The sequence below is a fragment of the Ranitomeya imitator genome, chromosome 4, assembly GCF_032444005.1.
Source record: "Ranitomeya imitator isolate aRanImi1 chromosome 4, aRanImi1.pri, whole genome shotgun sequence".
NCBI classification, from domain to species: Eukaryota; Metazoa; Chordata; class Amphibia; order Anura; family Dendrobatidae; genus Ranitomeya; species Ranitomeya imitator.
In genome coordinates this window covers 206,816,070-206,959,701 of record NC_091285.1, presented here as the reverse complement: position 1 = coordinate 206,959,701, position 143,632 = coordinate 206,816,070, and the positions used below count along the sequence as shown (strand labels likewise).

At 44.7% G+C, this 143,632-nt stretch overlaps 1 protein-coding gene across 1 annotated transcript; it reads left to right on the top strand.

The window, feature by feature from the left end:
- Nucleotides 1-25,724: 25,724 nt before the first annotated feature.
- On the top strand, nt 25,725-127,320 carry KDM3B (lysine demethylase 3B). Its single transcript, XM_069764317.1, has 24 exons — nt 25,725-26,116; nt 39,488-39,655; nt 40,276-40,389; nt 40,486-40,594; nt 58,551-58,675; nt 63,307-63,381; nt 76,980-77,543; nt 85,223-86,375; nt 95,044-95,245; nt 96,175-96,389; nt 96,593-96,745; nt 98,121-98,234; nt 101,111-101,238; nt 102,090-102,372; nt 105,471-105,718; nt 105,828-106,091; nt 106,188-106,359; nt 107,970-108,060; nt 109,287-109,417; nt 113,551-113,670; nt 115,473-115,612; nt 115,695-115,871; nt 122,261-122,395; nt 126,066-127,320. Exons 1-24 carry the CDS (start codon nt 25,952-25,954, stop codon nt 126,144-126,146), a joined length of 5,127 nt encoding a protein of 1,708 aa, XP_069620418.1. The 5' UTR covers nt 25,725-25,951; the 3' UTR covers nt 126,147-127,320.
- Nucleotides 127,321-143,632: the final 16,312 nt, after the last annotated feature.

Genomic DNA, 143,632 nt, shown 5'->3' with positions numbered 1-143,632 from the left:
TATTATACTCACCCAGGGGCGGTCCCGCTGCTGGTCAGGTCGGATGGGCGTCTCCGGTCCGCTGCGGCGCCTCCCATCTTCTTTCCATGACGTCCTCTTCTGATGTTCAGCCACGGCTCCGGCGCAGGCGTAATTTGCTCTGCCCTGTTGAGGGCAGACAAAGTACTGCAGTGCGCAGGCGCCGGGCCTCTGACCTTTCCGGTGCCTGCGCACTGCAGTACTATCCTCTGCCCTCAAGAGGGCAGAGCAAAGTACGCCTGCGCCGGAGCCGTGGCTGAAGATCAGAAGAGGACGTCATGGAAAGAAGATGGGAGGCGCCGCAGCGGACCGGAGACGCCCATCCGACCTGACCAGCAGCGGGACCGCCCCTGGGTGAGTATAATATAACGTCTTTTTCAGGTTACATCGGGGGCTTATCTACAGCATTACAGAATGCTGTAGATAAGCCCCTGATGCCGGTGGGCTTACCTCTCCAGCGATTTTCGGGGTGACAGGTTCCCTTTAAAGTTTTTTTCCTATCTTCAGGTATTGTTTTATAATGCTTGTAAATACAAGCAACTTACTGCTTATTCCAATTTCCAGAAACTCATGAGTAACATGTTTTTGTTTACAGCTCGTTGCCTTGGAGACTGACCACCACTGCTTGACTGCAGAAAATACATATGGCGTTCAAGCTCTTTTCTATTGCTATTGTAAGCACTGTCCTGATGCTGGTCAGGGTAATGGAGCGTGCTATTACCTCCACTGCTTACAAGCTCAATGGCAGTAGTGGTTGCTCTCTTGGGCAACAAGCTATAAAGGAGAAAATAGTTATCTCTAGAATGGCTAAAAATGTTTTAGCCAAGCAGTAAATTGCAAAAATGCTTGTTTTTACAAGAATTATCCAGCAATAGCAATCTATGGAAAATGGGAATAACCCTATGAGTAATTATATTAGCAATTACAATGATTTTACATAATTAGTAAATTGTCTATATAAATACATTAGACAAGATGGTCCATACATAAACCATTTATCACATTGGAATGACTTTTTGGACAATTTCTATATTTTTGATATAAGTATATATATAACATATGTACACACACTCTCACACAGTCATGGTTTGGTTCGCGTAGCAACACTTTTGCTATAAGTGAGGTAGGGAGCTGTGACTAACGCTTGCTGGAATAACCAATGCCCACTGGACCGTGAGAGGCTGTTGACACCGTATCCATATGGTTGTGCCCATACGAGGTATTTTTGAGGGCTGCAACATTTGAGCTCACTAATGAATGACTACAGGGGCGTGTTGTAAGTAGCGAGCGTCTGACGTTCTTTCTCAGCGAAGACTATGGTAGTTGGCCAATATCCATGGAGGAAGAGGAGCGTTACTAATGGGTTATGGTTTCCCAGAATGAGTGGATAAGCTGGTAGTTTAACATTGGTAATTGTGTTGATGTTACAGTACAATATCAGTTAGGCGCAGTTTGGTAGTGCGGACACTTTTGACTGGGATGTCTAGGAAGCAACTCACCAAAGTCTTAAGAGTTTTTCCTTTTTTTTTTTTGTGCATTTTATGTTGAACAGCAACCCAGCACACAGAAAATAATCGCATCCTATGAATCAACATATTTTATCCGCTCTCCTTTAAAAGGAGCCTTTTTTTATACTGTTTAAAAAGAAAAAAAAAAACAGCTTCATAAATCAGCTCAATGCAAGCCGTTTCTGCGCCTCAGTAGGACATGCACATAGCAGGTTTCTTTATTCCCATGAACCATTTTGTGGACATTCAGGTTGCTACAGTGGAGTGTAGATAAGTGGAGGGCCCTTGGGGTAATCTGTAAAAACAAAAAATCAAAACAGGCCATGCATCCAATATCGGCTAGTAGCTTTAATTAGATGATTTTGTTCCCTGGTCACGTGGGATTTCGTTCTTTGCATTATTTCCCTGTACGTCCCGTAACACACGGGTTATTTAGACAATTCCCTCTATTAATCCTCAGAATGGACTGCCAATGATTGGGGTCCTTTCTCATTTATTTTCCTGTACTGGTGATGTCCCGATCTGCATGGAGAAGATATTAGAGCGTTTCTTTCCCTGTACAGTGGCCCCACATCTGCAATGGGTGATCTTGTATTAACCCTGCATGGACTGAGCTGAGATGTGACCCTGTGTCCTAAAGGTGCAGTGTTGTGTGGTCAATCTTGTGTTGGTTTGTTACAGGTTATGCACAGCTGACCAGCTTTTTATAAATTACTGAGTGTCAGAAATATATTTTTGTAGACAATGAACAATATGCCTTTTTTCAGCTGGATAGCTAAAACTGTGAAACATTGAGAAGCTGTCTGTAAACAAGTGTTCTATATTTCCATTGTTTTGGTTTTTTTTTTCCTTTCATTTTTTTTTTAATTTGACTGCAAATACTTTAATTTTTCACTTGTAGTACTTAGAAACCGATTTGTTAGGATAGTTTTCTGTCTCCTAATCATTTCTCTATAATATTTTAATAAAGTCCTACAACCAATGTTATAACTCGTCTGTGCTTTATAAAATACCCAAAGCCAAATTTTTGGTCTTGACCTGGTGTGAAAATACAAGTGGATCTGATAAAGGGGAATCAGAAATTCCTACAATATATTAAGGTGTATGTAAAGTCAGCAAAACTTTGGAGGAGGGATGAAATGAGGATCACTCCCCTCATGAATACTGCAAACCTAAAACTATAGGTCCGAACCCTCTAATTGGTCATTCACTAATGAAGTAGCGACCCTAAACTCACATGTCCAGTAATCATCCCATAGAACGGTCCAGTAGCAATACATTGGCAAAAAAAATGTGCAGACACAGCTCTTTATTTTTTTTGTCCTTTTTTAAAAACTGATTTCAGCTGGATCTGTTTTTTTTTTTTTTTTAACATTAAAGTCTATGGAAAACTAATATGTTAATTAGCCATTTGTTCTCACATTTGAAACAAATCTTTTTTTTTTTTTTTGCTTATTGGATCATTTTCAATTAGATAACTTGAAAGTTCACATGTCCAGTAGTATATATGAAATATTTGTCCACCCCCAGAAAGCAAAAAACAGATCCGTTTCATATGGGAGAACAGATGGCGAACAGGTCCGTTTTCAAAAGACTTCAATAAAAAAAATAAACCTGATCTGGCTGAAATCAGTTTTTTAAATACAAAGTTGTCTGCACAATTTTTTTGCCAGTGGATTGCCGGATAATTACTGGACATGTGAACGTAGCCGTAGAGGAGTCTTCAGGACCTGCTGCTTTCGGCAGGAACTGCTGACCTTCTGATGGATACAAAAGACTACCCAATTCCCCCCAACAAGTTATGTCGGAGTAGAGAAGAATCTTTTCCAGCAGAAAATAATCCATGACACGGTCTCATTTGCTTTTATTCCATAATGTACAATAAAAAAATTATATTGTGGTAAAGTGTTAGCCAGAAATATTTATGTAAATTCTTTTATGCCCAAAAATGACAAAAGGGATACCCTTTATTGGCTAACCCAAAAAATATATTTGCAAGCTTTCAGAGCACAGGGGCTCCAAGGGTTGAAGTTTCCTAAAGATAAGCCAAGGAAATCAAATTAATGAAATTCAAGGGAAAAGAAAGCAGTCACTAGGGAGCAGAAGGTCCACCGCAGCTCCAGCCGTTAACCTTCTAGGAGGATACAAAATACAGTAAAGAATAGTAATAACGGTCCTAGGAGCGCTGGAAATGAGACCAAAACAAGGATTTTAATGTTGAACCACAACACGTTTCAACAGTTAAACCGTCTTCATCAGCGTCTGGTGATGTTCATGAGTTCAAGACTTCAGGCAGTCATTGCCAACAAAGGGTTTTCAACCAAGTACTAGAAATGAACATTTTATTTAAAATTATTGAATCTGTCCAATTACTTTTGGTCCCTTTAAAAACAGGGTGGCACATGTTAACCCCTTCATGACCCAGCCTATTTTGACCTTAAAGACCTTGCCGTTTTTTGCAATTCTGACCAGTGTCCCTTTATGAGGTAATAACTCAGGAACGCTTCAACGGATCCTAGCGGTTCTGAGATTGTTTTTTCGTGACATATTGGGCTTCATGTTAGTGGTAAATTTAGGTCAATAAATTATGCGTTTATTTGTGATAAAAACGGAAATTTGGCGAAAATTTTGAAAATTTCGCAATTTTCACATTTTGAATTGAGAGTTATGTGACACAAAATAGTTAATAAATAACATTTCCCACATGTTTACTTTACATCAGCACAATTTTTGAAACAAAATTTTTTTTTGCTAGGAAGTTATAAGGGTTAAAATTTGACCAGCGATTTCTCATTTTTACAACGAAATTTACAAATTTTTTAGGGACCACCTCACATTTGAAGTCAGTTTGAGGGGTCTATATGGCTGAAAATACCCAAAAGTGACACCATTCTAAAAACTGCACCCCTCAAGGTACTCAAAACCACATTCCAGAAGTTTATTAACCCTTCAGGTGCTTCACAGCAGCAGAAGCAACATGGAAGGAAAAAATGAACATTTAACTTTTTAGTCACAAAAATTATCTTTTAGCAACAATTTTTTTAATTTTCCAATGGTAAAAGGAGAAACTGAACCACGTAAGTAGTTGTCCAATTTGTCCTGAGTACGCTGATACCTCATATGTGGGGGTAAACCACTGTTTGGGCGCACGGCAGGGCTTGGAAGGGAAGGAGCGCCATTTGACTTTTTGAATCAAAAATTGGCTCCACTCTTTAGCGGACACCATGTCACGTTTGGAGAGCCCCTGTGTGCCTAAAAATTGGAGCTCCCCCACAAGTGACCCCATTTTGGAAACTAGACGCCCCAGGGAACTTATCTAGATGCATAGTGAGCACTTTGAACCCCCAGGTGCTTCACAAATTGATCCGTAAAAATGAAAAAGTACTTTTTTTTCACAAAAAAATTATTTTAGCCTCAATTTTTTCATTTTCACATGGGCAGCAGGATAAAATGGATCCTAAAATTTGTTGGGCAATTTCTCCTGAGTACACTGATACCTCATATGTGGGGGTAAACCACTGTTTGGGCACATGGTAAGGCTCGGAAGGGAAGGAGCGCCATTTGACTTTTTGAATGAAAAATTATCTCCATCGTTAGCGGACACCATGTCGCGTTTGGAGAGCCCCTGTGTGCCTAAACATTGGAGCTCCCCCACAAGTGACCCCATTTTGGAAACTAGACCCCCCCAAGGAACTTATCTAGATGCATATTGAGCACTTTAAACCCCCAGGTGCTTCACAGAAGTTTATAACGCAGAGCCATGAAAATAAAAAATAATTTTTCTTTCCTCAAAAATGATTTTTTAGCCTGGAATTTCCTATTTTGCCAAGGGTAATAGGAGAAATTGGACCCCAAATGTTGTTGTCCAGTTTGTCCTGAGTACGCTGATACCCCATATGTGGGGGTAAACCACTGTTTGGGCGCACGGCAGGGCTCGGAAGGGAAGGCACGCCATTTGGCTTTTTAAATGGAAAATTAGCTCCAATCATTAGCGGACACCATGTCACGTTTGGAGAGCCCCTGTGTGCCTAAACATTGGAGATCCCCCAGAAATGACCCCATTTTGGAAACTAGTCCACCAAAGGAACTAATCTAGATGTGTGGTGAGGACTTTGAACCCCCAAGTGCTTCACAGAAGTTTATAACGCAGAGCCATGAAAATAAAAATAAAAAATTATTTTCTCAAAAATGATCTTTTAGCCTGCAATTTTTTATTTTCCCAAGGGTATCAGGAGAAATTTGACCCCAAAAGTTGTTGTCCAGTTTCTCCTGAGTACGCTGATACCCCATATGTGGGGGTAAACCACTGTTTGGGCACATGTCGGGCCTCGGAAGTGAAGTAGTGACGTTTTGAAATGCAGACTTTGATGGAATGCTCTGTGGGCGTCACGTTGCGTTCGCAGAGCCCCTGATGTGGCTTAACAGTAGAAACCCGCCACAAGTGACCCCATTTTGGAAACTAGACACCGAAAGGAACTTATCTAGATGTGTGGTGAGCACTTTGAACCCCCAAGTGCTTCACAGAAGTTTATAATGCAGAGCTGTGAAAATAATAAATACGTTTTCTTTCCTCAAAAATAATTATTTAGCCCAGAATTTTTTAATTTTCCCAAGGGTAACAGGAGAAATTTGACCCCAATATTTGTTGTCCAGTTTCTCCTGAGTACGGTGATACCCCATATGTGGGGGTAAACTACTGTTTGGGCACATGCCGGGGCTCGGAATTGAAGTAGTGACGTTTTGAAATGCAGACTTTGATGGAATGCTCTGCGGGCGTCACGTTGCGTTTGCAGAGCCCCTGATGTGGCTTAACAGTAGAAACCCCCCACAAGTGACCCCATTTTGGAAACTAGACCCCGAAAGGAACTTATCTAGATGTGTGGTGAGCACTTTGAACCCCCAAGTGCTTCACAGAAGTTTATAATGCAGAGCCGTGAAAATAATAAATACGTTTTCTTTCCTCAAAAATAATTATTTAGCCCAGAATTTTTTATTTTCCCAAGGGTTACAGAAGAAATTGGACCCCAAAAGTTGTTGTTCAGTTTCTCCTGAGTACGGTGATACCCCATATGTGGGGGTAAACTACTGTTTGGGCACATGCCGGGGCTCGGAATTGAAGTAGTGACGTTTTGAAATGCAGACTTTGATGGAATGCTCTGTGGGCGTCACGTTGCGTTTGCAGAGCCCCTGATGTGGCTAAACAGTAGAAACCCCCCACAAGTGACCCCATTTTGGAAACTAGACCCCGAAAGGAACTTATCTAGATGTGTGGTGAGCACTTTGAACCCCCAAGTGCTTCATAGAAGTATATAATGCAGAGCTGTGAAAATAATAAATACGTTTTCTTTCCTCAAAAATAATTATTTAGCCCAGAATTTTTTATTTTCCCAAGGGTTACAGGAGAAATTGGACCCCAAAAGTTGTTGTTCAGTTTCTCCTGAGTACGGTGATACCCCATGTGTGGAGGTAATCCACTGTTTGGGCACACGTCGGGGCTCAGAAGGGAAGTAGTGACTTTTGAAATGCAGACTTTGATGGAATGGTCTGCGGGCGTCACGTTGCGTTTGCAGAGCCCCTGGTGTGCCTAAACAGTAGAAACCCCCCACAAGTGACCCCATTTTAGAAACTAGACCCCCCAAGGAACTTATCTAGATATGTGGTGAGCACTTTGAACCCCCAAGTGCTTCACAGACGTTTACAACGTAGAGCCGTGAAAATAATAAATCATTTTTCTTTCCTCAAAAATTATGTTTTAGCAAGCATTTTTTTATTTTCACAAGGGTAACAGGAGAAATTGGACCCAGTAATTGTTGCGCAGTTTGTCCTGAGTACACTGATACCCCATATGAGGGGGTAAACCACTGTTTGGGCGCACGTCGGGGCTCGGAAGTGAGGGAGCACCATTTGACTTTTTGAATACAAGATTGGCTGGAATCAATGGTGGCGCCATGTTGCGTTTGGAGACCCCTGATGTGCCTAAACAGTGGAAACCCCTCAATTCTACCTCCAACACTAACCCCAACACACCCCTAACCCTAATCCCAACTGTAGCCATAACCCTAATCACAACCCTAATTCCAACCCTAACCCTAAGGTTATGTGCCCACGTTGCGGATTCGTGTGAGATTTTTCAGCATCATTTTTGAAAAATCCACGGGTAAAAGGCACTGCGTTTTACCTGCAGATTTACCGCAGATTTCCAGTGTTTTTTGTGTGGATTTCACCTGTGGATTCCTATTGAGGAACAGGTGTAAAACGCTGCAGAATCCGCACAAAGAATTGACATGCTGCGAAAAATGCAACGTAGTGTTTCCGCGCGGTATTTTCCGCACCATGGGCACAGCGGATTTAGTTTTCCATAGGTTTACATGGTACTGTAAACCTGATGGAACACTGCTGCGAATCCGCAGCGGCCAATCCGCTGCGGATCCGCAGCCAAATCCGCACCGTGTGCACATAGCCTAATTCTAAAGGTATGTGCACACGCTGCGGAAAACGCTGCGGATCCGCAGCAGTTTCCCATGAGTTTACAGTTCAATGTAAACCTATGGGAAACAAAAATCGCTGTACACATGCTGCCGAAAAACTGCACGGAAACGCAGCGGTTTACATTCCGCAGCATGTCACTTCTTTGTGCGGATTCCGCAGCGGTTTTACAACTGCTCAAATAGAAAATCGCAGTTGTAAAACCGCAGTGAAATGCGCAGAAAAAACGCGGTAAATCCGCCATAAATCCGCAGCGGTTTAGCACTGCGGATTTATCAAATCCGCAGCGGAAAAATCCGCAGAGGACCAGAATACGTGTGCACATACCGAAACCCTAACCCTAGCCCTAACCCTACCCCTAACCCTACCCCTAGCCCTAACCCTACCCCTATTCTAACATTAGTGGAAAAAAAAATTCTTTATTTTTTTATTGTCCCTACCTATGGGGGTGACAAAGGGGGGGGGGGGTCATTTATCATTTTATTATTTTGATCACTGGGATAGATTATATCTCAGTGATCGAAATGCACTTTGGAACGAATCTGCCGGCCGGCAGATTCGGCGGGCGCACTGCGCATGCGCACGCCATTTTGGAAGATGGCGGCGCCCGGGGAGAAGACGGACGGACCCCGGCAGGATCGGTAAGTATGATGGGGTGGGGAGGGAGCACGGGGGGGGGGGGGGGATCGGAGCATGGGGTGAATCGGAGCGCGGGAGGGGTGGAATGGAGCACGGGGGGGGGGGTGGAATGGAGCACGGGGGGGTGGAACGGAGCACGGAGGGGGGTGGATCGGAGTGCAGGGGGGGTGATTGGAGCACGGGGGGAGCGGACAAGAGCACGGGGGGGAGCAGAGCACAGGACAGAGGGGAGCCGGAGCAGTGTACCGGACAGATCGGGGGGCTGGGGGGGCGATCGGTGGGGTGGGGGTTATAATAGGTGACATATAACAAATCGCTCTGATTGGCAGTTTCACTTTCAACAGCCAATCAGAGCGATCGTAGCCACGGGGGGGGGGGGGGTGAAGCCACCCCCCCTGGGCTAAACTACTACTCCCCCTGTCCCTGCAGATCGGGTGAAATGGGAGTTAACCCTTTCACCCGATCTGCAGGGACGCGATCTTTCCATGACGCCACATAGGCGTCATGGGTCGGATTGGCACCGACTTTCATGACGCCTACGTGGCGTCAAAGGTCGGGAAGGGGTTAAGGAGTCGAAACTCCTAAACTCTTCATCCAATTTTAATGTGGATACCCTCAAATGAAAGCTGAAAGTCTGAACTTCAACTGCATCTGAATTGTTTTGTTTAAAATTCATTGTGGTAATGTCTATAACCAAAATTAGAAAAAAGTTGTCTCTGTCCAAATATATATGGACCTAACTGTATATATGGAATATACACTACTGAATATCTAATTGCTACCATATTTTCATTCTATTTTTAAGTAATCCTGTAAAAGCTGCTAATTTCTGAAAGGATGTTTACACAACAATGAATTTCATGTCTGCAATAAAATATACCCCCAAACAATTATATTGCTTATATGCATGCCCATGTTCCTATGTTTTATGTACTAAAGGGGTGGTTCCGAATTAAATAAAGTCTATACTCACCATCTGTGCAGGCGTTTTCCCAACACTTGTGGAACCGCAGCTCTCATGCGGTTGTATGACACATGGTGCCCAGACCCCAATCATTGCTACAACCACACGAGAGCCCTGGGACCACAAGTGCCAATGGTGCCAGCATGGGAGGAGCATTTAGGTTTTTTATTTTATCAGGACCAAGCGTGGGGAATGAGACGGGGTTGCCCTAGGCCTCGTGCACACATTAAGTATTTGGTGACATTTTTTACCTCTGTATGTGTAAGCCAAAACCAGGAACAGAACAATCAGAGGAAAGGTATAATAGAAACATATGCACCACTTCTGTATTACCACCCACTCCTGGTTTTGGCTCACACATACTGAGGTAAAATGCTGACCAAATACTGAATGTGTAAACCCAAGGAAAAAGTATTACTGCACAAGAGCTGCACACCATCAAATAAATAAGTACCAAAAGATAAACATAGACTGATTTTATTCACGGATCAAAACATACAACATAGATAATAAAAACATAATAAAAACATGAAAACAACATCATGAACACACAGGAAATGCATGTGATAACTCAGTATAATAAGCTAACCCAACAAAGACCGTTGGCTCATGGGGTGTTGCGCAAAAATCTGTAATTCCAGAAGGACAGTGCAGGAATAAGCTCGTATGGCCGCGACCACAGACCAAAACGAGCAGAAAATAACAAATGCACAACAACGTCCAAGACAAAAGGCAGCAAATGGCCAAAAGGACATATACAAGGTAGCCTATACAAAATAGTACAACTGAGACACAGCGTATAAACAGGAGAAACCTCCCAAATATATACCACCTGGTGACGTGATGGGCATTTGTTATTTTCTGCTGGTTTTGGTCTGTGGTCGCGGCCATACGAGCTTATTCCTGCACTGTTTTTATTATGTTTTTATTATCTATGTTGTCTGTTTTGATCCGTGAATAAAATCAGTCTATGTTTATCTTTTGGTACTTATTTATTTGATGGTGTGCAGCTCTTGTGCAGTAATACTTTTTCCTTGGGTTTACTTGTTCAGTTTCTATTACTGTTGCTTTGCACCCTCAGTATATATATACTTTTTATTTTATTTAGCTGTGCGCCCTAAACTTGTTTGGATTCAAATACTGAATGTGTACACGTGGCCTAAAAGTAAGGAACACTAATACAGACTAAGGCCTTAGGCGCACATTGAGTATGTGCGTTTTTTCGATGAGTAATTGTAATTCAAAACCAGAAGAGGAACAATCAGAGGAAAAGACACGTCACCACTTCTGTATATGTCACCCACTCCTGGTTTTGGCTTACATATACTGAGGTAAAAACTCACCAAATACTCAACATGTTAACGAAGATGTCAGATTTGAAGGCGCAACATAAACCCTTACACATCTACTGGATTCCTGTCATTATTATCCCCTTAAGGAATGCTGATATGCCTTATAACGGCGGCAGGTAAGGGGCCTTATTCCTCAGCACCGCTTTTTAACGGCGCTGAGGAATAAGTATCCCAGAGTGGGAAAATCTGCGGGGTCTTGGCTACATGACGCGGGTCAGTTTTTACCATCCCCAGTCTCGTGATTGCCGTTATTCAATGAATAACGGCGATCACAAAAAAGTCTGATTTCCTATTTATTTCTCTCTCCTCTGATATGACCTAGCTTATAGTCCGGTTCACTATGTATTGATTTAGGCCTTCGCCGGATTTTTTTGGAGAGTCTGAAAACTATACATTTTTGGAAAGGTTATAGTATAAGCAATACGAAAAACAATGTTTCCATTTGCCCCGAGTCCCACGTGACCGCCATATTGGATTTGACAAAATGGCTGACGTAAAACCAATTTTCGTTAATATCTCAGCTTATAAATAACATAAAAATAAAATTTGACAGCTAAACATACATTTTAGGGCTAAGAAATGCAATATTACTAGTTGCAGATGTGTTTTAGATATTTACTACAGCAGTTTTTTATAATTAATTAGTATTGACATAATAATACATAATGACAGGAATCACATGTTTTTTTTTTCTTTTATTACAGGAGTTGAACATGACAGACAAACCACAAGCTACTGAAGTCACTTGTGAAGGTGAGGCACCTATCAACTGGAAGCTATGTATGCTCTGTCAGTCTTCCAATGGCAATGAGAAGTTGGTGCAAAATCCTCGGATACAGTCTTACCAGCGCGTTTTGGACATAGTAGCAGAGAGGGCAAGTTTACAAGATGGCAACTATGTTGATATCCATCGACGGATTAGCAACAGGAAAGACACAATCGCTACACATCAGGCAGTCTACCATCGAAGTTGTTACACAAATGCAATTAACAACGACCAAATACAACGAGCCCGGGACTGTTATGCACATGCATTAGCTACTGGTAGCCACATTACCAAGAAACGAGGATTAAAAAGAGGACGAAGTTGTCAAAGAATATACCAGACAGTTTGATTTAGAACGTGACAAAACCAGAGAGCATCACGATCTTGGGCCAAGTGCAGTCAAGAAGTGTCATCATGTTATTGACAAGATTAAGGAATCAATTTTGAAACATGGCAACCCATTTGCTGTTGTAGGTGACAAGTTGCACAATGTAATCACCCATGCCTACATCCCTGATGAGTATGTAAAAATGATCCTGAATGCAGATGAGACAGGTCAAAAGCTGTATGAAGACTATGTGTTGGCGCGAATCAATGGGGATGTTAGCCTATGGGCACCAGTAAAGAAGGAGAACAACAGGATGTTCATGTCGGCAAACAAGAAAACCACAGTAAAACTCCGAGACAAGACTGTTGATCTTAAGGAGACCAAGGACTTGTATGGAAGAATGATGGTTTTGGCAAGGTCCAACAGAGACATAAACCAGAAAGTGGCCATTGGGAACTACGAATTCACTCTGACCCCAAGAGCCTTTTTTGCTCCAGATGGTACAATGTTACCATGCCATGACAAATCGAAACTGATCAGTCTCCTTAACAAGTTGGTTATAGTAGAAACTCCACAGAAAGATCTGCAGCCAGAAGATAGGATGGACACAAGATCAGATGATCCAAGTCGCAAGATAGCCCTGGTAGATGGAATGGTTCTTCTGCAAAAGATGGCCAAGAAACCGGCAACACTAGTGACAGTCAAAGATCTCAGTTACTGCTTCAATGACAGGCTTATGTCTCTCACAGAAAATTACGATGAAATAATCCTTGTGTTTGATACGTATAGGGAAAATTCTCTCAAGGATGCTACCAGGGATAAAAGAAGAAAAGGAAAGGCACCAATTCAGTACCAGGTCAGAGATGAAACAAACATTAATCATATTCCAATGAACAGGTTCCTTTCACATGACAAGACAAAGGCTGACCTGACCAACTATCTTGCTGCAAAGACTCTAGAGTTCAACAGTTCATCACAAAAACTGGTCATCACTTGTTCTTCAGGGTGTACCAGGAGCAACAAAAACTTAGTTTTCGACGACAACAATCACGAAGAAGCAGACACACTGTTGATCTACCAAGCTGTCTTGGCAACACAACGAAACCCACCGGATGCAAGGATGGTTTTCTTCTCCCCTGATACCGATGTACTGGTGTTGGTCATAGCTAACTATGACCTCATGCTGAAGAATACATCGATTTCAATGGTCTCTGGGATGATCGAGATAGAGCCAATAAGGAGAGTCATAGGGGCAGACAGAGCAAAGGCTTTGACAGCCTTCCATGCATTCACTGGTGCTGACACAACTGGAAGGTTCTCTCGAATTGGCAAAGCAATCTGGCTGCAAGCTTACATGAACGCAACACCAGATGTAATCAGTTCTCTGCAGATGCTTTCGACTGAAAAAGAAGTGAGCAAAACTATGTTGTCAACTCTTGCTACCTTCGTATGTTTTGCTTACTCTCCAAAAGGCATTTTTATTAAGAATATTCCCGAACTGCGATGGCATCTATTTTGCAAGCATATGGCAGAAAGTGACAGGTTACCTCCTACACTCGGAGCTCTAAAACAACATGTCCTCAGAGTCCATATCCAAGCCAGAGTGTGGGGACAAGCTAACATTGCTTTGCAGGATTCTCAGCTGGATCCCAAGAAGAATGGCTATCACAAAGGGTTGGATGGACAGTTGAAACCAACCATGACAGATGTTCTTCCAGCTCCAAAAGCAATAATTGAGATGATTAGTTGTCAATGCAAACATGACTGTTCTTCTTCAAGGTGTTCGTGCCGAAAAAATAACTTATCCTGTACCGATCTTTGTCAGTGTGACAGCGAGTGTATGAATGACGAGGACACTCAGACCAAATATGAAACTGATGATGACAGTGATGGTGGCGATATGTAAAGACACTCTGGTTGTTCAAAAGTTAAAAACATTAACTCTCTGCTTTTCGAGTTCGAAAATTTGTTCAAATATAAACCGATACAATTTGTAGTCGTATATAGAGTATTTATTTGGATACCACTGCATTTCTTAGTACTCAAAATGTATGTTTAGCTGTCAAAATTTAAGTTTTACGTTACTTACAAGCTGAGATATTAACAAAAATCGATGTAAATCAGCCATTTTGTAAAATCCAAGATGGCGGCCACTTAGGACTCGGGGCAAATGGAAACATTGTTTTTCTTATTGCTTATACCATAGCCTTTCCAAAAATGTACATATTTGAAACTCTCCAGAAAATTCCGGCGAAATTACATAGTGAACCGGGCTATTACCAGAGGAGAAAGAAATGGGGTCCCCTGAGCCCCCCCCCCCCCCCCCGATACCTCCGCCATCCCCGGACCCTCCTTGTCTTCCGAGATCTGCCGGCCGGTACCTGGCAACAATAGGAGATTTTTCCTATTGGTTTATTTTGATCCCCTTTTTATCACCCCCTTAGTTAGTTAAAAATAAAATAAATGTATTTTTTTCTTCCATTCTTTGCAGTTAGGGTTGGTCTAGTGTTAGAGCTAGGGTTAGGGTTGAAGCTAGGGTTGTGTTGTGATTACAGTTGTGGTGTTGGGGTTAGGACTGTGTTAGGGTTGGAGTTAGAATTGGGGGTGTCCACTGTTTAGGTACATCAGGGGGTCTCCAAACGCGACATTGTGCCATTGATTCCAGACAATTTTGAGTTAAACAAGTCAAACAGTGCTCCCTCCCTTCTGAGCCCTGCCATGCGCCCAAACAATGGCTTTTCCCCACATATGGGGTATCGGCATACTCGGGAGAAATTGCACAACAAATTTTGCTGCCACGAGAGATGATGAGTTCTCCTTCCATGGAAGTTTTCAAATAGGCTGGACAGACATCTGTCTGGGATGATTTAATGAATCCTGCTTTGAGCAGGAAGGGGGTTTGACAAGATGACCCAGGAGGTCCCTTCCAACTCTATCATTCTATGATTCTCTTGTTACCCTTGTGAAAATAAAAAAGTTTGGATCTAAAGTAAATTTTTTGTGAAAAAAGTAAAATGTTCATTTTTTCCTTCCACATTTCTTTAGTTCTCATGAAGCACCTGAAGGGTTAATAAACTTCTTGAATGTGGTTTTGAGCACATTGAGAGGTGCAGTTTTTAGAATGGTGTCACTTTTGGGTATTTTCTGTCTTATTGACCCCCCAACTCACTTCAAATGTGAGGTGGTCCCTAAAAAAATAGTGTTGTAAATTTTGTTGGAAAAATGAGAAATCGCTGGTCAACTTTTAACCCCTATAACGTCCTAACAAAAAAAAATTATGTTTCTAAAATTGTGCTGATGTAAAGTTGACATGTGGGAAATATTATTTATTAACCTGGACCCGTGGAAGCGCATTCGCGCGAAACGGCCGTCGTCCGTTCCTTTCTTCCCGCACCCCTCACTTTTTCCTGCCGCCTCTCCATGGATGTCTAATGCTGCATAAAGCGAATTAAAGGACATTGATTTCAGCAATCTTGGGGTGAGTGCCACATCTTTCATATTCCTAAATATTAATGTCACTTTTCTGGTGGGGTGCCCATACTTATGCACCTATCAAATTTTGTGTGAATGCAGATTGCACATTTTCTGTTAGTACAATAAACCTAATTTCAAGGCAGAAACATTACTGTGTCCAACAGTTATTAGATATATGAAACTGAAATAGCTATTGCAAAAAAAAACAATTTTTTATAAAACATTAAGCTTAAGATTAATAGGGGTGCCCAAACCTTTTCATATAACTGTATACATTATACAAATATAAACACGTTTCATATGTAATCTGGTGGTACACATGACACTAGTATAAACCTTAATTAAGGCCATATTCGTGTGAGTTATTACCTAGCCATAAAATATATTGTTTTATTAACCCCCTTCAGGACATCAGCCGTACATGTGAGTGTATGTATGGAGTAGGTTCATGCAGCGAGCCTGCCTCATACCTGGCAGGAGATTTTTGGGCAGTACAGCCACGACTTGCCGATACGGTCAACCTCTAAATGCCACTGTCAATCTCTGATAGCGCCATTTAACAAGCGCCATCATGTATGACCCCATGATGTGATCGTGGGACTCTGGTGGGATGTCACCTGATGACCTCTGTGCCTGTCAATACAGAGCCATTGGACAGGCTTCAAAGGAGACCGTGATTTTTGATATATGCAGCGATGCTGGGGCATCGCTGTATATAACACAAGTAATCAGACGATCACGTTTTCAAGTCCAATAAGGATTAACAAAAACAGTAAAAAAAAAAAAAAAAAAAAAGTTTAAAAAAAAACCCTAATTCCCCCATTGAAAATAAAGATATTAAAAAAACACATGAGGTATTGCTGCATTCAGAAAAGTCTGATTTATCAAAATACAATTATCCCGATCAGTAAACACCATAAATGTAATTCCACAAAAAGTTGTAACAAGTGATCAAAAAGTCACATCTACCTTTAAAATGGTATTAATAGAAACGTCATCTCGCCCCGCAAAAAATAAGCCATCACACAGCTCCATCTGCAGAAAAATATGTTACGGGTCTCAGAAAATGGCCACACAACCCCCCCATTTTTTTTTTAAACTTGTTTTGTTTTTTTCACCACTATAATAATTTAAAAAAATGGTCGTTGGTATCGCTGTAATTGTATTGATGAGGAGAATCGCACTGCAATGTAATTTTTACCACACAATGTACACCGTATAACCATTCCCATAAAAAAATTGTCAATTGTTTTTTTTCTTCACAATTTCGCCACACTTGGCGTTTTTTAATCATTTTCCAGTACACGGTGGTAAAATGACTGGTGACATTCAAAAGTACAACTCGTCCCACAAAAAACAAGTCCTCATGCGGCCATATTGATAGAAAACAAAAGTTATGGCTCTGGGAAGAAGGGGAGCAAAATTGGAAACTAATAAACGAAAATGGGCTGTGGGAGAAAGGTCTAAGTTTGGGGTAGGAGAATCACAGAGGGTGCAGTGCGCATACTACCAAGGTATATGTGATTCTGGGCTCCATGGGCGGACACAACGCCGGTTCAGCCGATGCGGCAGCACTGGGGCCCGAAGGCTCTGGGGGGCCCTTGCAGGCAGGGTCGACGTTATGGCAGGCAGCTGCCTAGGGCCCCCGATCCCCAGGGGCCCTCAGCTAGCGGCACATCACGCAGCCGCTATGGGACCCCTGTGAGGCAGGGGGGCCCGCCTGCCACCAGCGTCGACTCCCCCGCCACATTGAACTATACCGGCATCTGCCGCTACAGTTCAAAGCAATGATGGAGGAGAGAGCGTCAGATGACACTCCCTCTCCCATCATTCCCCGCTCTGCCTCTGACACTGAGGGTGCGTGATGACATCATTGCGCACTCACTGTGTGCCAGGCAGTGCAGCGGCAGCCGCCGCCGAGACAGGAGCTGGGAGCAGCGCGGGCATGAGGAGAGGTGAGGAGTGTTTTTTTTTTATACTATAACAGTGAGTACTGGACTGTAGGGCCATTCTGGGGGGGAGAGATGCGGGCTGTGCTATATACTACATGGCTGTGCTATATGCTACGTGGGCTGTTATATACTACCTGGGCTGTGCTATATGCTTCGTGGGAAGTGCTGATACATGGCTGTTCTATATACTACCTGGGCTGTGCTATATGCTACGTGGGCTGTACTATATACTACATTGCTCTTCTATATACTACGTGGGCTGTGCTGTATACTACACAGCTGTTCTATATACTACGTGGGCTGTTCTATATACTACGTGGGCTGCGTTATATACTATGTGGGCTGTGGTATATACTACATGGCTGTTCTATATACTAAGTGTGCTATGCTGTATACTACATGGCTGATCTATATACTACATTGGCTGTTCTATATACTACGTAGGCTGTGTTATATACTAAGTGGGCTGTGCTATATACTACATGGCTGTTCTATATACTACTTGGGCTGTTCTGTATACTACATGGCTGTTCTATATATTATGTGGGCTGTGCTATATACTATGCGGGCTGTGTTATATACATGGCTGTTCTATATACTACGTGGGCTGTGCTGTATACTACATGGCTGTTCTATCTACTACGTGGGCTGTGCTGTATACTACATGGCTGGTCTATATACTATATGGCTGTGCTATATGCTGCGTGAGCTGTGTTATATACTACGTGGGCTGTGTTATATACTACATGGCTGTTCTATATACTACATGGCTGTTCTATATACTACGTGGGCTGTTCTGTATACTATGTGGGCTGTGCTGTATACTATGTGGGCTGTGTTATATACTACGTGGGCTGTGCTATATACTACATGGGCTGTGCTGTATACTACATGGCTGTTTTATATACTACATGGGCTGTTCTATACTACATGGCTGTTCTATATACTACGTGGGCTGTGCTGTATACTACATGGCTGTTCTATATACTACGTGGGCTGTGCTGTATACTACATGGCTGGTCTATATACTATATGGCTGTGCTATATGCTACGTGAGCTGTGTTATATACTACGTGGGCTGTGCTGTATACTACATGGCTGTTCTATATACTACATGGCTGTGCTATATGCTACATGGGCTATGTTACATACTACGTGGGCTGTGTTGTATACTACATGGCTATTCTATATACTACATGGCTGTGCTATATACTACATAGCTGTTGTATATACTTCAAGGGCTTTGCTATATACTACATGGGCTGTGTTATATACTACGTGGGCTGTGCTATATACTACATGGGCTGTGTTATATACTAGATGGCTGTTCTATACTACATGGCTGTTATATACTACATGGCTGTGCTATGTTATGTGGCTGTGCTGTATACTACATGGCTGTTCTATATACTACATGGCTGTGCTATATGCTACATGGGCTATGTTACATACTACGTGGGCTGTGTTGTATACTACATGGCTATTCTATATACTACATGGCTGTGCTATATACTACATAGCTGTTGTATATACTTCAAGGGCTTTGCTATATACTACATGGGCTGTGTTATATACTACGTGGGCTGTGCTATATACTACATGGGCTGTGTTATATACTAGATGGCTGTTCTATACTACATGGCTGTTATATACTACGTGGCTGTGCTATGTTATGTGGCTGTGCTGTATTCTACATGGGCTGTGCTATATGCTATGTGGGCTGTGCTATATACTACATGGGCTGTTATATACTACGTGGCTGTGCTATATACTTCATGGCTGTGCTAAGAACCATGTGGCTGTGCTATAGACTACGTGGCTGTTTATATACTGTGTGGGCTGTGCTATATACTATGCGGGCTGTGTTATATACTACGTGGCTGTACTATATACTACGTGGGCTGTGTTATATACTACGTGGCTGTGTTATATACTATGTGGGCTGTGCTATATACTATGTGGGCTGCGTTATATACTATGTAGCTGTTATACTATGTTGGCTGTGCTATATACTACGCGGGCTGTTAAATTCTACGTGGCTGTTATATACTATGTTGGCTGTGCTATATACTACGCGGGCAGTGTTATATACTACGTGGCTGTGCTATATACTACGTGGGCTGTGTTATATACTATGTTGGCTGTGCTATATACTACGTGGGCTGTTATATACTACGTGGCTGTTATATACTATGTTGGCAGTGTTATATACTACGTGGCTGTGCTATATACTACGTGTGCTGTGTTATATACTATGTTGGCTGTGCTATATACTATGGTGGTTATATTATATTCTATGTGGGAGGCTGTATTATATACTATGGGGGTACATTATATTATATGGGGGAGGCTGCTATATACTATGGGGGTGCATTATATTCTATGGGGGAGGCTATGTTATACTATTGGGGGTACATTATATTCTATGGGGGAGGCTGTTATGTACTATGGGGGCTGCATTATATTCTATGGGGGGCTACATTATATGCTATGGGGAGGTGGGCTGTTTTATATTCTATGGGGGGCTGTATTAGATTTTATGAGGGAGGATTGCATAATACTCTCTGATGGGGCTACATTATATTCTATGAGGGGCTGTAGCCCTTTCCACTTCCTACCGCCTTCAACTCAAAAATATTTCACGGATCCGTACATTCCTAAACCAAGAATCTGCAAAAACCCTAGTCCATGCCCCCCCGCCTCGACTACTCTAACCTCCTGCTCTGTGGCCTCCCCTCGAACACTCGCACCCCTCCAATCTATTCTAAACTCAGCTGCCCGACTAATCCACCTGTCCTCCTGCTATTCACCAGCCTCTCCCCTCTGTCAATCCCTTCACTGGCTCCCCATTACCCAGAGACTCCAGTACAAAAGCCTAACCATGACATACAAAGCCATCCACAACCTGTCTCCTCCATACATCTGGCCAGTTTATCTGTGTGTGTAGGTGGAGAGGTGTTGTGAATTCTGTGGCCAAGCTCCCTCCTGTGGTCGTGAGTGGTACTTCGGCTGGTTCTGTCTATGAGCTTCCTTTGGTGGATGAGAGTGGTACTGCGGCTTCTGAGTTTCCTTCCTCAGGTGATGAGGTTAAGTCGTTAGGTGCTGCTCTATTTAACTCCACCTAGTGCTTTGATCCTGGCCTCCAGTCAATGTTCTAGTATTGGTCTTGCTTCCTCCTGGATCGTTCCTGTGGCCTGTCTATCCTGCATAAGCTAAGTTTTGCTTGTGTCATTTTTGTTTGCTATTTTTTCTGTCCAGTTTGCTATATTGGTTTTTCTTGCTTGCTGGAAGCTCTGGGACGCAGAGGGAGCACCTCCGTACCGTTAGTCGGTGCGGAGGGTCTTTTTGCCCCCTCTGCGTGGTTGTTTGTAGGGTTTTGTGTTGACCGCAAAGCTATCTTTCCTATCTTCGGTCTGTTCAGTAAGTTGGGCCTCACTTTGCTAAATCTATTTCATCTCTGCGTTTGTATTTTCATCTCAACTCACAGTCATTATATGTGGGGGGCTGCCTTTTCCTTTGGGGTATTTCTCTGAGGCAAGGTAGGCTTATTTTTCTTTCTTAGGGCTAGCTAGTTTCTCAGGCTGTGCTCGAGGCGCATAGGACTGGTCAGGAGCGCTCCACGGCTACCTTTAGTGTGGTTGGATAGGATTAGGGATTGCGGTCAGCAGAGTTCCCACGTCTCAGAGCTCGTCCTATGTTTTTGGTAATTGTCAGGTCACTTTGTGTGGTCTGAACTTCAAGGTCCATTGTGGTTCTGAATTACCTGTTCATAACAGAGAGGGCAATGATGTGGGTGATGGGGCGGAAGGCATTGATTGGGTTGACGGAGAAGGCATTGATAGGGGTGGTGGGAGAGGAGGATATGGAGGTGGTGAATGGGCAATTATGGGGTGGTGGGGATAAAGCAATAATGGAGGTGGTGAAGGGGGCAAACATGGGGGTGGGGGAGAGGGCATAATGGTATGCGGGGGGAGGAGGGCAATGAGGGGTGTGGGGGATTGGGATGGGAGGAAAGGGAATTTATAATGGATTTAGGAGGTGGAGGAAGACGTTATTATCGACTATTATGTCTAACACAGTCCCATAGTATATAGTTTACTCACTTATGTATAGCACAGTACCTTAATATGTATGTGTGTGTGTGTGTATATATACAGTTAGGGCCAGAAATATTTGGACAGTGACACAAGTTTTGTTATTTTAGCTGTTTACAAAAACATGTTCAGAAATACAATTATATATATAATATGGGCTGAAAGTGCACACTCCCAGCTGCAATATGATAGTTTCCACATCCAAATCGGAGAAAGGGTTTAGGAATCATAGCTCTGTAATGCATAGCGTCCTCTTTTTCAAGGGACCAAAAGTAATTGGACAATGGACTCTAAGGGCTGCAATTAACTCTGAAGGCGTCTCCCTCGTTAACCTGTAATCAATGAAGTAGTTAAAAGGTCAGGGGTGGATTCCAGGTGTGTGGTTTTGCATTTGGAAGCTGTTGCTGTGAGCAGACAACATGCGGTCAAAGGAACTCTCAATTGAGGTGAAGCAGAACATCCTGAGGCTGAAAAAAAAGAAAAAATCTATCAGAGAGATAGCAGACATGCTTGGAGTAGCAAAATCAACAGTTGGGTACATTCTGAGAAAAAAGGAATTGACTGGTGAGCTTGGGAACTCAAAAAGGCCTGGGCGTCCACGGATGACAACAGTGGTGGATGATCGCCGCATACTTAATTTGGTGAAGAAGAACCCGTTCACAACATCAACTGAAGTCCAGAACACTCTCAGTGAAGTAGGTGTATCTGTCTCTAAGTCAACAGTAAAGAGAAGACTCCATGACAGTAAATACAAAGGGTTCACATCTAGATGCAAACCATTCATCAATTCCAAAAATAGACAGGCCAGAGTTAAATTTGCAGAAAAACACCTCAAGAAGCCAGCTCAGTTCTGGAAAAGTATTCTATGGACAGATGAGACAAAGATCAACCTGTACCAGAATGATGGGAAGAAAAAAGTTTGGAGAAGAAAGGGAACGGCACATGATCCAAGGCACACCACATCCTCTGTAAAACATGGTGGAGGTAACGTGATGGCATGGGCATGCATGGCTTTCAATGGCACTGGGTCACTTGTGTTTATTGATGACATAAGAGCAGACAAGAGTAGCCGGATGAATTCTGAAGTGTACCGGGATATACTTTCAGCCCAGATTCAGCCAAATGCTGCAAAGTTGATTGGACGGCGCTTCATAGTACAGATGGACAATGACCCCAAGCATACAGCCAAAGCTACCCAGGAGTTCATGAGTGCCAAAAAGTGGAACATTCTGCAATGGCCAAGTCAATCTCCAGATCTAAACCCAATTGAGCATGCATTTCACTTGCTGAAATCCAGACTTAAGACGGAAAGACCCACAAACAAGCAAGACCTGAAGGCTGCGGCTGTAAAGGCCTGGCAAAGCATTAAGAAGGAGGAAACCCAGCGTTTGGTGATGTCCATGGGTTCCAGACTTAAGGCAGTGATTGCCTCCAAAGGATTTGCAACAAAATATTGAAAATAAAAATATTTTGTTTGGGTTATGTTTATTTGACCAATTACTTTTGACCTCCTAAAATGTGGAGTGTTTGTAAAGAAATGTGTACAATTCCTACATTTTCTATCAGATATTTTTGTTCAACCCTTCAAATTAAACGTTACAATCTGCACTTGAATTCTGTTGTAGAGGTTTCATTTCAAATCCAATGTGGTGGCATGCAGAGCCCAACTCGCGAAAATTGTGTCACTGTCCAAATATTTCTGGCCCTAACTGTATATATATATATATATATATATATATATAGCTTTTTCGCCTTAAAAGGAGGGAGCCCAGACACATTTCCTGCACAGGGGCCCCAAGCTGTCTGTGTCCGCCCCTGCTGGGCTCATGTGTATGCATATAGCCAACCCTCGACCCAACTGCTATGTCCAGCTATCGCCCAATATCGCTGCTCCCATTAGTTTCCAAACTCCCGGAGCAGCACGTCCACGCTGACCTTTCCTCCCACCTCTCATCTAACTTGCTCTTTGACAATCTATAATCTGCTTTTCGCCCCCATCACTCAACTGAGACAGCCCTGACCAATATCACTAATGACCTACTTACAGCCAAAGCTAACGGACAACACTCTGTACTCCTCCTTCTAGACCTGTCCTCTGCTTTTGACACAGTTGACCACTGCCTCCTACTACAGATCCTCTCCTCCTTTGGCATCAAAGACCTCGCCCTATCCTGGATCTCCTCATACCGTGCCAACCGCACATTCAGCGTCTCCCACTCCCACACTACCTCCTCATCCCAGCCTCTCTCTGTTGGAGTCCCCCAAGGCTCTGTAGGACCCCTACTCATCTCAATCTATACACTTGGCTTGGGACAACTCAAAGTCCCATGGATTCCAGTACCACCTTTATGCTAATGACACTCCGATCTACCTTTCTGGCCCAGACATAACCTCTCTGCTCTCCAGAATCCCGGAGTGTCTATCAGCCATATCCTCCTTCTCCTCCTCTCGCTTTCTCAAACTCAATGTGAACAAATTTGAACTCATCAGCTTTCCTCCATCTCATAGATCTTCCATACCTGACATATCTATCGCAATTAACAACATCACGGTTCCCCCTGTACCAGAAGTCCGCTGCCTTGGAGTTTCCCTGGACTCTGCCCTGTGCTTCAAACCGCACATCCAAGCTCTTTCCACCTCCTGTTGTCTCCAGCTCAAAAATATCTCCAGAATCCGTCCTTTCCTCAATCGTCATTCTACTAAAATGCTTGTGCATGCCCTCATCATCTCCCGCCTTCACTACTGCAACACCCTCCTCTGTGGCCTCCCTGCTAACACCCTTGCATCTCTCCAGTCCATCCTTAACTCTGCTGCCCGACTAATCCATCTCTCTCCTCGCTACTCCTCTGCAAATCTCTTCACTGGCTCCCATTCCCTCAGCGTATCCAGTTCAAATGACTAATACTGACCTACAAAGCCATCCACAACCTGTCTCCTCCATATGTCTCTTAACTAATCTCCCGATATCTTCCCTCACGTGATCTCCGGTCCTCCCAAGACCTCCTTCTCTCCTCCACACTTATTCGCTCCTCATCCAACCGCCTCCAAGACTTCTCCCGAATATCCCCCATCCTCTGGAACTCTCTGCCCCAACACGTCCGACTATCAACCACAGTCGGATCCTTCAGACAAAACCTGAAAACTCATCTCTTCAGGAAAGCTTACAGCCTGCACTGACCCCACTGCCTCCTCATCACTATCGAAGCTACCGCCTCACCAACACCGGAGCTACCGCCTCACCAACACCGGAGCTACCGCCACACCAACACCGGAGCTACCGCCTCACCAACACCGGAGCTACCGCCTCACCAACACCGGAGCTACCGCCTCACCAACACCGGAGCTCCTGCAACCCTCAACCTACTGTCTCCTTCCCCATCATCCTGTAGAATGTAAGCCCGCAAGGGCAGGGTCCTCGCCCCTCTGTATCAGTCCTTCATTGTTAGTTTGTTTACTGTGATATCTGTAACATGTATGTAACCCCTTCTCATATAAAGCACCATGGAATCAATGGTGCTATAGAAATAAATAATAATATATATTTATAGGAGCCCAGCAGGGGTGGACCCAGAAAGCTTGGGGCCCCTGTGCAGGAAATGTGTCTGGGCCCCCCTCCTTTTAAGGCAACAGATATATATATATATATATACACACACACACATATGCAGCCCCTTTAAACTAGCAAGGGACAGGGCCGTGTCCTGTGGAGGAGGTCCAGCATCGTGTTGCTCGCACTGTATTGCGCATGTGTCCACTTAGCCCTTGCCATTCCCCGCATTGGTCGGGCCCACCCACTTCCAGGCGCCATCCTCCTCGGTGTACTCCCCTATTGCTCCTCTTATGATCCTACAGGCCACGCCCATTGGTCGCGAGCCGTGCACTGAGCCCATGCGCATTCCTTGACTGTGCTAACAGATCCCACCGTTCCAGTCACCGGTATCCACCTCCGCCTCTCTGTCGCTTATGAGCTTCTCTCCAACTGCGAATTGACCAATCGAATCATTACTTGTTTCCAGGATAAGCACGCACGGTGTACTCCGAACCACTAGGGGCGCTGTGCATGATAATCCTCACTTGCTAACCCAGTTGAAGGGGTGGGTTGCTCTGCATACTATTCCCTGTCAGCAGGGGGCGCTAGAGTATATGTTGTAGAGGCCGGACTACACACGACATAGGGCGGTTTGAGGCATTGTTTTGGTGGCCGTTTCCCTCCTCACCACACGGAGCGCTGTTGACTCCTCGCAATGCGCTCCCAGCCGCTCGGCGGCGTCGTTGTGTAACGCGTTGTGTCCGCGGGTGCTGCAGAGGCCTCGCTCACTCTTTCACGTCCGGTGATCGCGCTGTGGTCTCGGGTAACCAGCCGGAGAGACATGGCGGCTCCGGTGTCCCCGGTGGGGAAGCGGCTGAGGCTGCTGTTTGACGAGAGCTCTTCCGGACGGGAGGGAGCTCCGGATCCGTCTATCCCGTTGGGGAAGAGGGCCTGGGAGGGCGGAGCTGTGCGGGGGCTCAAAGGAGCGGCGCCCGAGGAGCTGGCGGTAAGTGGCCACTCCCGCCTCTACCTCGCGCTCTTCCGGACTTGGGACTCACTCGGGGCTCGGTGTGTAGTTTCGGCCTAGTCCGGCCCACTCCCGGTGCTACCGCTCCCGGCCCCGTGACTGCGGCCCCTCCCCCAGTGTAACTCTAGAGGAGTGCTTATCAATGAGTGACCCCCGGAGTGTGCGCGGTGCCCCTCACTTCAGTGCTCGTGCCACCAGTGCGCCCCCTATCGGCCGCACAAAGTTTCTCCTGCAAAACAAAACTCGCTCATGTCACATTGTAGTGATCCCATAGCACGTCACTGCGATCAGCCCGGGAACCTGCCTAACAACATAACACCACGTGACTGATCAGCCCGGGAACCTGCCTAATAACATAACACTACCTGACTGATCAGCCCGGGAACCTGCCTAATAACATAACACTACGTGACTGATCAGCCCGGGAACCTGCCTAATAACATAACACTACCTGACTGATCGGCCCGGGAACCTGCCTAATAACATAACACTACCTGACTGATCAGCCCGGGAACCTGCCTAATAACATAACACTACCTGACTGATCAGCCCGGGAACCTGCCTAATAACATAACACTACCTGACTGATCAGCCCGGGAACCTGCCTAATAACATAACACTACCTGACTGATCACTGTGATCAGCCCAGGAATCTGCCTAATAACATAACACCACGTGACTGATCAGCCCGGGAACCTGCCTAATAACATAGCACTACGTGACTGATCAACCCGGGAACCTGCCTAATAACATAACACTACCTGACTGATCACTGTGATCAGCCCAGGAATCTGCCTAATAACATAACACCACGTGACTGATCAGCCCGGGAACCTGCCTAATAACATAACACTACCTGACTGATCAGCCCGGGAACCTGCCTAATAACATAACACTACCTGACTGATCACTGCGATCAGCCCGGGAACCTGCCTAATAACATAGCACTACGTGACTGATCAGCCCGGGAACCTGCCTAATAACATAACACTACGTGACTGATCAGCCCGGGAACCTGCCTAATAACATAGCACTACGTGACTGATCAACCCGGGAACCTGCCTAATAACATAACACTACCTGACTGATCACTGCGATCAGCCCGGGAACCTGCCTAATAACATAGCACTACGTGACTGATCAGCCCGGGAACCTGCCTAATAACATAGCACTACGTGACTGATCAACCCGGGAACCTGCCTAATAACATAGCACTACGTGACTGATCAACCCGGGAACCTGCCTAATAACATAACACTACCTGACTGATCACTGTGATCAGCCCGGGAATCTGCCTGATAACATAACACTACCTGACTGATCAGCCCGGGAACCTGCCTTATAAAATAACACTACCTGACTGATCAGCCTGGGAACCTGCCTAATAACATAACACTACCTGACTGATTACTGCGATCAGCCCGGGAACCTGCCTAATAACATAACACTACCTGACTGATCACTGTGATCAGCCCGGGAATCTGCCTGATAACAACATAACACTACCTGACTGATCAGCCCGGGAACCTGCCTAATAATATACGTGACTGATCAACCCGGGAACCTGCCTAATAAAATAACACTACCTGACTGATCAGCCTGGGAATCTGCCTAATAACATAACACTACCTGACTGACCACTGTGATCAGCCCGGGAATCTGCCTAATAACATAACACTGCCTGACTGATCACTGTGATCAGCCCAGGAATCTGCCTAATAACATAACACTGCCTGACTGATTACTGCGATCAGCCCGGGAACCTGCCTAATAACATAACACTACCTGACTGATCACTGTGATCAGCCCGGGAATCTGCCTAATAACATAACACTGCCTGACTGATCACTGTGATCCGCCCGGGAATCTGCCTAATAACATAACACTGCCTGACTGATCACTGTGATCCGCCCGGGAATCTGCCTAATAACATAACACTGCCTGACTGATCACTGTGATCAGCCCAGGAATCTGCCTAATAACATAACACTGCCTGACTGATTACTGCGATCAGCCCGGGAACCTGCCTAATAACATAACACTGCCTGACTGATCACTGTGATCAGCCCGGGAATCTGCCTAATAACATAACACTGCCTGACTGATCACTGTGATCAGCCCGGGAATCTGCCTAATAACATAACACTGCCTGACTGATCACTGTGATCCGCCCGGGAATCTGCCTAATAACATAACACTGCCTGACTGATCACTGTGATCCGCCCGGGAATCTGCCTAATAACATAACACTGCCTGACTGATCACTGTGATCCGCCCGGGAATCTGCCTAATAACATAACACTGCCTGACTGATCACTGTGATCCGCCCGGGAATCTGCCTAATAACATAACACTGCCTGACTGATCACTGTGATCCGCCCGGGAATCTGCCTAATAACATAACACTGCCTGACTGATCACTGTGATCCGCCCGGGAATCTGCCTAATAACATAACACTGCCTGACTGATCACTGTGATCAGCCCGGGAATCTGCCTAATAACATAACACTGCCTGACTGATCACTGTGATCCGCCCGGGAATCTGCCTAATAACACACTGCCTGACTTATGGCACATTGTAGTGATCTGTGTGATCTCCATAGCACATCACTGTGGTCAGCCAGAAATCGTCCCTGTAGTATATCTAATTATGAGGCTGGGTTCACACAAACGTACCTATATGGGGTCCTGTTTTTTTTAATGAACCCAATAGCCTTGAATATTCGAGTCTCATCAGACAAATGAAAGATACCGTAATAGTGCGTGCTTCAATTTTATTTTTTTCTGTGACATAAACTCTTATGTGAACAGTCCAGTTGAGTAGTACTCGCCCCAGTGCTGTCCTTGTGACGTCCGTTTTCTCACAGACTGCGCTTGGACCACAACCTCAGTCATGAGTTCTTAGCCTTATGGTCATAATCAGATATGCACTTCATGCCCCCTACACGGGGACAATGTTCAGCCGTGTATGATCGATCTTGGTGCCTTTATCCCACTCCCTTAATTCTACTTTTCCCTTTTGCTTAGTAGTGGGATTAATTCTAGGTGCACAAATTCTTTAGCGCTTGTGTACATAGATCTCTATTGTAAATATAAAAACTTATTTCCAAAATGCTATGTATTCCCTTTTCCATACGATAGAGGATAACATACTGATCGCCGAGGGTTCAACTTGCTGGGACCTCCAGTGATTCCAAGAAGGAGGCTTTGGAATCTGAGTAGGTGCGCCACCTCCATTCAAGGCAAAGCTATGCGCAGCCTGGTTCCTGTGGGGTCCAAGTGGTTGGAACTCAGAAAGTTAACCCCTATCCTATTGGGAAGCTATAACCAGCAATTTAGGAATAACCATTTAAATAGGTTACCGATGCGAAATAAAAAATGCCTGCAAATGTTAAAAAAAATGTCAAAACCGTAGTTACTAAAGATGCGTGAACGTGCTCGAATAAGGTGTTACCCGAGCGTTCTTGGGTGCTGAGCTACTCGAAAAATATGTTTGAGTTCCCGTACCTGCATGTCTCACGGGTGTTCGACACCTGTTTGTTAGGCAATCCCTGCATGTGTTGCGGCTGTCAAACAGGCGGAGGGGTCTCCAACACATTTTTCGAGCACGTTTGCTCGCCACTAGTATTTACATCAGTGATCCATTACATCCATCCCTCCCTAGCGTTTGTTTACAAGTGGCCGATAAACCGTAGTGTGTGACTGCTGCGGTCACTAACAGGCTACCAGTAATCAAACACCAGGAGGACCAGTGGGGAAAAGTAGAGGCCGGTAGTATTTCCTTTTGTTCTTTTCAGAAGTTAGAAACTTTATTTAACGTGGTATTCTACTGTGCTATAGTTTAGGGGATAATTATTAGCTCATTGTTTGACCGTCATCAGAGCCATAGACAGTGAATGAAGAGGTAAGGCCTGTTTAATTTATCTTCAGGCCGCAGTGGCACCACCAGTGTCAAGTGGGTAGGTGGTAATCCTTCTACAGTGGAATATCCCTTTAAGCAGGACATAATGAAAAGCTTTTTAGCTATATAATGTACCTGTGGATTGGGAACAGGGCTAGAAGCTGAGCACTAGTACAGCCCTACTACTTTTCACAATTTGTTACAGTTGTCACCAGGAAAAGAAAGTTGCCTTCATAGTGACCTACCATTTTCCAAGGCCTATATGTCTCTGATTGCTAAAATGTTGCACATTGTTTGATAAATTTGATGCAATCTTAGGGTATATTTGGACGCACGAGCAAATCGGACTTTAATGCACAGACTATTCGCGAGGTCCAAGCCTTCCTAGATGTGGAGGTGCAGAGCTACGGATTGTTATGGTATGATTGACAATCAGCTGCTCTGCACGCGTGTCATTGCTGGCTATCACCACCAGCTCTGGTCTGTGACCGCTGCTCCTACTCTACTGCAGACAAGAGCTAGCAATAACACTGAGAGCGCATCATCAGGGTCCAGGCAGCGCTCGCATGAGCTCTGTCATCAGGGTATCTCATTGCTCTGCATGTGACGGTGCACTGAGCTCTCAGCCATGCCAAGGTGCATTACAGCCCCTTCATTTGCATATTAAATATATTGTCAAGGTGGCTCAGTGGTTAGCATTGTTGCTTTGCAGTTCTGGGGACCTGGTTCCAAATCCCACCAAGGACAACATCTGCAAGGAGTTTGTATGTTCTCCCTGTGTTTGTGTGGGGTTCCTCCAGGTTATTCAGGTTCCTCCCACATTCCAAAGACATACTGATAGGGAATGTAGATTGTGAGCTTCATCAGGGACAGCAATGATGTCAGTAAAGCGCTGCGGAATTAATTGCTCTATATAAATGAGTAAAATAAATACAATCTTCAGAGAATTAAATGGAAGCAACTAGGATTATTATTATTTATTTATATAGCACCATTGATTCCATGGTGCTGTACATGAGAAGGGGTTACATCAAAATACAAATATCACAGTAAACAAAACTAACAATGACAGACTGATACAGAGGGAAGAGGACCCTGCCCTTACATTCTACAGGATTACGGGGAAGGAGACAGTAGGTCGAGGGTTGCAGTAGCTCCGATGGTGTAGAGGTGGCCGTGTGGTCATTACAGACTGTTAGCTTCTTTGAAGAGATGGGTTTTCAGGTTTCTTTTGAAGGATCAAAATGTGGTGGATACCCGGACGTGTTGGGACACAGAATTCCAGAGGATGGGGGATATTCGGGAGAAGTCTTGGAGGTGGTTGGGTGAGGAGGAGAGTAGGAGGTCTTGGGAGGACTGGAGATTACGTGAGGGAAGATATTGAGAGATTAGTTTGGAAATATACGGAGGAGAAAGGTTATGGATGGCTTTGTAGGGCAGTGTTAGTAGTTTAAACTGTATACGCTGGGAAATTGGGAGCCAGTGAAGGGATTTGCAAAGAGGGGAAGAAGGAGTGTATCGAGGAGAGAGATTATTTAGTCAGGAAGCAGAGTTAAGGATGGACTGGAGGGGTGCGAGAGTGTTAGAAGGTTGGCCACAGAGGAGGATGTTGCAGTAGTCGAGGCGGGAGATGATTAGGGCATGCACAAGCATAGAGTGAGGGTTGACGAAAGGACGGATTCTGGAAATATTTTTGAGCTGGAGGCAACAGGAGGTGGCGAGAGCTTGGATGTGAGGTTTGAAGGACAGGGCAGAGTCCAGGGTTACTCCGAGGCAGCGGATTTTGGGGACAGGGGAAAGTGTGATTTCATTTATTTTGATAGATAGATCAGGTAGGGAAGATATGCGAGATGGAGGAAAGATAATGAGTTCAGATTTGTCCTCATTGAGCTTGAGGAAGCGAGAGGAGAAGGAGGAGGATATGGCTGATAGACACTCTGGAGAGCAGAGTGGTGACATCTGGGCCAGAGTCTTCAGCATATAGATGGTACTGGAAGCCATAGGACCTTATGCGTTGTCCCAGGCCGAGTGTATAGAGTGAGAAGAGTAAGGGTCCTAGGACAGAGCCTTGGGGGACTCCAACAGAGGGGGCGAGTCGAAGAGGTAGTATGGGAGTAGGAAACGCTAAATGTGCGGTTGGCACGGTATGAGGAGATCCAAGATAGGGCAAGATCTTTGACCCCAAAGGAAGAGAGGATCTGTAGTAGGAGGCAGTGGTCAACTGTATCGAAGGCAGAGGACAGGTCTAGGAGGAGGAGTATAGAGAATTGTCTGTTAGCTTTGGCTGTAAGTAAATCGTTAGTAATTTTGGTCAGGGCAGTCTCAGTGGAATGGTGGGGACAGAAGCCAGATTGTAGGTTGTCAAAGAGAGAGTTAGATGCAAAGTGAGAGGAAAGTTCAGCATGGACGTGCTGCTCAAGGAGTTTGGATGCAAATGGGAGCAAAGATATGGGGCGATAGCTGGACATAGCGCTTGGGTCAAGGGATGGCTTTTTAAGGATAGGTGCGATTGTGGCATGTTTGAAAGCAGTGGGGAAGGTACCAGAAGTTAGTGATAGGTTGAAGAGATGGGTTAGGGATGGGATTAGTGTGGTGGTGAGGCTGGGGAGGAGATGGGATGGGGTCAAGTGCACAGGAGGGGAGGTGTTATTTGGAGAGATGAGCAAGCTCCCCTTCAGTGATTTTGGAGAGGGAAGTTATGGGGTTTGGGCATTGGTCTGGTATACAAAGGGGTTGTGGTGGTTTGACGACAAAGATTTGCCTTGTTTGGTCTATCTTATTTTTGAAGTGCATGGCAAAGTCCTCGGCATCGATTAGGAAACTTGGAGGGGGCAGTGGCGGGCGGAGGAGGGAGTTAAAGGTGTTGAACAACTGTTTGGGGTTGTGGGATAAGGAAGATACGCGGGTTGTGAAGTTGGCCAGTTTAGCAGAGGTGAGAGCTGATTTGAATGCAAGTGTTGCTTGTTTGAGTGCAGTGAAATCATCTTACGAATGTGTTTTCTTCCAACGCCGTTCTGCAATTCTGGACACTTGCTGAAGCTTTTTAGTGATATTATTGTGCCAGGGTTGTCTACTGGTTCGTCGCACTCTGCTATGCATGACAGGGGCGACAGTGTCAATAGCTGATGTGAGAGTGGCATTGTAGAAAGCAGTGGCAGTGTCTGTGTCATGGAGTGAGGATATGGATGCCAGTGGTAGGATAGAGTCAGAGAACGTGTGGGTGTCTAGGTGTGCAAGGATGTCATCTGAAAAATGTGTGTGTTCCTAGCTTAGCCTTTAAAGGGAACGTGTCAATAGGATTTCGGTTCCCATTGTGTGGTCGGTATAAAGTAGGGGCAGAGACCTTGATTCTAGCATTGAAAAGCCTAGTGGGTGTCTTGCCATGGTTCTCGTAAAATCTTCTTTTTTTTTATGCTGCAGCTGTTCTGTGAGCGGCTGGATCTTTTTTCGCCGGTGTGTTGATTGACAGCTTTTTTTTCCTTGTACTCGGAGAAAATTGTAAATCAGTGTTTGTCAATCAGTGGCGAGGAAACCTGCGGCTCATGAACGTGGAGCTTCCACTGCGGCTAAGTAACCCGTTCCAAACCAAGCCATTGTCCGCCATTTGTGTCTGTGGTTTTAAGAGCTCTAACATTTTCCTCTCTTTATCTGACAATTGGACACCTGTTTCAGCAGCTGTCTGACTTTGTACATTTGGTTACTGTGCAGTGAGGTTTTAAAACTTCATTGCAGAGTATGCTGAAGTGCCCAGACGTTTAAAATCTATAGGCGGTCTGCACTAAGGGTGATTTTATGACGATTACTGCAAGAAATCAAGATCGTGACCCAGTATTGGAATGTGGGGTTTTTTTTTGCCACTATTTTATGGTGCTGTCAGTTCGTGCAACATAGAGAGATAAAAGGTCCGCACTCAGCGTTAGGAAGATTTCACCAAAGTGCTGGCTAGAAGAATATAGAGCGACAAGCCATATGTACGTTTTGACTTGTCCTGTGTCTTTTTTTCCAAACGTTGCTTTAATCACACCATCGCTGGAACGCAAGTTATACAGTACCCCATATCCTTGTGATTAAAGCGATGTTTGAGAAAGGCAGCCATTATGTACCAACACAGGTCAGAAAAAGAATGCACTTATAAGATGCAGCAGCCCCCCTTGATAAAGGCACTGGTAACACAGGTGCAAATACTGATGAAACAACCACTCAATTACTGTTCATGGAGGGGGGTGTTTGCCTTGTATTAGAATTGCACACGGATAATGCTTGTATAGGGCGCCAGTCACACTAATGTAGTGCACAGTGATAAGGCTTGTGTAGGGTGCCAGTCACAGACATCGTGCACAGTGTCTGACTTACAGCCTATGTGCTACTCCTATTCAATTTACTGTGGTGTTCTTTCTGACATGGATCTAATCACACATTGCACCTTAATGTGTCTAAAGTTTCTGCACTACCCCTCCCTTCTTAGACATTGATAGAGGAATATATGCACAGCAAGTCAAATTGTGGTAAGGGAGGAAAGCATCCAAGTCTTCTGAGAGGGCAGATCTGACAGGCAGCACTGTGTCAAAATTAACTGAGGGAAACGTTCACACCCAGTCTTTAAATGGGAATGGGGTCAATTACACAGGCTGTATAGAGAGAGGTAAGAGCCCACACATAGCGCAGTATACAGAGGGGCAAGAATCGCATCCACCCCGTACACGTTTATGATTAGCTCAGCCATGCATGCATGTATTCAATAGGGAAAAGGGAGTAAGCTGCTGCCAGTTACATCTGGTTGAAGCTTATCATCTAAGAACAAAAAGGTTTGGACATTCACCTTATCTCCCCTGACATTGCTGGGGGAGAAGAGTCCGGAGGCCCCTTGTGCTGCATTAGCTCATAGTGTTTTATGTATGGCCAGCTTTATTCTCTGTATTTACAGATCTGCTATACAGAAATGACATTTTAAAAATAAAATAACATTTTTGCAAAAGTACCAGAGATTGCAACTCTGTTTCTTATGATTTTTAAACCTGACCAAGGTTTACAGATAACGGTGACCCTAAACTAAACTCCCCAGAGAGTAGATTCTGCACATGAGGCCTGCCTGGCCTGGTTACACACAGATATTTTGTGACCATCACAGCACTAGTGCCAATATACATGCTACAATTAAGGCAGTCCTGGAATTATTTGCATACTTACTGGATCTTACCAGGAGGGTTCTCAGATCCGCAGAAAACCCCATTAACACAGAGTGGTAAAATCTGCACTAATTTGAGAGCATGCTGGTTCTTGTGTGGCTCTTTATTGTGGATTTCATGGGCTACAATGCTGCGTAATGGAGTAAGGCTAGTTTCACATTTGCATTAAAAAACGCAGCGTTTTTAACGCAAACGCATGTGGTGTAAAAAACGCATGTAAACGCGTTAAAACGCTGCGTTTTTTAGACGCATGCGTTTTTGCATGTGGTAAAAAAAAATGCGTTTTGACGCGTTTACATGCGTTTTTTTTTGTGTTTGCTTTTTTGAAACGCATGATGAGAAGTGTGTGACAGATGCCAATCATCAAAATCAACTTGAAAACCCACTATAAACAGAAATAGCTAGGGTTAGGGTTTGGATCCCTAGTAACCATAGGGATCCTAACCCTAGGGATCCTAACCCTAACCCTAGAGATCCTAACCCTTAGGGTTAGGATCCTAACCCTTAGGGTTAGGATCCCTAGGGTTAGGGTTAGGATCCCTAGGGTTACTAGGGATCCTAACCCTAGGGTTAGGGTTAGGATCCCTAGGGTTAGGGTTGGGGGGTGGCTTATCAGTGTGTATTCTTGTGTTTTTCTATTGAAACGCATGCAAACGCATGTGCTTAAAAACGCATGCGTTTACATAGACAGCAATGCGTTTTTTTGCCGCAAAAAAAGCATGCGTTTTTTTGCGGCAGAAAAACGCCGCTAGAAATTACTACAGGTTGCATTTCCGCAACAAAACGCAAGCATAGAAACGACGCATGCGTCGGCAAAATGCATGCAAAAAAAACCATGCGTTTTTAATGTTAAGTATAGAAAAAAAGCATGCGTTTTTTTGCGCTAAAATGCAGCGTCAAAAAACGCAAATGTGAAACCAGCCTTAGGTGATGTCTGTGACACTCTACAAGACACTGTGTTGTTGACTGGTGACCGCATATGCAACAAAGTGTTTCTTTTGTGAGACTATGGGCCAAGTGGCCATGCACACAGACTTATTATCTTGTGTTAGGCTATGTTCCCACAATGAGTTTTTGGTGAGTTTCGAATGTTGCAGCTTTTCTGCACTTATTAGGTAAAATAAGTTACCTGTGCTTTTTCGAGTGAGGTTTTTTTTTTTTTAAACGTGTTTTTATAATGTTTTTGATGCTGTGTTTTTTGTTTCAAATAAAGCTCCTTTTGGCTTTGACAACTTTTTATTGATACAGTCAATGGAAACGCACTAAAAAGTTCTATGCGTTGTTTACTTGCGGATTTAATGCAATTCTATGGAGAAAGATCCGCACACAACTCGGCATGCTCGCAAAAGAAATTGGCATGTTTCTGATTTCAAAAATTCACCGCAGGTCCATTTACATAGTGTGAAAAAAGCACAGGGGGCATGAGATTTTCATACATTTCATCCACTTTGCTGGACCTGTGAGATGCTGTGTTTTTTTTTAATTTGCATTGCAAAAATATGCAACATAAAAAACTCAACGTGGGGACTTCTATAGCAGTCAATGGGGCTATACAGCAATTATATTGTTACATTTAGGGCTCATACGTCCGATTTTTGCGCACAAGTGCTGTGCGTGGTTTTCATGGATACTACTCGTACCTGTGACAGTCTAAAAGGCCATTCAGTCAAGGAGACATATTCAATTTTGATCCAAGGTCTGATGAAAATCGCCAATGCAAGTCTATGGGTTCATGAAAAAGTCAGACCTGACTTGGATGACACCCGAGTGCGGTTCAGTTTCACCGACTGTGAGAAACTGAAAAGGGGGAGAAACGTTTTCTTTGTGTGAGAAAAACTGATGACACTAGGACCATACTTTGATAAAAGTCTGATAAGAATAATTAGGCTGTTTCTCTCAAACGTGGAAATATCGGACATGTGAATGATCCCTTACTCTAGTTCAATGCAGAAGGTTTAATGTCAGGTTCACTGAAGGACGTGACCGAAAAAGAAATGTTCCTTACTCCATCAGAAACCTCTGAGGAGATATTGCTTATAAGGGGAATATCTGGTTATGGAGGCACCATACAGAAACACAAGGGGTGCCTTTTAGTAGTGTAGAACTTGATTTAACAAATCTATATACAGTGGGGCAAAAAAGTATTTAGTCAGTCAGCAAAAGTGCAAGTTCCACCACTTAAAAAGATGAGAGGCGTCTGTAATTTACATCATAGGTAGACCTCAACTATGGGAGACAAACTGAGAAAAAAAAATCCAGAAAATCACATTGTCTGTTTTTTCATCATTTTATTTGCATATTATGGTGGAAAATAAGTATTTGGTCAGAAACAAACAATCAAGATTTCTGGCTCTCACAGACCTGTAACTTCTTCTTTAAGAGTCTCCTCTTTCCTCCACTCATTACCTGTAGTAATGGCACCTGTTTAAACTTGTTATCAGTATAAAAAGACACCTGTGCACACCCTCAAACAGTCTGACTTCAAACTCCACTATGGTGAAGACCAAAGAGCTGTCAAAGGACACCAGAAACAAAATTGTAGCCCTGCACCAGGCTGGGAAGACTGAATCTGCAATAGCCAACCAGCTTGGAGTGAAGAAATCAACAGTGGGAGCAATAATTCGAAAATGGAAGACATACAAGACCACTGATAATCTCCCTCGATCTGGGACTCCACGCAAAATCCCACCCCGTGGGGTCAGAATGATCACAAGAACGGTGAGCAAAATCCCAGAACCACGCGGGGGGACCTAGTGAATGAACTGCAGAGAGCTGGGACCAATGTAACAAGGCGTACCATAAGTAACACACTACGCCACCATGGACTCAGATCCTGAAGTGCCAGACGTGTCCCACTGCTTAAGCCAGTACATGTCCGGGCCCGTCTGAAGTTTGCTAGAGAGCATTTGGATGATCCAGAGGAGTTTTGGGAGAATGTCCTATGGTCTGATGAAACCAAACTGGAACTGTTTGGTAGAAACACAACTTGTCGTGTTTGGAGGAAAAAGAATACTGAGTTGCATCCATCAAACACCATACCTACTGTAAAGCATGGTGGTGGAAACATCATGCTTTGGGGCTGTTTCTCTGCAAAGGGGCCAGGACGACTGATCCGGGTACATGAAAGAATGAATGGGGCCATGTATCGTGAGATTTTGAGTGCAAACCTCCTTCCATCAGCAAGGGCATTGAAGATGAAACGTGGCTGGGTCTTTCAACATGACAATGATCCAAAGCACACCGCCAGGGCAACGAAGGAGTGGCTTCGTAAGAAGCATTTCAAGGTCCTGGAGTGGCCTAGCCAGTCTCCAGGTCTCAACCCTATAGAAAACCTTTGGAGGGAGTTGAAAGTCCGTGTTACCAAGCGAAAAGCCAAAAACATCACTGCTCTAGAGGAGATCTGCATGAGGAATGGGCCAACATACCAACAACAGTGTGTGGCAACCTTGTGAAGACTTACAGAAAACGTTTGACCTCTGTCATTGCCAACAAAGGATATATTACAAAGTATTGAGATGAAATTTTGTTTCTGACCAAATACTTATTTTCCACCATAATATGCAAATAAAATGATAAAAAAAACAGACAATGTGATTTTCTGGATTTTTTTTTTCTCAGTTTGTCTCCCATAGTTGAGGTCTACCTATGATGTAAATTACAGACGCCTCTCATCTTTTTAAGTGGTGGAACTTGCACTATTGCTGACTGACTAAATACTTTTTTGCCCCACTGTAGGTCAAGTAAATTCCCACTTAAATTATCATTTTTGAGGAGGACCATGACAGTGCCAAACCAATGTGTCTTTACCCTAGTGATGCAATGTTTTGGCTGTAAAAAGCATATCCAGGGCAGCACAGTGGCTCAGTGGTTAGCACTGCAGCCTTGCAGCTCTGGAGTCCTGGGTTCAATCCCCACCAAGGACACCATCTGCAAGGAGTTTGTATGTTCTCTCCGTGTTTGCGTGGGTTTCCTCCCAGTTCTCCGGTTTCCTCCCACATTCCAAAAACATACTGATAGGGATTGTAGATTGTGAGCCCCATTGGAGACAGTGATGTTGTCTGTAAAGCGCTATATATATATATATATAAAAAAAAAAAATTATCCTTAAAACATAGGCGAGCTGGGCCGCAAAAATTTGGAACACATCCTGACACCTTTTGGAGTATTGATTCCTGGGACGTAGCTCTTTTGTAGCAACCATATTGTCTATTGATTCCTTGTCTGCCCCATGAAAACCACATTTATTTTTCTTTCTCTATCAGGTGTATGTTGAATTTGATGAAAAAAGCTCCAGACCTCATTCATGGGTGCAAGTCCATGGAAAAGACATTTTGGTGATCTTGCTAGAAGGGCCACTGGTTTGGTCACCAAGAAAAGAACCTATTATTGTCCATGGGAGTCGTATTTGTCCCACGCATTGGCCAGCACTGGTGAGTCTCTTCCATGTTACATGTAAAGCCTAACTACACTTACGCTGACCTTTTGTCATGAGCATGCCATACTGGAGAGTGTAGGAAAACTTGGACATTTTTTTCCCTAATGTTATTCTAGTCAAAGAGTTGGGTATTATTTTTTGCCAATAAGTTTGGCCATTTTGATTGTGAAAATGATTTATAACAAATTTGCCTAAAAGATCATCTTGAGTCCCTGATATAATTCAGTCTGTAGCCCGTCCTTATCACGTGTCAGAACGAGCTGCTGGCTGAAGACATACAGCTCCCGAGACGAGACGTGTCTCTCAATTGACAAGCACTGTATCATATACACTCCATCAGCAGGGCTGCCATATCTGAAGAAATGTGTTTTAACCCATGTTGCGCTTGGCAAGATCTCAAACTTCATCCTTCTTCTCAGTCAGTCTGACAGTTTTATAACTGTTAATTCAATATGTCCATAATGAAATAAGACATCGGATTGCATATATCAAGGTATCATGCCAGGCAGCTTCCTATGACCTACATGCTTATATAGACTGCTACTGACAGTTTCCCTTTAAGACAATTCAGTTCTGAAATCTCTCTTCAGTGAGACTGATATGTTTTCTTTGCAGACATTCACAACCCTGGTGGATAAGTTGGGTCTGGGAGCCCTGGTTCCTATAGAGTTCCTGTTAGAAGAAATCTTGCATTTCCTCCCAGATGCAAGCACTCTCCGTCTCTATCAGGTAGAACCTGCGATTTGTTGTTAAAGAGAAGGTTTTTTTTTAATTTGCCTTTTAGTCTCAATGACAGCTAATGAGTATTCTTGTATTGTATTCCAGCAGATGGGAGTTGACAGCCACAAAATGGTTTTAAAAGAACAGCCGTTTTTGCGGGATGCAGTCACTGACATCATTAACTCAAGGAAAACCCAAGAAATTATTTTAAGAGGTATGTACTAATGAGGATATTTATGTAGCCAGGTCTGGATGAAATTCCATTGAAGCCTGAATAATAACCCGTGTGACCCTGCTTCTGATTGATACTACCATTGTACATTTCACACTAACCGGCTAGCCACAAGATACTATTTTATACATTGCATTGAGTAAAAATCCTGGGAAAAAAAAAACAAAAATGGCGTGAAAGATATTTTACAAAGCAGCTAGGACATATATTTTTGGGATTGTTTGTAAAAAAAAAAAAAAAAATATATGGAGGGGGAAACTTTCATTAGATTAATGCTGGCTAAGTCATGTTCACCATGAATCAGAGCCTGACTTGCAGCTCCCTGCCCTCTGTGTAATGTTGTGGGACTCCGCAGCCAGGACTCCTGGCTCACAGCACTGTGACACATCAAGCCGCTCTCCATATGTATAGGTGAGTCGCCCTACCCCTCTAGACCCCCACCCCAAAGAAGCTGACTCAAAATGTGCATCATGGTTTGTACCCCACCCTCCCAGGCTGCGCCATCTATTTTATATTTATTGGCATCTACTTCAATGCTCTTTATTTGGTATTTGCAGTTTATTTCTTTACTGCTTCATTGGGGGGGATACAGGTAACCATGGGTGTATGCTGCTGACACTAGGCAAAAACAAGTGTTAGCTCCTCTTCAGCAGTGTACACCCCACCGCCTGGCACAAAGTTCGTCAGTCAGTAGTAGGCAGACCTGGATTGGATTTCAGATCCATCTTTTCCTTTTCAGGTTACCCTGTTGTTTTATTAATCTTTTCCCCCTTTTCTTTTATTTTTTGTAATGTCTCACCTTGTTCTCCTGCACATGTGCGACCGAGAGAACAGTGTGGGGTCACCTACATCGTCCACTCTCGGATCAGCTTGGCAGGACCTTATCCTGTGTGGCCTTACTGTGTTTCAGGGCGATTCCAGGTGGTCGGTCCTAGCCAGCTCCCCGGTTTGCTCCCCGGAGCAGGAAGACAGTGGTCACTTACTAGTGGCCTTTCCCTTTTTAGGGTTCCACACCGGCTTCTGCACTGTTCAGGACCATGACGGTACGGGAAGGAGAATGCCCATTATATCCCATTGACCCCCTCCCCCCCCCCCCCCTTTCTCACTTGGGGGCTCCTGATGCCATCCACGTGTATGTGAAGAGGGAGTCGGGACTCACGTTTCAAAGTACTATCCCTCCAACTTGCCACAGTCCCTCTGCAAGGTGGCGTGGGTGCATCGGTGGAGCCCATGGCACTCCTGAGGTGTGCACACCCCTTTCCCTGGCACCTCAGTAATTCGTCCTAGTTTGCTTTTCTCTCCAATAAGAGAGTTTATTCCCCTGGTGGCTAGTACACGCCCCTTCCAGTGCATATCAGTGTATTAGCGAGCGACTGTCCTCGCGCTTGCAGGGCCTATCACTGGGCCTTTTTCTACTGGCCATTCCTCCGTGAGCCAACCTCGCATGTCTGCGTTTTTTGGCCTATAGGATCTCATTTCTGTGGGATCCCGCAGCACGTATTGCCTGGGACTGACCACTGCTTCTCCTGCACTCTGTCTCAGACGTGTCCACAGCTGCCGGGTGCAGCTCTGGGGAACACAGGAGCTCCAGCAGATTGGCAATGACAAGGCCTTCCTCTTCAGAACTGAGTATGCTCTGTCCAGGCTGAATCTTTTTTTCAGAAGCTTATCCCTCCGCAGCAGTACCCCTCAGGCCTTCACATATGCCCAGACATAGGGAACCTCACTCCCTTCCCTCCCCACTGTCATGCACTAAATACATAGTTAAATAGGTTGAAAAATTACCTAGGTCCTCCAAGTACAACCTTTCTCCACCAATTGTACATTTGTCACTAAATTAACTATAACCCACAATGTTATGTGTATTGAGGAAATCATCCAGCCCTTTCTTAAAAGCTGTTATAGTGTCTGCCATTACTACCTCTTGCAATAGGGCATTCCACAGCCTGACTGCTCTAACTGTAAAGAACCCTTTCCTAGCTTCCGTAAACGCCTTTCTTCCACCCATAAAGAGTGCCCCCTAGTCCTTAGTATGGTCTTTGGAAGGAATAAGTTATGTGCCAGTGAGGCGTCTTTTTTTCTAAGCTAAACAAGTCCAACTTTCCACCCTTTCATCATACGCCTGTGACCTCATCAAAAGAAATGACCCTCAGGCTAGTCCTGGGCCTTCTGCCAGACCTGCAGCCCTTCCACCATGCTAGCATCACAGGAGCCCCATGCCGCCCAGGATGAGAGCACACCCCCTCCCCCAGAGTGGGCTGTTGCTATTACTCTGTCGCCTCATTGGGGGACACAGGACCATGGGTGTTCACTAGGAGGCGACACTATGCATAATCTGAAAAAGATTAACCGTGGCTCCTCCTCTGCAGTATACACCCCTGGATGGCGTCAGCCTTCTCCAGTTTTTGCTTAGTGTCGCATAGGAGGCACACCTAAGATTTTTTACTTCGTTTTTTCCGACGGATTACAGATGAAGAAAAGTGGGTCTCCTGTGAGACTCCCAGCATGGCTCCTTCCTCGGCCCCCCTATTATGGGGTGCCCAGTTGAAGTCGAGATGGCTATTCCCCATGTCGCTCCTTCCCCAGTCCCTCGGGTGCTGGTTCGAAGTCGAGAACCCCCTCCTTCCCCAATTCCTTTTGGTTTCTGGGTTGAGGTCGAGGCGAGGATGAAGCCCCCTGAAGGTTATAGCAGCACCCTCCCTAATCCCCCTCTGGGGGCATTAGGTTGAGAGGCTTCAGGTAGAGCCTGTACAGGTAGCACTCTGCAGCTCCCAGAAATGGGCCAGCACACTGCGCCTGCATCCAGGGACCCCAGCCCAGCTGCGGGCTCCTGTCGGGGCCGGGAGGAGTGCAGGCAGGCATGGCACAATAGAGACACAGGGCTCCCTTCGCCCCTGTATCTGTGGCAGCACCAGCTCTATACTGCCTCAGGGAGACCCCTTACAGGGCCCTCCCTTCCGCTTATAGCCCCACCGCTATCCTGCCTTTAAATCCGGGGGGGGGGGGGGAGGTCAGTTCAGATCCGACCCACTCCTGGACTTCCGCGCCGGCCTGGAGCCTTTCTGGGCATCAAGAATCTAATTTAGGCCGCAGCTTCGGCCTAGCTGAAGCTGCCGCCTCCTCTCCGCCCCCCGGCCCGCCCCCCGGATGACAAATATGACACTCTACAGTGTCACAGAGGGGGCGGATCGAGACAGAGCATGTTTTTACACAGCTTTGCCGCCTTTTTCCTCAGCTTTCCGCCCCCTTAGTAACATAGTAACATAGTTAGTAAGGCCGAAAAAAGACATTTGTCCATCCAGTTCAGCCTATATTCCATCATAATAAATCCCCAGATCTACATCCTTCTACAGAACCTAATAATTGTATGATACAATATTGTTCTGCTCCAGGAAGACATCCAGGCCTCTCTTGAACCCCTCGACTGAGATTGCCATCACCACCTCCTCAGGCAAGCAATTCCAGATTCTCACTGCCCTAACTGTAAAGAATCCTTTTCTATGTTGGTGGAAAAACCTTCTCTCCTCCAGACACAAAGAATGCCCCCTTGTGCCCGTCACCTTCTTTGGTATAAACAGATCCTCAGCGAGATATTTGTATTGTCCCCTTATATACTTATACATGGTTATTAGATCGCCCCTCAGTCGTCTTTTTTCTAGACTAAATAATCCTAATTTCGCTAATCTATCTGGGTATTGTAGTTCTCCCATCCCCTTTATTATTTTTGTTGCCCTCCTTTGTACTCTCTCTAGTTCCATTATATCCTTCCTGAGCACCGGTGCCCCAAAACTGGACACAGTACTCCATGTGCGGTCGAACTAGGGATTTGTACAGAGGCAGTATAATGCACTCATCATGTGTATCCAGACCTCTTTTAATGCACCCCATGATCCTGTTTGCCTTGGCAGCTGCTGCCTGGCACTGGCTGCTCCAGGTAAGTTTATCATTAACTAGGATCCCCAAGTCCTTCTCCCTGTCAGATTTACCCAGTGGTTTCCCGTTCAGTGTGTAATGGTGATATTGATTCCTTCTTCCCATGTGTATAACCTTACATTTATCATTGTTAAACCTCATCTGCCACCTTTCAGCCCAAGTTTCCAACTTATCCAGATCCATCTGTAGCAGAACACTATCTTCTCTTGTATTAACTGCTTTACATAGTTTTGTATCATCTGCAAATATCGATATTTTACTGTGTAAACCTTCTACCAGATCATTAATGAATATGTTGAAGAGAACAGGTCCCAATACCGACCCCTGCGGTACCCCACTGGTCACAGCGACCCAGTTAGAGACTACACCATTTATAATCACCCTCTGCTTTCTATCACTAAGGCTTCTTTCACACTAGCGTCGGGCTCGGCCCGTCGCAGTGCGTCGGGCCGAGGTTACCGACGCTAGCGTTGCCTCCGCCGCACAACGGGTGCAGCGGATGCTGCTTTTCAGCGCATCCGCTGCACCATTGTGAGGTGGGGGAGGAGTTCCGGCCGCGCATGCGCGGTCGTAAAAGACGGTCCGTCGGCTGCAAAAAATGTTACATGGAACGTTTTTTGCGGCCGACGGTCGGCCGAAACACGGCGCAACCGTCGCGCGACGGTTGCGACGTGTGGCAATCCGTCGCAATGCGTCACGTAATGTTAGTCAATGGAGAAAAAAACGCATCCTGCAAACACTTTTGCAGGATGCGTTTTTTCTGCAAAACGACGCATTGTGACGGATTGCAGTTAACGCTAGTGTGAAAGTAGCCTAAGACCGTTACTAACCCATTTACACACATTTTCCCCCAGACCAAGCATTCTCATTTTGTGTACCAACCTCTTGTGCGGCACGGTATCAAACGCTTTGGAAAAATCGAGATATACCACGTCCAATGACTCACCGTGGTCCAGCCTATAGCTTACCTCTTCATAAAAACTGATTAGATTGGTTTGACAGGAGCGATTTCTCATAAACCCATGCTGATATGGAGTTAAACAGTTATTCTCATTGAGATAATCCAGAATAACATCCCTCAGAAACCCTTCAAATATTTTACCAACAATAGAGGTTAGACTTACTGGCCTATAATTTCCAGGTTCACTTTTAGAGCCCTTTTTGAATATTGGCACCACATTTGCTATGCGCCAATCCTGCGGAACAAATCCGCCAGTCCTTCTCCCCCTGCCTCTTCTCCTCGGCTGCCATTTCTACTGCAGCAAGGATTAACCTTGCATCTCCCGGTCAGCAGGACCAGGCCAGCCAGTCTCCGGGGGGCACAGGACTCTGGTTCTTCGGCGCTGGACCTAGGAGCAAACTGGTGGGGTAAGATCACAGCTGGGTTGTTTTACTCGGCTGTGAATCCATATTCCCTATAAGGCTCCCCTATAGGTTCCACTGCATAGCTACCCCTGTACGTTGCTCTGCATAGCCAGCCCTTTTGCACTCTATGCCGGGCTCAAGGTCTAAGAGAACCAGGCAGGACTGCTATTATGCATTCTGCACAGCTTGCGGGACCGCTCTCCCCACTGGCAGCACGTACTCGCACTGCCAGGACTGCACTCAGACTACTGTGTCAGAGACCCAAGAGGCCCCTGCCAATGCTCCAGTGTCTAATGCCACGCCGGAATGGGTCACTCAGATGTCGCAATCTATGATGGTCTATAGATAACCTAACCTCCACATTGCTTCAGGCTCTAGAGAGTCATGCCTCAGCTATGACCGCTACCCAGCAAAGGGAGAGCTTGACTCAGGGACAGGACGACCCTGGCACATTCACGTCTAGGTCAGGACGCAAGTGGACCCACAGGTCACGTTCATCTGCGTTATCCCATAGCACATGGTCATCCCCTTCTAGGGAGAGACACCGTAGTTCTAGGTCATCTAGACCGTCCCCTCCCAGGGGCAGACTGCAGATCTCCGCAATCCCCGACCAGAGAAGGCTTCCTCCCCAGCTCACCCAGCAGGGGACGCCTCAGTGATACACAGGATTCAGAAGGCATCTGTGACTCCGACAAGGAAACGGAGGGGTCCCTGATCCTAATCCCTCCTAGCAATACAGCGCTAGTTGAGGACATAATCTCTTCCATCCGTCGGGTGCTGGACATTTCGGGTCCGCCACGAGAGGCCCCAGAACACAAGATTTCCTTCGAAGGACCTCTGAAGCCGCCTAAGATTTTCTCTAACCACCCAGATCCTTAAAAAGCAGCCCTCACAGCCTGAGAAAAAATTCGCTAATCGCAAATATCTGGAGGCAAGGTACCCCTTCCCACAGAAGGATACCAAGGAATGGACAGACCCACCCGAAGTGGACCCCCCAGTTTCTAGACTAGCAGCACAGACCCTCCTTTCACTGCCAGATAGCTCAACCCTAAGGGATGCAACAGACCGGCAGGTAGAATGCATGGCTCGTTCAATTTTCGAGGCTGCAGTGGCATCCCTGGCTCCTGCGTTCGCTTCAGTTTGGGCTGTCAAGGCGATTCTGGCCTGGGCCAAAAATTTACAAGCTGGCCTCCAAGCATCCGCTCCTGAGCTGTCAGACCAAGCGGTTCAAATAGCAGTCGTAGCAGATTACATGCTTCATGCAGCTCTGGATTCAGCAAGGGGTGTAGCGGGGATAGCATCAAACGCCATCACAATTCGGCGTATCCTCTGGCTGCAGGAATGGAAAGCGGACACAGCCTCAAAGTCGTCCCTCATGCTCTTCCCCTACTTCAATGGGTGACTTTTTGGTGAACAGTTGGACACGATGATATCCAACGCCACCGAGGGTAAGAGTACCTCTCTTCCCCAACTGAAACCTAAACGCACTTACAAGAAGCGTAACTAAACTCGATTCCGATCCTTTCGGAATTCTTCGGGCTGGTCCGTCTCGCGTCCAGCACAAAATCGCAACCGTTCCCCACGCAGGGACAGCTCACGGTCGACGCAAAGGTCGGACAATACCTGGCAGTCAAAAGCAGCCCAGTCTAAGCCCAGAGGAGGAAAATCTCAGACTTTCTCCTCATCATGACTCACAGACTCCGGAAGACACCACACCCGTAGGCGGCCGACTTTTGCTCTTTCATCAATTCTGGCTGCCTATTACAGAAGACAGGTGGGTCAGGGAACTAGTGTCTTCCGGATACAAGATAGAGTTCACCTCCAACCCACCAGACCGATTCTTCCTTTTTCAAGCAGGAGTCATAGTACCGGTCCCCACGGCCGAGCACTTCCGAGGGTTCTACTCCAATCTCTTCGTAGTCCCCAAGAAAGGAGGCAGTGTGCGGCCCATATTGGACCTAAAACAACTCAACAAATATGTACGGGTCCGTCACTTCCGCATGGAGTCTCTTCGGTCCATCATTGCGTCCATGGAGAAGGGAGAATATCTCGCCTCCATAGACATACAAGACGCATACCTGCATATACCGATTTAACCTGCTCATCAGAGGTTTCTCAGGTTTGCAATCGACCAGGACCACTGTCAGTTCGTGGCTCTCCCGTTCGGACTCGCCACGGCTCCCAGAGTGTTTACCAAAGTCATGGCAGCCACCATGGACGTCCTGCACTCCAGAGGAATAGTAGTCGTTCCATACTTGGACGATCTACTCATCAAGGCTCCCACCTTCAAGGACTGCGAGCTCAGCGTCTCAATTACAATCGACACTCTGAGTCGCATGGACTGGTTAGTCAACTTACTAAAGTCATCACTAACCCAGAGTCAGTCTCTGACCTTCCTGGGAATGCTATTCAACACCTCCAGGGGTCTAGTGCTCCTTCCCAAGGACAAGGCACTGGCTCTCCGCCTAGGAGTTCGCACCCTCCTCCTCAAACCCCCTCGATCACCAGAACTCAGGGGCTCTCAATTTGACGGCGTGGCCCTTGAGACCTGGGTTCTAACCCAGGCAGGGCTCTCGCTGGACATCATTGGAACCATGATCAGGGCACGGAAGCCAGCCTCTGCCAAGATCTATTACCGTACCTGGAAAGCTTTCTTTACCTGGTGCGAATCTCGTGGCCAGACTCCACTCCCTTATTCCTTAACCAAAGTACTTGGTTTTCTCCAATCGGGTCTGGAGGCCAGGCTGTCCCTGGGCTCACTTAAGAGCCAGGTGTCAGCCCTCTCAGTGCTTTTTCAAAGGCGCATTGCTACCAAGCCGCAAGTAAGGACTTTTCTTCAGGGGGTTTCGCAATTGGTTCCCCCTTACAGACGACCGCTAGAAACGTGGGACCTCAACCTGGTCCTGACAGCATTGCAGGAACCACCCTTCGAACCCCTTAAGGAGGTCCCGCTCCGCCTTCTATCCCAGAAGGTGGTTTTCCTGGTGGCAATCACCTCGCTACGCAGGGTGTCTGAACTGACAGCACTCTCCTGCAGACGGCCTTTCCTGGTTTTTCACCAGGACAATGTAGTTCTCCGTTCGGTCCCATCCCTCCTTCCGAAGGTTGTGTCCCACTTCCACCTCAATGAGGAAATTTCACTGCCATCCTTTTGTCCGGTCCCGGTTCATAGAGTGGAGAAGGCTCTGCATACGCTTGACCTTTACAGGGCATTGCGTATATATGTGTCTAGGACTGCGTCCTTCCGGAGGTCTGATTCTCTCTTCCTTCTTCAGGAAGGCGGCCACAAGGGTCTGCCAGTTTCCAAAGCTACCCTTGCCAGGTGGATCAAATCCACCATACAAGACGCCTACCGCCTTAAGAATTCTCCTCTTCCAGCTGGTATTACGGCACACTCTACACGGGCGGTAGGGGCCTCCTGGGCCATTCGGCACCAGGCTTCGGCACAACAAGTGTGTAAGGCGGCCACTTGGACTAGCCTACACACGTTTACTAAACACTACAAGGTTCATACCCAGTCCTCAGCGGACGCGAGCCTGGGTAGATGTGTTCTGCAGGCGGCGGTGCCCCAAGTGTAGCGGCCCATCTGCACAATATTCGTCCATTGCTTCCCACCCAGGGACTGCTTTGGGACGTCCCATGGTCCTGTGTCCCCCAATGAGGCGACAGAGTGAAGGAGATTTTTGTGTACTCACCGTAAAATCTCTTTCTATAAGCCTCTTATTGCGGGACACAGCTCCCACCCTGTTGCCCTTCCGGGCCGTTGTTACTGTCGAGTTCTCATTGTTGCTTGAGCTCGTACATAGTTGCCTTCTTATAGGCATGGTTATGTTATTCATGTCACGTTCCTCCTACTGCTTTTGCACAAAACTGGAGAAGGCTGACTCCGTCCAGGGGTGTATACTGCAGAGGAGCCACAGTTAATCTTTTTCAGATTATGCATAGTGTCGCCTCCTAGTGGACAGCAGCATAACACCCATGGTCCGATGTCCTCCTATTAGAGGCTAAGAGAAAGAGATTTTACGGTGAGTACACAAAATCTCCTTTTCTCAATCAGTTTCTGACCTAACCAAGGTGTCTCTGTCCCTGCTGCAGATCATAGAACGCTTACCTCACTTGTCTGCCGCCACCAGTGCTCCGACCGTTTCTCAGGATGATTCACAGGCATCTCAACACCACTTACTACAACAGCATCTTCACTGTATGTGTGACTGCATTACCCCTGATGAACCCCCGCCATTCCCTATGGGGGGGAAACGCGTTGGGCATTGCTGGGGAAGTATCTGACAGACGCTGGTGATGTTCATCTACACATAATCGCCCTGTGTCATTTTGGCTACAGTCGGACCCACACCATGAGATTTCAGCAAATAGATGAGTATATTGGTTATAATATGGATCTGATTGTCTATTTGCATAAAAAGGACGATTGAGCCCTTTTACCCTCATTATAAGTACTCTGAGGAGTTCTCGCAATATTATTATCGAGTGGTGGTTGTGGTTCTGACTGTGTGCCTTTTAGAGGTATTTTCCTCTTTTTTTGTCTTTTGGTCCATTTTTTTGTCATTGTAATTGTACCATACTTTATGGACATGCACTACTGGTTACTTTACATCAAACATTTGCACCATTGAAGTGTAACAGAAAATGGACTTCATCTAAGTGCTGTGTATTATCTTGTTTGGACATATTATTGCATCCAGTATACCCGTATTTGGGTTAAGGTATCTTTATTATACAGCACCTGTGGTATATGTTTCTTCCATCATAGCATCTTTCTACACTAGTATTATAAGGTGCTAGTATATATATATATTTTTGTGATATACATTTATTCTTTGTTTTGAATATTTTTTCTATTTTTGTTTTTTCTCCATTACGGGTATCAGTGGTGTTTGTGGGACATATCTTTTTGTCTATCCCGAACCTTAGGGACTGTTAGGGACCCTAGGGCTAGCCGTCGTTGAGTGGGGGCGCCTACCGCAGTAAATTAGGGTGCCAACCTCCACTGTTAGGTAGGGTATTAGTATAGATTTCAGTAGGGCTAATTAGTCTTTCTCTAACTATAGGTCCTTATAGGGCTTGTAAGGGCTAGCCGCCGAGGAGTGGGGGCGCCTACCGCGGTAAAGTAGGGTGCCAACCTCTACTGTTAGGCAGGGTGCATTGTAGCTCGGTCTAGGGTCCACTAGGTACATTTAATACTTTTTTATTGATTGTGGATAAATATAGTCTTTTTAATTATATTAATAAAGGTTATTTTTTAGGGATCTCTGTTTTTTCTAAGTTGGTGTATATGTTTTTCTGGGATTCCGCATTATTGTGATTTGGTTTTTTAGGTTGTGTTTTGTGATGGCCAGCTTTCTCTCAACACCACTCTCAGAAGGGCATACCAAGGATTCAAGAAGCGGACTCACTCTTGATCCTCATCCAGCTCCCCCATCCCTGTTTAGTTCAACCAGGATGTCTTCAGTATCCCACGCCTCCTCCCCTGAGGTGGCCCTGGGGTCCAAACCAGAGTCCTGCTCAGACTCTGAGCCCGACACGAACCAGACCTCCAAGCTTCAGGATATGGTCAACAACCTCATATCAGTCATTAGCCAGACCCTTAATATTAAGGAGGATGAGGTCCCCCCAGGATCACCGTCTCATTCAAAAGGGTAAAACCTCCTTCTCGGACGTTTTCCAATCACAAGGAGTTTGAGGGAATATTTATGAAACATTGGGAACATCTGGACAAGCGGTTTCCTTGTAGAAAGCAATTGGATATCCTATATCCCTTTAGTCCGAACCTCATTAACAAATGGACAGAGTCGCCGGTCTCCTGTCTCTCCGCCAAAACGGTTCTGTTTCTGCCCAACGGTTTTTCTCTGAAGGATACCACCGACAGATCGAATCACTAGCCAAATCAGAATTTGAGGCTGGGGGCTCTTTCCACTGTCCCGCCTTCGCTTCCACCTGGGTAGCCAAGTCCATTCCGCTTGGGCAAAACTCCTCCAACATTTTATCGTCCGCCTCTCCAGACGAGCTGGCTGACCTTGTGGTTCAGATCGCCCATGCAGGAAAGTATTTACATACCACGTCCCTGGACGTTGCCAATTGTTCAGCCGGTGTCACCAGCAATATCGTTGCCATACAAAGAATCCTCTAGCTTAAGGCCTGGAATGCGGATTCAGCGCATAACCTGCCTATTCCAGGGTTCAAGACTTATTTTTGAACCTACCGGCGGTAAGAGCACTTCCCTTCCTCAGCCTAAGCCTAAATGTTCCTTCATCAGAAACCTTCTCTTCAGTTTCGTCCCTTCTCCTCCCCTGGGATCTCCTCCCAACAGGATCATTCTCCCGCTCAGCGGTAGAGGGGGAAGCCGTCGTTCAAGCCAGTCCCTTACTGGCACACAAGGAGTCACTCTTCAAAACCCTCAGGTTCCCGATCCAATAGATTCTTTTATGTATGACTGGTCAGTCCCACCTGGGAATCCTCCCAGGGGTGGGTGGCCGTCGTCTTCTCTTCTCTGGGTCAGAGATATCTTGACCTCAGGCTACAAGATTGAATCCTCCCCAACCTCCAGGAAGATGTTTTTTCAAGTCCCACCCCCAAGGCTCCCATCTTAGGTCCCAGGTTTCTTTCAAGCCATCTCCTCTCTTCTTTGGACACATGTCATCATACTCGTTCCTTCTCAGGAAGACTTTTTAGGTTTTATTCCAACCTGTTTGTGGTTTGAAAGAGGGACAGTTCTCTCTGTCCGATTCTGGGCCTCAAATGGCTAAACTGTCGAGTCCACCTCTACATCATTTCAGGATGGAATCTTTTGGCTCGGAAATCATCTCTATGGAACCCGAGGAGTTCCTCTGCTCGGTGGACATTCAGTATTATTATTATTTTTTATTATTTTATCGCCAATTATTCCATGGCGCTTTACATGTGAGGAGGGGAATACATAATAAAAACAAGTACAGTAATCTTAAACAATACAAGTCACGAATGGTACAGGAGGAGAGAGGACCCTGCCCGCGAGTGCTCACAATCTACAACGGATGCGTGAGGAATACAGTAGGCGAGGTTAAAGCTGGTCGTGCAGTGGTTTGGTCGATCGGTGGTTACTGCAGGTTGTATGATTGTCGGAAGAGGAAGAGTATGCCTACTTTTATATTCCAATTTGTGTCCCACACCAGAGATGTCTCCGATTCGAGATTCAGGAGGAAAACTACCAATCCACTTCTCTCTCCTTCGACCTAGCTTCTGCCCCATGGTGTTAACTAATATGATGGCAACCGTCATGGTCATTCTTCGATCCAAGGGGATAGTAATTATCCCGTCTGGGCGATCTCTTGATCAAGGGTTTGTCCTTCCGAGACTGTCGCCAGAGATCACCTTGGACACTCTTGACCGTCTTGGCTGTATAGTCAACAGGGAAAAGTCTTTCCTCATTCCAACTCAACGCCTAGTATTCTTGGGCAAGCTGTTCAGTACCGCTGCCCAGATCCTCCTTCCAGAGGAAAAGATCTCATCTCTCAGTCTAGGGATTCGTTCCATGAGGCATCCACCTCCGCATCCACTTTTGCTCTGCATGCGTCTAGTGGGGAAGATGATGGAAGCTGTGCCCTTTGCGCAGTTCCATACCCTGTCGGCTTGGGACAAAAGGATCTCTTCCCTGAACCTTCCCATTCTACTGCCCCTCCAATTGAGGCAGTCTCTGACATAGTGGATCCTCTCTCCTTCTGTTCTGCTCGGAAGATCATTTCTTCCTCTCCACTGGCATGTTGTCACCACCACCGTCAGTCTCCCCGAATGGTGAGGGGTCTTCCTTCATCACACACTCCAGGGTCGCTGGAATTCTCGGGAGGCCTCCCTTCCCATCAGTCTACTGGAAATCAGAGCAGTCTACTTCTCCTTTCTCCACTGGCAGGATCTTCTAGCAGGACATCCAGTTCATGTTCAATCAGACAACGCCATGGCCGAGGAATTCATAAATCTCCATGGCAGAATTAGCAGCAAGTCCATTATGACGGAGATATCAAGAATTCTGATTTAAACAGAGCGCCGTGTGCCAGCAATATCGGCAGTGCACAATTCAGGGGTGGACAATTGGGCCGCCGACTTCCTAAGTTGTCAGAGTTTCTGCTCGGGCGAGTGTTCCTTCAATCCCGTCATCTCCGATCAGAGATGGGGCACCCCTGATGTCGACCTAATGGCGTCTCGGATGAATGACAAGGTGCCTTTCTTCGTAGCCAGGTCTCGTGACCCCCTGGGGATCGATTACAGTGCCGTGGTCATTCCATGGTCTCAATTTCAGCTTCCTTGCCTCTTTCCTCCTCTCCCACTGATCCTGAGCGTCATCAAGAAAATCAAGCCGGAGGAAATTTTAGTAATCCTGGTGGCTACAGACTGGCCCAGAAGGGCCTGGTACGCAGAGTTAGTTCCCTGGAAACTTCCAGACCTACTCACAAGATTCCCTCTTCCATCAGAGTACTCGGTCTCTGAATATTAGTAGCATGGCCATTGAGGCCGCCATTCTGAGAGAAGCAGGTTTTTCATGCCAGGTCGTACAGACAATGATAAGCGCAAGCAAGCCCTCATCCTCACGCATTTATCATCAGTATCGGAAGGCCTTTTTTTGTTGGTGTGAAGACAACCACTCTGCTCCTATGTCTTTTTCCTTTCCATCTATCCTGGGTTTTCTCCAGTCAGCCCTCAACTCTGGGCTTTCTCTTGGTACCCTTATGGTCAGGTCTCCATGCTTTCAATTTTTTTTTCAATGAAATTTGGCTTCTGTTTCCCAGGTCAAGACCTTCCTCCAGGGAGTTAATCGCCAGGCACCTCCGAATCGTCCTCCAGTAGGCCCGTGGGATCTTAATCTAGTCCTATGTGTTCTTCAGCAACCTCCATTTGAACCCATTCAGGACATTTCGTCTTTCCTGTAAGGTTGCCTTTTTGTTATATCGATCAGAGCTACATATAAACTTATGCAGAACAACTCCCAATAGTATATATATAATCAGACAATTGGAGTCAAAAGAACTGTTTGTAAATAAAAGGGTATAATGTTTATTAAATACACATCTTATAACAATACCACAATCTGAGTTTATCATTACAAAAATTACATGTAGTTACAAAAAGGGTCACTCTCTATGCGCAAAGGATCCAGGTAAAGTATCCCAGCATCCACACTAATGTAATGTGTCCGACCAGAGGTTCAAGTTCACAAAGCCGTATATAATGATATACAAGGTAGCCACTATTAGTTCAGCTAACATTATAAAGCATAAAGATATTTGAAAGATTGAACCTCACCCATAATGATCGTAGTGTGGATGTGGAAACGCCAGCCCCTTTTTGGTAGCTATCCTATTCATCACAATAGTCTCTTGAGTGGTAGCTCTCTCACTGCTCTCCATTCTTCATACTCCATCAGGACAAGGTGGTTCTCAGACCTGTCCCTTCATGGCAAAGGTGGTCTCCTCCCACATTAATGAGGACTTCATTCTGCTTTATTTCTGTCCATATCCAGTTCATCCTCTTGAAAAGTGTCTTCATAAGTTGGATCTGGTCAGAGCTCTTCGTTTCTACCTCTCAAGAGCCGCTTCTTTCAGATGCTCTTGACACCTTGTTTTCATCCCTGAAGGTCGCCATATGGGTCTTCCTGCTTCCAAATCTACTATCGCCCGCAGGATTAGCTCAGCTAAACTGGAGGCATATCATGTTAAAGACAGATAACCCCCTCCGGGGTAAGGGCTCACGCCACCCGGGCGGTGGGGGCCTCCTTTGCCGTTGTCACCAGGCCTCTGCATCTTAGATTTGGAAGGCTCAACACTTTCGCAAGGTTCTACAGAATTCATACCCATGCTTTGGCTGATGCAGGCTCGGGAAGAAAGGTCCCGCAGGTGGCAGTCACCTGCCATCTGACCTGATTTGTCCAAGTTGTTCTGTTCCATTCCTCGGGGCCGCTTTAGGACATCCCATGGTTTCCTGTGTCCCCTAATGAAGCAATAAAGAAAACGGGATTTTTGGTACTCACTGAAAAAATTTCTTTCTTGGAGCCTTCATTGGTGGACACAGCACCCTCCCTGGTTTGGGCCTATGTGCCTTCTGTTGGGCATGTACATAGCTGTGTTATTGTTGTTTCTCCTACTGCTTTTTCACTGATTGACATACTTTGTGCCAGTTAATGGGGTGTACACTGCTGAGGAGTAGCCATTTCCTTCTTTGCTTAGTGTCAGCCTCCTAGCGACAGCCGTATACACTCATGATTACCTGTGTCCCCCAATGAAGGCTGCAAGACTGAGATTTTACGTTGAGTACCAAAAAATCCTTTTCCTTACCATTGCTGCCGCTATTTTGGCCTTAATATATACAGCCAATTCATGTGCATTTTGTATATTTCACCTTAGTGCATCTGATTTTTGGAGTTTTAAGTCTAAATATTTCTCAATGTTTAGTTGGTCGCTGGGTCAGTTGTTTTTGTTTTTTTTTTGTTTTTTTTTTTAATCCAAAGCTTACTTTTTATCTGATTTTTATCTTCCTGTTCTTGACTTGCTTTAATAAAGATTGATATGGTTTTTTGACTCACTTTGTATTTGTTCACAATTGCAGCCAGATATAGTCATCGTTTAAGAGTAAACATATTTGAGCGTGTCTTGTCATTGTTTGGTAGCAAGTATTTAGTGACAGGTTCCTTTTAATCATAGGTTGAAAATCATTATCATATATTAAAATCCTAATGTTATTGGTTTTTCTTTAGCCAGTTCAAGACCGGGGCGTGTTTTTTGGCATCAAACAGTGTGTTGCCTGGGGTGCGCAGCGTTCTAGACACTTTTCACCCTTCCCTTTCCTCCGTTGCATTGATGGGTTGCTGTGACTGGCATTCATAATAGCCTGCCATGTTTTACTGTATGCTGCATTGCAATATATAGGACAACGATCTGATGACTGTAGGTTCAAGTCCCCTAAAAGGACTAAAAAAATTGAAAACAATATTTCAGAAAAAAATTGGAATTGCCCCTCATTTTATTCACATATTGGGCATCTCCATGACTATAAAAAGCCGTTCTATCAGTATTTTATAAAATTAACCAAATCAGTAAAAAAGGTGTAGCAAGAAAGAAAATTGAAACTCCACAATTGTTTATTTTGGTCATCACAACAGCACAAAAATGAAATTAAAAGCCATCAAAATGTCATATCTTAGACTTCCCCAAAATGAAAAGGGTTACATTTTTTTTTAACTTACCGTATATACTCGAAGTATAAGCCGAGATTTTCAGCCTATTTTTGGGGGCTGAAAGTGCCCCTCTCGGCTTATACTCTAGTCATGGTCAGTGGGGGGGTCGGCGGGTGAGGGGGAGCGACGACTGTCACATACTCACCTGCTCCTGGCGCTCCTGACGCGGTCCCTGCATGTACCATGGTCTCTGGCACCTGCAGCTCCTCCTGCGTTCAGCGGTCACATGGTACCGCTCATTAAAGTAATGAATATGGACTCCACTCCCATAGGGGTGGGGCCGCATATTCATTACTGTAATGAGCGGTACCAGTGACCGCTGAACAGAGGAAGAAGCTGCGGGCACCGGAGACCATCTGTCCGGGCGAAGCTGCCAGGGACCGTGCCGGGAGCAGGTGAGTATTTCATATTCACCTTTCCTCGTTCCACCGTCACTCCGTCTTCCGCGTCCTCTGCAGTGACTGTTCAGGTCAGAGGATGCGATGACGTATTGGTGTGCGCGCCGCCTTCTGCCTGAACAGTCAGTGCGGAGAGACGGGACGCTGAGGAGTAGCGGGCAGCGACGAGAGGTGAGTATGTCTTTTTTTTTTTTTTTTTTTTTTTTTTTTTTTTTATTGCAGCAGCACTACATGTGGCACATTTTTATATGGAGAATCTTATGGGGCCATAATAAACTGTATGGAGCATTACATGTAGCACATTGTTATATGGAGCATCTTACGGGGCCATAATGAACTTGAATGCAGCATTACATGTGGCATATTTTTATATGGAGCATCTTATGGGGCTATAATAAACTGTATGGAGCACTACATGTGGCACATTTTTCTATGGAACATCATATGGGGCCATAATCAAATTTATGGAGCATTATATGGGCCAATCATGAACTTTATGGAGCATTATATGGGCCCATCATTCAAAAACACTTAACCTACTGATGTCTCAATCAATTTTACTTTTATTGGTATCTATTTTTATTTTTGAAATTTACCAGTAGCTGCTGCATTTTCCACTCTAGGCTTATACTCGAGTCAATAAGTTTTCCCAGTTTTTTTTTGTGGCAAAATTAGCGGGTCGGTTTATATACGGGTTGGCTTATACTCGAGTATATACAGTATTTAATACAAACATAAGCCCCACATAAGGTCTTCAAGAGGAGACTTGAAGTTACATGTTCACTGGGACGGGAGGAGGAAGAATGTCCTAAACTCTATACACAGTGCTTGTTCAGGGAGCAGATGGTAACAAACCATTTCTGAAAGCCGGCTCCTGCATCTGCACGATCTTTCTTTACTTTACAATGACATAAAAGGTCATTGCTGAGTCAAATGAAGACTGCCCCAAAGTTTGGAGTCATTAGGTGACCTGCAAGCAGTTAATTTATTGGCTTATTATAATTTTTGTTCATTTTTTTTCTAGGTATTTGCAGTATTCAAGGTCAAGAGGTCAAGGTATTTAGACCAGATGAGAATGAAAAATGGATGTGTGGAATTGTAACTCATCAAGACCCCATTACTCGTATAATAAATGTAACAATAAATGAGGTAGGTATGAGTTGTTTTAATGTACTACTGAATGATGTGAATTTGCTTTTCTCTTTTGTGCGTATTGCCTTATTTAGGTATATTACATGTGGAGGAAGGACAGTTTACAGTTAGAGTAGTCAGACTGTGGAATACTCTAACCCAAGAGGTCATAAAGGCAAATACACTGTCAGAACTTAATCTGCAGGTTAATAGCGTTTTAAATCTGTGCGGCCGATGCACTGAAAGCCCAGCTTCCAGGAGGAAATGAACTTTATTCTTGTAAGCTTTCAGAAATAGAGGTGTGGCCTGCACAGCTTCAGTCACCACTGTGTATAGTGATTGGTGGCTGTAACCACACCCTTGCACTGACTGATAGCCAACTATGCGGTGTTGTGGGTGTGGTTACATCCGCCTCTTGCTTTATACTGTGTAGTGGCTGAAGCTGTGCCAACCGCGCCTCTATGACAGAAAACAGGAGGCTGCCTGGAGAGCCGGGGTAAGTCTGTACATTGCGGTCTGACATAGGACCGATTTGCACAGATGTCCGAATGAGCCCCTATACTGGTATGTGTGCAGGATTTTTTAATTTCACTTGAATATACTATTGCAGTACAGTTGATTTGGTAATATTAATATATTATTATATACTGGATCTATTCCCCCTCCAACCTCCAGCTGGCTGCCATCTACCGCCCTCCAGAACTAGCCATCTCTACCTTTCTTGACCACTACACCACCTGGCTACTTCATTTCCTCTCTGCTGACATCCCCACTATCATCATGGGTAACTTCAAAATACCCATTGACACTTCCACCTCAGCTGCCTCTAAACTTTTATCACTGACTGCCTGAATTTGGCTTCACTCAAAGGTCCTCTAAGGCCACTCACAAAGATGGTCAAGCGCTGGACCTCATCTTCACCCGCTTCTGCTCCCTTACTAATCTCACTAACTCACCCCTCCCCCTGTCTGACCACAACCTACTGACAATCTCTTCCCTCTCCTAGTGTGCAACCCCCTCTCCACAAACTCACTCACCCTCGCAGAAATCTCAAACACCTCAATTTACAATCACTCTCTGAGTCCCTTCTCTCTCTTACAGACATAGCCTCCCTTCATGACACAGATGCTGCTGCCACTTTTTATAACAGCACAATAACAGCTACACTTGATTTGGCCGCCCCGCTAATGTATAGCAAAACTCGTACACTCAACAGGCAGCCCTGGATGACCAGCCTGACCAAAGAACTGAGACGGGCTTCCAGGGTCGCTGAGCGGAGATGGAAGCGATCCCGCTCTGCCGACCACTTCACTGCATACAAGCAGTCCCTCGCCAGCTTCAAGTCCACGCTCACTGCCGCAAAACAAACTTCTCATCTCTCATATCCTCCCTGTCTCACAACCCTAAACAGCTTCAACACTTTCAATTCTCTACTCCGTCCCCCCGCACCCCCTCCCTCCCCTCTCATTTCTGCTGAAGACTTTGCCTCTTTCTTTAAACAGAAGAATGATACGATCAGAGAAAGCTTTGGTCCACAGCACCCATTGTCCCTCTTAGCTGCTCAACCCTGTTCCTCCAAAACCAGCTTCTCCACCATGGCAGAAGATCAGCTCTCCACCCTCCTGTCAAGATCACACCTCACCACTTGCACGCTTGACTCGCTCCCGTCCCACCTCATCCCAACCCTTGCCGCGGTCTTCATCCCAACCCTAACACACCTCTTCAACCTCTCACTCACAACAGGTGTCTTCCCCTCATTCTTCAAACATGCCAAGATCACACCCATCCTCAAAAAGCCCTCCCTCGACCCATCCTCTGTGTCTAGCTGTCGCCCGATATCTCTTCTCCCTTATGTCTCAAAACTACTGGAGCAACACGTCCATCTTGAACTGTTCCCACCTCTCCTCCTGTTCCATTTTTGACCAGTTACAATCTGACTTCCGACCCCATCACTCAACCGAAACAGCCCTAACTAAAGTCACCAATGACCTACTAACCGCCAAGAGCAAGCGACACTACTCTGGCCTCCTTCTCCTGGACCTGTCTTCTGCCTTTGACACTGTGGACCACTCCCTTCTGCTGCAGATCCTCTCATCTCTTGGCATCAAAGACTTGGCCCTATCCTGGATATTGTCATATCTGACAGACTGAACATACAGTGTCTCCCTCCCCCACACCACCTCCTCACTCCGCCCCTTGTCCGTCTGTGTTCCTCAAGGCTCTGTTCTAGGACCCCTAATCTTCTCCATCTACACCTTCGGCCTAGGGCAGCTCATCTACCTATCTGGACCTGACCTCACCTCCTTACTTACCAAAATCCCACACTGTCTATCTGCTATCTCGGCCTTCTTTTCTGCTCGCTTTCTAAAACTGAATATGGACAAAACTGAATTCATCATCTTTCTTCCATCTCATTCTACCCCTCCACCAGACCTATCTATCAGTGTCAATGGCTGCTCACTTTCCCCAGTCCCATACACCCTTTGCCTTGGGGTGATCCTCGACTCTGCCCTCTCTTTCAAGCCACATATCCAAGCCCTTGCCTTCTCCTGCCATCTCAAACTCAAAAATATCTCCCAGATCCGCGCATTCCTTGACCACAAAAACACTAGTGCATGCCCTTATCATCTCCCGCCTTGACTACTGCAACCTCCTACTCTCTGGCCTCCCCTCTGGCACCACTCCAATCAATCCTACACTCTTCTGCCCGACTAATCTACCTGTCTCCCCGCTATTCCCCAGCCTCTCCCCTATGCCAAGCCCTTCACTGGCTTCCTATTGCCCAGAGACTCCAGTTCAAACCCTTACAGTGACATACAAAACCATCCACAACCTGTCTCATCCATACATCTGTGATATGGTCTTCCGGTACTTGCCTACATGCAACCTCCGATCCTCTCAAGACCTCCTTCTCTACTCCCCTCTCATCTCTTCTTCATACAACCGCATCCAAGACTTCTCCCGTGCTTCCCCCATACTCTGGAACTCTCTACCCCAACACATCAGACTCTCGCCTTCCATAGAAACCTTCAAAAAGAACCTGAAGACTCATCTCTTCCGACAAGCCTACAGCCTGCAGTGATCCTCAAAATCCTGAACCACCGCACAACAAGCTCTACCCTCTCCTAGTGTATCCTCACCCATCCCCTGCAGACTGTGAGCCCTCGCGGGCTTGGTCCTCCCTCCTTATGTACCGGTGTGCCTTGTTTTTTGCTCATGTTTAATTGTATTTGTCTATATTTGCCCCTTTTTTCACATGTAAAGCGCCATGGAATAAATGGCGCTATAAAAATGTACAATAATAATACAGTGAAATTATGCAGATTGTAGTCTAACCTGTATCATGATAGATGATACTACTAGGCTACACTCAATAGTTTTGATAAATAATGATGAGGCACATCTTTTATGCAATCATATCCTCTGTCTGTTTTTATTTAGATATATGGAAAAACATACTCTTTAGATGACCTGTCATTTGGTAAAAAAACAGAGTTACAACAAATTGTAAAAATTCCTCTAATTCTGACACTTTAATCTGTTTTGTGCTGCGTCGGCCCATTCCAGAGATATTCACATTTGTTTTTTTCTGGAGCGCTGTATGTGAAATCTCTGCTTACAGTCAAACTGTTCGTTTCTTCAGAGTCTTTTCTAAGAGGCATACGCTTTCACCCTTCCCTCCCATATGCAGCTGGTCTAGTAGTTTCAGACACTGGTGAGCTGCGATTGCCAGTATCTGGGATGTGACGGCGCACACTCACAGAGAAGACTGAAGAAATGCACAGTAAAGGTACCTTCACACTGAGCAACTTTACAGCGAGAACGACAACGATCCGTGACGTTGCAGCGTCCTGGATAGCGATCTCGTTGTGTTTGACACGCAGCAGCGATCAGGATCCTGCTGTGACATCGCTGGTCGTAGCTAGAAGGCCAGAACTTTATTTGGCCATCAGGTTGGCGTGATTCGTTATGTTTGACAGCAAAAGCAACGATGCCTGCAATGTTTTTACATGGAGCTAACAACTAGCGAGAACGATAAGTACGTCACTGGATCGCTCCTGCATTGTCCCTCTGTTGCCGTGTTTGACGTCTCTATATAGCGACCTAAACAGCGACGCTGCAGCGATCGGCTCGTTGTCTATATCGCTGCAGCGTCGCTTAATGTGACGGTACCTTTAGGCTGCAAAGCCGAGATTTCACATGCTGCACTCCAAAAGAAACAAATTGGATTATCTTTGCGTTGGAGTGATGCTGCGCAAAATGGAAACGAGCAGTAGAATCAGTGAAGCTCAGGTTAAGTTGAACTAAATATGCTCTCACTTTTCAGTTCCTGTGTCATTGAAGTATTTCTTTTAAAAGACTTGTTAAATAGTAGACTGTCAAAATGTAATTTTTTTTTGACAACAGTCTTTGCTGTAAGTTTTGTCCACTTTGCACACAGACAGCAGTCTTGTTGTAGTTTTCAAAGCCACTTGGGTGACAGTAGCTATAAGGCCCTTATACTGTATAAGCTGATTCTTTCAATACTCAAGAAGTCTGTACTTTACGCTTTTGCTAGAAATGTGTTTTGTTTTTTTTGTTTTTAATTTTGATTCACAATTTCCCCAAATTCTTACTGTGACTTTAAACTTTTTTTTCACCATTTACAGGCAGGTGAAACTGAAACAGTTGATCCTAAATTGGTACACGTGGTGCTAGTCGATAACTCTGTTTTAGAGCCTGAGGTAATATATTTTATTTGTAATTGAAGGAAAAAAAATGTGACCGATTATTGCAGCGTATGGTAGAAACAACATATGGTGAAATGTTATATTGTTCTTCCTACATTACAAAATATTGGTATCCAGTCTGAAAATGAAAATGGTGGCGAGGTTTAGCAAGGTTTGATCGGCATCCTGTGTCAGTCTCTACTCCTGTGAAGAGATGTCAATAAAGCCTATATGGTAGGGGTTTCCACCACGATCGCATGACACTTGCCTGCTGAAGAAACTGCCTGCGGATACCTGGATAGCATTTTGCATATGGTTTAGGATTTGTTTACCCATAGAATGTTAGAGTTGGAAGGGACCTCCAGAGTAATAATGTCCTACCCCCTGCTCAATGCAGGATTCACTAAACCATCTCAGACCAATGTCTGTCCAGCCTCTGAAGACTTCCATTGAAGGAGAACTCGCCACCTCTCATGGGAGCCTGTTCCAATCATTGATCACCCTCAGTGTCAAAAAGTTTTTTTTTAAATATCTAATCTGTATCTTCTCCCTTTTAGTTTCATTCCATTGCTTCTCGTGTTTCCATGTACAAATGAGAATAAGGATGATCCCTCGACACTGACATCCCTTCAGATATTTGTAGAAAGCTACTAAGTCTCCTCTTAGTCTTCTTTTTTGCAATCTAAACATTCACAGGCCCAAATAATGACCAAGCGCCTTAAATTTACTGTTCTACGTTCTGAGCTTTAACCCTGCACCATAGCAAATGTATGGCACGGGGGTTAAAGCTCATACCATCTAGCATAAATAGATTGGTCCCTGGTTGTTGGACACATCCAGGGATCCTGAAGAGAAAACTGTAGTGGTTTATTGCTTCTTCTGTCTTCTCTTTCACCAGGGACATAACACTCAATGCTATACAACAAAAAGAAGCATCATCATCGCTGATGCTTCTGGAGGACCTGGCAATCTCATGACTGCATAGCAGAATTACTAGTTCAAGTTCTCTGGAGAAATGTTATTAACTCTTTAAAGAGACAAATTACTTTATGTAAAATATATATAAAACACATGAAAAAATAGTATCCACAAAAAAACAAAATTTCTGTATATCAAATTTATTTTTTACATAAAAATTAATGATGAGCGAGCGTGCTCGGGATAAGGTGTTGTACTAATCACTAGTGATGGGCGAGTACTAAAATGCTCGGGTGCTTGTTGCTCGGGTCAAGCAAATTGGAATACTCGGGTGCTCGACCAGAGCAACAAGCTCAATGTAAGTCTATGGGAAACTCGAGCTTTTTTCAGGTGGCTTCCCCCCGGCGGTCTGCAGAGGGACTAGAAATTGCGAAAATCAATGGGAACAGTGCTCAAATGACATGGGAACAGCATGGGGAAGACCCCTGGAAGCATTTCTAACTCCCAGGTCACTGCTGTGAACAATGTTGAGTCGTACGCCATTTTTACAGACTCGCATAAAACATACAAAAACGAAACCAAAATGGATTTTCCTGGGAAATATGTTAAGGAACATCCTTTCTAGGGTAATGACTTGTATATAAGGCAAAATAAATAGCCAAAAACAAAATTGCTCCTCCACACCTTGGGCCAAAACACGTAGCGTTTTTGATGCGTTTTTCAACTTTAGCATTTCTTTCAACCAAGACAAATGCATTCACTGGGAAATGTCATTTTAACATTTTACAACCTTATCTGGCCATCTGTGTGACAAATCATCAGAGGCATCCTGTTTCATTTATGAAGGAGGGACTCTGAAAGTCACAAAGCCTATTTTTATAGGGCCAGCTGTCGGCCCTCACTATTCTTGTAGAGCCATAAGCGGCTATGCTTTGTTGTTCCCATTATTAAACGATGGGTCTCCTATACTGTTATTGCATATGCAGTGAGTGGCAGGGCTGCCCAAAATTTGGACGCACCCCAATACCTCTTTGAAGAGACGTACAGTAGGACCTCCTGAAAACAATGTTCAAATTATTAAGAAGTGGGTCTCCCATAGTGTTTGCCTATGCATTGAATGCAAAGGCTGCCAAAAATTTGGAGGCACTCCAATGCCCCTTGGAAGAGACGTGGAGGAGGGCCTCATAAAAAATGTTCCCATTAGAAAGGAGCTGGCCTCCTATACTTGTAATGCCCATGCACGAAGTGTATGGGCTGACAAACATTTACCCCTGGGGTATACATGAACATACTTTGTAACAATTTTTTTTTTTAACGGGCATCATAAACACCCTTTAAAAAAGTGTGGGTGTTGCATCACAGACCACGGTCACCCTGGTGATATGATGGATGAGGATGAGGAAAGGAGGACAACAGGAAATAGCCAAAATCAGGAAGCATATACCCATGTGTGGGTGTGAAGAGGTACATGGGAATAGACCTCCCACAAAAAATACATTGGATTGGAGTTTATGGACCAATCCAGCCCTTGTTTATTTTTATAAGAGTCAGCCTGTCAGCATTTTCAGTTCACAGGCGGATGCGCCTGTGGATGCGTCAGTTATAATTACACCAGCGTCCCGAAAAGTCCTTTGACAGCTCTTTGGTCTTCACCATAGTGGAGTTTGGAGTGTGACTGTTTGAGGTTGTGGACAGGTGTCTTTTATAGCTGCACGTATAAAAGACACCTGTCCACAACCTCAAACAGTCACACTCCAAACTCCAATATGGTGAAGACCAAAGAGCTGTCGAAGGACACAGAAACAAAATTGTAGCCCTGCACCAGGCTGGGAAGACTGAATCTGCAATAGACAAGCAGCTTGGTGTGATGAAATCAACTGTGGGAGCAATAATAAGAAAATGGAAGACATACAAGACCACTAATAATCTTCCTCGATCTGGGGCTCCACGCAAGATCTCACCCCGTGGGGTCAAAATGATCACAAGAATGGTGAGCAAAAATCCCAGAACCACACGGGGAGACCTAGTGAATGACCTGCGTAGAGCTGGGACCATCGTAACAAAGGCTTCCATCAGTAACACACTACGCTGCCAGGGACACAGATCCTGCAGTGCCAGACGTGTCCCCCTGCTTAGGCCAGTACATGTCCGGGCCCGTCTGAAGTGTGCTAGAGAACATACATATAATATATATATATACAGTCATGGCCAAAAGTATTGACACCCCTGCAATTCTGTCAGATAATACTCATTTTCTTCCTGAAAATGATTGCAAATCCAAATTATTTGGTATTATCTTCATTTAATTTGTCTTAAATGAAAACACACAAAAAGAATTGTCCTAAAGTCAAATTGGATATAATTCCACACCAAACATAAAAAAGGGGGTGGACAAAAGTATTGGCACTGTTCGAAAAATCATGTGATGCTTCTCTAATTTGTGTAATTAACAGCACCTGTAACTTACCTGTGGCACCTAACAGGTGTTGGCAATAACTAAATCACACTTGCAGCCAGTTGACATGGATTAAAGTTGACTCAACCTGTGTCATTGTGTGTACCACATTGAGCATGGAGAAAAGAAAGAAGACCAAAGAACTGCCTGAGGACTTGAGAAACCAAATTGTGAGGAAGCATGAGCAATCTCAAGGCTACAAGTCCATCTCCAAAGACCTGAATGTTCCTGTGTCTACCGTGCGTAGTGTCATCAAGAAGTTTAAAGCTCATGGCACTGTGGCTAACATCCCTAGATGTGGACGGAAAATAAAAATTCACAAGAGATTTCAACGCAAGATTGTGCGGATGTTGGATAAAGAACCTCGACTAACATGCAAACAAGTTCAAGCTGCCCTGCAGTCCGAGGGTACAACAGTGTCAACGCGTACTATCCGTCGGCGTCTGAATGAAAAGGGACTGTATGGTAGGAGACCCAGGAAGACCCCACTTCTTACCCCGAGACATAAAAAAGCCAGGCTGGAGTTTGCCAAAAGTTACCTGAAAAAGCCTAAACCATTTTGGAAGAATGTTCTCTGGTCAGATGAGACAAAAGTAGAGCTTTTTGGGCAAAGGCATCAACATAGGGTTTACAGGAGAAAAAAAGAGGCATTCAAAGAAAAGAACACGGTCCCTACAGTCAAACATGGAGGAGGTTCCCTGAAGTTTTGGGGTTGCTTTGCTGCCTCTGGCACTGGACTGCTTGACAGTGTGCATGGCATTATGAAGTCTGAAGACTACCAACAAATTTTGCAGCATAATGTAGGGCCCAGTGTGAGAAAGCTGGGTCTCCCTCAGAGTTCATGGGTCTTCCAGCAGGACAATGACCCAAAACACACTTCAAAAAGCACTAGAAAATGGTTTGAGAGAAAGCACTGGAGACTTCTAAGGTGGCCAGCAATGAGTCCAGACCTGAATCCCATAGAACACCTGTGGAGAAATCTAAAAATGGCAGTTTGGAGAAGGCATCCATCAAATATCAGGGACCTGGAGCAGTTTGCCAAAGAAGAATGGTCTAAAATTCCAGCAGAGCATTGTAAGAAACTCATTGATGGTTACCGGAAGCGGTTGGTCGCAGTTATTTTGGCTAAGGCTGTGTTCACACGTTGCGTTTTTTTCCGCGTTTTTCCCGATTAAAACGCTATAAAACCGCAAAAAAACCACATATAATAAGCATCCCATCATTTAGAATGAATTCCGCATGTTTTGTGCACATGATGCATTTTTTTCCGCGAAAAAAACGCATCGCGGTAAAAACCACAGCATGTTCATTAATTTTGCGGGTTTTTTTGCGGATTTCCCACTACAAAATGCATTGGGAAATGTCTGTAAAAACTGCGGCAAAACCGCATGCAAATTTCTTGCGAATTTCTTGCAGAAAATGTCCGGTTTTTCTCAGGAATTTTCTGCGAGAAATCCTGAACGTGTGCACATAACCTAAAGGTTGTGCAACCAAGTATTAGGCTGAGGGTGCCAATACTTTTGTCTGGCCCATTTTTGGAGTTTTGTGTGCAATGATCAATGTTTTGCTTTTTGCTTCATTCTCTTTTGTGTTTTTTCATTTAAGACAAATGAAGATAATAATACCAAAGAATTTGTGATTGCAATCATTTTCAGGAAGAAAATGAGTATTATCTGACAGAATTGCAGGGGTGTCAATACTTTTGGCCATGACTGTGTGTGTGTGTATATATATATATAGCCTTGAAAGGCTTGAAAATTAGTCTTTTTCCCCGTTAAAAGTAGAGATAACAAAAAGAAATATGGTATGGCTAAGTCCAGAAAAGTTTGATCTATCAAAATTAAATTATTAAACCTTTTTTCTCCTTCGCCTCATTGGGGGACACAGACCGTGGGTGTATGCTGCTGCCACCAGGAGGCTGACACTAAGTAATACAAAGAAAGTGATCTCCTCCCCTGCAGTATACACCCTCCTGCTGGATCCCAGCTAACCAGTTCTTGCTTAGTGTCCGTAGGAGGCACACGGACAGGTCTGCTATTCAGACCCAAAGAACTCTTTTTACTTTAACCTTATACAACGGACGAAGGGGGCGACGGATTCTTTCATGTTCCGATCTCCCCCGAACCAACAACAGGCGAGCACGGGAGTTTCACCTCTCCGTATCCTCTCCTGCGACGTGGGAAGCCACTGCCTGAGCTGATTTTAGGGGCGACGGGCCCCTTCTAGGGCACCGATCTCCCCCCTCCCTTATCAGACGAGCACTGGAGTGTCACCTCCAGTATCCTCTTCTGCAGCCAGGCCTATTGCCGGACATTCAGCCCTGTCCACCAGGTCTTACCCTCGGCTGTACAGAGGCACCTTTCAGCGTGGCGTCCGTGCAGCCCCCACTGCACCACCACTATTAAGAGCGGATGGTACACGGAGGCGGACGGTTCCTCTCCACCTCCCTGCTATAGGAACGATGGATTGAGGACTTTTCTTATCCCTGCACCGTCCAAACAGCAGCAACAGCACAGGATCTTTTCTCAACCTCTGACCTGCTGAACAATGCTGCATACTGGGGTAAGTGCTGGGACTCGAGCGGTTGGAGGGCTCTTCGCATCTGGCGTTTTTTTTCCCTCGTTCGGCGCCGGCTGGCTTCAAAAATTTAGCCCCCGGCTTCGGGTTTGTGTAGGCCGCAACCCGGTACTCTTCAGGCTCCGCCCCCCTATTCAGGCGCCTCTCATTCAGGACGAGAGCTCTATTCTCGGCGGCCATCTTCATCCTCCTGCCATCTCCGGACACGAGCTCATCCGGAAGTGGCCACTGCATCGCACCGGCGGTACTCAGCGCTGAACACAACGCTATTCCAGACGGGGGGCTCAGAATCTCGGTAAGGAGAATCCTCCCCTCCCCCGCACGCAGCGTTCCCTCTTTTTTAATACTTAACACCTGCAATCTCTGGTTGTCCATGCAGCCTCTGGTCTTAAAGGCACAGGTCTTAAGGGTACATGACCGCATTCCCTGGCCTTAAAGACACATGCCCCTTATAGGTACATTACCAGCATTCTCTGCTCTTTAAGTCAGGACCAGCCAGGAGCCGGTCACCTTCCACAGAGTACTTAGTTCAAATGAGCTCAGGAGCCCTCCGCCGCCGCCGATCCTGGCTCCGGCTCTTCCCAGAGTACCTGGTTCCCCTCAAGGGGCTTCACCTCTGGCATAATCTTTGAAAAATGCCCCGGTCTTAAAGGCACATGACCAGTATTCCTGGTCTTAAAGGCACGTGACCAGTATTCCTGGTCTTAAAGGCACGTGACCAGTATTCCCTGGTCTTAAAGGCGCATGACCAGTATTCCTTGGTCTTAAGGGCACATGTCCAGTATTACCTGGTCTTAAAGGCACATGACCAGTATGTCCTGGTCTTAAAGGCACGTGACCAGTAGGCCCTGGTCTTAAAGGCACGTGACCAGTAGGCCCTGGTTTTAAGGGCACATGACCAGTATGCCCTGGTCTTAAAGGCACATGACCAGTATGCCCTGGTCTTAAGGGCACATGACCAGTATATCCTGGTCTTAAAGGCACGTGACCAATATCCCCTGGTCTTAAGGGCACATGACCAGTATGCCCTGGTCGTAAAAGCACATGACCAGTATGCCCTGGTCTTAAAGGCACATGACCAGTATGCCCTGGTCTTAAAGGCACGTGACCAGTATGCCCTGGTTTTAAAGGCACTTGACCAGTATGCCCTGGTTTTAAAGGCACATGACCAGTATGTCCTCGATTTAAAGGTGCATGTCAAGTATGGCCTGGTTCTTAAAGGCACATGACCAGTAGGCCCTGGTTCTTAAAGGCACATGACCAGTATTCCCTGGTCTTAAAGGCACACGACCAGTATTCCCTAGTCTTAAAGGCGCACGACCAGTATTTACTGGTCTCAAGAGCACATCATCAATCCGAGGCTGGTCACCCTAACTGAGCTCTGGAGCCTTCCGCCGCTCATCCCCTAACCACAACCCATGGTTTCTCTGACAAGAGATGGAATCCCTCTGAACCCTCTGTGGCTCGGAGTGCTCGCAGGACCGATATACATGGTCCCTCTCCTACATGGGAGCCGTCGGCTAGCAGGGGCCGCAAGTGTTCTAGGAAATCGTACAGGCGTCTAGAAAACGGAAGTTTTCACTTCCTGATTTCTCCCCTATGATTTGTTGAGAACAACGCTGAATATGGATCGCATATTGCCTTGGATTGCCAGAGCTTCAGCAAAAGAGGGACTCTCCTATTTATACCATCAACAAATTGACGAGTGATTCACTGGACAGAAGCCTCTAAGTAGGTTGCCATACCTGGTCTGTTTTTTTTATGGGCGACGGGTCCTTTAAAAGGCACCGATTCCCCCCCCACATCTTCAACACACAAACACATGCAGTGTATGTATCCTCTTCTGCATCCAGGCCTAACGCCAGACAACCTGCCCTGTCCACCCGGGGACCTCATCTCTGGGGAGGTACAGAGGCACATATTTTTGGCGTCCGAGCACCCCCCTTTGTATCACCACTATTTAGCGGATGATGCAAGAAAGCGGACGATCCCTCTCCACGTCCCTGTTAAGAGGATGATGGATCGAGGGTTCCTAATTTTCTACTCTGCACGACGATGGCAAGAGACCTGCTGGTTGCAGCCCCGCATTTTGCCACTTGGCACACTAACCGGGTAGAATTTCTTGTGGTATACCTACCAGTATCTCCGCCCGATGTATCATCAATTAAAATACCACAGACTGTCGGATAGCAAATCTGGTGCGTTCCGTCTTGTGGTTTTGGGTTCAGCGCTCTCCACCACATGGGTTGCTTAACCAATAGTCTCCTGGTCAGAGACCTTAACTACTTCGATTCAAATCAAATCTTCTGAGCGGGAGACTAACAAGGGATCGTGTCTTTTCTACAGACCCATCCAGCAGTGGAAGCGTTGTCCAGGACAGTCTAGATCTAAGAAATCTTGGTTTCAAAAAGGAGGCAATGATAAGTAAAATCATTCCTGGACCTCAAACTTCTAACAACCTTTCACAGGGTCCTCCTTTTTTCAGATGGAGTTCCTCCGCTCAGCCATCGACATTCGGGATTCTTACCCTCACATGCCTATTTTTTCCCCTCTACAATAATCTCTTCGCCTTTCCATTCGCGAACAGCATTTTCAAGTCACGATTTTGCCCTTCGGCCTGGCTACCGCTCCAGAGTGGTCGCAAGGGTCATAGAGGTGGTCATGTGCTTCTTTCATCCTAGAAGCATGGTCGTCCTGCCCTACTTGGTCGACTTTCTAGCCGCTCTTCAAGGACTACGCTGAGTCGTCTATATCACTTGCAATACCCTCTCACTTGGGCTAGCAGCTAAACTCAGACAAGTTTTTTCCTCATTCCCCAGCCCAGCAGATCCTCTTTGAGGATGATCCTGCACAAGAAGGATGTTAATTCTCTCTCGAGTCAAGGTCGTGGCCCTTCAACAGGGAGCTTGTGCACTTGATCACTCATTCCCTCGGTTCATTCAATTCGCTAGGAGGGTCCTGAGGAAAAAGTCGACAATGGAAGAGGTATCTTTCGCTCCTCTCGTTTTCAGCAAGTGAATCAGGCTTTCAAAGTTAGTCTCTAAGCTCCATCCTCATCCAGAGCCTTCTCCTGGTCCAATGGTTATTAGGGAATACCGATGCCAGTCTTCTTCTCCCGATCATTTCTCTGGACATCCGAACGGTACGGCTAATCCTACAGCAGGTCCACTGCCTTTAGATGGGTCAACCATCCGTCTTCAATTGGATAATGCCACGGCTGTACCATACGTCAATCATCTAGCAGGTACCCACAGTCAAGCGCCATGACCGAGGTACCTCGCACTCTCTGATGGGCCGAGATCTATCATTCGGTGATCTCAACAGTACATATCCCTGGAGTAGAACACTGGGCGGCTGACATTTTCAGCCGTCGGTTTCTCCTCAAGTGAGTGGGAACTTCACTCGGAAGTCTTCCTTCAGATCTGCCTTCACTGGAGTACTCCAGTTGTAGGTCGGATGGCGCCCAAGCTGAACGCCAATGTACTCCAGTTCATGGGTTGGCCTCGAGATCAGAGACCATCGCAGTGCGTGCTCGGTTCTTCCATGGTACCAATTTCCATAACCCCTCTTCCACTACGTCTGAGGTCCTTTTGGAAGCAGAAAGGGCCCCAGTGATCCCGGGAGACCCGCACTGACCATGTCAGGTTTTCTCTCTTGCGGTGCTAGTATTTTTCCGTCTTAGTTCGACAAAACTGGAAATATGGTCTTTCTCGCAGGGAGCCTTCACCTGTAGTTCTTCCCTACCGCGTACCGTTAGATCCGTGGGACCTTAATGGTCCTGGGGATCTTACGGTAGACTCCTTTTTCGATCCAGAAAGACTTTACTATCAGGGAAGGTCACTCCCCCCTTTTTTTTTTCTCTGCGTTCTTGTCATCCGGATGAGTCTTCAGAGCTCGCCGCTCTGTTTTCTTTCAGTCTTTTTCTTATTACCATCATAGCAAGGTTGTCCTCAAGCCATCCCCTTCCCTCGTTGCCAAGGTGGTTTTCTATTCCCACTGTTGCAGGGGCATCGTCCTCTCATCTCCTTCGGCTTCAGTCCACAAAACGGAAGGGGTTCTCCATAATCTGGAAGAAGTAAGTGCTCCGAGCGGGTACGTATCGAGGACGGCGTCCTTCCGAAGGTTGGACACTTTACTTAGGCTTCTCGATGGTAAGTAGGCTTCCTGACGGTCACAGGAAGTGTTTAACCGTTTCATCAGCCATGTTAGCCTGGTGGATTCTTTTCACCATCCAGGAGTCCTTCCGTGCTAGATGTCAGCCTATCTCCCTGTCTGAGGGCCCTAGGCTCCAGACGTCGGAAGCACGACCGTAAGCTTACGAATTCCTCCAGTCCGCAGGCATTCTTGCAGCACTATAATTCACACACTTCCACAGATGTGAGTCTGGGCAGGTGGACTTTGCAAGCCGCGGTGGCGCACTTGTCAGTAGCGGTTGCGCGGCCTGATCTGATGTTGTCCCCACCCAGGGACTGCTTTGGAACGTCCCATGGTCTGTGTCCCCCAATGAGGCGAAGGAGAAATAGGGATTTTTGTGTACTCACCGTAAAATCCTTTTCTCCGAGCCATTCGTTGGGGGACACAGCTCCCTCCCTATTATTAGTTTGTACTTGTTTTTATCATTTGATATGTTATACTCTCCTATATATTGTGACATGCTATACGCTTATATGTTCTAATTGATCTCCTACTGCTTTTGCACCGAACTGGTTAGCTGGGGGCCAGCAGGAGGGTGTATACTGCAGGGGAGGAGCTAACTTTCTTTGTATTACTTAGTGTCAGCCTCCTGGTGGCAGCAGCATACACCCTATGGTCTGTGTCCCCCAATGAATGGCTCGGAGAAAAGGATTTTACGGTGAGTACACAAAAATCCCTATTTTTTTTGTATTTATAACTTTTTAGTGTATTTATTAGTTTTCTTAAGAGACTTGAACCTTTGATTGTCTGATCGCTTGTAATTTATACAGCAATAACACATTTTGCTGCCTATAGTAAATATCACAGTCTCCTTTTAAGCCCAGCCACAGGCTATATGAAGGGAGCTTATATGATGACATGCACAGAGGTCTTTATTATACCTCCGGCTGTCCTAAAAACTCATTGGCACCTTGAAGTCGCGTCATGGGAACGTCGATGGGTGCATTTGATGCCACTACCCATGCCAGTTTAATGTTAACAGGATAAATAAGTTGTCCACTACTTGAACAATTCCTTGTCATACCCCAAGCTTGGCCCTGATAAAATAAAAAAGCTCACACCCTCTTCCTGTGCCAGTGCCATTCCCACTGTGTCGGCACTCGCTCTCCCCGGGGTTCCTGTGCATTTGTGGCGCTGGTGTTACTGTCACTGCCTTCTGTTGAATTGAGCATGAAGAAAACAGCGATCAGCTGCAGCCTGGACTTCCTTTTCATGTTCACTTTGTCCAGATGCAGAGACAGTGACTCCAGTGCTGATTGGGCTCTGGGGATCACATGTCACAACAACTGCACAAGAGCGAATGCCGACACTGCCAGAACAGCACCGGAACAGGAAGTGAGTATAGGTTTTTTTTATTTTATCGGGGCCAAGCGTGGGGTATGAGGAGGGGTTGTCCTATTAGTGTACAACTCCTATAACGGTCATGGGCTTAGTTCTACTCCACCCATGACTGTTAGAGGCAGGTCCTAGCTGTAACACACATCCACTACCCGCTGATGAAACCCACTACCAACTTGCGATGTACATGTACAGTGGTTATTGGTAAGGATTTAATAGGAACTGTTGGGTCTCTGGGGGTTGGTCTAGGGATGGGGTTAGTGCTCGGGTTGGGGCTAGGGTTATATTGGGGTTATGGTTGGGGTTAGGGCGGAGGTTAGGGTTAGGATTATAGTTAGAGTTGGGGTTAGGTTTGAGGCTAGAGCTATGTATTGGGGGATTTCCACTGTTTAGGTACATCAGGGGGTCTGTTATGATTAGGCAACTCAGTACCACAGTGAACATAGAGGTCAGAGCACATACAGTGATCTGACAATAATCCAAAAACATAGAACGAGCTCTGAGACGTGGGAACTCTGTTGACCGCAATCCCTAATCCTATCCAACAACACTAGAGGCAGCCGTGGATTGCGCCTAACGCTACCTATGCAACTCGGCACAGCCTGAGAAACTAGCTAGCCTGAAGATAGAAAATAAGCCTACCTTGCCTCAGAGAAATACCCCAAAGGAAAAGGCAGCCCCCCACATATAATGACTGTGAGTAAGATGAAAAGACAAACGTAGAGATGAAATAGATTTAGCAAAGTGAGGCCCGACTTTCTGAACAGAGCGAGGATAGGAAAGGTAACTTTGCGGTCAACACAAAACCCTAAAAACCACGCAAAGGGGGCAAAAAGACCCTCCGTACCGAACTAACGGCACGGAGGTACACCCTCTGCGTCCCAGAGCTTCCAGCAAACAAATAGATAAGCTGGACAGAAGAAAAGCAAACAAAATAGCAAAGGAAAACTTAGCTATGCAGAGCAGCAGGCCACAGGAACGATCCAGGAGGAAAACAAGTCCAATACTGGAACATTGACAGGAAGCCAGGATCAAAGCACTAGGTGGAGTTAAGTAGAGCAGCACCTAACGACCTCACCACATCACCTGAGGGAGGAAACTCCGAAGCCGCAGTACCACTTCCCTCCACCAACGGAAGCTTACAGAGAGAATCAGCCGAAGTACCACTTGTGACCACAGGAGGGAGCTCTGCCACAGAATTCACAACAGGGGTCTCCAAGCATGACATTACGTCCGCCCTGCCATGCACCCAAACAGTGGCTTTCCCGCACATACGGGGTATCGACGTACTCAGGAGAAATTGCACAACAAATTTTGTGGTCCATTTTCTACTGATACCCTTGTGAAAATAAAAAAAATTGGGTCTAAAGTACATTTTTTGTGACATATTGACCCCCCAAACTCCCTTCAAATGTTATGTTCTCCCTTAAAAAATGGTTTGTCAATTTTGCTCGAAAAATGAGAAATCGTTGGTCACATTTAACCCTTATAATACCCTAACAAAAAAAAAATGTTTCCAAAATTGTGCTGATGTAAAGTTGACATGTGGGAAATGTTATTTAACTATTTTGTGTGACACAACTCTCGGATTTATGGGCACACAAATTACAAGTTTGAAAATTGCTAAATTTCTGCCAAATTTCAGTTTTTTTCATAAATAAACGCAAGTCATATCGAAGAAATTTTGCCACTAACATGAAGTACAATATGTCACGAAAAATCATTGTCAGAATCTTTGGGATATGTTGAAGTGTTCCAGAGCTATAACCTCATAAAGTGACAGTGATCAGAATTGTAAAAATTGGCTTAGTCACTAAGGGGGTTTACAATGTTCTTGTCTAACTATTACACCACCTTGTGCGACAAATGTACGCCAAAATTATTGGAACATTTTTTGGCACACGGTGTCACATATTATATCATGCTACTTTTTGACAAACTGTGCTCCTTTTCAGCAAGGTAGCACACCCCTTGTCAGGCAGAAAGTGTCTAAAAAAACAACAATAATAAGACAATGTTTTTTGTGTGCAAATACTGTTGGAATTTTGTCTGCTGGACCTGCACAGAGCTGATCTGTGGGGTTGCCACCATTGTCCTTATCCTTATAAATGTTTGATTAATTATGTTTCAGGACTCATTATTAAAACTACCAAAAACAACAAAATCCAAGAAGAAAAAGGAAAATACAGATGGCCGTAGAAGAAAGATTCCTTTAGACGCAGATGGTGATTCTTCAGGCAAAAAACAGAAAGTAGAAAAGAAAGAGTTGGATAGCAATGGAGGTGATCCGAGTGAACTTACCAGGAGTTCCTGGACTAGTGGTAGTACTGCTGACCCTGCAGTGGAATCTAGATCCAAACACATGCTACATTTTGTTCCTCAAATTAATCGTAATATTCGCTTTGCAACTTACACCAAAGAAAACGGCCGTACATTAGTAGTCCAAGACCAGCCTGTTAGCGATGGAACACCTCTAGCCTTCCCAACATTTTCATCAATGGCCAGTCAAGGTACACTGATGCCAGAAACAGTACGATCAGCGAATACAAGTGCATCGCCGCCTGATAATCCTGTAAGCACAGCTGAAAGTTTAACATCTAGTGGAGTGACGGCAACTACAGTGAAAATATCTGACACTGCTCTTTCCAGTTCAGCCTCAGAAGAAAGCAAGAAACCTAGCTGGGCTGCAGGAGAGGTAATTATTTTATACTTGCTCCTTAATTTTCTAACCATTCTGATGTAAAAACTTTTGACAATTATGTTTTCTTACATGATTGCATGCATCTGGGGCTGATAATCATGTTTGCATTTGGGTTTCATTAAAATGTTTGCGCTGTTTAGCTATTACAGGCTGTATGTTTTCCTGCTTTGATGTGTTTTGTGGTCATAAATCAGCTGAGAGGATCTCCGAAAAGGGCAGATAAGCGGTGTGCATCAGAGACCTGGATTCCAGACATAGATGCAGGTCGCGTTAAACAGGGCTGTGGAGTCGGTAAGCCAAACCTCCGACTCCTCAATTTCCATGATACTAACTCCAAATCTGACTCCACGGCTCATACATGGCTCATGTTTGTGATAAATTTACTGTAGTAAAATGGTAACATCAGGCTTTTAATCATTATTATGGTACAATAATCAAACCATTTAGATAGAAATAATATAAAAATATATTTATTGGAATACAACTTTAGAACAAAAAAACTTTTGCATATTTACAATTTATTATACGTTATGCAGTAAGTGGAAAAAAAACAGTTTTCAACAAGAGCATACTGAATAACATTTGTGCAGTCTATGAATTTGTTCTGATAAATAGTATTGCCTCCATCAGATCCTCCTTCATAGATGACCTCAAATCTGACCTAATTATTTTAAGGCTAGAGAACAACCTCTACACTAATTTGGGTTGGTGGCAAAGTAGTAACCACATGGGCGACATCTCTAACAATTTCAGGGTATAAAGGAATTGCCTCGTGCACAGTCAGTTTTGATGAGCGATTGAAGTCTTTTACTTCTTTGAGAGCAAGTGAAAAATTTTGCTGAAATATGGTCAATCTGTTTTCTATGGGAGTGGAATCTTTTTCCCTGCAGCTTGCTCCATGTCGTCCAAATACTTGTCGAAATCAAACTCCTCATCTGTTGAGGATGAAGGAACGGCAGCAGCAGCACTGGCAGGACCCGAGTCCTCATGCTCTTGGCCATCCTGTAGCCCACTCATCCTAACTGCTACCTCAGTCAGAGCTTCTTTTCCTTTAGTAAGCTGTGGTCATCCAGCAATATACGATGACTTATGTCCATATAACAGCTGCCAGAAGAATTTTATTGTCTAATAGTAGTGTCTCTCTTCGTTTCATTGAAGCAGCAATGCCATCTTCGATTAAACCTCCTCTTTGGGACAGGCAAAACAACAAGTTCTTGCACTCCTTTATAAAAATGCCAGGAGTTAAATCCTCAGCTTGTAACTTTTTAGTCACTGTAAATAGGTGATGAAGCAATTCCTTCAATTCATCCACCTGTGTCCATAGACTTTCATCTAGTGTTACCTGAGGGTTGGCCGTATCTACAAGGAAGGTTTTCAGCTCAAGCAGTCGCTCAATCATTAAATAGGTACTGCCCTACCGAGTGGCTTGATCCACGATTGCCCCTTTTCCAGCACGTCTCCAAGATGGAATCAATTTTAGGGGTTCTGGCAGCAATAGCCAATTTACTCACTTTGCTAATTACAGGTCCAGCATGTCCTTCTTGCAGACTATCTCTTATTGCAAGCTGCAGCATGTGCACAACACAACGCATGTGATGAATAGGAAAGAGGTGTGAAGCAGCTTCAACAAGATCTAATTGTAAAGAATCAATTTGCTGTTCTTCTGTAGTAATATCTGTTTGTTCCTCTGTTATGGGAACAGGACTGTGGCCTTCCTTCTCCAACATACTGAATGTGAAATGTTCTTCTAGCTGCTGTTCACCTTCATTATTCTCATTCATCAGTTTAATTGTACTTATCATGTTTGAAGCATTCAGTTACAATAGCAAGAACCTGTTCTTTTTTTGAGTTCATAATCTTGCAGAACTTTTTCCACTAAGGTCTGGAGAAACTGGCTGCTGTGATGAGCTTTACTATCTTTTACTGCAAGCGTCTTAGTAACAATTTTGTTGTTGTCACAAACATATCGAACATTGATTGCAAAATAGTTCACTCTGTGACCGGCATCCATTTTAAGAAATTCAAAGCATCTCTTAAGAGTCTTTTTAAGATCTTCCTTTTGGTTAAGGGCTTCAACAAACACTAATTTTCTAATACTTTCTCTTTCCAGAGAAACACCAAGTTTGCTGGCTATTTCTCCATTAAGAGCTGTAAAAGCTGGACTTGCAAAAAATGATAATGGTACACTGTCCTTCACAACAAGCTCGATGAGCTGTCTTTTAAATACATCAGCTGTCATTGTTACAGTAACATTGTCACTTGCAAAATATCTTGTAACTGATGTTTGAGACGCTCTTTCGTTTTCCTTTGCCTGGCGGGAAGTGCTTGTCTCTGGTTTCTTGATGCTGCTGTGATCTTTCAATTACAGCTTTATAAACTTCTGGGTGGCAGCGTTGTAAATGTCTTTTTAGATTGAAAGCTCTTGAAGGAGCATTTTTATCACTGCCTGAGTATGCACTGATTTTGGCATCACAGCATTTGTTTTCATCTGGGTCCCTTATTCAGTGACACACAAAATGTTTTTTCTCAAGTCACTGTGAAATGCTCAAATACAGCTGACTTCATAAGATGCTTTGTTTGTAAAATATGTTGCTAGATAGCTTTACTCTGAACTTTCAATGTCAGGCTTGTCTCGGTACAGCTCACTAAATGCTTCATATCATATTTCTTCACAGTCTATGAAGAGGGATGTTTGTGCTGAATCATATTCCAGAATACGCACACACACACACACACACACACACACACACACACACACACACACATGTCCTCATCGATCCTGTGACTGCATTTCCGAATTTGATTTGTTAGAAAACAGTTTTTCCCCTTATATTCTATATATATTGTATATAAGTCATCAGAGCAGCTAATTTCTCCAAACATGAGCTAAGGGGAAAAACAAACTTAAACATCAAGCATACAGAGACAACACATACTGGACTATTGATTTATGCACAGTTTATTGAAAGTTTAGATATGCTTTAAGACGTACTTACCTTAATGATGCTTTCCTGTTCACTCCAGAAGTTCTGAGATGAATGCAGGCATTCCTTCCCTGTGTGTTAATTTTTTCCCCTTATCTGTAGAGAGGAGCTTCACTATTTATCATGAACATAAACTGCCGCTCAGATTCATCTCCGCTAAAAGTCTAGACCTTAGATAAGGAATAGGACAGACATTTTTAAGACATTTCATAACTTTCCCAAATTCTTATGAAAAAAATATTCCCTGCATTGAACTACTGTACCCAATTTATTATAGATTTTAGAAGTCTGAGTCAGTCCATTTTATACCAACTCCGACTCCACCAAAATGGGCTCCGACTCCACAGCCCTGGCGTTAGACAGAATAAACTATTAATGAATGAGATGGGAGTAACCCTTTAAAGAGAATCTGTCAGCAGATTTTTGGTATGTAATCTGATAGCAATATGAGGTAGGGACAGAGACCCTGATTTCAGCGATGCATCACTTACCTAACTGGGTGCAGCAGTTCTAGTCACAGTTTTCTCTGCTGCAGATCTAGCATAGCTCAGATGTTTAGCTGTGTTAACCCCACTCACTTTATAGTGACAGAGCTCATTTGGGGGCGTGGTTGGACTAGGATGCATGAGGCCAGTTGTCCTGTGGTTCTGATTAAAACTCTGATTTTAGTGAAACAACACACAGTCCAGTAGTGACACACAGCTGAAATCGGGGTCTCTTCTACTACATTATGGTGCTCTCAGGTTACATAGCAAAAACCTGCTGACAGATTCCTTTTAGTTAATACCAATCCTTACTATATACTCTGCGATCTAGCGCTGCACACTAAAGCATGTAAGTTAATTTCTAAATGTGTTTAGACAGTGTACAAGAAATACAACATTTTTTTAAAATAAAAGACACACTTTTTTTATCAAGGAAAAAATCTTGCTCAAAAGTGTGTGCGTCTTATTGTCCAGAAGCACCACAAGTAGCATCATGCTTCTTTTTATAGCAGAGCTGGTACATCAAATGGATCTTGTATCCCAATATTTTTTATTGCAAAAACTGAGAAAGTGACTTAATCCCTTCCCGACCTATGACGCATTTGCTGCGTCATGAAAGTCGGTGCCAATCCGACCTGTGACGCAGCGTATGCGTCATCGCGGGATCGCGTTCCTGCAGGTCGGGCTATGATCGCCATGGTGACCACTTTGTCACCACCCCCCAGATCTGATTGGAGCTAGCGTCCATGTGACGCTATCTCTCCATACAGATGTGGAGGGGCGGAGAAAACCATGGCTGCTTCGCTGTCCAGCTTCATGCCGTCCATGGAAGCTGAACAGCGAGGTGCCTGCTTGCTGCCCTGCCACATACCGCGATCGCCGCCAGGTACTCCTGTACTGCTGCCCTCCGCTCCCCCGCCATCCTATTCCATGCCCCCCGACCTCCGTTCCCTTCCCCCTGCCCCGGTGATCATCACCTGATCACCCCCCCTGCTGCTGCCGGCTCCATCTGCTGCTGCATCTCAGCCCCCCCCCCGCGCTTGACAGCCCCCTCCTGCCCCCGGTGATCACCCCGCCGCTCCAGTGATCACCCCCTGATGCCCCCCTGATCCCCCGCCCCGCTGATCTCCCCCCTGCCCCACTGATCTTGCCCCTTCCCAGCTGATCTGCCTAGCGGATCTCCCTGTGCCATCAAAGTCTGCATTCCAAAACGTCACTATTTCCCTTGCGAGCCCCGATGTGTGCCTAAGCAGTGGTTTACCCCCACATATGGGGTATTAACATACTCAGGACAAACTGGACAACAACTTTCTCCTGTTACTCTTGTGAAAATAAAAAATTGCGGGCTAAAAAAAAATCATTTTTGAGGGAAAAAAAAAATATTTTTTATTTTCACGGCTCTTATTATAAACTTCTGTGAAGCACTTTGGGGGTTCAAAGTGCTCACTATGCACCTAGATAAGTTCCTTGGGGGGTATAGTTTCCAAAATGGGGCCGCTTGTGGGGGAGCTCCATTGTTTAGGCACACATGGGCTCTCCAAACACGACATGGTGTCCGCTAACGATTAGAGCTAATTTTCCATTCAAAAAGTTAAATAGCGCTCCTTCCCTTCCGAGCCATGCCGTGCGCCCAAACAGTGGTTTATCCCCACATATGAGGTATTGGTGTACTCAGGAGAAATTGGCCAACAAATTTTTGGATCCATTTTATCCTGTTGCCCATGTGAAAATGAAAAAATTGAGGTTAAAAGAAAATTTTTGTGGAAAAAAAGTACTTTTTCATTATTATGGATCAATTTGTGAAGCACATGGGGGTTCAAAGTGCTCACTATGCATCTAGATAAGTTCCTTTGGGGGTCTAGTTTCCAAAATGGGGTCACTTGTGGGGAAGCTCCAATGTTTAGGCACACAGGGGCTCTCCAAACGTGACATGGTGTCTGCTAACGATTGGAGCTAATTTTCCATTCAAAAAGTCAAATGGCGCACCTTACCTTCCGAGCCCTGCCGTGCGCCCACACAGTGGTTTACCCCCACATATGAGGTTTCAGCGTACTCAGGACAAATTGGACAACAACTTTTGGCATCCACTTTCTCCTTTTCCCTTTGGGAAAAAAAAATTGTTGCTAAAAGATCATTTTTGTGACTAAAAAGTTAAATGTTCATTTTTTCCTTCCACATTGCTTTAGTTCTCATGAAGCACCTGAAGGGTTAATAAACTTCTTGAATGTGGTTTTGAGCACCTTAAGGGGTGCAGTTTTTCGTATAAATCAGGTTTATTGAAGCAAATAAACAATACAAACAATTGTACAGTGCTGAAACAATTGTTAAACTCGACGGGGTACAACCCGTAGATCGTACAAAAGGGGAAAGTCTCAGCAAGTATTAAATGTAGTTGGCCACTGCCAACGATAACACTTTCAAGTTAACAATGATACTTTTCATAGTTGAAACATATAAACAGCATCAAAGGCAATCAAGCATTACTAGCTATATTTAATCGTTTATATTAGTATAAAATGTCGCTAGATATAAGAAGTAAGCAGAAGTAGAAAGAAGTATAGAAAAGGAAAGAGGAGGAAACAAAAGAAGAGAAAAAGATTTTTAAAAAAGGGGGGGGGGAGGAGGGGGGGGGAAAGGAAAGCGGGTGAAGGTAAGGTGGTACGCTAGGTATGAGGAATGCGGCACCCCTCCCGGGCTGACCCCAGGCCCCATGTAGTGGAGAGAAGAACATTGAGTCACCAACATTGGCTTTAGGCCACGACAGCAGGCCAGAGAATAGGGGCAACAACCATTACGCAAACGCTCCCATATCGGCTCCAGATATGAATTAGGACCTGGACAACCATACGTCCAACTCCGGGGTCTCCCTGAATACAATCCATGAAGCCCAATTGTTAAAAAATTTTGCCGAATCCCCCATGGATTCACTTATCAATTGTTCCATTCTGTAAATGTTGTTAAGCTCCGCAACAAAATCTGAGCCTGAGGGGTAACGATCCTGCTTCCAGTATCTAGGAATCAAATTCCTGGCAGCCGTAAGAAAATGTCTGAGAAGACTCCTCTTAAAACCAGAGATCGACATGTCACACAGAGACAAGAGGGCTAGTTCCACTGTGGGTTGTATTTTGCGAAAGGATAATTTGTTATGGAGATCGAAAACTAGCATCCAGAATTTCTTTATGGGTGGACATTCCCACCATATATGGACATAAGTCCCTTTTTCTGATGTGCATCTCCAACAAATATCCGGTATCACCGGGAACATAGTGTGAACCCGGCAGGGGCATCTATACCACCTCGACAGAACCTTGTAACTCCTCTCCTGTGACACAGCCGACAGCGAAGTCCTAAAGGTGAACAAAAAAATCTTATCTCTTTCCTCTTGGGACAATGAAATCCCCAAGTCACTCTCCCATCTTGAGAAAAACGTTGGGAAGTCATGTGTTGGGGTCTGACTCTCCTGGAAAAGATTATATAAGAGGGACACCTTACGAGACGGGGGAAGGGGTGCAGTTTTTAGAATGGTGTCACTTTTGGGCATTTTAAGCCATATAGACCCCTCAAACTGACTTCAAATGTGAGGTGATCCCTACAAAAATGGTTTTGTAAATTTTGTTGTAAAAATGAGAAATCGCTGGTCAACTTTTAACCCTTATCACTTCCTAACAAAAAAAAAAAGTGTTGTTTCCAAAATTGTGCTGATGTAAAGTAGACACATGGGAAATGTTATTTATTAACTATATTGTGTCACACAACTCTCTGGTTTAACTGAACAAAAATTTAAAAATTGCGAAATTTTTAACATTTTTTTGCCAAATTTCCAATATTTTCACAAATAAACGCAAAAATTATCGACCTAAATTTACCACTAACATGAAGCCCAATATGTCACGAAGCACAATCTCAGCTAGGATCCGTTGAAGTGTTCCTGAGTTATAACCTCATAAAGGGACAGTGGTCAGAATTGCAAAAATTGGCCAGGTCATTAAGGTCAAAATAGGCTGGGTCATGAAGGGGTTAAAACAGAACTGAAAAGAGCATGTCTAACCTGAATTTTATCTATTATAGTATTTCCATGTTTTTCCAGTCTGGAGTCAAACTATACCAATTTGCCTTTAAGTTGTCTAAAACATTCTGAGACATTGCTAATTTCTACTTTTGCACATTAGCCCTTCTTATTTTGAGCCTTTTTGATGTATTGCAGAATTTCAGAAAAAGCGTGCCTATCAAAAGCGGTTTTGGCATGCCTGGACATCAACCAACCTTTGGAGAGGACAGGAACCAATCCAATGGCACAGTTCAAGGAAGCAAGCCTGTTGGCTTCCAATTTGGAACTGGTAATATCCAGGAAGATGCAAAAGAGGCTGATCTGTCTAAAAATCTGTTTTTCCAGTGTATGTCACAAAACGTTCCACCAAGTAATTACTTTACTGCCATCTCAGAAAGTTCTACAGAAGAACTTTCAAGCAAGGAAGGACTTTCTTCTACACTTTTCAAGCCAAAGGCTCTCACCCCACAGGAAATGAAAGCAAACACAAAACCACCTTTTTCTGAATCTATGCCGAAACTCACCCCTGCATTTCCTGGAAAGGTTTTACCCCCTCAACCACCTGAGGCCCATGAAAACCTTTTTCTGCAACCTCCAAAGCTGTCACGAGAAGAACCATCAAATCCATTTTTGGCGTTTTCTGATAAAAAGGACATTTCACCATTTGGCTTTGCAGCCCAGAGTTCATTGCCTGGAAATACTTCATCCTCTATTTGGCAAGACCAGCACAGAGCTGATGAACCCAGCTCTTTGCTGAAAACGAAACCCCTCTTTACTACAGAATCGCTTAAACAGTTACCCTTAACATCAGGTGCATCAGTAACTGAAACTCTTCAAAGTTCTACATTTTTGGGAAACGGACGGTCAAATTCCCCAGCAAATCAACCAATTGAGATGCCAACATTGGCTTCGAGTCCTACTGAAGATAAACCTGCAATTGGATCTGGGCAAATGGACAATCCATTGTTAAGAACATTCACTGCTTTGTCAAGTAGGCTTCAACCGGGTGTCCTCCCCTCATCAGAATTTTCTCACGATGGTAAAGCCGCTTTTGACTCTGTTAATAGGTTCACATTGGATGAACGAAGTCGGACGTCTAAACAGGACTCTGATTCCAGTACTAACAGTGATTTGAGTGATATGAGTGATTCAGAAGAGCAGCTGACTTCTAGGGCTGGCTTTAAGGGAATCCCAGAGCATCTTGTTGGGAGAATTGGACCTAATGGAGAGCATGTTGTGGACTTGTTATTAGCAAAAGGTAGAGGAAAACAGGTCCCAAAAGGAAGACCAAGGACTACTCCACTGAAAGGTAAGGAAAGGAAAAAATAAAAGGGTATTCATATCTTGGAAAATTATAGCATAGCCACAGGATATGTCGAAAATGTCTTGATAGATGTGGGTCCCAACGCTAGGATCTGTACCTTTTGAGGAGTTGGCGGCCTGTATCAACCACTGCATCAAGGTGGAGAACATATAAGTGGCTACACATGTATCACATTTCTGACTTGTGATGCACAATATTTAATTCCCAACACATGAGATACACGTACCTCATCAGCAAAAGGGAGTTCTCACAAAAGGCAGCAGATGTATATTTATGTAGAGATCGCTTGAGTGTTGTAGCACCCAGGATCAGTCACAATTGATCACAGCATCTAAACTCTTAGGGGTACCATCTCCTATCACATTGCGCTCATCACCTGTGATTTGATAGTGGACTGTGTTAAGGAAGTCAGTGACTTAACAATTGCCCCTAGTTCCATATCAGACCGCCGATCACATGTTAAAGTTTCCCTTGTAATTTTATAATGTCTAAAAATATTTATGCAAAGAGGAAAGAAAAACACAAAAATTGACAGCAACATTTAAATAAACAGCAAGAATCGCAACTGTTGCCATTCGCTGCTGTTATAAGTAGATGCCTTCTTCACACACCTACAGTACAGACCAAAAGTTTGGACACACCTTCTCATTTAAAGATTTTTCTGTATTTTCATGACTATGAAAATTGTACATTCACACTGAAGGCATCAAAACTATGAATTAACACATGTGGAATTATATACTTAACAAAAACGTGTGAAATAACTGAAAATATGTCTTCTAGGTTCTTCAAAGTAGCAACCTTTTGCTTTGATGGCTGCTTTGCACACTCTTGACAGTCTCTTGATGAGCTTCAAAGGTAGTCACAGGGAATGGTTTTCACTTCACAGGTGTGCCCTGTCAGGTTTAATAAGTGGGATTTTTTTGCCTTAGAAATGGGGTTGGGACCATCAGTTGTGTTGTGCAGAAGTCTGATGGATACACAGCTGATAGTCCTACTGAATAGACTGTTAGAATTTGTATTATGGCAAGAAAAAAGCAGCCAAATAAAGAAAAACGAGTGGCCATCATTACTCTAAGAAATGAAGGTCAGTCAGTCCAAAAAATTGGGCAAACTTTGAAAGTGTCCCCAAGTGCAGTGGCAAAACCATGAAGCGCTACAAAGAAACTGGCTCACATGAGGACCGCCCCAGGAAAGGAAGACCAAGAGTCACCTCTGCTTCTGAGGATATGTTTATTCGAGTCACCAGCTTCAGAAATCGCAGGTTAACAGCAGCTCAGATTAGAGACCAGGTCAATGCCACACAGAGTTCTAGCAGCAGACACATCTCTACAACAACTGTTAAGAGGAGACTTTGTGCAGCAGGTCTTCATGGTAAAATAGCTGCTAGGAAACCACTGCTAAGGACAGTCAGGCAACAAGCAGAAGAGACTTGTTTGGGCTAAAGAACACAAGTAATGGACATTAGACCAGTGAAAAATCTGTGCTTTGGTCTGATGAGTCCAAATTTGAGATCTTTGGTTCCAACCACCGTGTCTTTGTGCAATGCAGAAAAGGTGAACGGATGGACTCTACATGCCTGGTTCCCACCTTGAAGCATGGAGGAGGAGGTGTGATGGTGTGGGGGTGCTTTGCTGGTGACACTGTTGGGGATTTATTCAAAATTGAAGGCATACTGAACCAGCATGGCTACCACAGCATCTTGCAGCGGCATGCTATTCCATCCGGTTTGCGTTTAGTTGGACCATCATTAATTTTTCAACAGCACAATGACCCCAAACACACCTCCAGGCTGTGTAAGGGCTATTTGACCAAGAAGGAGAGTGATGCGGTGCTACACCAGATGACCTGGCCTCCACAGTCACCAGACCTGAACCCAATCGAGATGGTTTGGGGTGAGCTGGATCGCAGAGTGAAGGCAAAAGGGCCAACAAGTGCTAAGCATCTCTGGGAACTCCTTCAAGATTGTTGGAAGACCATTCCCGGTGACTACCTCTTGAAGCTCATCAAGAGAATGCCAAGAGTGTGCAAAGCAGTCATCAAAGCAAAAGGTGGCTACTTTGAAGAACCTAGAATATAAGACATATTTTCAGTTGTTTCACACTTTTTTGTTAAGTATATAATTCCACGTGTTAATTCATAGTTTTGATGCCTTCAGTGTGAATTTACAATTTTCATAGTCATGAAAATACAGAAAAATGTTTATATGAGAAGGTGTGTCCAAACTTTTGGTCTGTACTATATATAAAACATGTACGTAAAAAGCCAGTACCAGTGTCATCAGTGTTTTTCATCAATGTGTCATCAGTGTGTCCGTTTCTACCATCAATGTGTGTGATCAGTGTGTCATTTCCTGTACGGATAAAGAAAGAAATTACAAAGCTTTTCCTACACTTTGCAATGTTAAACAAGGATGCTATCTGTGTACTGTACGTGTTTTTCACGAACACATAGACTTACATTGACCCTTGTCATCCATGCTACCAGTAAAAAACTAATATGTATGTGTGTGGTTTGCATGGACACACGATCCATGTAAAGACACAGACATTTGAGCAGCCCCATAGGTTAGAATGGGTACTTGTGGAATTTGTGAAAAAACGGATGACACATACTGGAAACATGGACATGTGAAGGAGGCCTAACAGCCAGCATCTGCTTTGTATGGACCAGGCACAGCTCTTGAGCCCGCTCCATACACACTCACTTCACTCTATTGTACATTTATGGTACTGTGAGCGAAGGGTCAATTTTCCATTTTTCGTTGCTTTGTTTTTTCCTCTCCCTCTTCCAAGTACCATCAGTTTTCTCTTTCATATGGCCAAATATGTTTATTTAACTTTTTTTTTTTTAAGAGTAAAGAAGAGGGTGATTCAAATTGATCTACACTCCCTGACAGAAGTTATGTCGCTTATCCATGTTATGTAAATAAAAGCTTATAACCTGATGTTAAATTCATCCATTAGTTGTATAAATTATTCTTTTGAAAGCTGAAACCCTCCGAAATGTGGTTTAGGTTAAGAAAATAAATTGGCATCAATGCAAAAATATTGATCAGTTAATGTACACAGATTGGTCAGATTTGGGCAAGACAAAAGTTTTGTCGCCTGGTGATATAATGCACCCAATCCTAGTTTACATCCTCACCTGTGCTCAGTAAATGATCAGTTAATTAGTGTGTGTGTATAAAAAGAAACCCAGCACCCCAGACCTTCACTTGAACTGCAACTTGAGCTCTGACAACATGCCAAAAATCCACCCTGTGACCAAAGCCTGGATTATCAAGAGGCTGAAGACCATATCCACTGCAGATGTGGCTGGCACCTTTAATGTGTCTCAGCATCAAGCACAAAGAATTAAAAAAAAAAAAAAGATTTGAAGAGTCTGGAGATGTTTGACAAGCCCAGGTCCGGAAGACCCCACAAGACAACTGCTCAGGAGGAACGTTTGTTGGTTAGAAAATCCAAAGCAAGCCCCTCTTCCACTGCAGCAGAGCTCCAACAGGCCTGGTCATCTCAAGTCCATGTGTCAACTAGAACAGTTTGTAGGATTCTGTCTCGCAATGGCCTCCATGGTTGAATCAGTGCCCAGAAACCAGCACTAAACAAAAGGCAAATAAAAAAACGTGTGCCATTTGCAAAGTCTCACAGCCTGCTAAACAGATGGATTGCTGGATAAGTGGCAGAATGTGGATTTCTCTGATGAATCTTCAGTAGAATTACACCACAGACACCGCAAATACTGCAGGAGACCTACTGGAGCCCTTATGGATCCAAAATACACCCAGAAAACAGTTGCATTTGGTGGTGGAAAGATCATGGTCTGGGGTTCCATTCAGAATGGAGGTGTGCGAAACATTTTCAAGGTGGAAGACAATATCAATCGCCTAAAATATCAAGAAGTATTAGCTACCTCTTATACTCCAAATCATAAAAGCGGTGGAATTCTGCAGGAGGATGGTGCTCCATCTCATACATCCATCTCTACAACAAAGTTCCTCCAGGCAAAAAAGATTAAGGTGCTCAAGGACTGGCCAGCCCAGTCACCAGACATGAACATCATTGAGCATGTTTGGGGTAGGATGAAAGAGGAAGCTTGGAAGACAAAACCAAAGAATCTAGATGAACTCTGGGAGGCATGTAAGGCCATGTTCACACAGTGCGTTTTTTTCTGCGGAACCGCAGCGTTTTTGCCGCTGCGGTTCCGCAGCTGTTTTCCATGCAGGGTACAGTACAATGTACCCTATGGAAAACAGGAACCACTGTGCACATGATGCGGGAATCGGGAAAAAAAGCCGCGCTGAATAGCCGCGGTAAAAAAGAAGTACCATGTCACTTCTTTTTTCGGAGCCGCAGCGGTTCTGCACCCATAGACCTCCATTGTGAGGTCAAACCCGCAGTAAAACCCGCAGATCAAAAATATATCTGCGGGTTTTATTGCGGTTTGTGGTGCCGAACCGCTGCAGCAGGAAGTGCGGGGAAGCGGGCGGAAGTGCGTGGGCGGAGTGTGGCTGCCCCGATCCCACCCCCCCATGCTCCGATGCCCCCCCCGTGCTCCGATGTCCCCCCGTGCCCTAATCTCCCCCCCTTATACTTACCCGGCCTCCCGGTGTCCGTCCGGCCGTCTTCTCCCTGGGCGCCGCCATCTTGCAAAATGGCGGGCGCATGCGCAGTGCGCCCGCCGAATCGGCCGGCAGATTCGTTCCAAAGTGCATTTTGATCACTGAGATATAACCTATCTCAGTGATCAAAATAAAAAAATAGTAAATGACACCCCCCCCCCCCCCCCCCCTTTGTCACCCCCATAGGTAGGGACAATAAAAAAAATTAAGATTTTTTTTTTTTTTCTTCCACTAAGGTCAGAATAGGGGTAGGGGTAGGGTTAGGGTATTTTCAGCCATTTTAACCCTAAAAAAACTTCCTAGAAAACACACAGACTCTGCATAGAAAACTGCATAAAAAAGAGGATCAAAAAACGCATCAAAAAACGCACCAAAAAAGCACAAAAAAAGGACCAAAAAAAGGACCTGCGTTTTCTGCCAAGAGCTGCGGTTTCAGTCCTGAAAAAAAAAGGATGGAAATCAGGAACGTGTGAACATAGCCTAAGACTGCATTCTTTGCTATTCCTGATGACTTCATTACTAAATTGTATGAATCATTGTTGAACCGCATGGATGCAGTTCTTCAAGCTCATGGAAGTCACATAAAATATTAAATGTGACTCTAATAGCACCACAACTTCATTCACCGATGTTATGCAACATATATTTGTATTTTAAGCTAATTATTTGTTTAAATATCACATTACTTTCTGTGGGCGACGAAACTTTGTCTTGCCAAAATCTGACCATTCTTGGTCCATTAACTGATCAATATTTCTGCATTGATGCCAATTTATTTTACATAGTAACATAGTAACATAGTTAGTAAGGCCGAAAAAAGACATTTGTCCATCCAGTTCAGCCTATATTCCATCATAATAAATCCCCAGATCTACGTCCTTCTACAGAACCTAATAATTGTATGATACAATATTGTTCTGCTCCAGGAAGACATCCAGGCCTCTCTTGAACCCCTCGACTGAGTTCGCCATCACCACCTCCTCAGGCAAGCAATTCCAGATTCTCACTGCCCTAACAGTAAAGAATCCTCTTCTGTGTTGGTGGAAAAACCTTCTCTCCTCCAGACGCAAAGAATGCCCCCTTGTGCCCGTCACCTTCCTTGGTATAAACAGATCCTCAGCGAGATATTTGTATTTTCTTAACCTAAACCACATTTCGGAGGGTTTTAGCTTTCAAAAGAATAATTTATACAACCAATGTATGAATTTAACGTCCGGTTATAAGCTTTTATTTACATAACATGGATAAGTGACATAACTTCTGTCAGGGAGTGTTTCTATCTATATTATATTATATTTTTTTACATCTCTAAACTTTTTTTTTTACACTACGTTTTTTGCTTCGGGGCGGCCCGTGGACAGGTCTTTCCTTGGTTTCTCTGGCTTAGAGCAGGAAGATAAGACTCTGCCTACAATCCCGCCCCGGAGCAGGAGCATCTCATTAACGGAAAACGTCTAACGCTGATTACACAAGAACCACAAGATGGATTTCTTCACCCCATGTATCATTTTAATCAGTATAACAGCACCAGCATGGCAATGTCTGTAGGTTACTTAGCAAAAAACCTGCTGGTGCCAGGCAAGTTCACATCTCTATTAACCTGTAGAGTAACCCCATATCTGCCGATTAAGTTGCAGGTTGCCTTAAAAAAAATAAATATATATATACCGTATATACTCGAGTATAAGCTGACCCGAGTATAAGCCGACCCCCCAAATTTTGCCACAAAAAACTGGGAAAACTTATTGACTCGAGTATAAGCCTAGGGTGGAAAATGCAGCAGCTACCGGCGAATTTCAAAAATAAAAATAGATGCTCCATACCGTTCATTATTGCCCCATAAGATGCTCCATATAAAGCTGTGCCACATATAATGCTGCATACCGTTCATTATTGCCCCATAGATGCTCTGTATAAAGCTGTGCCACATATAATGCTCCATATTGTTCATTATTGCCCCATAGATGCTCCATATAAAGCTGTGCCACATATAATGCTCCATACTGTTCATTATTGCCCCATAGATGTGCCATATAGTGCTCTGCACCGTTCATTCCTGCCCCATAGCTGCCATATAGTGCTCTGCACCGCTCATTATTGCCCCATAGCTGCCATATAGTGCTCTGCGCCGTTCATTATTGCCCCATAGCTGCCATATAGTGCTCTGCGCCGTTCATTATTGCCCGATAGATGTTCCATATAGTGCTCTGCACCGTTCATTCCTGCCCCATAGCTGTGCCATATAGTGCTCTGCACCGTTCATCATTGCCCCATAGCTGCCATATAGTGCTCTGCGCCGTTCATTCCTGCCCCATAGCTGCCATATAGTGCTCTGCACCGTTCATTCCTGCCCCATAGCTGTGCCATATAGTGCTCTGCACCGTTCATTATTGCCCCATAGATGCTCCATATAAAGCTGTGCCATTGCTGCTGCTGCTACAATAAAAAAAAAAAAAAGCCATACTCGCCTCTCTTGCTTGCAGCTCCCGGTGTCCGGTCCCGGCGTCTCTCTGCTCTGACTGATCAGGCAGAGGGCGCCGCGCACACTATATGCGTCATCGTGCCCTCTGACCTGAACAGTCTCAGTGCAAGAGGACGCGAAGACAGAGCGGCGCCCGGCGTGTGGAACGTGGACAGGTGAATATTACATACTTACCTGCTCCCGGCGTCCCGCTCCCTCTGCCTGTCACAGGGTCTTCGGTGCCGCAGCCTCTTCCTCTATCAGCGGTCACCGGCACCGCTGATTAGAGAAATGAATATGCGGCTCCACCCCTATGGGAGGTGGAGCCGCATATTCATTTCTCTAATGAGCGGTCCCACGTGACCGCTGAACAGGGGAAGAACTGCAGCACAGAAGACCGTGTGACAGGCAGGGGGAGCGTCAGGACCGCCGGGACTAGGTAAGTATGCCTCAGCGCCCTCTCCCCCTCACCCGCCAACCCTGCCGCCCACCGTGACTCGAGTATAAGCCGAGAGGGGAACTTTCAGCCCAAAATTTTGGGCTGAAAATCTCGGCTTATACTCGAGTATATACGGTATATATATATATAAAAATAACAGCTGCCGTGGTAATCTCTGGTGGTCTGAGATAGCGATACGTTGGGCCGGTAAGCACGCTACTTAAGGCTATGTTCACACTCTGCGGATTTTGCTGCGGATCCGCAGTGTTTCCGCAGCGGTTTCCCATGCGTTTACAGTACAATGTAAACCTATGGGAAACGCAATCTGCAGTGCACATGCTGCGGAAAAAAACACGCGGAAACGCAGCGATTTACATTCCGTAGCATGTCAATTCTTTGTGCGGAATCCGCAGCGGTTTTACACCTGCTCTATAATAGAAAACCGCAGGTGTAAAACCGCAGTGGAATCTGAACAAAAAGCGCGGTAAATCTGCAGCGGTTCCACAGTTAATCCACAGGAAAACCGCCTTTTAACTGCGGTTTTCCCAAATCTGCAGCGGAATAATCCGCAGTCCTCTACAATACGTGTACACATACCCTAAATGCTGCTGCTGTCCGTGCTGATCACTGTTACAGACAGAGGTCGGCAACGTATTACTGCAGCATCTGCCCTGTATATAACGTGCACAGCTCCTGAGCTCTCTCCATACACACTTGGCGGATGTACTATTGTTTTGGAGAGAGTTCTCCTTTTTCTGGTGTCTTTCAGGAAATAAAAATTGACAACGGCGGTAAGAAAATAGTGTTGAAGGTCGATGTTTAGTTTGAGCAAAAAAACGGTCGACCGTTTGAGGGATGACAGCAGCCCTTTCTATGGTGCGTGGTGTTTATATTGAATGCTTCCTTTGTATTTTTCTTGATTTTTGAAGCACATGGCGTTGGAGCAGCTCCACCAGGTCTGTATTATAGAGCTCCGGAGCAGCGGTTTTCCTTCATGATTAGATTGTACTTGTAGACAATCCAGTATTTCTAATCTGGCATATACAGTATCAAATGACTATTTCACAGCTAGATAATGCTCTGCTTAGGAAGTTAGGGTGATTTCATGAATAATCTCTTTGTTTAATTGCAGTTGGACAGTCTGTGCTGAAAGACGTGAGTAAAGTAAGAAAACTGAAGCAGTCAGGAGAACCTTTTCTTCAGGATGGCTCCTGTATCAATGTGGCACCACATTTGCATAAATGTCGAGAGTGCAGATTAGAACGGTATCGGAAATTCAAAGAGCCAGATCAGGATGATTCCACTGTGGCCTGTAGATTTTTCCACTTCCGCAGGTATAGCTTCATGCTAAGTGTTTGTGTTCCCAGTTAGCTCCAGGATTTATTATGAACAATAGAGGATAATGGCTTTAAAGGGAATCTATCACGAGGGTTTTTGTTATTTAATCTGAGAGCAGCATGATGTAGGGACTGAGACTCTGATTCCAGCCATATGTCATTTGGTTGTCTGCGCACTGTCATTTTGATACAATCACACTGTTTTTCTACCATGTCTGGGTGTCCACCTCCAGTAGGCCCAAAAATAATACACAACAGAGAAGATGGTGACTTAGTCTACACCATTACAGTCAACGGCCCCATCGATGCATACGCCCAAAACCCTTTTTGCGGGGAGTTCGGACATAAATTCCGTTAGGATCACTGTACGTAGTGAAGAATTGACTATGGAAGGGGCCTAACAGGTGTGAATGCAAGTCTCCGTAGTCAGACCTCCACTGATCAATAGGTTATCACTAGGGATGGTTGAATAACTTCAAATAACTCCTTATCCGAATAGCTATAGCACTTACCGAATAGCTGCATCATGAACCTGGATACCTGGAGCACTCCGGCTGATCAGCTATTCGCTGCCGCAGCTGCATGTCTGTTGGGCTCTCCATGCATGTGCTGTGAGTGTCACACAGCCGCGACACATGCAGCTGCGGCACCGAACAGCTGATATCGGGAGCGCTCCATGTGTCCGGGTTCCCGATGAAGCTGTTCAGTAAGCGCTATAGCTATTTGGATAAGCACTTATCCGAAGCTATTCTCTCATCCCTAGTTGTCACCAGTTTTATGGATGGCTGATGGCTTGTTTTCCCTGAACAAGTCCTTTAATAGGTCATGCACTTTGTATTGTGAAATCTAATAATGGGTCCTCTTTCAACAATGCTTAATTCTCTACCATACATTTATATAAAGTTACTATCATTTCATTTTTTCAGGCTGGTTTTTACCAGGAAAGGAATACTTCGTGTAGAAGGCTTTTTGAGTCCCCAGCAGAGTGATTCTGAAGCCATGCGTCTCTGGATTCCTAATCCAGTTCCAGCGGAGGGCATTGACCTGGAGACCTCCAAGTATATTCTTGCTAATGTGGGAGATCAGTTCTGTCAGTTAGTTATGTCAGAGAAAGAAGCCATGATGATGGTGGAGCCACAGCGTAAGTGTTTGTGTTCTTTCCACCCTTTGCTCAGACCGTTACCATGTATAAGATCTTTAGATTCCTTGGCTCTCCTTACAGCATGTTACTGTAACATATGAAGCATGGTGATCCATAAGCTGCAGTATGACATGGGTTATTATCCATGCTTGGATAACACAAGAATCCTGGGTTGACAATTAAATATTTTATTGTCTCCACAGAAAAGGTTGCTTGGAAGCGAGCGGTCAGAGGTGTGAGGGAGATGTGCGATGTGTGTGAGACCACGCTCTTCAATATTCACTGGGTCTGTCGCAAGTGCGGATTTTGTGTCTGCCTGGATTGTTACCGGCTCAGAAAGAGCAGACAGCTGAGAGGTAAGGATTTATGTGTATCCTCTGAGTGTAGGCACACTCATAACGTTATTATTGCATAAAAACTCTATTAGGCCATGTTCACACAGTGCGTTTTTTTCTGCGGAACCGCAGCGTTTTTGCCGCTGCGGTTCCGCAGCTGTTTTCCATGCAGGGTACAGTACAATGTACCCTATGGAAAACAGGAACCACTGTGCACATGATGCGGGAATCGGGAAAAAAAGCCGCGCTGAATAGCCGCGGTAAAAAAGAAGTACCATGTCACTTCTTTTTTCGGAGCCGCAGCGGTTCTGCACCCATAGACCTCCATTGTGAGGTCAAACCCGCAGTAAAACCCGCAGATCAAAAATATATCTGCGGGTTTTATTGCGGTTTGTGGTGCCGAACCGCTGCAGCAGGAAGTGCGGGGAAGCGGGCGGAAGTGCGTGGGCGGAGTGTGGCTGCCCCGATCCCACCCCCCGTGCTCCGATGCCCCCCCCCCGGTGCTCCGATGCCCCCCCGTGCTCCGATGCCCCCCTCCCCCCCCCCCCCCCCCCCCGTGCCCTAATCTCCCCCCCCTTATACTTACCCAGCCTCCCGTTGTCCGTCCGTCCGGCCGTCTTCTCCCTGGGCGCCGCCATCTTGCAAAATGGCGGGCGCATGCGCAGTGCGCCCGCCGAATCTGCCGGCCGGCAGATTCGTTCCAAAGTGCATTTTGATCGCTGAGATAGGTTATATCTCAGTGATCAAAATAAAAAAAATAGTAAATGACACCCCCCCCCCCCCCCCCTTTGTCACCCCAATAGGTAGGGACAATAAAAAAAATTAAGAAATTTTTTTTTTTTTTCCACTAAGGTTAGAATAGGGGTAGGGGTAGGGTAAGGGATAGGGTTAGGGGTAGGGTTAGGGGTAGGGTTAGGGTATTTTCAGCCATTTTAACCCTAAAAAACTTCCTAGAAAACACACAGACTCTGCATAGAAAACTGCATAAAAAAACGCATCAAAAAACGCACCAAAAAAGCACCAAAAAAAGGACCTGCGTTTTCTGCAAAGAGCTGCGGTTTCAGTCCTGAAAAAAAAGGATGGAAATCAGGAACGTGTGAACATACCCTTAGAAATTGCAAAGTGTCGAGCAACAGTTGGACATTGGACAGTAATAGACAACACCCCGCAATTTTAGACTTGTGGGCTTATATATCTTTCCCAAAAGATAAGCTCCCTTATCCAGAGCATAATTCCTCATTTAATCATGTACTTTGTTTTCTTAATTGACAAAACCACTCCCTCTACAGCCCTTTTTCAATGCAATTTTGGGTGCTTGTCTCAAATAGGATTCAGTGTAAATGGAATCTTGAAAATTTGATAATTTCTCATGTAAATGGATGTGTTGTTTTTTTAGTTTTCGCAGAAGATGAACCTGGTGATGAGGAGGTGTTTGCCTGGATAAAATGTGCTAAAGGACAGTCCCATGAGCCTGAGAACCTGATGCCAACTCAGATTATACCTGGCACAGGTAAGCATTAGCTATTTTTTCCTTTTGCATGGTTCTTTAAAAACCCTAAGGCTACAAGTGCTTCTCGCTAAATTAGAATATCATCAAAAAGTTAATTTCAGTTCTTCAATACAAACTCACATATTATATAGAGTCATTACAAACAGAGTGATCTATTTATGTTAATGTTGATGATTATGGCTAACGGCCAGCCAGTAAATTAGAATAATTAAAAAAAAAACACCTGGAAAGGCTTCCTAATCATTTAAAAAGGTCCCATAGTCTGTTTCATTAGGCTCCACAATCATGGGGAAGATTGCTGACTTGACAGATGTGCAGAAGTCAGTCATTGACGCACTCCACAAGGAGGCTAAGCCAAAAAAAACTGCTGAAGAAGCTGGCTGTTCAGAGTGATGTAAACAAGCATATTAATGGAAAGTTGAGTGGAAGTAAAAAGCGTGGTAGAAAAAGGTGATAACCGCAGCCGTGACAGGATTGTTAAGAAAAAGCCATTCAAAATTTTGAGGGAGATTCACGGAGTGGACTGCTGCCAGTCATTGCTTCAAGAGTCATCACACACAGACGTATCCAGGACATGGGCTACAAGTGTCGCATTCCTTGAGTCAAGCCACTCATGACCAATAAACAACACCAGATGCGTCTTACCTGGGCCAAGGAGAAAAAGAACTGGACTGTTGCTCATTGGTCCAAGGTGTTGTTTTCAGATGAAAATGAATTTTGCATTACATTTAGAAAACAAGGTCCCAGAGTCTGGAGGAAGAGTGGAGAGGCCACAATCCAAGCTGCTTGAGGTCTAGTGTGAAGTCTCCACAATCAGTGATGGTTTGAGGAGCCATGTCATCTGCTGGTGTCGGTGCACTGTGTTTTATCAAGACCAAAGTCAGCGCAGCCGTCTACCAGGAAATTTTACTGCACTTCATGGTTCCCTCTACCGACAAGATTTTTGGAGATGGAAATTTCATTCTCCAGCAGGACTTGGCACCTGTCCACACTGCCAAACGTACCAATACCTGGTTTACAAACAACAGTATCACTGTGCTTGATTGGCCAGCAAACTCATCTGACCTTAACCCTATAGAGAATCTATGGGGTATTGTCAAGAGGAAGATGAGACACCAAACAATGCAGATGAGCTGAAAGCTGCAATCAAAGCAACCTGGGCTTCCATAACACCTCAGCAGTGCCACAGGCTGATTACTGCCAACCCACATTGATGCATAAAGGAGCCCTGACCAAGTATTGATCACATTTACTGAACGTACATTCAGGAGGCCAAAATTTGGATATTAAAATAATTTTTTCAAGCTGGTGTTATAAAGTATTCTAAATTACTGAGAATAATGACTTTTGGGCTTTCATTGGCTGTAAGCCATAATCATCAACATTAAAGGGACACTGTCACCCCCTCCAGCCGTTATAAACTAAAAGAGCCACCTTGTGCAGCAGTAATGCTGCATTCTAACAAGGTGGCTCTTTTAGTTTTTGCTTCTGTTATTCCCTCAATAAAGCGTTTTATAATTTTCCCCAAATACCTATCTTTAGCCAGGGAGGCAGGTCTGAAGCCTCCTCTTTGAAGCGCCCAACTGCCGTCGGTCATCTCTTCTGGGGCGCTGGTTGCCGCCCCTTCAGCGCTGTTTGCATCTGAAATCCGGCGCCTGCGCTGTGCGTGCCTGCCAGGGGCAGGCGCATTGAGTAGTGGTCGTCATAGCTCAGATGCTGGGTTCCTGACGGCGCCTGTGCGGGCAGTGCGGCCACCCTGTTGCTGAAGCCCCGCACTGTGCATAATGCATAACACACTGCGGGGCGGGGATTCAGCAACAGGGTGGCCGCACTGTCCGCACAGGCGCCGTCAGGAACCCAGCATCTGAGCTATGATGGCCACTACTCAATGCGCCTGGCAGGCACGCACAGCGCAGGCACCGGATTTCAGACGCAAACAGCGTTGAAGGGGCGGCGACCAGCGCCCCAGAAGAGATGACTGACGGCAGTTGGGCACTTCACAGAGGAGGCTTCAGACCTGCCTCCCTGGCTAAAGATAGGTATTTGGGGAAAATTATAAAACACTTTATTGAGGGAATAACAGAAGCAAAAACTAAAAGAGCCACCTTGTTAGAATGCAGCATTACTGCTGCACAAGGTGGCTCTTTTAGTTTATAACGGCTGGGGGGGGGGGGGGGGTGACAGTGTCCCTTTAACAGAAATAAATCACTTGAAATAGATCACTCTGTTTGTAATGACTCTTTATAATATGAGTTTCACTTTTTGCATTAAAAACTGAAATAAATTAACTTTTTGATGATATTCTAATGTAGTGAGAACCACTTGTGTGTTCCCATGGTGCATTTTTTATTTCTCCTGCAGGCAATACCTGCTCTCTTGGCAGTAAGAAACATGCTGCCAAAAAGCAGATTTTGCTTAGTTTTTGTTGTGTGTTTTGCTGTTTTGTTTTGTTTTTGCAGCGTTTTTGTCAGGGTACATTTGTCTCTTGTGCATGCTGACAAAGTTTAGCACATAACAAAAAAAAAATCTGATTCTACTTCATCAGATTTTGGCACCAAAAAACGCAGCAAAAATTGATACCTGCACTTTTTGCACCACACATTGCTTTCAATGGGTGAAATAAGCTGAAAAAACGCTGAAAGCAGTGACTTGGTTTTGCACAAAATTCTGAGGACAAAAAAAACAAGCTGTGTGCATATAATTTCTGAAATAGAAACGCAGGTAAAAATTTGCATAAAAAAGCTGAAAAAACGCAACGTTGGGCATATAGCCTAAAAGTGTAGCGGGGTATGTAGATGCCACCCCCTGATTTCAGTTGTCATTAATGAAGTACACATTATTCTTTGTTCAATGAGTGAGATGTATTTTATTTGCAGCCCTTTACAACATTGGAGATTTGGTGCACGCAGCAAGAGGAAAATGGGGTATCAAGGCCAACTGTCCATGCATTACCCGAAACAATAAAACTGTATTAAGACCGGCAGTCACAAACGGCATGTCCCAGGTACTCCTTGCATTCCCCAATGTTACATTGTGTGTATTTCCAGATGTACTAATATGGTTGTGTCTTTTGTGTAGAAGCTTTTGGATTCCTATATAAGCTATAAAGTATTCAGTGACTGCGTGTGTTTAGCACGAGGTGAACATCATGATGTTGTACACTTGTATGTCGTTTCATGGTGGGTGTTTAGTCTTGTACAGGTGAACCAGCTTTATGGGAAATAGATAACCTGGGGTGCTTCAGAATAATATAACACATGGATATGTGTTAAAGGGGCTTAGCAAAGAATTAAGGTGCTTTAACCCTTTAATATCCAGGGAATCTTTTTGTTTTTGCTCTTTAGTGTTTTATTTTTTTCCTTCCCTTCCAAAGGCCATAACTTTTTATTTAGTTTTCAATCTACATATCTGTCTTTTTTAGTTTTCAGACAACATAGCTATATGAGAACATGCTTTTTTTTAGGCATGGCAAGTTGGAATTTTGAATAACACCATTCATTTTATCATATGCTGAAAAACAGTGAAAAAATTCCAAGTGGGACAAAATGATAAAAAAAAAATTGCAATTCCACCATTGTGTTTTTTGGGTTTTTTTTTTTACGATGTTCGTCGTGTGGTACAAATAACCTGGAAACACGATTCTCCAGGTAAGTGTGGTGACGGCAATAGCAACTACAAGTTTGTTTCAAATTTTATTTTTTTGCTTTTTTTTATGTGAGGAATAAAAAAAGATTCTAAGTTTTGTATGAAAAAAATAAAGAATCCTCACTAATGGTTCTCTACAACTCCCAGTAAAGGCTTTCCTGTGCATGATATGACATTTGTAAGTGGTGTTTTGTTTTTTACCTTTTGAAGCTTCCAACTATAAATACTCCTGTCAATGATGGAGCAACACCATCATCATCATCATCATCATCATCATCAACTACTGCAGAACTGAATGAAAATAGCCTTAAAACAGAGGATGATATAAAACCAGACGTTGGTGACAACATGGCGGAAGACACCATGGCTGAACAAAATAATCTGAACAACACAGAGAATAAAAACAAACAGCAGTCCCCAGAATCTACCCCCTCATCCGCATTGCACTGGCTGGCAGACCTGGCAGCACAAAAGGCAAAAGAAGAAACAAAAGGTAGTGCACATTGTAATATTTAGTTAATTTCTGCAGGATCCTGCTCCTCTATTTGCATAATGTTGTTACAGATCTGACTATCAGAACCAGCTATGTCCACGTCTAAGGCTTCTTTCACACTTCAGTTTTTACAATCTGCACAGGATCCGTCAAAATGTTGAAAAGACGGATCCTGTGCAGATTGTAAAAAACGGGTGCACTGGGCCCGTTTTTCTGATGGACCTGTCAAGGCCAAGTGCACCTGTTGTATATGCGTCTTTGCAGCGGTTTTCCGCTGCGAAAACACATAGACACCGCTCCTGGCAGCTGGTGTTCCCAGTAACGCATTGCGAAATGACCCGATGATGTCGAAGTCTCGCGAGACCGCGATGTCATCAGAGGTCATTGCACGCAAGACATTATTGGGAGCGGGAGCATCAGTAACGCTGCGCGGGATGCCGGAAGGTGAGAATATTGCAATTTTTTTTTTTTTTTTATGCATAGGCAGCATCAATAGTAAAAAGAGAGGGCGAGCGAGACAGAATTTCCCCAACTGGAAATTCTACCGTGGATGCTCCGTTTCAAAAGACGGAACCTGTTGCTGGATTCCTGTTTTTGATAGTCGGCGACGGACTGAGCGATTTTCTGACGTACAGAAAAAACGTTCCTCTGTGCGTTGTCCCCGCCGGACGGACAGTGCACGACGGATGAAACAGAAGGCCATCTGTCGCTAATACAAGTCTATGGTTAAAAAAAAACAGGATCCAGCAGAAAAATTTGCTGGATCCTATTTAAAAAAAAAAAAAAAAAAAAAAAAAAAAAAAAAATCGATGCATTTTGACGGGAGCTCAAAGACGTAAGTGTGAAAGAGGCCTAAAGCGCCAACTTTTAGGAAGGAAAAAATTCTTTAAGACTGGGTTGTGGCTAGTGTTTGCTTACAACTGATCCAACTTAACTTTGCCGACGACTATGACTGACGTGATCAAATAGAGAGAAATCTGTCAGAGCCCTGATGTCACATAAAGATGAAATAGGATTGGCACAATCGTATATTCCCAGAAGTTCTGTGGGTAGTTCTCCAAGATGTTTGGAGCAACCTCCCTGCCGAGTTCATTGAAAATCTTTGTGCAAGTGTAAGGCTTGGTTCCCATTGCGTTAATGGGAAAGCGCTGACAGCGTTGCACGGCGAAATTAACGCCGTGCAACGCGTCCGTTAGCGCGCCCATTCACGGCAATGGGAACGCGCAACACTAGCGCGTGCCATGTTCGGCACGCGCTAGCGACGCGCCAGTGTTTCCTGGCGCCCCGTGGACGCTGCTTGCAGCGTCCGAGGCGCGCCCGCGGTCCGTTCCCCGCTCTCGCAGATCGAGATGCGAGAGCGGGGACGTTACCGCGACCCCGGGACGCGGCCCCATTAAAAACATTGCGTTAGCGCAACCCGCTAGCGCTAAACGGATTGCACTAACGCAATGTGACCCTAGCCTAACAAGTAAAATGTATTCTGTTTAGAAGGCAAAGGGTTGCCACACCAACTATTTATTTAGATTTTGAATTTATATTTTCTTTTGGCTTCTATTGGGTTAATGTAGGTTTGATTATACACTTAGGACATATTTGTTGTATAAGTCAACAGGACTGGTCACAATAGTCCAGGGCAATGCAAAACTTTTTGCTCAGCTCTAGAAGAGTGCAGCCAAAATTCCACCCACCTGTGGAGACCAAAGGACACATGATTTTATTGCCGTTTTCCACCATGGCGAACGGAGCTTCATCTTTATTTTGCATTCAAGTGACACAATTGTCAATTTTGCATAATTAATATCCATTTCAGTTTATGAACCTAAAAGTAAAATGTGTAAACAACAAAAAAGAAAGACAAAGCTGCAGGCCACTGATAACCACAGGTACCGCTTCAAAGCCAGTATGATAGGACGCTATGTTCCAAGATCTCGGGTGCTATATCCAGAAAAAACAAATTCATCCACATGTACAATAGAAAAAAGAAGAGCACTCACCGATCTGAAAAATCCTTAGCTTTATTGAGTCTTCATTAAAGAGAGTCCATGGTCGGAGAAGAGTGAGGAAAGGAGTTAAGGTACCGTCACACTAGACGATATCGCTAGCGATCCGTGACGTTGCAGCGTCCTCGCTAGCGATATCGTCCAGTGTGACAGGTAGCAGCGATCAGGCCCCTGCTGTGCTGTCGCTGGTCGGGGAAGAAAGTCCAGAACTTTATTTCGTCGCTGGATCTCCCGCAGACATCGCTGAATCGGCGTGTGTGACACCGATTCAGCGATGTCTTCGCTGGTAACCAGGGTAAACATCGGGTTACTAAGCGCAGGGCCGCGCTTAGTAACCCGATGTTTACCCTGGTTACCATCGTTAAAGTAAAAAAAACAACCGCTACATACTTACCTACCGCTGTCTGTCCTCGGCGCTCTGCTTCTCTGCTCTGGCTGTGAGCACAGCGGCCGGAAAGCAGAGCGGTGACGTCACCTCTCTGCTTTCCGGCTGCCCGGCGCTCACAGCCAGACCAGAGAAGCAGAGCGCCGGGGACAGACAGCGGTAGGCAAGTATGTAGCGTTTGTTTTTTTTTACTTTAACGATGGTAACCAGGGTAAACATCGGGTTACTAAGCGCGGCCCTGCGCTTAGTAACCCGATGTTTACCCTAGTTACCGGGGACCTCGGGATCGTTGGTCGCTGGAGAGATGTCTTTGTGACAGCTCTCCAGCGACCAAACAGCGACGCTGCAGCGATCCGGATCGTTGTCGGTATCGCTGCAGCGTCGCTTAGTGTGACGGTACCTTTAGTGCGAGCAGGTCAGAACGACGTCCGTTTCGCGCTATGCTAGCGCTTCTGCAGGTCCACCAAGGACCAAGGTGGACCCGCAGAAGCGCTGGCCCTAACTCCTTTCCTCACTCTCCCCCGACTCTTTTTCTTTTTAATGAAGACTCAATAAAGCTAAGGATTTTTCAGATTGGTGAGTGCTTTTCTTTTTTCTATTGTACAAGTGGACTAAAAGTAAAATGTTAATTTTAGACTTTGAATTTAACTTTATCTTTTTGCTGTTGAAAATCGATTGAACATTGTAACTCATGTAGATGTGTTTTATTTCAGATCCTAGCTCACAGAATCCTGTACAGCACAAAGAATCAAACACTTCCTTAGGAATGGATTCCCTTAATCCAAGTATGAAGACCTCCTCAACTCCAAAGCTTTTTAACAGCCTTTTACTCGGGCCAGCTGCCTCCAACACAAAGAGTGAAGGCTCCAGCTTGAGGGATTTGCTTCATTCTGGTCCCGGGAAGCTTTCGCAAGGAGCACTGGAATCTGGAGTTCCCTTCCCTCCGGTCTTTAATGCCACAGTGAGTAGTTTTGTGCATTATTAAATATAAATCCAGTTTGCACAGAAGTTTTTATCTTTGCATTGCATTTTTTCTTTTTAATGCAAACCACAATTTATTTATTTTTCAGGCAAAGGGAAAATCCAGCTTACCAAACTTTCTGGACCACATTATTGCTTCTGTTGTAGAAAACAAAAAGACGTCAGATGCTGCAAAGAGAGCAAGTAGCTCGAGTGAGAGCCTTAAGGAGGGGAAGGAGATGATGATGGGCTTACACGTACTTGACCCACACACATCACATTCCTGGCTCTGTGATGGAAGGCTTCTCTGTCTACATGACCCAAGCAACAAAAATAATTGGAAAATATTTAGGGAATGTTGGAAACAAGGCCAGGTGAGCATATGTATATTTTTGGAGGGAAAGTGTATTATTTAGTTAAGCTTAATAAAAATTGAATCGGGAATAACTTGGTTTTCCTGTTCTTTGCAGCCTGTGCTTGTTTCTGGGGTCCAGAAAAAACTAAAGTGGGAGCTTTGGAAACCTGATGCGTTTAGTCTTGAATTTGGAGATCAAGATGTGGATCTGGTGAATTGTCGGAACTGTGCTATAATTTCGGATGTGAAAGTTCGTGATTTTTGGGACGGTTTTGAAGTTATTGAAAGTAAGCACAATCTTCTTTTTGGTATACTAATGAGTAATTCATTTTATTTTACTTTTTTCACTGTCCTGAACTTCAACATTACTAAAGTGAATACTACAACACTGCTTCACTGATCTACTGTATAATGGATTATGTGTTACCAGTGGTTAAGGCCTTGTTCACACATCACCATTTGCAAGCCATTGCCATGAGTGGCTCCAAAACAAAAAGAGGTATGAATTCGTCCTTTATATTTTTGCTCTTTGTAGGATCTGCTCATGGTTTTGGATTACAAATACTCAGATGTGAATAAGGCCAAACTTTTCACGCATTTTTGAATAATCATGTTTAAAGGGGTTGTCTGGCCGAAGAAGCAATACTCACCTGACTGATCCCCCTCTTGTGTGTAAAAACAGGACCAAGAAGTTGCAACTGCAAAGAACAAGGTGCAGCATAAGAATAGCTGAAGCTTCTTTCATTTTTTTTTAATGGAATCTGTCAGTAGTATCATCCATCCTAAGCCATCTATATGAGCATGTAGGTCATAGGAAGAAGCTGAATAAAACGATACCTTGATACCTGGTATCTGATGCTTTATTCCAGAGAAATCCATTTTTTTTCCTTTTATGTACATGAACTGTTCAGGACTATGGGCCGGACACTGATCTGCATTAGAATCTGTTTCCAGAGTTTATATTAAATGAAAGGGGCTATTACCAGTGTAAAACAAGTAACTAACACAGTACAGTAGAACTGAACTTTGTCTCGTAACAAACACTTTAGCAGCTGCAGCTCTCACACCTCTGCTGTATTACATCACCCTGTCTGCCGGTGAGATGGAAGCTGAGAGGAACCTGCAGATGTGTTATAATTACACACAGCTCTGCAGTGAGATCAGGGGAGCAGAGAGCGGCCATTACACATCACACTGGTAACCATTACATGTCTCACACTGGTTACACCCTCTTTTTTGTCTAAAACAATCTGTGGAGGTAGATTCTCATGCAGATCAGTGTCCGCCCTATAGTCCTGAACAGCTCATTTACATATAAGAAAAAATTGGATTTCTCTGATATCCGCGATCCGATGTCTTATTACAAAGTACCATGATATTCAGCTTCCTCTGAGCTTACATGTCCATATGAACAGCTTAGGAGGGTTGATCCTACTGACAGATTCCCTGTATCTCACTCTCCGCCATTGGTAAAAATAAAAAAAAAAAAAAAGTTGCATGCTGAACAACCCTTTAAATAGGTATTTACTAGTGAATCTTATGTAAAGTGTCATACATGCAGTATTAGTGTGTTGGCCAGCTCCCCACCAAATGTCAGTGCCGTCTGCAGCAGTAAAAAGCTGACTATTAAATATTGGCCTCACTAGGAGATTTAAAATAAAAATTGAAATAGGATCAAAATGAGCGAAAGGCATACAAGCCAATTCTAAATCTATTTGGTGAAAAAGCATGATGGGGCTAGAACCATCATAAATGGAGTGGCTTTTTGAGTCCCAAGATCTAAACATTGTGAAAAATGTACTTTTTAACTTCTCATATGCCAACAGTTAGAATGTCTAATGTATAGCTCTAAGAACAAGCATTAATTACAGCCAAGATAAACCTCTTATTTCTTCAGAAAGATTAAGAGCAGAGGATGGGTCTCCAATGGTCCTTAAGCTAAAAGACTGGCCTCCTGGGGAGGATTTCAGAGACATGATGCCAACACGGTAAGGTGCCATTCTTGTTAAAAGGGTTGTCCACTATTTGACCACTCCTTAAATACGTGAGTTCCCCCAGTAAACTCACCAAAGATTATACTCCTGCACCAGCGATGTTAGCATGGTCTTCCGGCTGCATTGTCACATCAGTGCTTCAGCTAATTAATGGCCACCAGTTGGTTGCTGCTCAACGATATTGCATCAGAGTAGGTCTGCTCTGACAGGATAGTAAAGACAGCGGCCGCTCAGTGTCACGCAAGCTTCGGGAGGCCCAATATTGCTGGAATGCTGCCGCTGCAGGAGATAAACATATATTTTTCATATTTTACTCGGGTGACTTTGGCATTTAAGGAGTAGCTGTTTCACCTGTATTTTTTTGCTTATAGGGAACCTATTCTTTGTTTTTTGTTTTGTAAAAGTGGAGTGTTGTTCACATCACACTCTGTTCTCATCTACTGCAGGTTAGGTAGATATCGGAACAGGTAGAAACCTGCAGGCTCTGAGTGATATGGTGCAAGCTATGTTAGGACCACACTGTTCTCTATCTGCATTGCCACCATTCTCTGCAGGTTGACTGGATGCTGATTGGTTCCCTGCAATTAACCTTGAGACACCCCATACTTCCGCCTTTGCGTGCTGCATACCATTTAATCTTGATTGCAGCGCATGTTGCTGCCGCTTAATTGCCAACCTCGCCTCTGTCATTACCCTTGTCCATTCCTAATAAGGATCGAGTTCAGTTTCATCACTTGAGTTAGAGCTGGAGGTGGTGTCTCGACAGTAGGAGTGCTTCTTTGCTCTTCTCATTCCATGAGCAGCTTCACGGGAGCCTCATTAGAGCCAGTCAAGCTTACAAAGCAGTGTCCCACATGGGTAACCAAGAAAGCAGAGCCCACAGCTCAAGTAAGTGGTGTATTCCACCCCTACCCCACCGTTTCTGTAGCTACTAGGGGATTCCTGAACACCTTCAATACCACCCTCAGCTCTGGTATCCATGAGTGTTACTGTGGAGAGGTGGTGGGGACTTCGTTCTATGTGTCCCACTTCAATCCAAGAGGATGCTTTACTGTCTATTCGAAAGGTATATGACAGGAGTCCTTCCAATGTATCTCTACAACAGAAGGCTACAAAAATGTTAACAGTACCTTACATGTCAGTGATCCCATGTAATAATTATTGATGGAATACACCACATTCACATTAATGAAACACTGTATGTTTTCACTTTGTTATAGATTTGATGACTTGATGGAGAATCTTCCTTTGCCAGAATATACAAAGCGAGATGGGAGGCTTAATTTGGCATCAAGATTGCCCAGTTACTTTGTGCGGCCAGATCTTGGTCCTAAAATGTATAATGCTTATGGTATGTTATCATGCAAATCTCAAAAGTGGCATTTTACTATGCATTATATATTAAAGGGAAAGTGGAAAATCCATGTATAATTCATTAGAGAAGTCTTTAGACTTTGTGTTGTCTTAACAAGATTTCCTGTCCACAAGCCCTCTTAGGGTATGCTGATGATTTATTGGGAGAGAGGGGTATTTGGAGTGAGATGATGGATGGGATAACCTTTATAAAAGAAAATGTGTGATCTGGTATGTCACTTGCTGAAGGACCAGAAAACTAGTATTTGCTTGTCAAGTCTTTGTAAAGGGTTTTTGGTAGGGGCTGCACCTGACAAATGTTGGGATGGTTGCCAGGGGCTGCACCTGACAAATGTTGGGATGGTTGCCAGTAAATGGTGCAAGCATTGTACTGTACTTAGGGTACCGTCACACTATACGATTTACCTACGATCACGACCAGCGATATGACCTGGCCGTGATCGTAGGTAAATCGTAGTGTGGTCGCTGGGGAGCTGTCACACAGACAGCTCTCCAGCGACCAACGATGCCGAGGTACCCGGGTAACCAGGGTAAACATCGGGTTACTAAGCGCAGGACTGCGCTTAGTAACCCGATGTTTACCCTGGTTACAAGCGTAAAACTAAAAAAAAAAAAAAACAGCACATACTTACATTCTGGTGTCCCTCAGGTCCCTTGCCGTCTGCTTCCCGCACTGTGACTGCCGGCCGTAAAGTGAAAGTGAAAGCACATCACCGCTGTGCTCTGCTTTCACTTTACGGCCGGCAGTCACAGTGCGGGAAGCAGACGGCAAGGGACCTGACGGACACCAGAATGTAAGTATGTGCTGTTTGTTTTTTTTTAGTTTTACGCTTGTAACCAGGATAAACATCGGGTTACTAAGCGCGGTCCTGCGCTTAGTTACCCGATGTTTACCCTGGTTACAAGCGAACGCATCGCTAGATCGCATCGCTGGATCGGCGTCACACACACCGATCTAGCGATGCCAGCGGGAGATCCAGCGACAAAAGAAAGTTCTAAACGATCTGCTACGACGTACGATTCTCAGCAGGATCCCTGATCGCTGCTGCATGTCAGACACAGCGATATCGTAACGATATCGCTGGAACGTCACGAATCGTACCGTCGTAGCGATCGAAATGGCAGTGTGTGACGGTACCCTTACTCAAAATAGTGAACAAAGACTGGTGCCAAATATGGTTACTGTTTTCCCAGCACTTGGGCATGTTTTATTGAGCTGATATAAAACCATGTTTTTAATCGTGTTTTTGGCCAAAGGTCTGACACAACTAAAACTTGCACAACATCCTTTAAATTTGAATGTTCATAAATATAACTTATGCATGTCAATAGATAGACCTGATTTGTTGATAGATATGCAGTTACTCTTTTTACTCCACTACTGTACTAGAAGAAATATAGAAAAGACCCCTTTTATGTAAATCATAGAGAACGTGTTGTTGCAATCAAAATTATTCAGCCTCCGTTGCAAATTAGAGAGATTGTCCACTACTTTAATGTTGATGAGCTATCCTTAGGATAGGTCATCGATGTCTGATCGTTGTGAGTGCATCACCTGGCACCCCCGATGATCAGCCGTTCTCTGTGCCAGCAACGGCCAGAAATGATCATTTACGGAGCTGCCTCCTCTATTGACCATGGCCCGGGCAGGTACTGCACAGCTGACCCTATTTAAAGCAATAGGACGGATGTGCAGTACCCAGCCGCAGCTGTTATCAGTAGGCTCCATAATGGAGTGCTTTCTGCCTCCGCTGGTACCGAGAACAGCTGATCAGCAGGGTGCCATAAGCGAACAATGTAAATAGCTCAACACAACTAACATAACAAATGGTTTCTCCAAGTTCAGCACAAAATGCCACTTTTAATGAGTACTAGTCTCAGAATCATTCAACACGCTCATACTAAGCGTCTTTAGTGCAGTCTGATGGTTATGACCTGCTGCAAAATATGAGGAATCTTTGCACGTTCCTCATGCGCATTACTAATATTCCTGGATTTGACCTCCAACCACCTTCAAATTCCATCAGTGATTTTATTTATGGGGTTCAATGGAGGTAAATCTTCCTGGCCTTCTTTTGAAGCTAAACCTTTGGGACCTGTAGAAAAGTTGAAAGTATATATAGCGTTGTTGCTAGTATTGTAGGTGCACGCTATAATATTTTTCATGAATTGGAATTCATTTTCTAATTTTTAACCCAATTTTCTGTGGCGCTGGAATATTACAAACCATCTCCTGGACTTTCACAAAATAGAAATGCTAAGAACCCTAGCCATGTTTTCAAAGGCTTTGCTTCAGTGAAAATGGGCAGGTATTGCTCTTGCTGATTTGATGGTGCACTACTCCAAAAATAGTAAATTACATAGAATATCCCAGCAAAGATATGGAACATGGGGCACTTACCAAAGCTATAAAGCAAACGCGTCACTTTATGAAAGCACAGAAAGAAAACCGTGCTCAAAAAGTCATAAAGATGGAGCATGTACTCGCGTTTCTAAGGGCCTGACAACGGAATGACATCTGAACTGTAAGGTACGCCTAGGATCGTTGTCCTGTTGGAAGGTCTAAAAATGCCCAAGTTTTAGCTTCCTCACTGAAGGCATGACATTTTCTCGTAGGATTTCCTGATACTTGATAGAATCCATCTTCTTTCCCTCCACATTCCGCAGGTCTCCAAGTGCCTGAGGAAGCAACTCAGTCCAGGTCATAACCAAGACACCACCTTGCTTCACTGTAAGCAAGGTGCTCTTTTTAATGAATGATTCATTCTTTTTAATCCTGTAATCCATGGGCCCAAAAAGTTCCAGTTTTGTTTCCTTGCTCGATGAAACAGAATTTCAAAACTTCTGTAGTTAATTTATATGGATTTGAGCATATTGGATCTTTCTGTTCTTGTGCCTTTAGATCAGTAGAGGTGTATGTCTAGGAGTTCATGTATGGGGACCTTCTGTGTTTAGTATATGTCTTACGGTACTGTGCAAACTGAAATCTTCTCTGCTGCCACCAAGTCTTGCTACAAGTCTTTTATAGTCACTTGAGTGTTTTTGACCACCTATCCTCCCCTGGAATCTGGTGGCAACTGTCGATGGCTTCCTCTCTTACAAGTCATTGTAGTGTGGCCAGTGTTGCCGAAACTTTAAATTTGTGAACTATGCTTCCAACTGTATCTCTAGGAACAGTCAATGCCTTGGCTTTTTTTTGTATATTTTTTCTTTTTTTTGTACAAGGCAACAATCTGTTCTTTTAAAATTTTGGACCACTTTTGACAACCTAAGGATATTCGAGACCCAGAAGCCATTGTACAAGAGGTATTGGCTAATATTCCTCAGAAAAACTTCTAAAAACTGTTGTCTATCAATATATCACATTTGTAGCAGCTCATAACAGCCAAAGGGTGATCTGCTAAGTACTAAACACGTTTTTCATGAAGGAATTGAGTAATTTTCAGACAGCAGTAGTCATAAATAGTGATATTATATTAATAATAATTGTATTTCTATAGCGCCAACACATTCTGCAGAGTAAAACATCCACAGATGCCAAGAAGAGTGAGGGCCCTGTTCGCAAGCTTACAATCAGAATCTTGTGCTTGGAGAGACCACTTGTTATATTAGCTGTGTTGAGCTATTTACATTGTTCTTCTCTGATAGGTTCTGTTGTTTGCAATAAACCATTGTACATTTTGTTAATAAAAATGATTTGCAATGGCAGGAAATACTGTTTATTGCACATGTATCCTTTCTGATAAATCTAAAGCATATATCACAGTTCTGGATCTCCTGGAAGGCTGCGCAGGGTGAGACTGATCTGATGTGGATCGGATTATTTCTGTGGCATGTGCATGGACTTTTTCCAAGCTGCATTCAAATGAATTGGACAATTCTGAGACATTCTTCAACAAATGCACGGCATGTGAACATGTCTTAACAGCTGGAGCTCCATACTTCTAATAAAGAATTCTCCAAGTCATATGTTCAGTCCATGCTGGGGCTTTCTAACATAAAAATAATGGAAATATATGCAATAGAAATATGACATAAATGTGATCATGAAACATGATAAAATGTATGTTTAGGTAATACAATACAGACTGTTTTCTTGTCTTAATAAAGGTTTAATTACTGCTGAAGACAGACGAGTTGGCACAACTAACTTGCATTTGGATGTGTCTGATGCAGTTAATGTCATGGTGTACGTAGGTATTCCATTAGGAGAGAGTGCTCACAATGAAGGTAATCAATCAATAATTTCATTAGATGTCTAAAAGACATTATGATATATTTATTCTTTGTGTCTAATTCTTAGTGCAAACATAAACTAGACGGTCTTATGTGCCCCGGATTTATCATGAGGGGGAATGGGGGTGTCTTACATGGTGCCAGAATTCTGGTGAATTTTGGTTGATACAATCACCCCAATGTGTCTTAATACTGCGCTAGATGACTAACAAATGAACATTCCTTGGTTAAACTGTATACTGACATACAGTTGAATAAAACGTCTGTTTCTCATATTCCTCTTTGTTTATACTGCCATATAATCTATGTGATCGCTACCAATTTACTGTATTTCCTAGCGTAGATTTGGGCAGCCTCTATACGGACTCTTATTCATTGGCATCTACAAGGGTAGGTTCCAAGGCAGATTTGCTGTGGATTCTGAACAGTGATCAGGGGTCTTGAAAACGCTCTTCTCCAGAAAAGATTTCTGTGGGCTAAAGGAGAAAATAATATTGCAGCAGTGTAGCGGATTTTCGCCCGGAAGCGTACAGGGTTGAAATCAGGATCAAAATCTGTATGTAACATATGCACACATTTCAGATACATGAAGGAAAGCAGCATTCAGTGTCAGAGATTTGTATTTTTAAAGGCTATGGATATATTGACATGGAAACAATGATTTTTACCCACAATAGTGGTTACCTAATTGCGCTAAGTTTCAGGCTGCAATCCTTAATTTACTCTTAAACCCCCTGATCACAGTTTGCAACCTGATCCAGATTTCTATTATTTCTCTTGTGGTATAAAATTATTAATTCAAATTGTTTAGAAAGTTTCTTAACTTTGCATTTAGGAAGCAAATGAACAATAAAATATTTTTTTTTAATTGTGGTTGATAGTTGCAGCACGCTACTAAGGTAAAAAAAAAAAAAAAATACAGTAAGACTCCAACATATCAAGACCGGCATTGTTCATGCCAGTCTTGATAAGGGGGTGTGCTGGAGTCAGGCGCGCCTAATTCATTAAGTAGTGCATGCCAAGAATTGGACGTAACTGCAAAATGGCATGCTCTCTGCCACAAATCTTACTCCAGTCAAGGACTGAAGTAAGATTTCTGGTTTAAAGCCCCACTGCAGCGTTTTTATTTCACCGCTGGAGTGGTGCTTAAAAACCAAGTTCCCAGCCCCCTATCTGATACTCACTTTCCAGCATTTTCATATGTTTTCACCGTCGCTCCTGTCTGTCTCCAATAGTTTGTGACCTGCTGTCTTCTCCATTGTTTCATGGAGCAAGCCAGGGGTCACAACTCATTACTTGTCTATGAAAGCCTTGTTCTAGCCTCATTCTGGCTCTTATAGACTTGCATTGTGAGCTTGTTAAGTAACTTCTGAGTTCCGGCCATTCAGAAGCTGCGTTCATAAGACTGTGACGCGACAGCGCCGAAAAACATTGAAGACGCCATAGGGTGCGTACACGACCGGGGCAGGGGACTTCCGTTTAAAGAACCACTCCAGCAGTAAAAAAACCCCGCTGGAGTTGTGTTTTAAGGTATGCCACGATTTGCCATGAATTAATGAGCCGAGGCGTCACTCCCACCTCTCAACCCAGCGTGTCCTATTTTGGCAGAGCTGGGAAAAACATGTGGAAAAAGCCAAAAGTTGTTGATTTTTGCTCTGCTTGGGGTGTTTTACTCCAGATTTCTGGCTAAAACAATGTGATGAATCGGGGCCTAAGAGCTTTATATAAATTACAAATGTAAAGTTTACAAATCTATCACATGAAACCAGATTGGGCTAATGTAACACAACTTTCAGAGGTACTCAGGACTATTGAGGAAGGCGATGCTGATGAAGTGACAAAAAAACGAATTCATGAGGGAAAGGAAAAGCCTGGAGCACTGTGGCACATTTATGCCGCTAAGGATGCCGAAAAGATCCGGGAGCTTCTTAGAAAGGTACAGTTTTGGTATCCAACTATGTAGCCACTTATAATACAGAAACATGTCATTACTCATGGTTGTGTTTTTTATGTTGTAGGTTGGTGATGAACAGGGGCAAGAAAATCCTACAGATCATGATCCAATACATGATCAAAGTTGGTATTTGGATCAGGATTTACGTAAGCGTCTCTATGATGAATATGGAGTGCAAGGCTGGGCAATTGTACAGTTCCTGGGAGATGCTGTTTTCATTCCTGCGGGGGCACCGCATCAGGTACAACATCATGCAGTTTTGCTTTTTCTGTGCTGTACCACGTTGCTCCAAAGCACACATGAATAACATAGTATATCGTCATGCTTAGCAGAAGAGGCTGACTGAGGTAGAGGCATGGCATCTAGGATAAGCGTACATGGTGATGTCCGGTTCCTGCAGTATCATGCAATACCATTGTGGACATTATCACTGTAATATCATGGCTGCAGTGCTCAATCGTGTCACATGCACAATATATTTCTTTTTGTTGGCCACGTTGTGATTCTTCCTAGTTTCCTGCAAGTCTCCAATATGCTCTGCTTGGATAGACACATGATCACTATCACCAATCAGGCTATAGCAGTCACATGTTGGTCCCAGCTGGGGCAGTGATTGCTACTTTTATTGTTTTTCACCATTCCAAGAGTTTGTTAAAAAATGTTTAGGTGGCCAGACAGCCCCATTAAAGGGAACTGATCACATCCCAAAAGGCTATTACCCTGCAGATATGGGGTGAATCTGCAGGTTTATAGCGTTCCAGTGCTGCCCGATCGCCACACTGAAAGCTCAAGGCTACCTGGAGCAAGTGCACTTAATTCCTTCCGGCAGCTTGGGGCTTTCAGTCATACAGGCACAGCTTCAGTCGCCACCCAATGCATAGTGAATGGCGGCTGTAACCACGCCTCGTCACTGACTGACAGACAGCTCTGTACTGAGTAAAAGCATTTTAACAACTGTGGCTATTTCACAGACAACACCTAAGGAAAAAACAAGTACCGTATATACTTGAGTATAAGCCGAGATTTTCAGCCCATTTTTTTGGGCTGAAAGTCCCCCTCTCGGCTTATACTCGAGTCATATACCGGGAGGTCAGCAGGGGAGGGGGAGCGGGGGCTGTGTAGTTATACTTACCTGCTCCCGGCGCGGTCCCTGCAGTCCCTGGCTTCCCCGGCGCTGCAGATTCTTCCTGTACTGAGTGGTCACATGGTACCGCTCATTACAGAAATGAATATGTGGCTCCACCTCCCATAGAGGTGGAGCCGCATATTCATTGCTGTAAATGAGCGGTAACTGACCGCTCAATACAGTAAGAAGATGCAGCGCCGGGGAAGCCAGGGACTGCAGGGACCGCGCCGGGAGCAGGTAAGTATACGGGGAACGCAGCGCTGCGCGATATTTACCTGCTCCTCGCTTCGGTGCGCCTCCATCTGCAGCGTCCTCTGGCAGTGACGCTCAGGTTAGAGGGCGCGGTGACGTAGTCAGTGCGCGCCCTCTGCTGAGCGTCAGTGCTGGAGACGGAGCCGCACGAGGAGCAGGTAAATATTGAAAGCGCCGGCATCCTGAGCGAAGAGAGGTGAGTATGTGATTTTTTTTTTTTATTGCAGCAGCAGCAGCGTTATATATGGCACAGCTTTCTATGGAGCATCTATGGGGCAATAATGAACGGTGCAGAGCATTCTATATGGGGCACAGCTTTCTCTGGAGCAATAATGAACGGTGCAGAGCATTCTATATGGGGCACAGCTTTCTATGGAGCATCTATGGGGCCATAATCAACGGTGCAGAGCATTCTATATGGGGCACAGCTTTATAAGGAGCATCTATGGGGCCATAATGAACAGTGCAGAGCATTATATATGGCACAGCTTTCTCTGGAGCATCTATGGGGCCATAATGAACGGTGCAGAGCATTCTATATGGGGCACAGCTTTCTATGGAGCAATAATGAACGGTGCAGAGCATTCTATAAGGGGCACAGCTTTCTATGGAGCATCTATGGGGCCATAATCAACGGTGCAGAGCATTATATATGGCACAGCTTTCTATGGAGCATCTATGGGGCCATAATGAACAGTGCAGAGCTTCCTATATGGGGCACAGCTTTCTATGGAGCAATAATGAACGGTGCAGAGCATTCTATATGGGGCACAGCTTTCTATGGAGCATCTATGGGGCCATACAGAACGGTGCAGAGCATTATATGTGGCACAGCTTTCTATGGAGCATCTATGGGGCCATAATGAACAGTGCAGAGTATTATATGTGGCACAGCTTTCTCTGGAGCATCTATGGGGCCATAATGAACGGTGCAGAGCATTAAATGTGGCACAGTTTTATAAAGAGCATCTATGGGGCCAAAATGAACGGTGCAAAGCATTATATGTGGCACAGCTTTATATGGAGCAACAATGAACGATATGGAGAATTATATGTGGCACAGCTTTATATGGAGCATCTTATGGGGCAATAATGAACGGTATGGAGCATCGATTTTTATTTTTGAAATTCACAGGTAGCTGCTGCATTTCCATCCCTAGGCTTATACTCGAGTCAATAAGTTTTCCCAGTTTTTTGTGGCAAAATTAGGGGGGTCGGCTTATACTCGGGTCGGCTTATACTCGAGTATATACGGTACAAACACTGCAGTAAGTAAGTAAACAGTAACAGTACATGTAAATAAAACAGGGTACTTGGTTAACACTATTTTGCATAGCACTACAAAATGGTGTTTCCAATTTGGGACAGTCCTATCCTGAGTCTAGTAGTAAAACCTTAGCGTCAACCGATTTCAGATATCTTCACATGGAAAGCTAGATAGGGCTAGAGCTGTTGATGTAGGCTTTTCATCTATATAACTTCCCATGTGCAGGTGTCTGAAAGCCTCGGGCTCCTGTTCTGCTCTTCCCTTATCTACATTCAGGTCAGCTGACGCAAGGTAAGGTTTTAAAACCACAGATAGGTTAGGACTGTCCCGATTGTGTTCACCTTGTCTTGGTGGGATGGCTTTTACTCTTCTTTGATAAAAATGGTCTTAACTATGTACCCTATGTTATTTACATGGACTGTTTCTGTTTACTTGTTTGCTTACTACAGGGCATATGCTCATTTGTTTTCACTGTATTAAATATTGTGTGTGTGTGTGTGTATATATATATACCTTATATACTCGAGTATAAGCCGAGATTTTCAGCCCACTTTTTTGGGCTGAAAGTTCTTCTCTCGGCTTATACTCAAGTCATACCCAGGGGTCGACAGGGGAGGGGGAGCAGGGGCTGTCTAATTATACTCACCTGCTCCTGGCGCGGTCCCTGGTTCCCCGGCGCCGGCAGCAGCAGCTTCTTCCTGTGCTCAGTGGTCACATGGTACCGCTCATTACAGTAATGAATATGCGGCTCCACCTCCCATAGAGGTGGAGCTGCATATTCATTACTGTAGTGAGTGGTAACGGTGACCGCTCAGTACAGGATGAAGCTGCGGCGTTGGGGAAGCCAAGGACTGCACAGCGCCAGGACCAGGTGAGTATATCGGGGAGGGGAGCGCTGCGCTGCGCGATAGTCATCTTTCCTCGTTCCGGCGCCGCTCTGTCTTCAGCTGTGACGCTCAGGGCGGAGGGCGCGGTGATGTGGTTAGCGCGCGCCCTCTGCTCAGGGCCGGCGTCAGCACCCGGCACAGCGGGCAAATGCCAGGGCCCTGGGGAGAGAGGGGGGCCCACTCATGCTGTCATAGATACAGCTGGGAGAGCAGAGCAGGAGATAACATGCTCTCTCTGCCTATAAAGTCACTGCTGGCTGCGTTCTCTTAACCCCTATGTGCCAGCTCTGACACAAGCATCTTATCACTCAGTGAGTGCAGCCAGGCAGGCACACATAGGGGTTAAGAGAAGGCAGCCAGCTTGACATTGTTTGTGGGGGGAGAGAGCACATTCTCTGCTCTGATCTCCGCCCCTGGCTGGCTGCCGTGCTGCTGAAGTTATGAGGTAGATTCAGGAGGAGCTCCTAGTCCTACCAGTGCATGAGTGAGTGGCGCTGCTATATACTACGTGGGCAGTGTTATATACTAGCCAACAAAAGAGAAATAACGAGGGCACTCACCAGTCTTCTTATAGTGCAAAAATCGCTTACTTTATTGACGTGACATCTAAAAATCCAAGGTCGGGTTACCGATGGAGCCGAAGCTCAGGTGAGCAGGAGGGAGTGGAGACGACGGCCGTTTCGCGCTGTGCTTGCGCTTCTACGGGTCCCGAGGAGCACCCGAGGTGTGCAATGTGGCAGCAAAGGTTAACCCATTTAAGCACTGAAGTGTGAATTTACCACTTGGCTTGTGACCGTTCTTTTTGAAGGCAGTGCCGCCCCATTTACCCTTTTATAGAGTGTTATATACTACATGGCTGTGTTTATATGAATCGGGGTATGTATTAAAGGGGGGGCCCACTGAGACTCTTTCGCCCGGGGCCCTCAAAAACCTGGAGCCGGCACTGCCTCTGCTGAACGTCAGTGCTGAACATAGAGTGGCGCTGGAACGAGGAGCAGGTAACCATTGAAAGTGTCGGGGGCCTGAGCGACGGAGAGGTGAGTATGTGATTTTATTATTTTTTTATCGCAGCAACAGCAAATGGGGCAAGTGTCTGTATGGAGCATCTATGGGGCCATAACGTTTGTGCAGACTATATGGGGCCATAACGTTTGTGCAGCACTATATGGGGCCATAACGTTTGTGCAGCACTGTATGGGGCCATAACGTTTGTGCAGCACTGTATGGGGCCATAACGTTTGTGCAGCACTATATGGCGCAAGTGTCTATATGGGGCCGTAATTAACGTTTGTGGAGCATTACGATATATGGGGCAAGTGCCTGTATGGAGCATCTTATAGGGCCATAATCAAGGTTTGTGCAGCACTATATGGGGCAAATATCTTTATAGAGCATCTTATGGGGCCATAATCAGCATTTGTGCAGCATTATATGGGGCAAATGTGTCTATGGAGCATCTTATGGGGCCTTTATTAACCTTTATGCAGGATTATATGGGGCATATTTTAATATGGAGCATCTTATGGGGCCATAATAAACTTTATGGAGCATTATATGGGGCTCCTGATTCAATATAGATATTCAAAAACACTTAACCTACTGATGTCTCAATTAATTTTACTTTTATTGGTATCTGTTTTTACTTTTGACATTTACCGGTAGCTGCTGCATTTCCCACCCTAGGCTTATACTCGAGTCATTAAGTTTTCCCAGTTTTTTGTGGCAAAATTAGGGGGGGTCGGCTTATACTCGAGTATATACGGTATATGTATATTTATTATATTTATTTTTTTATCTATTTATTCTGGGAATACGACAACCCCAAAAAGAATGTCATGATAATTGTTATGAAAATATGCTCTGCTACATATTTCATTTACATACACACACTGCTCTGCTACATATGCACATTCTCATACACACACTGCTCTGCTACATATGCCCATTTACATACACAGCTTTGTCACAGATACACATTAATACACACACACTATATATATTTGGCAGTTCCTTTCAGGTAATGTGATTGATTACATGACCTGAAAAATCTTGGAGCTAGTTGGTTGAAAGGTCAGGTACATGGAATGTGAAGCCTCCATGCAGGTCCTGGCAGCATCCTCTCTGCATGATCACATAGAACAGTGTGGGGCAGGAGGAATGAGAGCAGTCCTCTGTGATTGGGAAGGACGCTATATCGGCATTGACCTTGATCACAGGAAGCTGCTTCCAGACTATAATACGCACTCGCTCTTTAGCAAGATATTTTCTATCCTAGTCTGAAAACTTCAGTAAATTGACAAATGAGCGTCTTCTTGTAAAAGTGGTGTGCCCCGACACACAGTGACACTGACAGAACAATGTTAGACTATAGGAACACACCCCAGTTAACACCACTAGTAACACCCAGTTATTAAAGGGGTGTTGCCATTTCATACATTTGATACATCCTCAGGATATGGCATAAATGTGTAGTAGCATTTCACCAATAGGGGTACATTTATCTCAATACCAGGGCCTTGATGTGCACAGCCTTATAGATGGCTGTAATTCCCATTCACTTAGGTGGGAATTCGGACCACCTCTTCGTTGACAGCAGCAAGCAATGGGCTCTATTTTTGGACGGTTGAGGATCTCATTGGTGGGACTTGCATTTGTTATATGACTATAACATGTCTCCTGTTCAGTGTCCATTTACTGTGCTGGGAAACGCACCTATTTGCCCAACTGAGGCTATGTTCTCCCCGTGTTTGTGTGGGTTTCTTTCAAGTTCTCCAGTTTCCTCCCATGTGCCAAAGACTTACTGATAGGGAATTTATATTGTGAGCCTTAATGGGGACAGTGATGTCTGTAAATCGCTGTGATGACACTACAAAAGAAATCAAAGCAAATAATTTGCCCTTTGATTGGGAGGTATACGAGATATTGTTATCTTTTACTGCATGGAATAAAACTATTTCATACCATGGCATCCTGTGAAAAGTTCCTACATAACAAGATCTCTGCGACCAAAGTTGCATAATCGTGTTGAGATGATTTACACACTTGTGTCCATACACAATGAGATTTTACATCATATTTACTTTCTTTTTTTTCTGAAGGTCCACAACTTGTACAGTTGTATAAAAGTAGCGGAAGATTTTGTCTCTCCAGAACATGTGAAGCATTGTTTTCGTCTGACGCAGGAGTTCAGGCACTTGTCGAATACTCATACAAACCATGAGGACAAACTACAGGTATAATAAGTGATTTACAAGTAATTGTTTATCATGCATTAATTACCAGTTATGTAAAAGAAAAACTACAAAACAACAAAATTAATAAAGGGGATGGGAGAACTACAATGCCCAGAGAGATTATCAAAATTAGGATTTAGTCTAGAAAAAAGACGACTGAGGGGCGATCTAATAACCATGTATAAGTATATAAGGGGACAATACAAATATCTCTCCGAGGATCTGTTTATACCAAGGAAGGTGACTGGCACAAGCGGGCATTCTCTGCGTCTGGAGGAGAGAAGGTTTTTCCACCAACATAGAAGAGGATTCTTTACTGTTAGGGCAGTGAGAATCTGGAATTCCTTGACTTAGGAGGTGGTGATGGCGAACTCAGTCGAGGGGTTCAAGAGAGGCCTGGATGTCTTCCTGGAGCAGAACAATATTGTATCATACAATTATTAGGTTCTGTAGAAGGACGTAGATCTGGGGATTTATTATGATGGAATATAGGCTGAACTGGATGGACAAATGTCTTTTTTTGGCCTTGCTAACTATGATACTATGTTACTATGTCCTTAGCCTTTTAAAACCTAAAATTCTAAAATCATTATGTATCCTTCACATTTCATTGTATCTACTATATAATTGTCTAAGGGTCACTTCCGTCTGTCTTTCTGTCACATATTCATTGGTCGCGGCCTCTGTCTGTCATGGAATCCAAGTCGCTGATTGGTCTCGCCAGCTGCCTGTCATGGCTGCCGCGACCAATCAGCGACAGCCACAGTCCCTCCCTACTCCCCTGCAGTCAGTGCCTGGCGCCCGCTCCATACTCGTCGCAGTCACCGCTCACACAGGGTTAATGCCAGCAGTAACGGACCACGTTATGCCGCGGGTAACGGACCACGTTATGCCGCAGGTAACGCACTCCGTTACCGCCGCTATTAACCCTGTGTGACCAAGTTTTTACTATTGATGCTGCCTATGCAGCGCCAATAGTAAAAGGATCTAATGTTAAAAATAATTTAAAAAAACAAAAATCATTATATACTCACCGTCCGCCGCCTTTCCCGCTCAACGCAACGCTCCAGTAACCGCTCCATGCAAGCGGCAGTTTCCGGTGGCAAGGATGGTATGCGACAAGGACCTTCCATGACGTCACAGTCATGTGACCACGACCTCATCACAGGTTCTGCGCGAGAAGGACCTGCCATGACGTCACGGTCATGTGACCAGAACGTCATCACGGGTCCTGCGCTACCAACCCTGGGACCGGAAGCTGCCGAGTGCACCGCCCACAGGGAAATGACTACAAGGGCTCCCTCGGAAGGTGAGTATATGTTTATTTTTTAACCTGTGACATACGTGGCTGGGCAATATACTACATGACTGGCCAATATACTACATAGCTGGGCAATATATTACTTGGCTCTGTGCTATATACTACGTCGCTGGGCAATATACTATGTGGCTCTGTGCTGTATACTACGTCACTGGGCAATATACTACGTAACTGGGCAATATACTACATAACTGGGCAATATACTACGTGGCTGGGCAATATACTATGTGGCTGGGCAATTTACTACGTCACTGGGCAATATACTACGTCGCTGGGCAATATACTACGTGACTGGCTAATATACTACGTGGCTGGGCAATATACTACGTGACTGGGCAATATATTATGTCGCTGGGCAATATACTACGTGATTGGGCAATATACTACGTGGCTGGGCAATATACTATGTGACTGGGCAATATACTACGTGGTTGAGCAATATAATACGTGGGCTGGGCAATATACTACGTGGACATGCATATTCTAGAATACCCGATGCGTTAGAATCAGGCCACCATCTAGTAGGAACATAAGCATCTAAAGATTATGGTCAGCTTTGCACTATTTTCTTTAATAAAATATAGTCACTTTCTAAATAATCTGAAAAATTCATTTTGCTTTTGTAGAGATTAGGCAACTTCCTAACATAGCTGGTTGTCCAGCTACTTCTGACAAACATCTAACAGCTAGGGAAACCATCCAAGTTTTCAAGGAGGGCAGATTGGTAAAACTAATCTACATAGCCATATATATATGTATGCTGGAAGAAAGTAAATGGAGAGGTTTTAGAATCACATAGATTATGGAAAATTCTATAGAGAAAAAGTAGGGACTCTTGTAAGGAAGGGGAAAATACATACTTCTCAGCATTGTCTGTTACCAAAAGTCAGAGGCGATCCCTCATGGTCTGTAGAAGGATTAGGCTGTCCAGAAATTAAGCTGTGATTGTATCTGAAAGCTAGTGAAGACAGTAGTAGTGATGAGCGAGCATGCTTGGATATACAGGTGCTTCTTGCAAAATTAGAATATCATCAAAATCGGTGGGTTGTCACTGCCGGCATACTGTGAGCAAGTGAGTAATTCAGCTACATATAGGCGATCTGATCATCGCCTATACGTAGCTGAGCTGATTGGGTTATGGCAGCTTCCCAAAAGTGTAAAAAAAAAAAAAAAATTTAAATATAAAAGTTCAAATCACCCCCCTTTCGCCCTATTCAAAATAAAACAATTAAAAAATATCAAACATGCACATATTTGGTATCGCCGCATTCAGAATCGCCCGATCAATAAAAAAAAAAAAATTAACCTGATCACTAAACGGCGTAGCGACAAAAAAAAGTAAAAACGCCAGAATTATTATTTTTTGGTCGCTGCAACTTTGCATTAAAATGCAATAACAGGCAATCAAAAGATCTTATCTGCACCAAAATGGTATCAATAAAAACGTCAGCTCGGCGCGAAAAAAATAAGCCAATACCCAGCCCCAGATCACGAAAAATAGAGACGCTACGGGTATCGGAAAATGGTACCATTTTTTATTTATTTTTTAAGTTTTGCTTTTTTTTCGCCACTCAGATAAAAAAAGAACCTAGACATGTTAGGTGTCTATGAACTCGTAATGACCCGGAGAATCATAATGGCAGGTCAGTTTTAGCATTTAGTAAAGCTAGTAAAAAGGCCAAAAAAAACAAGTGTGGGACTGCACTTTTTTTGCAGTTTCACCGCACTTGGAATTTTTTTCTCATTTTCTAGTACTTGACATGATAAAACCAATGATGTCATTCAAAAGTACAATTGGTCCCGCAAAAAACAAGCCCTCACATGGCCATATTGACAGAAAAATAAAAAAGTTATGGCTCTGGGAAAGAAGGGGAGCAAAAAATGAAAATGCGAAACCAAAAATACCTCTGGTCGTTAAGGGATTAATATGTTCAAGTCCCTGCTGTTAAGATATCCGAGCACGCTCACTCATCACTAGTCAGCAGCATTCGGAACACAAAGATGTCACATACAGCCTATATCACTGGGTACGATACATTCGCATGATAAAAGTCTGAAACTAGAAAAATAAATAATATAGGGTCTGAAAATGAATAAAGGATGAAAGATTGAAAACTGAGTCTTAGACAAATTTAAAAACTTACTCTAAAATATGTAAATATAATTCTCCGTGTAAGATGTCCATATTGTTTAATCATAATAGGTTTACAGAAAAAATATGGTGGCCAAATATTAAGACGTGATGAACTTGGGTAGTGCCCTTTACTCACACCCCCTATCCCTAACAACATTTCCAAAAATTTCCAAAGATTTTTTTTTCCTTACTGTTCCTATTTTCTTTTCTTTCAGGTCAAGAACATTATCTACCATGCAGTCAAAGATGCTGTTGGCACCCTCCGAGCACATGAGTCTAAACTGGCGAGATCATAAAGGACATTAGTTTTACGCTCTTGAAAAATCGGAACAGGAGCATCATTCATTTTGGATTTGTCACTTCTAGAGGCAAAAGTCAAAACAGAGCGGATCCATTGTACAACCCAGCCACTGTTTTCTACACAGCCTCATCACATGTACTATAGACATGCCTCACTTACGCACTTGTCTGAAAGGTGGACATTTTCTGTCGCTGCCTTCAGCTTTAACTACATGATCTCTGGAATACTGTGCTGCTAGCACACTTCTGGACTAAGAAAATCTAGAAGAGCATGTATGACTTCTCGGGCATAGTTTTCCAGTATTGGAGAAATCTACAAAACTAATTCAAGAGGAACTAACATAGTAAATACTTAAAAAAGAAAAACTCTTCTTCACCTTGAACCCAATGTCTAACACAATGGATGATTTAGTTCTTGTCCTTGTAGTTATTTGCAATACGAAACAACTTGTTACAACCTTATTAATAGCATAGTTCAATATGCTAGCTCTAAATAAAGTGGAGGGGGCTGAATTCATGCTTTTACTGGGGGGAGGATAGGCATTGGAAATGTATTTATTAAGGCCTATAGGTTTGTAGCAGAGCAGTTACTCTTTCATGACATTATACATTTTTTAGACCTTTTGAAGATGACCTCTGTTTTTCCTGCATTTCCAGAATGGCACATAGCATTTAGTCTTCCTTTCACAATGACTATTCTCTGTAAGTGTAAGTACTGGCCAGTTTTAGGGTTCTCACACCATACGCAAGTGTTCATGTTAAGAGAGGAAGTCATTATCAGGCATCTTCCCACAGCGTTTGTATTACGTGTATATAGTTGCTGTAGCGACTTTATGCAAAATGTTTGGCACATGATCCATTTCATTTACCAATTGTTACCCATCCAATGAAACACTGCATTCTTAACCAGTGATATATTTTGAAATGAATATTTGAGACAACTAAAATCAGACCGTCAGACATTATTATTTTAAAGAGCTGTTTAGATTTTGGGAGGTGATCATTTTTCCGCCTGTATTGGTGCCACTTTGCAGGTCTGTTTCTACATTCATTTACACACGTTTTTTTAAGTGAATTATTGTAGATGACTTTAATTTGACTTCCTGTATTTTGATTTTGTGAAGGGCTGACTGGGGTTTCCATGTTCTTATTAAAGTACAACGAATCTCTCTTTCGAGTTGTTTTTTTTCCCTACAGTTAAATCACGTGGCATAAGTTGTTTACACTGTTATAATTGTCAGCCAAGACAATTTATGTACAGTACCTCTGATCACAGTATTCCCCATTTGATTATATATTTTTCCTTAAGCGTAACCCCCCCACCCCCTTAACCAAGAAACGCCTTCTCATACAGGCAGTTCACACCGAGCCCAGATCCTTAAAGCATGTACGCTACTTGCTCTGTTTTACCACTCAGCAGTGCATTTAATCACAGCGCTGAAAAGTTAAAATGCCAATCACGGAGCCAATGTATTGCTCCTAATCCGTGTCTTGGGTGAACTCTATTCGTACCGTCAGTAGAGAGATATGTTGCAAACTTCAGAATATGTCTTTCTCTATCGCTTCGTTGGGGGACACAGCAAACCATGGGTGTATGCTGCTGCAACTAGGAGGCTGACACTATGCAAAAAAAAAGTTAGCTCCTCCTCCGCAGTATACACCCCACCAACCGTCACTAGGTTAATCAGTTTAGCTTAGTGTCGGTAGGAGGTGGACACGAGTCTTTTACTTGATCCATATGTACCTTGGTTTTCGGCGTTTTCCAGTAACATCTTCTTTTTCTGGTGGATCTTCTTTATCTCTGGAGGGATACAGTGTGAACAGTCACACTGTACTCCCACGTAGAGACTGAGAACGGCGTGTTCTACCACCCTGTATCCTCATACATCTAGCCAGCAGGACCCCAACCCCTAACACATGAAGAGTGTTTAGGTGATCTGAACATCTGTCCTGGCCCCGTCTCCTACCTACTTGTCCACCAGAGCCTGTCTATTTCAGGAGGCATGGACGTTCCTCATTCTCAAGATTCCCGGACGTCTTCAGGATGGAAAGGTATTTCTCTCTCTCTCATTCCAGTCCAGAGGAGAAGATTCAGATAAAGAAAGATGAAGATAATGAAGACCTAGAGGAAGAGGATGGATGAGTCTTACTGCCCCCCTCTCCCCTAATTTTTTATTCAGGGCTCGTAGTTAGATGGGCTTTTAGTCTATATGGGGCCTGTTTCTGTCTTAGTTCTGGCTATTGGTGGTGCAGGGTTACCTAAGAGGCAATATCAGGGCCTCTGCGCTGCCCTCCCCTGTCCCCAGGGCCTCTGCCACTAATTTAGGCCCCGGCTTCAGCGCGGCGTAGTCCCGGCATTTACCACCGCCCCTTCTCAGTATTTTCGGGCAGGCTTTTCTCCCATCTGTTGATGACACACCTTCTTGGTTCCAGCGGTTAGGTCCGCCCGCTCCCAGCTCAATTGACAGGTTTTCTTATGACTCTTTGCTCCAGCAGTTAACTGCGCCTTTCCTTCTGGCCTCAGTGTGCAGGCTTTCCTGTCCACGCCCCCTCCTATCTCTCTGCGTGCTTTTTCCTGACACTGCCAGCCCTCTTCTTCCTCTGGGTGGCCACCACTTTCCGGCTGTTGTACCCGGAAGATGGCTCATCTCTGCAGATCTCTCCTCCTGCAATCGGCCTGCAGCCCTGCTTCTCTCCTGGACTACAGCCTGGGAGCAGTTTTTTTTACAGGACCTGCTTTTTCCTGTATCTCTAAAGGAGATCGCTCTCCCCCTCCTGCCTCTTCTTTCTCTGCTCTTGTCAGGCACTTTGTCTGCTCCCTTCAGGTCAGTCATCTCACCTCTGTCAGGACTGCAGTAGTTTCCCCTGCGCTTGCTACCCAGGAGTCCCTTACTGCCCCATGAGAGAGTGGTGCCCCTATCCCTGTGTGGGCTTACCTCCCTGTCACAATCTATGACGGCCCTCACCAGCGTGTCGCAGACCCTGGTATCCTTTCTTGACAGATTGCCTGTTCCTGTCTCCACCATGACTAGCGGATCACAGTACTCTCTGGCCTTGCCTACCAACATGGACCATAATAGATCTAGGCAGGAGCGTCGTTCTAGTTATTCCTCCCGCTCCCTCTGGCCTCTGCCAGCTGACTTCTTCCCGGTCCTCTTCTGCGGAGTCAGCCGTGGCGGTTTCGGATGTACTGTCCGAGGATTACTCGAACCCAGATTCTGTTTGGGCCTCTAATAGGCGAGACACGGTCCAGGGCCTCATTGTGGCGGTCAACCAGACCTATAAGCTTAAGCATACTGCTATGGAACCCGCAGAACAGGCGATATCGTTTAGACCAGTGTTTCCCAACTCCGGTCCTCAAGAGCCACCAACAGGTCATGTTTTCAGGATTTCCTTAGTATTGTCCAGGTGATGCAATTATTACCTCTTCAATACTAAGGAAATTCTGAAAACATGACCTGCTGATGGCTCTTGAGGACTGGAGTTGGGGAACGCTGATTTAGACGGTCAATACCAGCTCTCAAGGTCTTTGCCCCTCATAGGGAATTTGAGGAGGTACTTTCCAAGGAACGGGTCAACCCGGCCAGCCGCTTCCACAGACAACAAGGGAAGCATTTTGGCATCCTATATCCCATCTCCCCTTCGCTCACTATGAACTGGACCACTTCTCAGACTATGGACCCCTCCGGTTTTCAGACTGTCCACCAACATGATCCTTCCTCTTACGGATGGAGTATCCCTCAAGGACACCAATGACTGGCTCATAGAGTCCTTTGCAAGGTCAGCCTTTGAAGCGGCCGCTTCTATATTGTGCCGTGCCTTTGCCTCCACCTGAGTGGCAAAATCTATAGCCACATGGGCCAAGCAGCTCCGTCAGGGGATTCTTTCTGGAGCCCAACTGGAGGAATTGACCGACCTTCATGCAGGGAAGTACATGGTATCCGCCTCTCTGGACGTTGCAGCATGTGCTTCTCGGGCGTCCAGCAATATAACGGCCATCCGACGGATCATTTGGTTTAAGGTGTGGCAGGTGGACTTATCCTCAAAGAAGTCGCTTACCACCCTGCCTTTCCAGGGTCCTCTTCTGTTTGGCTCCAGGATAGCCAGAGGCATGGCAGCCTCAAGGAAAACTGAAGTCATATAGGGCTGTAGCGACTGGGAGTCAGATGGGACAGAGAATCTCCATGTTTGGGTGTCACCATGAAGAAGAGAGATTATCCCCACCCGTTACTCCTCAGTTCCTGAGAAACAAGGACGTAACCTGAAGTATGTAAAACAACAAATGGTGGTTTGTAGAAGGAGCTCTGGCGGCCGTCCCACTGAGGAGGAAATAAGTGCGCAGGTCCCCGCAGCTCCAGCCGGATACCCCACAATGGGGGAGAAAGACTTGCAACAGGAACAGAATAGCCGGTCTCAGGAGCGCAGAAGGAAAACACAGACACCAGTTAGGGTAAAACCACAATGCGTTTCAACGGCGCGCACCGTCTTCTTCAGGTGGATATTATCCACCTGAAGAAGACGGCGCACGCCGTTGAAACGCGTTGTGGTTTTACCCTAACTGGTGTTTGTGTTCTCCTTCTGCACTCCTGAGATCGGCTTTTCTTTTCCTGTTGCAAGTAACCTGAAGTATATCTTGCAGACCTCCTTGAAAACAACAAACTTGTCACGTCCCCCAGAGAACCTGTCAGGCAAAGTGCTCTTGGGCTCCACTAAGGGTTGCCTGGGAGTCGTGGTCCCCAAACCTGATGTGTTAGGGTGCCGTAAAACGACAGTGTGTAGATCTGCCACCTCCAGCCTGAGTTGCCCTGTCAGAGCACTGATATGTAACACAATTTTTGTTCCTGGCTTCCAAGTGTAATATTTCAATTGCTTATGTTTAAAGAGTATGGAAAAACGACTACATTCAGCACAAACTTTGATTTTATGACCTTTGGCCAGAAAAATGTTGTATTTATTGTATCAAAAAAAGGAAATTACACTATAACAAGTTTTTGTTATACCTAAAACAAATAAAAAAAATAGTTGTTTCACAAAAACTTTGCTTTTGTTATCAGGACAATGAAATTTTGAAATTTGTTTTCGGAAAAATTCTCCATTCGTATTCAATACTGAGTAGTCTTCATTGTCCTGATCACAGAAGCAAAGTTTTTGTGGAACAACAACTATTTTATATTTGTTTTCGGTATAACAGGTTAGGAAAACACACTTTGAACCCAGGAACAAAACATAAATAAACATTTGTTACATAGTGCAATGGGTCAAAAAACGGATTTAGTCAGAGATAATGTCACAACTCTGTTGTCGGGTGTCCCATGACCAGCAATAGCTACCTCTGACAATGAGTGCTAGCCAGGACCCAGTTTATACAGGAGATGGGTGTGACTAACAGTGCTCAGCTGAGCCTTAATGCAGGAACACTTCCAGGAGCTTTCAACTGAGCAGATTAACCCCTGCACTGCTAAAAGAAACTTACACCGTTTAATATGATAATGAAATGTTTCTAATTAGTGCAGGAGTAGTAGAAATCAGACCCTACGGTCTTCTGGCTCCTCTGTGTCATAGTTAACCCCTGACAAATATCTTGGAAAAAGGGTAAAAACATGGCGCTCCCCAGGCTATTAACTCCTTACAGACATCAGACGTAATAGTACACCGATGTAGGTCTCATTCCCTTTGATGTGGGCTCCGGCGGTGAACCCACATCTTTCCGGGGTTTTGAACAGCTGACGTGCCCGCAATAGCTGCAGGTGGAATCGCGATCCACAGCGGCATTTAAATGGCGCTTCCGGCAATCGCGCCGAAATGCGTCATGTGATCGCGGGTCCCTGGTGTGTCGGCATCACAACCCGAGGTCTCCTGGAGACCTCTATGGTTGTCACTGCCGGATTGCTGTGAGCGTCACCCAGTAGTCGGCGCTCATAGCAAGTCAGCAATTCTACTACATAAAGGCAATCTGACCATCGCCTCTATGTAGTAAAGCCGATCGAGTTGTGCCAGTTTCCACTCTCCATAAGGAGAAACGATACCCCTTAGACCCCATTCCAGAGCCTCTCACCTAGCCAAATCATTTCCCATGCTTCGCACTGACGAGTGCCAACAGGCCGAAACACCGTGTCTGCGAATTGAGATACTGATTTGGCTTTTATCCCAAGTCATATTGCACGACTCATTTAAAGGGTTGATTGTGACTTGTAGGATCGCTACTTCCAACAGGTGGCGCTATAGAGTTTAAGTCCTCTTTTTCTCAGAAGAGGCAATTTGCATAGTCACCTATGGACACTGTTGAACCATGGAAAGTAAAAAAAAAAAAAGGGTTTAACCCCTTTCTGACATTAGACGTACTATCCCGTCGAGGTGGGGTGGGCCCGTATGACCACCGACGGGATAGTACGTCATATGCGATCGGCAGCGCTCACGGGGGGAGCGCGGCTGGGTGTCAGCTGCCTATCGCAGATGACATACGGCACTATGTGCCAGGAGCGGTCACGGACCACCCCCGGCACACCGCGATCAAACATGATCGCGATGTGCCGGCGGTACAGGGAAGCATCGCGCAGGGAGGGGGCTCCTTGCGAGCTTCCCTGAGCCCCCCGCAGCAACGCGATGCTGCGAGGGTCTGCCTACCTCCCTACCTGTAGCAGGCCCGGATCCAAAATGGCTGCGGCATCCGGGTCCTGCAGGGAAGGGAGGTGGCTTACCAAGTGCCTGCTCAGAGCAGGCACTGTGAAGCCTGCAGTGCTCTGAGACAGATCGGTGATCTGACAGAGTGCTGTGCAAACTGTCAGATCACCGATCTGTGATGTCCCCCCCCCCCTGGGACAAAGTAAAAAAGTTTAAAAAAATTTTTTCAAATGTGTAAAAAAAAATCCTAAATAATGAAAAATATATATATATATATTATTACCATAAATACATTTCTTTATCTAAAAAAAAAAAACAATAAAAGTACACATATTTAGTGTCGCTGCGTCCGTAACGGCCCGACCTATAAAACTGGCCCACTAGTTAACCCCTTCAGTAAACACCGTAATAAAAAAAAAAAAGAGGCAAAAAACAACGCTTTATTATCATACCGCCGAACAAAAAGTGGAATAACACGCGATCAAAAAGATATAAATAACCATGGTACCGCTGAAAACGTCATCTTGTCCCTCAAAAAACGAGTCGCCATACAGCATCATCAGCAAAAAAAATTAAAAAGTTATAGTCCTGAGAATAAAGCGATGCAAAAATAATTATTTTTTCTATAAAATAGTTTTTATCGTATAAAAGCGCCAAAACACAAAAAAAGATATAAATGAGGTGTCGCTGTAATTGTACTGACCCGAAGAATAAAACTGCTTTATCAATTTTACCAAACGCGGAACGGTATAAACGCCTCCCCCAAAAGAAATAAATGAATAGCTGGTTTTTGGTCATTCTGCCTCACAAAAAGCGGAATAAAAAACGATCAAAAAATGTCACGTGCCTAAAAATGTTACCAATAAAAACGTCAACTCGTCCCGCAAAAAACAAGACCTCACATGACTCTGTGGACCAAAATATGGAAAAATTATAGCTCTCAAAATGTGGTAACGCAAAAAATATTTTTTGCAATAAAAAGCGTCTTTCAGTGTGTGACGGCTGCCAATCGTAAAAATCCGCTAAAAAACCCGCTATAAAAGTAAATCAAACCCCCCTTCATCACCCCCTTAGTTAGGGAAAAATTTTAAAAAAAATGTATTTATTTCCATTTTCCTATTAGGGTTAAGGCTACAGTTAGGGTTGGGGCTAAAGTTACGGTTAGGGTTTAGATTACATTTACAGTTGGGAATAGGGTTGGGATTAGGGTTAGGGGTGTGTCAGGGTTAGAGATGTGGTTAGGGTTACTGTTGGGATTAGGGTTAGGGGTGTGTTTGGATTAGGGTTTCAGTTATAATTGGGGGGTTTCCACTGTTTAGGCACATCAGGGGCTCTCCAAACGCGACATGGCGTCCTGTTATGAAAGGCAATTCAGTACTACAATGGACATAGCGGTCAGAGCACATACAGTGATCTGACAATAACCCAAAATAATAGAACGAGCTCTGAGACGTGGGAACTCTGCAGACCGCAATCCCTAATCCTCTCCAAACAACACTAGAGGCAGCCGTGGATTGCGCCTAACTCTGTCTATGCAACTCGGCACAGCCTGAGAAACTAACTAGCCTGAAGATAGAAAATAAGCCTACCTTGCCTCAGAGAAATACCCCAAAGGAAAAGGCAGCCCCCCACATATAATGACTGTGAGTTAAGATGAAAAGACAAACGTAGAGATGAAATAGATTCAGCAAAGTGAGGCCCGACTGTCTTAACAGATCGAGGATAGAAAAGGTAACTTTGCGGTCTACACAAAACCGTAAAGAAAACCACGCAAAGGGGGCAAAAAGACCCTCCGTACCGAACTAACGGCACGGAGGTACACCCTTTGCGTCCCAGAGCTTCCAGCAACAAATTAGACAAGCTGGACAGAAAAAATAGCAAACAAATAGCAAAGAAGAACTTGGCTATGCAGAGCAGCAGGCCACAGGAATGATCCAGGGAAAAGCAAGTCCAACACTGGAACATTGACAGGAAGCCAGGATCAAAGCATTAGGTGGAGTTAAGTAGAGAAGCACCTAACGACCTCACCAGATCACCTGAGGGAGGAAACTCAGAAGCCGCAGTACCACTTCCCTCCACCAACAGAAGCTCACAGAGAGAATCAGCCGAAGTACCACTTGTGACCACAGGAGGGAGCTCTGCCACAGAATTCACAACAGTACCCCCCCTTGAGGAGGGGTCACCGAACCCTCACCAGAGCCCCCAGGCCGACCAGGATGAGCCATATGAAAGGCACGAACAAGATCGGGAGCATGGACATCAGAGGCAAAAACCCAGGAATTATCTTCCTGAGCATAACCCTTCCATTTAACCAGATACTGGAGTTTCCGTCTAGAAACACGAGAATCCAAAATCTTCTCCACAATATACTCCAATTCCCCCTCCACCAAAACCGGGGCAGGAGGATCAACAGATGGAACCATAGGTGCCACGTATCTCTGCAACAATGACCTATGGAATACGTTATGTATGGAAAAAGAATCTGGAAGGGTCAGACGAAAAGACACAGGATTAAGAACTTCAGAAATCCTATATGGACCAATGAAACGAGGTTTAAACTTAGGAGAGGAAACCTTCATAGGAACATGACGAGAAGATAACCAAACCAGATCCCCAACACGAAGTCGGGGACCCACACGGCGTCTGCGATTAGCGAAATGTTGAGCCTTCTCCTGGGATAAGGTCAAATTGTCCACTACATGAGTCCAAATCTGCTGCAACCTGTCCACCACAGTATCCACACCAGGACAGTCCGAAGACTCAACCTGTCCTGAAGAGAAACGAGGATGGAACCCAGAATTGCAGAAAAATGGCGAAACCAAGGTAGCCGAGCTGGCCCGATTATTAAGGGCGAACTCAGCCAAAGGCAAAAAGGACACCCAGTCATCCTGATCGGCAGAAACAAAGCATCTCAGATATGTTTCCAAGGTCTGATTGGTTCGTTCTGTCTGGCCATTAGTCTGAGGATGGAAAGCCGAGGAAAAAGACAAGTCAATGCCCATCCTACCACAAAAGGCTCGCCAAAACCTTGAAACAAACTGGGAACCTCTGTCAGAAACGATATTCTCTGGAATGCCATGTAAACGAACCACATGCTGGAAGAACAATGGCACCAAATCAGAGGAGGAAGGCAATTTAGACAAGGGTACCAGATGGACCATCTTAGAAAAGCGATCACAGACCACCCAAATGACTGACATCTTTTGAGAAACGGGAAGATCAGAAATAAAATCCATAGAGATATGTGTCCAAGGCCTCTTCGGGACCGGCAAGGGCAAAAGCAACCCACTGGCACGAGAGCAGCAGGGCTTAGCCCGAGCACAAATCCCACAGGACTGCACAAAAACACGCACATCCCGCGACAGAGACGGCCACCAAAAGGATCTAGCCACCAACTCTCTGGTACCAAAGATTCCAGGATGACCAGCCAACACCGAATAATGAACCTCAGAGATAACTTTATTGGTCCACCTATCAGGGACAAACAGTCTCTCCGCTGGACAACGATCAGGTTTATTAGCCTGAAATTTTTGCAGCACCCGCCGCAAATCAGGGGAGATGGCAGACACAATTACTCCTTCCTTGAGGATACCCGCCGGCTCAGACAAACCCGGAGAGTCGGGCACAAAACTCCTAGACAGAGCATCCACCTTCACATTTTTAGAGCCCGGAAGGTACGAAATCACAAAGTCAAAACGGGCAAAAAACAGCGACCAACGAGCCTGTCTAGGATTCAACCGCTTAGCAGACTCAAGATAAGTCAAGTTCTTATGATCAGTCAATACCACCACGCGATGCTTAGCTCCTTCAAGCCAATGACGCCACTCCTCGAATGCCCACTTCATGGCCAGCAACTCTCGGTTGCCCACATCATAATTTCGCTCAGCAGGCGAAAACTTCCTGGAAAAAAAAGCGCATGGTTTCATCACTGAGCAATCAGAACCTCTCTGCGACAAAACAGCCCCTGCTCCAATCTCAGAAGCATCAACCTCGACCTGGAACGGAAGAGAAACATCTGGTTGACACAACACAGGGGCAGAAGAAAAACGACGCTTCAAGTCTTGAAAAGCTTCCACAGCAGCAGAAGACCAATTGATTAAATCAGCACCCTTCTTGGTCAAATCGGTCAATGGTTTGGCAATACTAGAAAAATTGCAGATGAAGCGACGATAAAAATTAGCAAAGCCCAGGAACTTTTGCAGACTTTTCAGAGATGTCGGCTGAGTCCAATCATGGATGGCTTGGACCTTAACAGGATCCATCTCGATAGTAGAAGGGGAAAAGATGAACCCCAAAAATGAAACCTTCTGCACACCAAAGAGACACTTTGATCCCTTCACAAACAAAGAATTAGCACGCAGGACCTGAAAAACTGTTCTGACCTGCTTCACATGAGACTCCCAATTATCCGAGAAGATCAAAATGTCATCCAAGTACACAATCAGGAATTTATCCAGGTACTCTCGGAAGATGTCATGCATAAAGGACTGAAACACTGATGGAGCATTGGCAAGTCCGAATGGCATCACTAGATACTCAAAATGACCCTCGGGCGTATTAAATTCAGTTTTCCATTCATCTCCTCGCCTGATTCGCACCAGATTATACGCACCACGAAGATCTATCTTGGTGAACCAACTAGCCCCCTTAATCCAAGCAAACAAATCAGATAACAATGGCAAGGGGTACTGAAATTTAACCGTGATCTTATTTAGAAGGCGGTAATCTATACAAGGTCTCAGCGAACCATCCTTCTTGGCTACAAAAAAGAACCCTGCTCCTAATGGTGACGGGATTCCTTCACATAACTGTGCATAGCGGCGTGCTCAGGCACGGATAAATTAAACAGTCGACCTTTTGGGAATTTACTACCAGGAATCAAATTGATAGCACAATCACAATCCCTATGCGGAGGTAAGGCATCGGACTTGGGCTCATCAAATACATCCCGGTAATCAGACAAGAACTCTGGAACCTCAGAAGGGGTGGATGACGAAATTGACAGAAATGGAACATCACCATGTACCCCCTGACAACCCCAGCTGGACACCGACGTGGATTTCCAATCTAATACTGGATTATGGGCTTGTAGCCGTGGCAACCCCAACACGACCACATCATGCAGATTATGCAACACCAGAAAGCGAATAACCTCCTGATGTGCAGGAGCCATGCACATGGTCAGCTGGGTCCAGTATTGAGGCTTATTCTTGGCCAAAGGCGTGGCATCAATTCCTCTCAATGGAATAGGACACTGCAAGGGCTCTAAGAGAAACCCACAACGCTTAGCATACTCCAAGTCCATCAAATTCAGGGCAGCACCTGAATCCACAAATGCCATGACAGAATACGATGACAAAGAGCAGATCAAGGTAACGGACAGAAGAAATTTTGACTGTACCGTACCAATGGTGGCAGACCTAGCGAACCGCTTAGTGCGCTTAGGACAATCAGAGATAGCATGAGTGGAATCACCACAGTAGAAACACAGCCCATTCAGACGTCTGTGTTCTTGCCGTTCAACTCTGGTCAAAGTCCTATCGCACTGCATAGGCTCAGGTTTAAGCTCAGGTAATACCGCCAAATGGTGCACAGATTTACGCTCACGCAAGCGTCGACCGATCTGAATGGCCAAAGACATAGACTCATTCAAACCAGCAGGCATAGGAAATCCCACCATGACATCCTTAAGGGCTTCAGAGAGACCCTTTCTGAACATAGCTGCCAGCGCAGATTCATTCCATTGAGTGAGCACGGACCACTTTCTAAATTTCTGACAATATATCTCTATCTCATCCTGACCCTGACAAAGAACCAGCAAATTTTTCTCTGCCTGATCCACTGAATTAGGTTCATCGTACAGCAATCCGAGCGCCAGGAAAAACGCATCGATATTACTCAATGCAGGATCTCCTGGCGCAAGAGAAAATGCCCAGTCCTGAGGGTCGCCGCGCAAAAAAGAAATAACAATCAAAACCTGTTGAACTGGATCACCAGAGGAGCGAGGTTTCAAGGCCAGAAATAATTTACAATTATTTTTGAAACTCAGAAACTTAGTTCTATCTCCAAAAAAACAAATCAGGAATAGGAATTCTTGGTTCCAACATAGCTTTCTGATCAATAGTGTCTTGAATCTTTTGTGCTCTTGCCGAAAGCTGATCCACAAATGAAGACAGACTTCTAATGTCCATCGCTACACCTGTGTACTGAACCACCCAAATGTCTAGGGGAAAAAAAAGGCAAAACACAGTACAAAGAAAAAAAAATGGTCTCACAACTTCTTTTTTCCCTCTATTGAGAATCATTAGTACTTTTGGCTTCCTGTACTGTTATGAAAGGCAATTCAGTACTACAATGGACATAGCGGTCAGAGCACATACAGTGATCTGACAATAACCCAAAATCATAGAACGAGCTCTGAGACGTGGGAACTCTGCAGACCGCAATCCCTAATCCTCTCCAAACAACACTAGAGGCAGCCGTGGATTGCGCCTAACTCTGCCTATGCAACTCGGCACAGCCTGAGAAACTAACTAGCCTGAAGATAGAAAATAAGCCTACCTTGCCTCAGAGAAATACCCCAAAGGAAAAGGCAGCCCCCCACATATAATGACTGTGAGTTAAGATGAAAAGACAAACGTAGAGATGAAATAGATTCAGCAAAGTGAGGCCCGACTTTCTTAACAGATCGAGGATAGAAAAGGTAACTTTGCGGTCTACACAAAACCCTAAAGAAAACCACGCAAAGGGGGCAAAAAGACCCTCCGTACCGAACTAACGGCACGGAGGTACACCCTTTGCATCCCAGAGCTTCCAGCAACAAATTAGACAAGCTGGACAGAAAAAATAGCAAACAAATAGCAAAGAAGAACTTAGCTATGCAGAGCAGCAGGCCACAGGAATGATCCAGGGAAAAGCAAGTCCAACACTGGAACATTGACAGGAAGCCAGGATCAAAGCATTAGGTGGAGTTAAGTAGAGAAGCACCTAACGACCTCACCAGATCACCTGAGGGAGGAAACTCAGAAGCCGCAGTACCACTTCCCTCCACCAACAGAAGCTCATAGAGAGAATCAGCCGAAGTACCACTTGTGACCACAGGAGGGAGCTCTGCCACAGAATTCACAACAGCGTCCGATCTCAATTCCAGCCAATTCTGCGTTGAAAAAGTAAAACAGTGCTCCTTCCGTTCCGAGCTCTCCCATGTGCCCAAACAGGGGTTTACCCCAACATATGGGGTATCAGCGTACTCAGGACAAATAGGACAACAACTTTTGGGGTCCAATTTCTCCTGTTACCCTTGGGAAAATACAAAACTGGGGGCTAAAAAATAATTTTTGTGGGGAAAAAAAAGATTTTTTATTTTCACGGCTCTGCGTTATAAACTGTAGTGAAACACTTGGGGGTTCAAAGTTCTCACAACACATCTAGATAAGTTCCTTGGGGGGACTAGTTTCCAATATGGGGTCACTTGTGGGGGGTTTCTACTGTTTAGGTACATTAGGGGCTCTGCAAACGCAATGTGACACCTGCAGACCCTTCCATCTAAGTCTGCATTCCAAATGGAGCTCCTTCCCTTCCGAGCCCTCCCATGCGCCCAAACAGTGGTCCCCCCCCCCCCACATATGGGGTATCAGCGTACTCAGGACAAATTGGACAACAACTTTTGGGGTCGAATTTCTCCTCTTACCCTCGGGAAAATACAAAACTGGGGGCTAAGAAATAATTTTTGGGGGAAAGTTTTTTTTTTTCACGGCTCTGCGTTATAAACTGTAGTGAAACACTTGGGGGTTCAAAGCTCTCACAACACATCTAGATGAGTTCCTTAGGGGGTCTAGTTTCCAAAATGGTGTCACTTGTGGGGGGTTTCAATGTTTAGGCACATCAGTGGCTCTCCAAACGCAACATGGCGTTCCATCTCAATTCCTGTCAATTTTGCATTGAAAAGTCAAACGGCGCTACTTCCCTTCCGAGCTCTCCCATGCGCCCAAACAGTGGTTTACCCCCACATATGGGGTATCTGTGTACTCAGGACAAATTGTAAAACAACTTTTGGGGTCCATTTTCTCCTGTTACCCTTGATAAAATAAAACAAATTGGAGCTGAAGTAACTTTTTTGTGAAAAAAAGTTAAATGTTCATTTTTATTTAAACATTCCAAAAATTCCTGTGAAGCACCAGAAGGGTTAATAAACTTCTTGAATATGGTTTTGAGCACCTTGAGGGGTGCAGTTTTTAGAATGGTGTCACACTTGGGTATTTTCTATCATATAGACCCCTCAAAATGACTTCAAATGAGATGTGGTCCCTAAAAAAAAAATGTTGTTGTAGAAATGAGAAATTGCTGGTCAACTTTTAACCCTTATAACTCCCTAACAAAAAAAAATTTTGGTTCCAAAATTGTGCTGATGTAAAGTAGACATGTGGGAAATGTTACTTATTAAGTATTTTGTGTGACATATCTCTGTGATTTAATTGCATAAAAATTCAAAGTTGGAAAATTGCGAAATTTTCATAATTTTCGCCAAATTTCCGTTTTTTTTCACAAATAAACACAGGTACTATCAAAGAATTTTTACCACTATCATGAAGTACAATATGTCACGAGAAAACATTGTCAGAATCACTTGGATCCGTTGAAGCGTTCCAGAGTTATAACCTCATAAAGGGACAGTGGTCAGAATTGTAAAAATTGGCCCCGTCATTAACGTGCAAACCACCCTTGGGGGTAAAGGGGTTAAAAATATAAAAAAAATAAAAGTTCAAATCACCCCTATTTTGCCCCATTCAATATAAAACAATAAAAATAAAATCAAACCTACACATATTTAGTATCGCTGCGTTCAGAATCGCCCGATCTATCAATAAAGGATTGATCGTATCTTCCCTATCCCACAACCCCAAACAGTTATTCAAAACATTCAACTCCCTCCTCCGCCCCCCACTGCCCCTTCAACCTCCCTCATCTCTGCTGAGGACTTTGCCACACAATTTAAAAATAAGATCGACCAGACAAGGCAAGACTTTATTGTTCAACCACCACAACCCCTTTGTATACCAGACCAATGCCCAAACCCCATAACCTCCCTATCCAACATCACTGAAGGGGGACTTAATTGTCTCCTCTCCAAATCCCACCTCACCACCTGTGCGCTCGACCCCATCCCATCCCACCTCCTACCCAACCTCACCACCACACTTATCCCATCCCTAACCCACCTCTTCAACCTATCACTAACTTCTGGCACCTTCCCCTCTGCGTTCAAACATGCCACAATCACGCCTATCCTTAAAAAGCCAACCCTCGATCCAACTGCTATGTCCAGCTATCGCCCAATATCGCTGCTCCCATTTGCTTCCAAACTCCTGGAGCAGCACGTCCATGCTGAACTCTCCTCCCACCTCTCATCTAACTTGTTGTATGACAATCTACAATCTGGTTTCCGCCCCCATCACTCAACTGAGACTGCCCTGACCAAAATCACTAACGACCTACTTACCGCCAAAGCTACTGGACAATACTCTGTACTCCTCCTTCTAGACCTGTCCTCTGCTTTCGACACAGTTGACCACTGCCTCCTACTGCAGATGCTCTCCTCCTTTGGCATCAAAGACCTCGCCCTATCCTGGATCGCCTCGTACCTTTCCAACCGCACATTCAGCATCTCCCACTCCCATACTACCTCCTCATCCCACCCTCTCTCTGTTGGAGTCCCCCAAGGCTCTGTTCTAGGACCCCTACTCTTCTCAATCTATACACTTGGCTTGGGACAACTCATAAAGTCCCATGGATTCCAGTACCACCTCTATGCTGACGACACTCAGATCTACCTCTCTGGCCCAGACGTCACCGCTCTGCTGTCCAGAATCCCAGAGTGCCTATCAGCCATATCCTCCTTCTTCTCTCGCTTCCTCAAACTCAATGTGGACAAATCTGAACTCATCATCTTTCCTCCATCCCACAAATCTTCCTTACTTGACCTATCTATCGCAGTCAATGACATCATGCTTTCCCCTGTACCCGAAGTCCGCTGCCTCGGAGTAACCTTCGACTCTGCCCTGTCCTTCAAACCACACATCCAAGCTCTTTCCACCTCCTGTCGCCTCCAGCTCAAAAATATCTCCAGGATCCGTCCTTTCCTCAACCCCCAATCTACTAAAATGCTTGTGCACGCCCTCATCATTTCCCGCCTTGACTACTGCAACATCCTTTTCTGTGGCCTCCCTGCTAACACCCTTGCACCTTTCCAGTCCATCCTTAACTCTGCTGCCCGACTAATCCATCTCTCTCCTCGCTACTCCTCCGCTTCCCCCCTCTGCAAATCTCTTCACTGGCTCCCATTCCCTCAGCGTATCCAGTTCAAATTGCTAATACTGACCTACAAAGCCATCCACAACCTGTCTCCTCCATATATCTCTGAACTAATCTCTCGATATCTTCCCTCACGTGATCTCCGGTCCTCCCAAGACCTCCTTCTCTCCTCCACACTTATTCGCTCCTCATCCAATCGCCTCCAAGACTTCTCCCGAATATCCCCCATCCTCTGGAACTCTCTGCCCCAACACGTCCGACTATCAACCACAGTCGGATCCTTCAGACGGAACCTGAAAACTCATCTCTTCAGGAAAGCCTACAGCCTGCACTGACACCGCTGCTGCCTCATCACTATCGAAGCTACCGCCTCACCAACACCGGAGCTACCGCCTCACCAACACCGGAGCTCCTGTAACCTGTCATGATCCCAATGGCAGGGGATCACAAAAAGGACAAGCACAGATACAAACAAGCTCTAGGGCGATGGAACCTGAGCTGACCGCGACCCTGAACCTAACACACAAATAAAAGTAGCCGGGGAACGTGC

Coding starts and splice junctions, on each gene's coding strand:
- KDM3B (XM_069764317.1), top strand. CDS start 25,952: ATGGCGGCTCCGGTGTCCCCGGTGGGGAAGCGGCTGAGGCTGCTGTTT. Junction 26,117..39,487: donor CGGCGCCCGAGGAGCTGGCG/GTAAGTGGCCAC, acceptor TTTCTCTATCAG/GTGTATGTTGAATTTGATGA. Junction 113,671..115,472: donor AGAGAGTGCTCACAATGAAG/GTAATCAATCAA, acceptor CACAACTTTCAG/AGGTACTCAGGACTATTGAG.